Source organism: Taudactylus pleione, unplaced genomic scaffold (genome assembly GCF_031769625.1).
Source record: "Taudactylus pleione unplaced genomic scaffold, aTauple2 ptg000850l, whole genome shotgun sequence".
Taxonomy (NCBI): Eukaryota; Metazoa; Chordata; class Amphibia; order Anura; family Myobatrachidae; genus Taudactylus; species Taudactylus pleione.
The window spans coordinates 822,705-966,883 of NW_028285252.1; the positions used below are offsets into that span (position 1 = coordinate 822,705).

At 46.4% G+C, this 144,179-nt stretch overlaps 2 protein-coding genes across 3 annotated transcripts; one reads left to right on the forward strand and one right to left on the reverse strand.

Moving 5' to 3' along the window:
- Positions 1–22,074: 22,074 nt before the first annotated feature.
- Positions 22,075–66,143, forward strand: AGPAT2 (1-acylglycerol-3-phosphate O-acyltransferase 2). The gene is made up of 7 exons (XM_088458786.1): positions 22,075–22,175; positions 23,538–23,733; positions 46,965–47,098; positions 57,894–58,069; positions 58,827–58,922; positions 62,321–62,393; positions 64,279–66,143. The coding sequence occupies exons 2-7, from the start codon at positions 23,546–23,548 to the stop codon at positions 64,440–64,442; spliced, it is 831 nt and encodes a 276-aa protein (XP_088314912.1). The 5' UTR covers positions 22,075–22,175; positions 23,538–23,545; the 3' UTR covers positions 64,443–66,143.
- Positions 65,798–112,727, reverse strand: EGFL7 (EGF like domain multiple 7). 2 transcript variants are annotated; one of them, XM_088458785.1, is made up of 10 exons: positions 112,646–112,727; positions 88,879–88,937; positions 81,023–81,199; positions 76,346–76,468; positions 75,747–75,859; positions 73,389–73,484; positions 72,610–72,792; positions 70,783–70,847; positions 69,530–69,689; positions 65,798–67,271 (listed from the first exon to the last, which is right to left on the reverse strand). In XM_088458785.1, exons 3-10 carry the CDS (start codon positions 81,100–81,102, stop codon positions 67,249–67,251), a joined length of 843 nt encoding a protein of 280 aa, XP_088314911.1. In that variant the 5' UTR covers positions 81,103–81,199; positions 88,879–88,937; positions 112,646–112,727; the 3' UTR covers positions 65,798–67,248. The 2 variants fall into 2 exon arrangements, with proteins under 2 accessions (XP_088314911.1, XP_088314910.1); XM_088458784.1 differs by lacking the exon at positions 112,646–112,727 and adding an exon at positions 90,889–91,056.
- Between the last annotated feature and the right edge of the window lie 31,452 nt (positions 112,728–144,179).

The following is a 144,179-nucleotide window of genomic DNA, read 5'->3' on the forward strand; positions in this document are numbered from 1 at the left end:
TCTCTCAGGGGCACTATATTATGTCCTATTTATCCCCAGCATCTCCTGGCCTCCCCTATCTCTTCCCTGGCCCTTCCCCATGAGGCCATGGCCCTCTCTCAGGTGCACTATATTATGTCCCTATTTATCCCCAGCATCTCCTGGCCTATCTCTTCCCTGGCCCTTCCCCATGAGGCCATGGCCCTCTCTCAGGTGCACTATTTTATGTCCCTATTTATCCCCAGCATCTCCTGGCCTCTCCTATCTCTTCCCTGGCCCTTGCCCATGAGGCCATGGCCCTCTCTCATGTGCACTATATTATGTCTTTATTTATCCCCAGCATCTCCTGGCCTCCCCTATCTCTTCCCTGACCCTTCCCCATGAGGCCATGGCCCTCTCTCAGGGGCACTATATTATGTCCTATTTATCCCCAGCATCTCCAGGCCTCCCCTATCTCTTCCCTGGCCCTTCCCCATGAGGCCATGGCCCTCTCTCAGGAGCACTATATTTTGTCCCTATTTATCCCCAGCATCTCCTGGCCTCCCCTATCTCTTCCCTGGCCCTTCCCCATGAGGCCATGGCCCTCTCTCAGGGGCACTATATTATGTCCCTATTTATCCCCGGCATCTCCTGGCCTCCCCTATCTCTTCCCTGGCCCTTCCCCATGAGGCCATGGCCCTCTCTCAGGTGCACTATATTATGTCCCTATTTATCCCCGGCATCTCCTGGCCTCCCCTATCTCTTCCCTGGCCCTTCCCCATGAGGCCATGGCCCTCTCTCAGGTGCACTATATTATGTCCCTATTTATCCACGGTATCTCCTGGCCTCACTTATCTCTTCCCTGGCCCTTCCCTATGAGGCCATGGCCCTCTCTCAGGTGCACTATATTATGTCCCTATTTATCCCCAGCATCTCCTGGCCTCCCCTATCTCTTCCCTGGCCCTTCCCCATGAGGCCATGGCCCTCTCTCAGGTGCACTATATTATATCCCTATTTATCCCCAGCACCTCCTGGCCTCCCCTATCTCTTCCCTGGTCCTTCCCCATGAGGCCATGGCCCTCTCTCAGGTGCACTATATTATGTCCCTATTTATCCCCAGCATCTCCTGGCCTCTCCTATCTCTTCCCTGGCACTTGCCCATGAGGCCATGGCGCTCTCTCATGTGCACTATATTATGTCTTTATTTATCCCCAGCATCTCCTGGCCTCCTCTATCTCTTCCCTGACCCTTCCCCATGAGGCCATGGCCCTCTCTCAGGGGCACTATATTATGTCCTATTTATCCCCAGCATCTCCTGGCCTCCCCTATCTCTTCCCTGGCCCTTCCCCATGAGGCCATGGCCCTCTCTCAGGTGCACTATATTTTGTCCCTATTTATCCCCAGCATCTCCTGGCCTCCCCTATCTCTTCCCTGGCCCTTCCCCATGAGGCCATGGCTCTCTCTCAGGGGCACTATATTATGTCCCTATTTATCCCCGGCATCTCCTGGCCTCCCCTATCTCTTCCCTGGCCCTTCCCCATGAGGCCATGGCCCTCTCTCAGGTGCACTATATTATGTCCCTATTTATCCCCGGCATCTCCTGGCCTCCCCTATCTCTTCCCTGGCCCTTCCCCATGAGGCCATGGCCCTCTCTCAGGTGCACTATATTATGTCCCTATTTATCCCCGGTATCTCCTGGCCTCCCCTATCTCTTCCCCGGCCCTTCCCTATGAGGCCATGGCCCTCTCTCAGGTGCACTATATTATGTCCCTATTTATCCCCAGCATCTCCTGGCCTCCCCTATCTCTTCCCTGGCCCCCATGAAGCCATGGCCCTCTCTCAGGTGCACTATATTATGTCCCTATTTATCCCCAGCATCTCCTGGCCTCCCCTATCTCTTCCCTGGCCCTTCCCTATGAGGCCATGGCCCTCTCTCAGGTGCACTATATTATGTCCCTATTTCATCCCCAGCATCTCCTGGCCTCCCCTATCTCTTCCCTGGCCCTTCCCTATGAGGCCATGGCCCTCTCTCAGGTGCACTATATTATGTCCCTATTTCATCCCCGGCATCTCCTGGCCTCCCCTATCTCTTCCCTGGCCCTTCCCCATGAGGCCATGGCCCTCTCTCAGGTGCACTATATTATGTCCCTATTTCATCCCCGGCATCTCCTGGCCTCTCCTATCTCTTCCCTGGCCCTTCCCCATGAGGCCATGGCCCTCTCTCAGGTGCACTAAATTATGTCCCTATTTATCCCCAGCATCTCCTGGCCTCCCCTATCTCTTCCCTGGCCCTTCCCCATGAGGTCATGGCCCTCTGTCAGGTGCACTATATTATGTCCCTATTTATCCCCAGCATCTCCTGGCCTCCCCTATCTCTTCCCTGACCCTTCCCCATGAGGCCATGGCCCTCTCTCAGGGGCACTATATTATGTCCTATTTATCCCCAGCATCTCCTGGCCTCCCCTATCTCTTCCCTGGCCCTTCCCCATGAGGCCATGGCCCTCTCTCAGGTGCACTATATTATGTCCCTATTTATCCCCAGCATCTCCTGGCCTATCTCTTCCCTGGCCCTTCCCCATGAGGCCATGGCCCTCTCTCAGGTGCACTATTTTATGTCCCTATTTATCCCCAGCATCTCCTGGCCTCTCCTATCTCTTCCCTGGCCCTTGCCCATGAGGCCATGGCCCTCTCTCATGTGCACTATATTATGTCTTTATTTATCCCCAGCATCTCCTGGCCTCCCCTATCTCTTCCCTGACCCTTCCCCATGAGGCCATGGCCCTCTCTCAGGGGCACTATATTATGTCCTATTTATCCCCAGCATCTCCAGGCCTCCCCTATCTCTTCCCTGGCCCTTCCCCATGAGGCCATGGCCCTCTCTCAGGAGCACTATATTTTGTCCCTATTTATCCCCAGCATCTCCTGGCCTCCCCTATCTCTTCCCTGGCCCTTCCCCATGAGGCCATGGCCCTCTCTCAGGGGCACTATATTATGTCCCTATTTATCCCCGGCATCTCCTGGCCTCCCCTATCTCTTCCCTGGCCCTTCCCCATGAGGCCATGGCCCTCTCTCAGGTGCACTATATTATGTCCCTATTTATCCCCGGCATCTCCTGGCCTCCCCTATCTCTTCCCTGGCCCTTCCCCATGAGGCCATGGCCCTCTCTCAGGTGCACTATATTATGTCCCTATTTATCCACGGTATCTCCTGGCCTCACTTATCTCTTCCCTGGCCCTTCCCTATGAGGCCATGGCCCTCTCTCAGGTGCACTATATTATGTCCCTATTTATCCCCAGCATCTCCTGGCCTCCCCTATCTCTTCCCTGGCCCTTCCCCATGAGGCCATGGCCCTCTCTCAGGTGCACTATATTATATCCCTATTTATCCCCAGCACCTCCTGGCCTCCCCTATCTCTTCCCTGGTCCTTCCCCATGAGGCCATGGCCCTCTCTCAGGTGCACTATATTATGTCCCTATTTATCCCCAGCATCTCCTGGCCTCTCCTATCTCTTCCCTGGCACTTGCCCATGAGGCCATGGCGCTCTCTCATGTGCACTATATTATGTCTTTATTTATCCCCAGCATCTCCTGGCCTCCTCTATCTCTTCCCTGACCCTTCCCCATGAGGCCATGGCCCTCTCTCAGGGGCACTATATTATGTCCTATTTATCCCCAGCATCTCCTGGCCTCCCCTATCTCTTCCCTGGCCCTTCCCCATGAGGCCATGGCCCTCTCTCAGGTGCACTATATTTTGTCCCTATTTATCCCCAGCATCTCCTGGCCTCCCCTATCTCTTCCCTGGCCCTTCCCCATGAGGCCATGGCTCTCTCTCAGGGGCACTATATTATGTCCCTATTTATCCCCGGCATCTCCTGGCCTCCCCTATCTCTTCCCTGGCCCTTCCCCATGAGGCCATGGCCCTCTCTCAGGTGCACTATATTATGTCCCTATTTATCCCCGGCATCTCCTGGCCTCCCCTATCTCTTCCCTGGCCCTTCCCCATGAGGCCATGGCCCTCTCTCAGGTGCACTATATTATGTCCCTATTTATCCCCGGTATCTCCTGGCCTCCCCTATCTCTTCCCCGGCCCTTCCCTATGAGGCCATGGCCCTCTCTCAGGTGCACTATATTATGTCCCTATTTATCCCCAGCATCTCCTGGCCTCCCCTATCTCTTCCCTGGCCCCCATGAAGCCATGGCCCTCTCTCAGGTGCACTATATTATGTCCCTATTTATCCCCAGCATCTCCTGGCCTCCCCTATCTCTTCCCTGGCCCTTCCCTATGAGGCCATGGCCCTCTCTCAGGTGCACTATATTATGTCCCTATTTCATCCCCAGCATCTCCTGGCCTCCCCTATCTCTTCCCTGGCCCTTCCCTATGAGGCCATGGCCCTCTCTCAGGTGCACTATATTATGTCCCTATTTCATCCCCGGCATCTCCTGGCCTCCCCTATCTCTTCCCTGGCCCTTCCCCATGAGGCCATGGCCCTCTCTCAGGTGCACTATATTATGTCCCTATTTCATCCCCGGCATCTCCTGGCCTCTCCTATCTCTTCCCTGGCCCTTCCCCATGAGGCCATGGCCCTCTCTCAGGTGCACTAAATTATGTCCCTATTTATCCCCAGCATCTCCTGGCCTCCCCTATCTCTTCCCTGGCCCTTCCCCATGAGGTCATGGCCCTCTGTCAGGTGCACTATATTATGTCCCTATTTATCCCCAGCATCTCCTGGCCTCCCCTATCTCTTCCCTGGCCCTTCCCCATGAGGCCATGGCCCTCTCTCAGGTGCACTATATTATGTCCCTATTTATCCCCAGCACCTCCTGGCCTCCCCTATCTCTTCCCTGGCCCTTACCCATGAGGCCATGGCCCTCTCTCAGGTGCACTATTTTATGTCCTTATGTAAAAATAGGGGGCGTCAATGCTCTCTCTGGCACAGGGCACCAAAAACTCTACCTATGGCTCTGGCGAGAGGTGCCACCAGTGGCGTCATGAGGGGGTGCAGGGTATTAAAGTATAATAATTGTGAAATCTGCTCAATTTCAAATCTGCTCAAAGTCCAAAAGATTTATTCGCATAAAGAAATACAAACAGTAGCGCCAATACAATGCGCATGCGCGGTTGGCACAACACAAGTCCTCAATTCTGAACGCACTGACTTGCAGGGTCAGTGTGGTACAATTTATACACAGCAAACAATACAGGAGTGACCTTAGTAACATATATTACAGTTTAGATAAACTGGTCACTACACAAGTAACACAATAGATTACAGGTAAAAACAATGTAACTGGTCAGACTTTCAACTGTCTTCCGGAGTCATGGTAACCTCTTGCTTGTCATCATTGTCGTATCCATGTGCGCTCACGTCCTCAGGCGCTCGCCATTCAGAGTGGGAAGGAGGCAGGTCACAGTTTACAGTTAATAACAGGTTCTTCTTATGGAAAACATATACACTTACCAAACACGCTGTAACTACAAACAAGGTTGAATACAATCTGTTATCACTTATAACATCAAATATATTTTCATTCGTACAGAATATAAACACTAATATATAACAAAGCGTGATATTGAAGAGCAATAATTAAGTATATAAAATATGATTTAAGCATACAGAAAGTTGTTTATTGTTGTACTCCATTCAATTGTGGTATTTTACTTTGATAGGGGGGTAACCAGAGTGCTCACACATCAGACCCGGTGACGCCTCTGGGTGCTGCCTCACCGCCACTGGCTAGCAGGGTGCCTGGAACAGCACGCTTTCCTTTGGACGCACCGGGCAGGCACTCGATACGGCCTCTCAGTGCATCCTCAGGAAGCTTTGGGCAATGCTGCACTTCCCGGTGCTACCGGCCCTGCCCCATGGCATCATGCACTTAGGGGGAGGGGACTGCACAGGGCGCTCTGGAGCCTCATTTTTCGGCACTGGCCTGATCATAGCTGTAACTGCACAAGGCTGGCAGTGTGCCACAGGTGAGTACACTATTACAATGGGGCGCTGAGTTGGAGATACAATGTCCAGTAATAGTATCATTGCTGATTAAAGGTTACACGCTATCTAGTTCCCTTGTACTTCCACCTGAGGAATAGTCAGCGACGGCTGAGGACATTGCAACCCCCGCCTGACTGGCTGTGAGAGTTACTTCTACAGCTGACTCTAAAGCAGGGCTTTCAACAGGTGGCCCTCCAGCTGCTGTGCAACTACATATCCCAGCATGCCCTGTCCCAGTTTTGCTATTAAGGCATACTAAAACTGTGGCAGGGCATGCTGGGATGTGTAGTTCCACAGCAGCTGAAAAACCTACAAAACCATAAGAGAGCAGGGACACACACAACTTACATTAAAGATAAGTATTACTGCCGAGTGACAGGATACACTGTGACACAAAGGGTTAAACTTGGAACCTGTAATTACAAAGCGGGACAAATGGATTGCCCAGCTTACTAATTACATTTCTGCATTAAATAAACTGTAGTGTCACCGTTATTACGTTTGTGCTGTAGTCCCCCCTTTATATGACAAAATTGGTCAACAAAAGTAATGTTTTTGAAAAAAAAAAAAATATATCATTATACATTATATGCAACATAATGTATTATATATGCAATAAGAGGCGATATAAAACCTTGTCTATTGCCGCAATTGGATAAATAACACCCCTAAGTGGCCAGAGGGGCTGATAGAACGTTGCCCACAAATGTGTGTATATAGAAAGCTGAGACGCTGTATGTTATTGGGCCGCGCCCGAGTCCTGGATAAGCCGGACTGATAGTGTCATCTATATAAATGATATCAGTTTATTGCCTGTGGCAGGCAGGGTGTGTCACCCCCTCCTTCCCCCGGCTCTGCATTCTTCCACATCACAATATTAATTCAGGTGCAAACAGGCCTGCAGCGGGCACAGCGCCATAACAAGGGAGCCATTGTCTCCGGTAAGATTCCACACAATAATACTGTCATATCTTCCACCCACAGGAACAGAGGAGAGGATGCCATGCTCGGCTATGGCAATGACACCCAGGCTGTTACCTGGCATTGGTATTCGTCTGCTGGTGCCCCCTGATTCCTGCCACCCGCAGATAAGAACTTCTTCTGCCTCTGCCAGTTACCCCACTGGTGTGATTGCAGTAAGTGGTTCTAATTAAAGGAAATGATCACACTGTGGGGTATAATTACTAAAGTGCGGGTTATTAGAAGTGGAGATGTTGCCCATTGCAACCAATCAGATTCTATCTATTATCTTCTAGAAGGTGCGAGAAAAATGACAAGTAGAATCTGATTGGTTGCTATGGGCAACATCTCTTCTATAAACCTGCACTTTAGTAAATATACCCCATACGGGACGATTCAATTCAGCGGGAGTTGAATAGCGCTGGGAGGGAAGCAGTTAAGTTGGAGAATGCCGGTTCTCACGACCTTGGTGTTTAGTCGCGAGAACGGGTATTCTCCAACTAACGTGCCGGTCGCGTGGCTGTCAGCGGCGCGCTAAGCTGGAAACCAGCCTCGTGGTCGGCACTTTAGCTGGATTTCTCCTCAGGAGGGTGTGAGAAGAAATTATTAGCCGGACTAAAAAGCTTGCTGAATGGAATAGCTCAGGGTGCTCCCTCCTGGCGCCATTCAATTCCCGCTGAATTGAATCGCCCCCAATTAGCCTGATTCCCAGTTGGACACAAAGTGCCGGCATGCGAGTATCCGTCTGTCTATGCGAGTATCCGTCTGTCAATGCGAGTATCCGTCTGCCTATGCGAGTATCCGTCTGTCTATGCGAGTATCCGTCTGTCTATGCGAGTATCCGTCTGTCTATGCAAGTATCCGTCTGCCTATGCGAGTATCCGTCTGTCTATGCGAGTATCCGTCCGTCTTCCTGCATTGCTCTGCCCACTGTTTACAACTGTTGGTGACTGTTAGTAGTGTCACTTGCGCCATCTCCATGCTGGGGCAAAAGATCCGTCTGAAATTGCCACTCAGAACTGCGCATTTCACGGTCAGGACAATCCAGCTACGCAAGGTCCTTCATCATGTGCGGTCTGCGATTGCTGTCTCCTGCGCATGGCCAGGTACTTAATGCCAATATTTACATAGGTGAGCGATTATCGGCAGACGGCGCATGTGTCATGGCTGCACTGCACACATGCCAAGGTACCTTAGTAATGCCGCTTACAGTGAGGTTTTCATAACAAAGTGATTGACAATCAGAGACCGTTTGGGGGCAGTTACTGAGAATGGCGGCAAAAGCGCAGGTGTGTCTACAACTGCAATCCCGTACGCAGATAAAGTGGCCTCAGCGCCTCAGTTCTGGCGGTCAGTCCATGCAAACATCAGAAATCTGCATTGAGCAGTGCGCACGGAATCAGGGCCTAGGAGCAGAAATAGACTCTGATGGGATTTATTTATATTTATTTCCCCCCCCCCGGCTTCTCACTTCCCATAGTATTCTGAGTCCACTTCCCCCTCTGGTCATGGTCATGTAGTGTGCTGGGGAGGGGGGTTTCCAGGCAACCAGAAACCCCCCCTGCGTTTGCCTATGATTCTGAGTCCACTTCCACCTCTGGTCATGGTCATGTTATCTAGCACAGCCAGAAGTACCGTTTGGCCATAATGGAACTTGTCAGGGCTGCTAGAGAAGTGGGGGCTGCCAGGCTCAGTGCCCCAGAATTGTAACCCCTGAGGTTCTTGTAGCTGGGAAGACTCTACACAAATTACCAGTCTTTAATTTTGGTCCGAGATCCCGACTAGGAGCTCCTTCAGAGAGCCTCCATGATGTTGTGGCCCTGAAGCACAGACTCTGTGGGACCTTCCTGGATGAGTGAAGTGTCTATAATGGGTGCAGAGTGTGCGGTGCCCAAATCACACAACCCTGCACCCCTGTTCTATAATACTTACCTGTTCAGAGTACCGCATTGGCATTGGCAGTGCTTCGCCAATCACCAGAAAAATGGTGTATCTGCCATTTTCACATGCGTAGAAGCAAAATCACCAGAAAAATGTCCGTGGTGAATTTTCCCCAAAGACATGCGCATGCACTGTAGACTCTGGCACGGCGCTAGTCTACTCAATTGTGCTGCCGGCTAGAGGGGAGGGGTCCTGGGCAGAGAATGCCCCCCTCTCTTAATGTGCTACTGGTGGGAACTGTCCTGTCCCGAACACTGGTTCATCCTACAATACGGTGGCTCCAGCCATGGGTTGGTGATGGGTCCACTTTACAGTAACATAAGCTCTTCTATTGCATAGTACTGTCTACTAATGACATGTAAAATTATAAAATGTAATGTAGAGGTAAATGTAAAGCATTGAGCTACTGGCCATCGCATGGTCACTGTGCTCCATTATAGACACTTACATCGCTCTCTTCGTGCCCTTCCGCACGGTGTTTTATCTGTGTTGGAGCTTATACAGAGCTCCCCTTATATATGAACACATTCCGACCTAGATAATTGAAAGCTGGCTGCGTCTTAACACTCATCTCCATCTAGCAGAGCATAGACAGATTACCTGCTAAATCTTTGCGCCCTTTGAAAGATAGGAGACCTTCGCTTTAAAAGATCAGCGTCTCGTCCGACGCATTAATCGCTGGCGTCAACGTATTTATGAGAATTAACTTTCCTGCAATGTCTAACGCCTTCATCTGTTGCCTTCATTTTTCCCATTAATTGGTTCTGGGCTGGTTGCAGGGGATTGGGAACAAGTGACAGATGAGTAAGCGTTTGAACCGCCTGCGATAGGTGACATAAGCGCAGGTTCTGCAGGAGGGAATAAATGTCACATCCTGTCATACAGCAAAGGGTAATGTTAGGGGATAGTTTCCAGCACTTACTGCATCTCATAGATGCTGAGGAGGGAATAAATATAAATGATCTGTTCCATTCTATACATTATAAATATAGTATCCTGCAAAATCCAAATGTCATGCATCTCTGCATGACATCTGAGTAACAGTAATGTCCTTGTTACATAAACCTTTACAGGGCAAATCCGCACCCATTCATGGAAGAGTTACTGGTGTATTTCCAAGATACGGAGAAAAAAGGGATTTAGGGCTCGCGAGCGGGTCGATGGTGTGCTCTGCGCACATGCAGCGGCCTTACTGCGCGTGCACAAGCCCCGGAGCCAGAGAGAAATTCTCTTGCTCCGTGGCTCACTACAAAAAGGGGCGGCTGTCGATGTTGATCGACAGCTCGCCCCGTTTTGTAGGCGTGGCGGGGGGGTGGCTTCACAAATGGAGGCGTTCCCATGCGAACGCCTGCCATTTGTGGGCGGCCCCACAGGCAACAACAGCGATGTCAGTGGGAGAGCTTCTGGCTCTATTAGAGCCAGAAGCTCTCTGGGGCTTGCGGCCACGAGACCCTACCACAAGGGTCTCGTCGCAAGCCCCGATGGTCGTGATGGTCTTGACCATCGCGACCATCATCCTGACCGCTCGCAATAGCTGTGAGTGGTCACCCACAGCTATGCGAGCGGCCAGGAGGCCGCACACACAAAAAAAAACAAACGCCCTGATTCAGAGCGAGCGTCCGTCTCTGAATCAGGCCCTTAGTACACTCACAAGAGCAGTTCAATTCTTTACATATTATATGCTGCACCCATACATATGATCCAGTAAATATATAATTTTTATATTTCATTTCTCATGGGAGGTGCGCCCTAGAATAAATATCACATGCCAGAAAAAGAGGTGGTATTCTAAAGTGGGACATTTAACATGTATGTAGTTTATATTGTCAGTTAAAAAACGGACACCTCAAATATAGTGTATTTACCGCAGTCCTTGGAATGTGGGCCTTCAGCTAGAATGCAGCTTTTTAGTATTGGAGGTGTATTATTATCCAGTAATAAATTGAAGTTTATAATTGACCTGGATAATAATACACCTCCAATACCAAAATCTGCATTCTAGCTGACGGCCCACATTCCAAGGAAAGGGGTAAACACCCTATATTTCAGGTGTCCATTTTTTAATGGACAAAGGGTCTCATTCTGACCCACTCTCAAGCGGGTCGATGTTCAGGCCCTGCGCATGCGCAGCGGCCGCACTGCTCAAGCCCTGAAGCAAGAGAGAAATTCTCTTGCTGCGGGGCTCACTACAAAAGGGGCGGCTGTTGATGGTGATCGACAGCTCGCACCGTTTTGTAGGCGGGGTGGGGGGGGTGGCTGACCAAACGGAGGCGTTCCCAAAGGAACGCCTGCTGTTTGGGGGCGGCCCCACTGACACCACTCGTGATGTCCGTGGTGAGCTTCCGGCTCTATTAGAGCCGAAAGCTCACTGGGGCTTGCAGCAGACGAGACCCTACCACAAGGGTCTCGTCGCATGCCCCGAAGGTCGCGATGGTCTTGACCATCGCGACCATCAACCTGGCCGCTTGCTATAGCTGTGGGTGGTCACCCACAGCTTAGCGAGCGGCCAGGAGGCCGGCTCATTACACAGAAGCGGCCGACCTCATTCAGAGCGAGCGCTCGCATTTTGCGAGCGGCTCTGAATGAGGTCCAATATAAACTACATACACGTTACAGTACATATCACTTCACATTCTGTTTTCATAATTCGCTTTTAATTTATGTAATAAAGGTTACATTTTAGGAGATACTGCTCATTGCGTGCCCCACTTTACAATACTACCTCTTTTTCTTGCATATTTCCAACCCTGAATTAGAGAGGAAGAACATTAATTCTCATACCTCCAGCTGATAATATGATGTATTGTTATTCATTGTTACTCTGCCTTCTGGCAGAAAAATAAGAATCCATTAAAGCTGTTCTAACGTATGTACTGGTGAGTGTAAGTATGGAATACATAGTAGTCTGGGCTGTAATGTTACACGGGTCTTTACCATCTACATTAGAAGTAGAGAGGCAGCTAACCGAACTCTGCCATTGTAAAGAGCACGAGACCCTGGCACGTACATTCCTATTGGCCAGGGTGGCACTCGCCAGGGACGCCGGCTGGTGGGGGGGGGGGGGGCGACGCCCGGCAGTGCTATCCACGGCCAGTTCTGTCCGTCAAAAGTCTGCGCTGTTGCTGATCTTTCAGTCTGAAGCATTCGCGCCGTTCGACAAGGGAGGGGTGAGGGGGCAATCGACGCCCATACAGCCACCACGGTGTCTGTTCACTGCCAACAGGAAGAGGGGGGGTGCCAGTCCCTTACTTTGCCAGGGGCGCTAGGACCCCTAGATACACCCCTGATGTGACCTATAGATTATGGGTTCCTGCATCTTCGAGCCTTCCTTGTTCCCACTAGTGCAGGGATAGGCAACATTTTTCTCTTTGGGTGCCAGACGTTTAACATTACAAGTAGAAACAAATTCCACCGTTGCCACCCCCGTTATAACATTGGCAAGTGATGGGTTCTACATCATGTGTTCATGGCATCCCTATCCTAGTCTGCGCAGGTTAGGTTGATGAGTTGTACTTTTGGAAATGTTTCAGAATTCTGTAGTGTTAGTAGGCTGTGAGCAGAACTACCAGAGGCCCAGGCTTCTCCAGTTACGCAGGCCGCATTTCCGTTCTCCGGTTTGGATAGAGTCTAGTGGGCCAAAAAAGTCTCCTTAATAAGGGAAGAAGGTGGAACAGGAGGGAAGGAGCCGGCGCTGCCAATAATAGAAGAGAGACCCTGCAGGTGCCACTCAAAACATCCTGGCATCAATCGCCTATGCCTACTGTGGTGCATGCTTTAAAATGGTGCCAACTGAACCATGTTACGGATGCTTTATGGGTTGCCACTGGCCGGGAACCAACTCTTAATGAGATGGGAGAAGATGACGGTTCAGGACTGAGGGCCTGATTCAGAGCCGGACGCTATTTGCGCTTGCTCGTTCAGAAAAAGGGGCCGGATATTTAAATTGAGCGCTCGCTCTTTGAGGTCCGTTGATGCCTCTATGTCTGAGCGAGCGAACGAAACATGCGCTTGCTATTTAAAAAAAAAACGCCCCCTGGCCGCTCGCATCCTACGTCATCTCCGCTATTTATTAGATTAATCGAGTACATCGAAAGGCATCTGAACTGCTCGCAGTGCTTGTGGTAGCATTTTCCTACCGCAATCATGCGAGCAGTTCAGGCTAAAAGACAACCAAGTGACGTGGTCGATGACGCTGCTTTGTTAATTATGCACACCCTTAAAACGCCCGTTTTGACCGTTTGGCACGACTGCGTTCGGATCTCCACTCCCCCGTTTTCAAGCACCTTCCCCTGTTACCACCCACAAACGCCTCATTTGTCACTCAAATTAGCAGGCATTCGCTATTTTGCGAGCACACAATTTCCGACCGCAATGACTGGTTCGCGCATGCGTATTACAACCCATACGCATGCGCAGTTGTGCGAACATCGCTCGGAGCGAACGAGCGGCTCTGAATCAGGCCCTGAATCCTAGACAGTCCTCAGGAAGACTAGGACATAATACCTCTACTAACTTCCCTTCCTCCTTAATGTGTCTCCACAATAAAGCTTCCGCCTCAATACTGAAAATGTTGTTGAGCTCAGTAACATATATTGTTGTACTTGTATCTGATTTATAGCTGAGGAATAACATTGTATCTGTATATCATGTACTGTGGTATTATGTGTACCTGGTCTGTGTTACTTGGTGTAATGTATTTCAGCAAAACATAGCATTTTACGATCATATGTATGTATGTATTTTATTATTTGTTCACAATAAACTATATGTTGCAATTAAAAATATGACTAAATGTGCCTGAATTACTCAGATATAGCGCCAAATGTAATCGGGTGAGAGATTGGTCGAGTTTTATCTTCAAAATGGGAAAACATCTGGATGAGAGTTTAAATTGCGAGACATTTTTGAGTCTAAAAACAGGTGAGTTTGTATGTTCTCTGGGTATGATTCAGCAAGGATCGATATTCTGCTAATACGCACGCAACGCAGTGGCTAATGTCAGCGGTGATACGCAAATAATTGCATTCACATTGAGATTGCAGCCTAACATAAGGACGCCCACTTCGCCTTACTCACATCCGTATACTTGGGCAAGAAAGCAAAATAATCGGTAACATTGAGTAACATCGGACCCATACGCACAGGTAAGGCAGGTCAGACCTTACTCAGGAATTGCTAACTTCAGCGCATGCTATGAGACCTCAGACTGCGTATGGTATTGCAGTGGATAACGTAGACACGCCCCTGCAACGGTGTTGAAACTCACTAGCACGCCAGTGTTTGCCAGACCTCCCCCACCCGTCACCACCCAAAAACAGCACTTCCTATCAATCACTCTGCGATGGGTCTGCGTAGCCTCTGTGATCGCTGTCCTGATCGCAGTGGCTAGTTCGAGCTTGCGCACTGCAATGCGTACGCATGTGCAGAATGCAACAATCGGTCGATTGCGTGCGTATTAGTATCTGCGTTCCTTTCTGAATCAGGACCTCTGACTATTACATTGGCCAAGTTTAAAAAGTGTCAGAGGTTACTGCTAAACTCTTGCGTCTTCCAGACTCTCGCCCTATTACATTTGGCACATAATGTACGTTCTCCAATCAGCATGTATAACCTGGGTGCCGCTGTGTATTTTGGGATCATCCTTGAACTGGTACAGCTACAGTATTTCAGTCCTGTATTAAATAGGATTATATGGGGTTTATGTATGTTTTTAGGCAATCCTTAGTGTTCTTATATTTACATATTGTATCAGTTTGATAATGTATATTAAATCTAATTTATAATACTGCAGTGTTAGTCATGGTGTATTGCTCACAGCGAGGTTCTCTGGCAGACGCAATCTCTTAGGTACAGTACAACCAGATTTACTACCATGAAATAAGATCTATTAGGAAATTTCTTACAACTTTAAAGGGACATTAATGTGCCGAAGCAAAACTGGATGCATTTCCTGCTAAAAAAGAAGAGGTACACGCTCCCCCACAAAAGGCGTATTTTGAGCAACTTGCATAGCTTGCAGTATCTCAAGATGCGTCCAGCTCCGCAGCGATAGAATATGCGCCAGGTTACACCATGAGAAAACTATGTATATGTGCCTGGGTTACACCAGGAGAGAGCAGTAGTATATGTGCCTGGGTTACACCAGGAGAGAACAGTAGTATATGTGCCTGGGTTACACCAGGAGAGAGCAGTAGTATATGTGCCTGGGTTACACCAGGAGAGAACAGTAGTATATGTGCCTGGGTTACACCAGGAGAGAACAGTAGTATATGCGCCTGGGTTACACCAGGAGAGAACAGTAGTATATGTGCCTGGGTTACACCAGGAGAGAACAGTAGTGTATGTGCCTGGGTTACACCAGGAGAGAACAGTAGTGTATGTGCCTGGGTTACACCAGGAGAGAACAGTAGTATATGCGCCTGGGATACACCAGGAGAGAACAGTAGTATATGTGCCTGGGTTACACCAGGAGAGAACAGTAGTATATGTGCCTGGGTTACACCAGGAGAGAACAGTAGTATATGTGCCTGGGTTACACCAGGAGAGAACAGTAGTATATGCGCCTGGGTTACACCAGGAGAGAACAGTAGTATATGCGCCTGGGTTACACCAGGAGAGAACAGTAGTATATGCGCCTGGGTTACACCAGGAGAGAACAGTAGTATATGTGCCTGGGTTACACCAGGAGAGAACAGTAGTATATGCGCCTGGGTTACACCAGGAGAGAACAGTAGTATATGCGCCTGGGTTACACCAGGAGAGAACAGTAGTATATGTGCCTGAGTTACACCAGGAGAGAACAGTAGTATATGTGCCTGGGTTACACCAGGAGAGAACAGTAGTATATGTGCCTGGGTTACACCAGGAGAGAACAGTAGTATATGTGCCTGGGTTACACCAGGAGAGAACAGTAGTATATGCGCCTGGGTTACACCAGGAGAGAGCAGTAGTGTATGTGCCTGAGTTACACCAGGAGAGAACAGTAGTGTATGTGCCTGGGTTACACCAGGAGAGAGCAGTAGTATATGTGCCTGGGTTACACCAGGAGAGAACAGTAGTATATGTGCCTGGGTTACACCAGGAGAGAGCAGTAGTATATGTGCCTGGGTTACACCAGGAGAGAACAGTAGTATATGTGCCTGGGTTACACCAGGAGAGAGCAGTAGTATATGTGCCTGGGTTACACCAGGAGAGAGCAGTAGTGTATGTGCCTGAGTTACACCAGGAGAGAACAGTAGTATATGTGCCTGGGTTACACCAGGAGAGAGCAGTAGTATATGTGCCTGGGTTACACCAGGAGAGAACAGTAGTATATGTGCCTGGGTTACACCAGGAGAGAACAGTAGTATATGCGCCTGGGTTACACCAGGAGAGAGCAGTAGTGTATGTGCCTGAGTTACACCAGGAGAGAACAGTAGTGTATGCGCCTGGGTTACACCAGGAGAGAGCAGTAGTATATGTGCCTGGGTTACACCAGGAGAGAACAGTAGTATATGTGCCTGGGTTACACCAGGAGAGAGCAGTAGTATATGTGCCTGGGTTACACCAGGAGAGAACAGTAGTATATGTGCCTGGGTTACACCAGGAGAGAGCAGTAGTATATGTGCCTGGGTTACACCAGGAGAGAACAGTAGTATATGTGCCTGGGTTACACCAGGAGAGAGCAGTAGTATATGTGCCTGGGTTACACCAGGAGAGAACAGTAGTATATGTGCCTGGGTTACACCAGGAGAGAGCAGTAGTATATGTGCCTGGGTTACACCAGGAGAGAACAGTAGTATATGTGCCTGGGTTACACCAGGAGAGAACAGTAGTATATGCGCCTGGGTTACACCAGGAGAGAACAGTAGTATATGTGCCTGGGTTACACCAGGAGAGAGCAGTAGTGTATGTGCCTGGGTTACACCAGGAGAGAACAGTAGTATATGTGCCTGGGTTACACCAGGAGAGAACAGTAGTATATGCGCCTGGGTTACACCAGGAGAGAGCAGTAGTGTATGTGCCTGAGTTACACCAGGAGAGAACAGTAGTATATGTGCCTGGGTTACACCAGGAGAGAGCAGTAGTATATGTGCCTGGGTTACACCAGGAGAGAACAGTAGTATATGTGCCTGGGTTACACCAGGAGAGAGCAGTAGTATATGTGCCTGGGTTACACCAGGAGAGAACAGTAGTATATGTGCCTGGGTTACACCAGGAGAGAGCAGTAGTATATGTGCCTGGGTTACACCAGGAGAGAACAGTAGTATATGTGCCTGGGTTACACCAGGAGAGAACAGTAGTATATGTGCCTGGGTTACACCAGGAGAGAACAGTAGTGTATGTGCCTGAGTTACACCAGGAGAGAACAGTAGTATATGTGCCTGGGTTACACCAGGAGAGAACAGCAGTGTATGTGCCTGGGTTACACCAGGAGAGAGCAGTAGTATATGTGCCTGGGTTACACCAGGAGAGAACAGTAGTGTATGTGCCTGAGTTACACCAGGAGAGAGCAGTAGTATATGTGCCTGGGTTACACCAGGAGAGAACAGTAGTGTATGTGCCTGAGTTACACCAGGAGAGAACAGTAGTATATGTGCCTGGGTTACACCAGGAGAGAGCAGTAGTGTATGTGCCTGGGTTACACCAGGAGAGAGCAGTAGTATATGTGCCTGGGTTACACCAGGAGAGAACAGTAGTGTATGTGCCTGAGTTACACCAGGAGAGAACAGTAGTGTATGTGCCTGAGTTACACCAGGAGAGAACAGTAGTATATGTGCCTGGGTTACACCAGGAGAGAACAGTAGTATATGTGCCTGGGTTACACCAGGAGAGAACAGTAGTATATGTGCCTGGGTTACACCAGGAGAGAGCAGTAGTGTATGTGCCTGGGTTACACCAGGAGAGAACAGTAGTGTATGTGCCTGGGTTACACCAGGAGAGAACAGTAGTGTATGTGCCTGGGTTACACCAGGAGAGAGCAGTAGTGTATGCGCCTGGGTTACACCAGGAGAGAACAGTAGTGTATGTGCCTGGGTTACACGAGGAGAGAACAGTAGTATATATGTGCCTGGGTTACACCAGGAGAGAACAGTAGTGTATGTGTCTCGGTTACACCGGGAGAGAACAGTAGTATATATGTGCCTGGGTTACACCAGGAGAGAACAGTAGTGTATGTGCCTGGGTTACACCAGGAGAGAACAGTAGTGTATGTGCCTGGGTTACACCAGGAGAGAACAGTAGTGTATGCGCCTGGGTTACACCAGGAGAGAACAGTAGTGTATGTGCCTGGGTTACACCAGGAGAGAACAGTAGTGTATGCGCCTGGGTTACACCAGGAGAGAACAGTAGTATATATGTGCCTGGGTTACACCAGGAGAGAACAGTAGTGTATGTGCCTGGGTTACACCAGGAGAGAACAGTAGTATAGGAAAGGAACAGAGGCCCTGATTCAGAGCCGGACGCTCTGACCAGAGCACTCGCTCTGAATCAGGGCCGTCCCTTCTCCTTTTTGGAGTGGCCTCCTGGCCGCTCGCATAGCTGTGGGTGACCATCCACAGCTTATGCGAGCAGCCAAAAAGATGGTCGAGATGGTCAAGACCATTGCGACCATCGGGCTTGCGACCCTTGTGGTAGGGTCTCGTCTGCCGCAAGCCCGGAGTGCTTTTGGCTCTATCAGAGCCAAAAGCACTCCCATTGACATCACTAGTGATGTCAGTGGGGCCGGACCCAGACGGTAGGCGTTCCCATGGGAACGCCTCCATCTGGGCAGCCACGCCCCCGGCACGCCCACCAAAGGGGGCGTGCTGTCACTCACCATCGACAGCATGCCCCCTTTGGTGCGAGACCCCGAGCGACGGCTTCCCCGTCGCTCGCCGGGTCTCGCGCACAACACATGCGCATTTGGGTAACATCGACCCGCTTGCGAGCGTACAGCGCTCGGGAGCGGGTCTGAATGAGACCCAGAGAGAGCTGGCCAACACAGCCAGCTTATTGTTTTCTGGGAGCTCCAATGAGCTTCCCCTCGGCAGCCAGGACCTTTCTGCCTGGGGATCTTGCCTACCTGTCCATGTATCCCAAATTTCAGGTAGAGGAGTTGGCAAGGTCCCCTAGCAGAATTTTGGAAGGAAGTTCTGGAGGAAACCATCCCCTCTCCTAGACGGGCCAGCACCTGGGTGTCAACTAGCAGCCCTGCTGGGCTCGGGCACAGAGGAGTGACCACTCCCCTCTGTCCATAAGGGACAATGTTAAATGTGTACATGTACAGCGAATGACCACCACATGCACATAGCTCAAATGGCTAAGGGACTTAGGGCAGTCTTACATGTGTTTGAAATAGATAAAAGACAGGCCTGGTGTGCATCTTATTGCACACCAAGAAGGACTATACCTTCTGTAACATCTGTATGCTGTGATGTCACCCTGAGCACCTTCAGTGAGGGGGAATTAACTTTTCCAAGTCATTGCACAATAAACATCTTGCCTTTAAGCCGACTACAGCTATATTCTGAAACCAACAGAAAAGCGTAAACTCTATTTCGGTCTCCAGCTATTCTGGAATAAGCCCAGTGTCTCCAAGCTAAAGCCCTCTGCCAGTGGACCAGTGGAAGCTAGCCAACACTATTCAGGAAGTGTTGCAGCAGCGTGCCCATACATACCCAGAAATAAGCGGTTCCAGGTGGCAATGGTAGGAGCCTGGGTGGAAGTAAGCGGTTCCAGGTGGCAATGGTAGGAGCCTGGGTGGAAGTAAGCGGTTCCAGGTGGCAATGGTAGGAGCCCGGGTGAAAGTAAACGGTTCCAGGTACTGATGGTAGGAGCCCGGGTGGAAGTAAACGGTTCCAGGTGCTGATGGTAGGAGCCCGGGTGGAAGTAAACGGTTCCAGGTGCTGATGGTAGGAGCCCGGGTGGAAGTAGGCGGTTCCAGGTGCTGATGGTAGGAGCCCGGGTGGAAGTAAGCTGTTCCAGGTGCTGATGGTAGGAGCCTGGGTGGAAGTAGGCGGTTCCAGGTGCTGATGGTAGGAGCATGCTTGCACACATTTTCATATACCCCAAATTTGCTGGGACTACTTTTTTTTGCTCAAAAAAACGGCAAAATGCTATTCTTCACCACTTGTGCAAAGATGCAAGATAGCACCAATTGAGAGCATTTAAACACCCCAAATACTTCCATCAGGGCTATTCAGGAGTATCCATAGTGATCAGTGTCAGTGCATCTTTTGGGGGGTGTCAGGCTTATTTCCCCATATCTGCCAGCGCTTTTCGCCTATGTTTCGCGTCCTTTGGAATGGAATACGGGGATAAGCGCGGACACGCACGCATTCCTCCCAACATGACCCTCTCCAGGAGGGACACAATGCTCTGGTCCTGGACTTCCCTGGTAATTTATGATTGGTGGCGGCTCCAGAGGCGGGGCTGCAGCACAGTCCAAAGTTCAAATAGGGGAATCACACCAACTGCCAGTGAGTCCCAGCCAGTGACGTTGGGCAGTGTGTGAAATGACAGTGGGTGTGACTCCCCCCTTTGACTTTTGAATTGCGCTGCAGCCCCGCCTCTTACCAGGGAAGTCCAGGACCAGAGCACTGTGTCCCTCCTGGAGAGGGTCATGTTGGGAGGTATGCATACCTCCCAACATTTCAATGTTGGGAGGAGGGACGGGGCGTGGCTTCCTGGAAAAAGGGGCAGATCCAATTGAAAACAAGGCGGAGCCTCGTGGCTTCCCCCGTTTTCGTCACTTTGGTGGTGTGCCCAGCACTCTCCGAGATGCTGGGCAGCCCCCACAGAAGAGAACAGATACCGTGCGCATGCGTACGGCATCTGTTCTCTTCCTGCACAAACGCTGCTCTGCTATGCAGGGCAGCGGTTTGTGCTTTCCCCAACTTCCCCCCCACCGCGGGACACTGCGGCCCGCGGGCGGGACAGCGGGACAGTCCCAAAAGTACGGGACTGTCCCGCTGGAAGCGGGACAGTTGGGAGGTATGGGTATGCGCACGATACTTTTTCGCATGCAAAACCAGCGATGTCGGCGAAAAGTCCGGCATGCGAAAAGTACAGGACTTTTCGCTTCTAACTGAATACGGCCCAATGTCTGTATGGCGTATCTTACGTGTATGACTCCTTAGGATTGGGGAGGCGGAGGGATAAAGGGAAGGAGCAATCAGACATAAGCCAGGTACAGTAAAGGCGCGTGGTTTCCATGGCGCTCAGCTGACCGGCTGCCGTAACATCGCCCTAGCATACAAGCCTGAATCAGGCCCTACGTCCGGGACGCACCAACACCACATGGAGCTATTATCTTTAACTATGTAAAATGTCTATTTACTTTCAGTTTTGCAATAAAAATGAAAGCGAAAAACAAAAGTGGAATGTGGACAATGCTGCTACCAGCACATACATACATTATATATATATATATATATATATATATATATATATATATATATAATATATACACACACATACATACACACATATATATATATATATATATATATATATATATATATATATATATATATAACTGAGAGCACACATTAATAACACCATAATACTATATATAACCAGAGACTATATACAGTCAGTAGCTTGATGCCTGGGCTCTGTTCCTGCACAAACTGCAGTGCAAAACACCCTATATATATATATGATAATGAGCCAGAAAATGGAAGGCCGGAGATGTCCCTACAGCAGGGAGTCAGGGTGATAATGGTGCCCTTGCTGTGAGGGTCATCTGACTGCAGGCTGGTGGGAGGTAGGCCGGGCATATGTTTGTGCCAGTTGTGCCATCTGCCAGTCACAATCTCCCCTCAGTGCAGTCACTCCCCAGTGCACCCTCACCCCCTATACCAGGGGGAGCCTCTTACATCTACCACCCCTCATTATCCAGAGTCTGTCATGAGACTGCACCCACCCTCCAACAATTAGACTGCTGCTACTGCCCTGCCCCTTCACTGTCTCGAGTCTCTGCCTTCTCCAGCAGTTCTGCCTGCACTCTCCCCCCCCTTCCTGCCTATTAGACTGCCCCTCCATGTCTCTGCCCACTCCGTCTTATTAGACTGCCCCTTTATGTCTCTGCCCTCTCCTGACTCGTTAGACTTCCCCTCCCTGTCTCTGCCCTCTCCCCGTCTCATTAGACTGCCCCTCCCTGTCTCTGCCCTCTCCCCGTCTCATTAGACTGCCCCTCCCTGTCTCTGCCCCCTTCCTGCCCCTCTCCTCCCCTCATTGCTCTTCCGTGATCACAGTTTGTTTATTTTTATGACTTTTTTTTTTTTTTTGTAAGAAGAGGAAAGTCCCTGGTGTGGGGCAGCTGCTGCCCCCTGTGTGCCAGGACCCGAGCTTCGTCCTGCAGGTACCAGTGAGGAGAGGGTGATATTGCTGTGCCACCTGTCTGCCCATGCTTCCCTGCTGTGCCCATGTCTGTGTGACTTTTCCCTTTTCCTGTGTCCTCTATACCCATAGATAGATCCTGGCTGCCAGTCACCAGAGCCCTCCCTGCCTGCATCAAGTGTCTGCACCTTTAACCTGTATATCTGCCTCCCCTCCCTGACTGTCTCACCTGTATACCTGCCTCCCCTCCCTGACTGTCTCACCTGTATACCTGCCTCCCCTCCCTGACTGTCTCACCTGTATACCTGCCTCCCCTCCCGGTCTGTCTCACCTCCCTGACTCTCACCTGTATACATGCCTCCCCTCCGGACGGTCTCACCTGTATACCTGCCTCCCCTCTCTGACAGTCTCACCTGTATACCTGCCTCCCCTCCCTGACAGTCTCACCTGTATACCTGCCTCCCCTCCCTGACAGTCTCACCTGTATACCTGCCTCCCCTCCCTGACAGTCTCACCTGTATACATGACTCCCCTCCCGGATGGTCTCACCTGTATACCTGCCTCCCCTCTCTGACTGTCTCACCTGTATACCTGCCTCCTCTCCCTGACTGTCTTACCTGTATACCTGCCTTACCTCTCTGACTGTCTCTCCTGTATACCTGCCTCCCCTCCCTGACAGTCTCACCTCCCTGACTCTCACCTGTATACCTGCCTCCCCTCCCTAACAGTCTCACCTGTATACCTGCCTCCCCTCCCTGACAGTCTCACCTCCCTGACTCTCACCTGTATACCTGCCTCCCCTCCCTGACAGTCTCACCTGTATACCTGCCTCCCCTCCCTGTCTCACCTGTATACCTGCCTACCCTCCCTGACTGTCTCACCTGTATACCTGCCTACCCTCCCTGACTGTCTCACCTGTATACCTGCCTCCCCTCCCTGACTGTCTCACCTGTATACCTGCCTCCCCTCCCTGACTGTCTCACCTGTAGTGTGCACATTACTCCTCCCAGTCCCCCATGCAAGCTCACCTTGTGCCTTCCCAGATGCCTTTCTGTATTCACCAATGCACAACCTGCACTTTTATATTCATTATTTATTAGTTTCCTATCTGTTCTTTTAACTCACAGGTTCTCAAACTCGGTCCTCAGGACCCCAAACAGTGCATGTTTTCCAGGTCTCCTCACAGAATCACAAGTGAAATAATTAGCTCCATCTGTGGATCTTTTAAAATGTGTCAGTGAGTAATGAGTACACCTGTGCGCCTGCTGGGTGACCTGGAAAACGTGTCCTGTGTGGCGTCCTGAGGACAGAGTTTGAGAACCACTGTTTTGAACCTAATATACATATTTATTCTTATTTGCATTCATTTCATTTGGCGATCCAGGTTCCAGTATGGACCTTATGTGGCTGTTTTGGTGCACCATGATAATTCTCGCCCCTCTCCTCCTCATGGGAATTAGCAGCACCTTCAAGTTCCATTTTAAAATCTTCTACTACTGTGTCTTATGCCTTATCCTGTCTGCGCTGGCAGCGCCCGTGTGCCTGTGGAAGAATGGAGGCAGGACGGTGGACAACATGAAGTAAGTCTTCTGTTATTACTGGTTTATATATATAAATTTTTTTATGACCTGTCACAGAATTTAACAAACAGTCCCATGTTAAATGTTTAAGAGCAAACTTCGTGTTAATTTGACCACTGGGTGGCGCTGTGTTTCAGTCTTTAGGGCTGTCAGTGCAGTCTGATTCAGAGGCCAAAAATGTGTGCAAAAGTGCATGATATGGGAGGTGACCTGCAGTGCCTATCCCATGTATTAAGGTTTTCTCTTGTACCATAATGTCTTTTTAAACATTTAATAATTAGCCTATTAATTATATTATTATATATTTTAAAGTAGTTTTCCAAATTCCGCCACAGCAATATAACCATCCCCCCCTATTAGTAATTTAGGGGGTTACTTGTCCTCTGTCTGCTCAGGGTATCACAGTACCCCTACCTAATATGAATGGCGACCTCTGTAGGCAAGCTGTAATGATATGAACGCTGGTATGTGAGTGCGGCAGGATACAACACTAAGGTAGAAACGCCAGCCAGGTCCTGATTGTGCGCGCCAGGGGTCAGTTTAGAGTTAGGGCCGCCCTGTCCGCATTACCGGCGGAGGTCCCTGCTAGTTCTGAGACGCTTTTTACCTCACTACTAGGTAAACCTGTACTGTAGAGTAGGGGTCCCACTGAAATGAGTCGGAAAAGCCCCGTTAATGAGTAGTCCCATTGCACCGTTACATAAATCGAGGCCTAATTCCTTTTAGTGTTCGACACACACTCAACACCAGTCTTACTAGCTGCCCATCCTGCAGCTTCCGTATCCGGTAATGCCACGCAGTCAACCCACCACCCGCGCTTTCACCACAGAGGAAGCTCTGGGAATGAGATGCCAGCGGCATGTTTTCCACTTTCCTTTTGGCCCTCATGGACTGAGTCATCGACATTTCATCCAGATCGTTGTTTAACACCTCTCAGGGCTCGCCCGTGGTGCACACGTCACCTTGTGCCATGGATAGAGCCTTCTGTAGTCCCAATTTTCTTATGTATATATTTTATTTCCAGCTTTTACAGGACTGTTATTCAAGGAGAGATGTATCAAGCATTGGAGAGAGATAAAGTGGGGAAGTTGCCCATAGCAACCAATCAGTCATTTCAACGATTGTACTAGATAAATGACAGAAGCTGATTGGTTGCTTTTGGCAACTTCTCGAGATCTATATTGCAAGAGCAGCCATTGTTTGTCCACAACTCACAGTGGCCTTTTTGGTAGTACAGGTTGAGTCTCCCATATCCAAATATTCCAAAATACGGAATATTCCGAAATACGGAATATTTTTAGCATGACTGAGATAGTGAAAACGTTGATTTTTGATCGCTCAATGTACGCAAACTTTGTTTAAGGCACAAAATTATTAAAAATAAAGTATAATATCACCTATAGGCTGTGTGTATAAGGTGTATAATAAACATAAATTAATTTCATGTATGTACACAAACTTTGTTTGAGCCACAAAATTATTGAAAATATTGTATAAAATGACCTTCAGGCTGTGTGTATAAGCTGTATATAACACATAAATGCATTCTGTGTTTAGATTTGGGCCCTATTCCTAAGACATTTCAATATGGTATGCAATTATTCCAAAATAAGGAATATTCCGATATCCAAAATACCCCTGGCCCCAAGCATTTTGGATATGGGAGACTCAACCTGTAAAAGTAACTTTCGCCTATGTTTCATAACTGTTTTACCAACCTGTCTATTGTATATACATTGTTACTTATGTCTCAGCAGTGGGACCCTGTAACCACATTGTCTTGGTGGGGCCTTCAGTCTAACATTGGCTGAAGTACCCTGTGGAAAGCAGGAGCCAGCCAATGTGAGCTGGAGGCACTGTGGCATAGTGTGAACGGGATGCGGGGGCGCTGTGGCCTAATGTGAACTGGGGTCACTACGATGTGGCCTAATGTGAACTGGGGTCACTACGATGTGGCCTAATGTGAACTGGGGTCACTACGATGTGGCCTAATGTGAAGTGGGGTCACTACAATGTGGCCTAATGTGAAGTGGGGTCACTACAATGTGGCCTAATGTGAAGTGGGGTCACTACAATGTGGCCTAATGTGAAGTGGGGTCACTACAATGTGGCCTAATGTGAAGTGGGGTCACTACTAGGAGGCAGAAATGAACCACTGCTGCAGAGAGAAGCACTGAAAGACCCTTCAAAATATTGCTATTTGGTCCACAAATTTGTAGTTATACCCCTGAGCCCCCACAGTACTGCTAGCTATAGAAGTGTCAGGTGAGCACATTGTGAGCTGAATAACTGGAGTGACAGGGAATCTGTGTTTCCCATTGTATTGAAAGGGTCGCGTCTCGAGCTCCCAATGATTGTATCAGCCTGGCCTGAAACGCTATGGTGTAATGGCCTGAAACGCTATGGTGTAATTACAGTAGCACTGCAAAGGGACATTCATACTGATGCTGGGTATACACTGGCCGATATATCGTGTGTGCATCGATCGGCCAGTGTGTACAGATGATATGTTTGTGCAGGTGGCACATATATCTGCTTATCGTGCTGTGTGTACGGGCGGTCGGCTGAGAGGCTGCCTGGTGATTGGTAAACGCACGCCCAGTTGTGACGTCAGTTATGACCCATCGGGCCAACGATTGGTAAGTGTGTATGCACGGCCGATCAGAATTGAACATTGGCGTAAATGCTGTTCAAAATGCTCTGACTCTATTTTTACTACTTAAAGGGTTAACGTGCTAAGGTCTTACAGTACCTACTTTCTGAACTCAATACCTTAGCAGATGTCACAATACTGAGCTCACCACAGGAAGGCGATTACTACCTTAGGCAACAGGGACCAGCGACGCCCACGCACGTGTGCGAATCACTTTCACCTTTTGCTGGCAGTGTCAGGCTGCCACTGAAAGTGAGACGACCTTCGCAATGTAGTCAGCGATATGTATCGGCGATATATAAGGATACCGTTACATGGCACCCTATCGGCCATCCATATAGAAGTGTGTTGGACATGTACTGTGAGAGGAATGCGCTTAATATGTAAAAAAAAAAAAAAAACACAATTCTTGCATCTTTCTAGTACCGTGTTCTCAAAACCCGTCGGTGCACAAATACTGTCAATTAGCCCCGAATTACATCTAATAATTATAGTAATTAATATACACCAGACTTTTGTTTTATTTTTTGTCCTCTGCCAGATTACGTTTAATGAGACAGCGTTCGCTCTAATCTGAGATTCCAGCAAGAGATTTGTCATTTACCAGTTGCACCTTTTGTTGTTGTGACATGTTACAGGGGAATGTCTCTTCAGAACGCTGTAAATCTCGTGGCTTCAGTGCGCACGCAGTCTGATCTGAGGCCAGGATGACATGATAAAACCACTGTCTGCCTCTTGGAGACGGCAGGGATTAGATCAGTAACTACGTTGGAATATTCTTACCAGGGTGTTGTCACCGTTTGACTCCTTTCAATTCTGTGATCAAACGTGAAACTTCTGAAATTCTGTCCGGAGCTTTTCTCGCATCGCAAAGGCTTCTGGATCCTATACTGCAACCATATATGATCTATTGCCGGAACAGGCGCGGAGGCACCATTGTCTGGGACACTTGGGTGGTGGTTGAGAAAACAGTCGTTGAATTGTTTTTAAAATACTTTTAAAGGAACTGACAATGGTGCAAAAATTGTGCCGGAGTGTGAGGCTCAAACTGGCAGGGATCAGTGACTGTGGACAGAGAATTAGCAATTTAAATGTGGCTCTGTGTTTACTGTACTTCCGTTAAAATAAGAGCTGTGTTTTGCTTTTTGGAGATGGCTGGCATGCTCGCATTAATTCCGCTAAAGGCTTAAAATAGTTGTTTTTGTCTTCTTAAAATAGTTTGGCATGTGGACGATCAGACCTAGCCTAGTAGTGACTGTTATTATATACTACGGCCAGAACACTGCGATGCCAGCCCTCGACCACCCCCGCTGCACCCCTGTATAGGTGATGGAGGTAGGTCCACAGCTGGACTCACCTGATGTTATGTATCACTTTCTATAAATTGTGATGAGGTTACAGTCAAAGGAACTGACGCATGTTTCACACTGCGCCTGCTCCGGAAGTGAGCGTGCACGAAGAGGAATGATGCTTAGTCCTATTAATTTTTTTTTTTGCATATATGCCGGGTACACACTAGACGATATCTCCTCTGATTTGGCCGGATCGGATGAGATATCGGGCACATCGTCTAGTGTGTACCCGCTATGTCGCTGACAATGCGCGCTACCGCGCGTCGTCGGCTACATCGCCCGTTGGACCTGCATGCAGGTCCGTCGGGCTACATCGTTAACGAGGGCTATGCTGTCGCTGCCAGCATCGGCAAGTGTGTACACACTTGCCGATGCCAAGACCCTGCCGTGTCCCGTCGCTATCAAGGTCAGTACACACTAGACATCGTCTAGTGTGTACTGGGACATTACAGCCACGACTGAAGGGGTGGAACTGGTCCGTACTGGTGCATTCCCGCAATGAACTTTCAGCTCAACTGCCGGCTCTGCAGACATATGGACGTAAACTGATATAAGCCTGTTTCCAAGTGCGTTATTTGTACCTATTATATTTATAACCTGATGTAAGTGTGCACTGTTGGTGAAGGCAAACTGCAAGCTGAATGTACAGACGTTGCGCAGATGCACTATAAGACGCATACATCGCTGTATATGGACAAATATGTGCGTTTATTTCCATGCATGCAATGCCAGAGCACGTGCGTCTGACTTTGGTGCAACACCGCGTCAGGCCCAGAGAGTATCCGTCGCCTGCGCACTCTGCTGGCTACCGGACATGGGGCTGCTGCAAGTTTTCATGGTGCAACCGATGGTTGCGTTTATTCAGACACTGACTGAAGTCGCAGAAGCAATACCAACAAAAGACATGGCCGCTGCAGCCTCCAAATTAGGGGATGATTCAATTTGTTTTTAACATGACTCTGGTGTAATGGGCGCCCAACGGAGCAATTCAATTGTTGCTCTGTTCGGGTGTGAATAGCTGCGGGAGCGCACGTTTCTGCTGCACCCTCCTGAGAAATGTGCGAGAAAGTCCGTACTTTAGATGGGTTTAGCTGTTTTACGCAGCTAAACTTGGTCTGATTGGGAACGACAAGCGCGATAAGAAAAACAAAAACAATTGAATACACAGGGGCATATGCTGAATTTTTACTGGTGGTCTCTGGGATATCCCTGGGGGTCCAGATTAAAGGTGCTGAGGATGTTGCCCCTTGAATTGTTTATTAAAACCCCAGGATCACCCACTTCACTGGGAATGTAGATTGGATCCAGGAGGTTGGTCTTCTGTCTCGGGAGTCTAGAACAGGGAGTCTCCCGGATATTCCTGTGAGAGTAGACAAGTATAGTTATCGCCTGTGGACAGCCCAGGACTTAGGAGTCCTCCATACAGGCTACGGTTTTTCTGGGTGGGTGTCATGGCGATACAGGCATCTCCCTTTTGCAGATCGTTCAGGGGTATGCAATCGGGAAGCCGGCAGCCAGCTTCCCGACTGTCATATCCCGTCAAGGGTGAAATGCCGGGCATCTAGATGTAGATGCCCGGCATTTCCCCGACGCTGGGAGATCGGCGCCTGGCATCCCGATCGTAGTGATGCTGGGCGCCGCGAGCGGACAGCCGTGGGGGGGGGAGGGTTAGGTTTAGGGCTCCCGGGGGGGACTTAGGGCTAGGCACCCCCCCGGGATGGTTAGGGTTAGGGTTAGGCTAGGGGGAGGGAGGGTTAGGGCTAGGCACCCCGGGGGGGGACTTAGGGTTAGGCACCCCACCGGGGGACTTAGGTTTAGGCAGCAGGGAAGGGGGGGATTAGGGTTAGGCACTTGGGGGGGGAGGTTAGGGTTAGGCACCCCTAAGGAGGGTTAGGGTTAGGAGGGTTAGGTTAGACAATACTTACCTATCCACGATCGGGATTTCCAGCGCTGTCGGGCTTCTGCTGCCGGGATCTCTGCTGATGTCGGGCTGCCGGGAATCGAACCGCCGGCCATGCGGCCGGCGGTATTTCACACCAATTCCCGTTCAGGATACCGGACATGGGGCTTCATTCAGGATACCGGACATGGGGCCTCATTCAGGATACCAGACAGGATACCGGACATGGGGCCTCCTATAACTGGTAGTTTATGTAGTTTGACCAGGATTAGGTTCTTGACTATGTTTTGAAGTTGGTCAGGGCCATGGATTTCTACATGGAGCCCGCCAAGTAGGCCGTGGAGTCTCTGATTTGAAATTTTGGTTTAAGTAAGTTCGCTCAGGATGTCTTCCAGTGCCTAAAACTGCTCTGGCAGGGGGGGGGGGGGTCAGGCAAAGCTCCAATGGAAGTGCTGTGAGTCAGAGGATCAACTATCACACCGCACCTGTACTGACAGTTACTCATATCCTCCCAGCACATTCTCATATGCCATGCTCTCCAGTGTTGGTCTGCAGTGTAACAAATGAAGGCTGCAGATGTACCTCAAGGTCCATTCTTCAACACGGACAAGGCCGGGTATCCCAGCTAGTACTTAATAAACCGTTACATAACATGTTTGCAGTCAGCCAATACAGACAATTCAGATAAACAAATTATGTTTGCCAGAATCTAGCTTGTAGTACTTATGTGGGGTCTACGGTTAAATATGCTGATATTATGCAGTGCATTCACCTATTGTAGTACTTGTTCATTGTAGTATTTGTGTTTGGGGCAGGTGCTCGCATATCATGGGGTGGGGGGGAAGTAGCCGGTGTTATTACATATACATTCAGTTACAAGAATGTTTGATTTGTTCCTGTAGTAATGTTAATCTGCAGTTTCTGCCACCTTTGTATAGTAATAATCTGTTTAATCATAAACTGCAGTAATGAAAATATTTACAAGAGACACAAGGCGGCCATGTGCAAGTCACCTGGATGGGACCAGGTATATTCGTTTCCAGCGCACACATATACTGTGTACCAAGTGCATGATGTGTGTACCCATTCAAAACACGATTTCGTGCCCACGTAGGTCAGTGTATATAGGCATGCAGCCTAACGACAGTCTGATTGCCCACCGATTCTCCATGCCCCATAGATGAAACTTCGCATGGGGTGACCAACCAGCTCTCGTTTTACTCCCCAGCTATGGGGGGAAGCTGCGCAGAAGGGGGTCCCTAAAGTGCTGTTACTGGGGAAGGAGGGGACTTTGTAGACTTTATTAAATGTGATTTCTACCTGGAAGTCGGAGGAAGACGAAGCAGAAATAGTTGCAAAATTCAAGGTTGACCTTCCAAAAATAAAGCAGCGGGTGATAAGGCCGCACATTGCAGGAATATTAATGAGCGCTGTACTCCAAATCCTTTCCTTCCAGAGCACTTTATAATTTCTACAAATATTCCCATTACCCAGCATTGTGCTGACTTCACCAATTCTCCACACTCAGCAGCCTCTAGATCATATTAATGTGTATTATAGACTTTTACTCCTGCTGTGGTGTTTTATTTTCCTTGTCTTTTCTTGTTTCATTTTGTCATGTCAGAAACCCATGCCCCGTCCTGAGGTCAGAAAGCTATGCCCCCCCCATCCTGAGGTCAGAAAGCTATACCCCCCCTTCCTGAGGTCAGAAAGCCATGCCCCCCCCCGTCCTGAGGTCAGAAAGCTATGCCCCCCCCGTCCCGAGGTCAGAAAGCTATGCCCCCCCCTGTCCTGAGGTCAGAAAGCTATGCCCCCCCGTCCTGAGGTCAGAAAGCCATGCCCCCCCCGTCCTGAGGTCAGAAAGCCATGCCCCCCCCGTCCTGAGGTCAGAAAGCCATGCCCCCCCCGTCCTGAGGTCAGAAAGCCATGCCTCCCCCGTCCTGAGGTCAGAAAGCCATGCCCCCCCCCGTCCTGAGGTCAGAAAGCCATGCCCCCCCCCGTACTGAGGTCAGAAAGCCATGCCCCCCCGTCCTGAGGTCAGAAAGCCATGCCCCCCCCCGTGCTGAGGTCAGAAAGCCATGCCCCCCCCCCCGTGCTGAGGTCAGAAAGCCATGCCCCCCCCCGTCCTGAGGTCAGAAAGCCATGCCCCCCCCCGTCCTGAGGTCAGAAAGCCATGCCCCCCCCCGTCCTGAGGTCAGAAAGCCATGCCCCCCCCCGTCCTGAGGTCAGAAAGCCATGCCCCCCCCCCGTCCTGAGGTCAGAAAGCCATGCCCCCCATCCTGAGGTCAGAAAGCCATGCCCCCCATCCTGAGGTCAGAAAGCCATGCCCCCGTCCTGAGTGCGAATCGTCCGATGTTGGGAGTAATGACTGGGCAAAGGTTGTTTGCCGATATTACTTAGAGGTGCAAATTTGCATTAAAACCATGGGACCTAATTGGACTTTTGCTAACACAGAGATGGGCCACATGTACGAGCCGTCACCTATGACCCCAGCCCCTTCCAGCTTCATGCGACCTGTTTCTCTGCTCTATGCTACATAGCCCCCTGGCACGTATCCTCTCCTTTATGCCTGGCTGAGATCTGCTCTTATTTAGCCATTTCTTCTGCCTTTTCATCTGGGAGAATTTCATGCTCTGTAAGATCTTGAACATATATATATGGACAAAGTTTTGTTGCAAATAATCCTACTTTTCTCCCTAAGGTAGTTTCCACAAGCCGTACGATGAAATACCCTGGGCCTCGTCAGGACAGTCTCTGTGTTCAGAATGAAAACAATTCAGGGCCGGGACATGCTCTGGCAAGATGGCTCCCGGATGCCATTGCGTCAGCTTACATGGGAAAACAGATGTTAGATGCCAGACGTAATATTGGCGCAACCTACAAGGGCGGTGGTGATGCCCAGGGCTCTTTTCAATTGGCGCTTTCATTTTACATGAAGATATTGTGGCTCTTCCGGCTTCTCAGTTGGTTGCCATGGAGACCTCTGTAGTATCCTTTTCTTCCCCTACGCTGCCTATCTCTCCCCGGGTGTCGTCTTCATTGGTTGAGAGTGTGCTATACTTCAGTTCGTAGCTGATTGGCTGTTGTCTCTAATGCGTCGTTGATAGTTCCTGCATTTCTATAAGCTGCACGTGTTCCTTTGTGGTGGTTCTTATTGCTAACGCTGTTTTCATTCTGGAGCTTATTGCTGACCTTTGCGCATTTTGACTCTGTCTCTTGTCTGCTGCCAGCCCTGACTTCAGTTTGTATTGTCATTTAATCCTGATTGCTGCCAGTCCTAACCTCAGATAATGTATTTCTTGTTTGTCTGCCACCAGCCCTGACCGTGGATTGTATAATGAATATTTGTCTGCTGCTAACCCGGTCATTGCATAGTATATCTGTGAAAAACAAGCATGGCAGCCACAGAGCCACAACTCCTAGCATGTGTGACATGGTGAAAACAGAGCTCAGAAAGGTACCAAAAGCCTCTCTGCTTACTACATAATGTACCATACAACATAACAAAGTGGAATATCTACAGGATTATCTATTATTATTATTATTTTTTAGCAGCCTGAAGAAACAAACGAATGAGCAATTGTAATGATCGGGTTGCTTCTTATAGCCTACCCCATGGGGTGCTTTCATTCATTGGATTGCTGTGATATTGTTGTAAAGCCATGGGAAGCTTATCAACAGATGATAATAATGTATGGGTACAAGGGTTCAACTTAATCTTGCTGGTATTAACAATTGCTGATAGCTGCATTTGGTAATGACCTCTATCCTAGTAACGTTGGACCTCCTCTTCTGCCAACCTATATCAATCTGTACTGCACGTGGAATCCAGACTTCGTACATTCTTGTCAGTCGTTTACGTGGTCATCTGATCATCCAAATGTTTGGATCTGTGGGGTTTCATGGTCACACGCAATAAGGTCCATATTTAAAAAATTTGTCCATTTGGAGGTAATGATCATAAAGGTCATTCTGCTCCCTTCTTAGCCGACCAGCCGGAGTCAGCTGTGGATCGATTATTTTCGTGCCAAAATACCACAATTTTTAGCCATTTTGATTTGCTGACCGGAAATCGCAGTCCGGATTTATGCCGGCCATAATCTACTCCCATTTGTTTGACCTGACCACCAAAGGACCCAAACATGGTGAACCAAACTCTACACATCGAATTGGGCCGGTTGTCTAGATCAGAGGTTGGGTGAAGATCACACACATCCTGTTGGGGTCACTGACCATTCAGGTTTTCCAACACATTCTGCAAAAATCAGATTGTTTTACCAGATAAAAAGCCTTTCAGGATCCAGAGTATAGGCAATGTCCAGGGGGAGAGGCAGAGGCAGCCATATTGCTAGCCACACACTACCATATTTCTATTGAGATGTTGCAGAAGATGGGGAACTAGACAGCGATACTGTGCGAGTACCTGTCCCATATTGTGCGGCGCAAATAAACTGACCTATTCATTTTTAATTTCTGATACAAGTACGCAGCACCGTGCTATGTCTCCTATACCATGTATAGCTGTAGTCCTCACATGGTGCCGGGATAATCACTTCCTACAGGGAATAGTGAAGTATGTTACAACATATCAGTGATATTCTCTAACTCTATAATGTACCCCGCAATATTGCCCAGTAATTAACACTAGTGATAACTGGCATGGTGCAGGTTTGGCAGTGATGGTAAGAAGTAATGTGCTAGTCCTACTGCCCAGCATTGTAGAATCCCCAGTAATGTGTATTAGGCTGATATTTGTTACAGCAGCCAGTCGATTGTAATATTGCACCAGCAAGATGTAATGTGCCTGTGATAATACCTATAAAAGTCTAAGTACTACAGTAATATTTCCCGGTGTGATGTAATATGCAGGAGTAAAGTGCAGGTGGATGTTTGGCACCAGCAGGGATGCCCAGCAACGTGTAATGTGCCAAGGGTAAAGTCCAGCAAGCTGAAAAAAAATGCCCAGTAAGATATAATACTCCAGAGATAATGCCCATTAGGATGTAATATTGTCTAGCATTAGATATTAGGGTTAATATGAATATACCTATATTTATGCCCAGTAGAGGGCAGTATGTCCATAATGTACTGCAGAACAATGCCCGCTGATATTGGCTGCCCCAACAATGGCACCAACACTAGAGATTCCATCCATTGTACGCCTTCTGGGCCTCTCATATTGAAGACTGACCCTAGGGCAATTGCCTCCATGTTCCTGCTTTTCCAGCCTGCCACTAAGCAGAGCATGTCTGATAATATTCTGTCTCCACCTAGATCCCAGTGCCACCCACTTTGGGAGACGTCATCATGGCCGCTCCCAGCCAGCAGACGCTCCGACTGTGGAACTGATGTGTTGGAATAACATCCCCAGTCATTCATCACTGTCTCTTTTATGAATAAATCAGAGGTTTCCAAACTTTGGGCCTGATTCAGACCCGCTCAGGAGCGCTCAGTCGTGCGCATGTGCGAGACCCGAATAACGACGGCCAAGCCGTTGTTATGGGTCTCGCACCAAAGGGGGCGTGCTGTCGATGGTGATTGACAGCACGCCCCCTTTGGTGGGCGTGCTGGGGGCGTGGCTGCCCAGACGGAGGCGTTCCCATGGGAACGTCTACCGTCTGGGGCCGATCACTAGTGATGTCAGTGGGAGTGCTTTTGGCTTTGATAGAGCCAAAAGCACTCCAGGGCTTGCGGCAGCGAGACCCTACCGCAAGGGTCTCGTCGCAATCCCGATGGTCGCGACGGCTGTCCGTCCATGTGGGGTAATTTACCCCTGTCCCCTGATCACTGCCTTAGACACTTGTTTTATATACACAAGTGATGGTCCTATCTCTGGGTACTGTTCTGTCTGTGGTAACGATGAGTTATGATGTCATAGCTTATAGTCAGTCAGGTCTGCGGTCCTCTATCAGTAGGAAAACGTGTGCATATAACAGAAATAAAATATGCCAGTAGAATTTGCAGCAGGGCACATACCAGCCAATGAGTTACAGTGAAATGAAGGCACATAGGCTTTTTGTTGTAATACAGTACACACCACAATACGCCGCCTCTGCTCATGGTTACGGGCGAATACGGACTCATCGTGTGCAGCACAAGTTTTAAAAGCTTCTAAACCAGTAAACCTGAAAAACAATTTTTTTTTTTAGGTCTGAATCATGGAGTAAAATAAACACTTCGATGTTACCTAACATTCCACTGAAGCTCACTTATAAAGTATTACTCCACACACTACATCTTTAGGTCCATGTCCTGATGGGATATGATGCAAGTCAGTCGGTTGACTTGCTGTAACATCATTAACCCCCACCTTGTGTATCGTTCCACATTTCTGCACAGCAAGTCTACAAAGTTGTCAGTCAAACGCTGTCTGCTCAGCGAGAGAAGCACCTCCAACATGGCAGCCTCCAAAAGAGTAGCGATAGATGCACGGTGGATTCTGTTGCATATGAATGTACTGTGTACAAGCGGATCCACTGTATGTTTATTTACTGGAGTTTTAAAGAATATTTAATTTGTGTTTGCAACACTTGAGCCATAAATACAATGAATGTATCTGTTATTGAATGGGGTTTTAATGAGACTATTTTATTTATTAAGTGACTGTTCCATTCTGTAAGCCGCCATTGGTAATCTGCAGAGATCATGCACAGGCCTTTACGTTCCTCATCCTGTAGTGCCCACACTGAAAGATAAGTTGTTCGGTGCAGGCACCCTCCCTCATCCCCGAACATGGTCTATCTGTCGTTATCGGCAGGTGATGATTGATGTCGGAAACGTCCAGCAGGAGCGTGCGACGCTGGTCGTTTCTGACATAAAAGTGCACGATTACTGAGCGATTGCACGGTTAAGATGTCATAATCGTGCAACCGCTCAGTAATATCTCCCAGTGTGTACGCACCATTAAGGGGGGTAATGAAATATTTCCTCTGAAATGATTCCACAGAGGAGAAAACTTCATCTAGAAATCACTTCACAGTTCCAAATATTTAATGGTCATTTACAGAAAGTAATTGGGCAAACATCCTTCTCCAAGCGTCTGCAAATTTGCTCAGCGTGAAGGAAATTATTCGGTTGACAATCAATGTTCCAGGTCTTTTGCAGATCATTGCAGCAGCCCTGCGCACAGTTCTTCTTCTAGAGGGATTTCCAGAGGCTCATAAGACTCCCGGAAATTCACTGCTGTGATCAAACTTATTCTCGCTGCGTGTAACAATGGCCACTGGCTCAGCCAGGAAAATATACAAAGTATGAGGATAAAAAGATTGAACTTCAGGAAAGAAAAAAAAAAAATCAGAGGTACTCCCAGTGTTGAGGATGACTTGATTGTACAGTGCGGGTGTCTGCTCGGAGCTGCAGCCGTGGACAGCAGGCGCCTGTGTCAGTGCTGGGACGAGGCTGTTACGCTCTGGTGGGGGTGAATTCTCCTGACTCTGGGGGTCTGGCAGGGATCGTGTACCTTTCTGCCAGGGGTTATTCCTTTATTGGTGCAACCAACCTGACATTCTTGTTTGTTGTTCTGTAACCCTGAGTCCTGCTTGTTCCTGTAGTCTGTGCTTTTGTAGCATGCTGCAGTAGTAAGCATTATAGCTGCTTGTTTATGACAGTGTTCTGTCTGTAATATGCGATTCATGGCCAGAATGAGTGTTTGGCCTTTTCAGCCAGACCCATTGCTAACGTTTGCATAAAATCCAGCATAAGAGGTGCTATCTCCATAGTCACACATTAGCATCAGACAGGGTGCCTGAGGTGCCCAGTGACGTAACTCCCAGGAGCAATGAAGCGTTTGCCTCCGGGCACCAATTGTCGTGGGAGAAGGGGCTCCAGCAGTGCCACCAAGAGAAGGTCCTAAGGAATACCAGGGTTTGTAGGGTAGGGGGGTCTGGGAGGGGCTGCTGCTGGAGACCTTGTCTCCAGGCACCACCAATGAAGTTCTTCCGCTGGTGGCATTCAGCATGGCACGGTCATAGATTGCCAAATTCCAACAAGACATTTCTGCCCAGCTAGAGTTGCCCCAGACAACTGCGTACTCTCCTGAAATGAAATTTCAGGGAGCTCTCACAGTAGAGTAGTCCAACCCTCACTTCCCCAGTAGACAGTCCCTGTCCTCGCCCATCCAGGTGCACATTGGGCATTGCGCAACTGGTGGGTGGGACTGTAATCACATGATTTGCAACACCCCACCTCCCCTTACCTGCAACTTGGGCTTCCCCTCTGGGATCTCTTGGAGAGGAAGAGAAAAATGGAGGCAGCACACTGTAAGTGCTGTTGTTATGAGGTAGTAACGGCTCAGAGCAGCAGCAGTGCAGCCGTGAAGCCGTAGCCACACATGATGGAATCGCCGAGTGCTGAATTCTCCTGTCCTCGGTTGTTATACTCTCTACCGGGATCCAAACTGCCCCTGGAAGCAACGTCTGCACAGGAATGATTAGTTGGTAGGTCCTGGATTGTGTTTCCATGGCCGAGCAGCCGCACACGAGCCAGGCGCTGGCCGGAGAGGTGTAATGCGCACACACCACCATTGGACTCTGGAGCAGTGGAGCCGCGTTCTGGCAATCTTCTAGGCGGATGTCGGGAGAACGCTCTCTGTACAAATGCATACTGCCAACTGTTTAGTCATTCATGGTTTGGCCTGGACTCCTTGGGTCCGGTGAAGGGAAATATTAATGCTACAGCATACAGCAGCGTTGTAGAGAATTCTGGGCATCCAGTGTTGTGCCAGCATATTGAAGAAGGCCCTTCCCTGTGTCAGCATGCCAATGTTCCGCGCACAGAGCAAGGTCTGTCAAAATCTGGTTTGCCAAGTTTGGTGTGGAAGTACTTGGCTGGCCGGCACAGGGCCCTGACCTCAACCCCATCAAGGACCTTTGGGATGACCCCGACCTTATCCCCAACATCAGTGCCCGACCGCACTAACACGTCGGCAGAATGGATGCGAAACCTGCAGCCATGTTTCTAGAACTAGTGGGAATTCTTCCCAGGACTATGAGGCCTGTTCCAGCAGCTACTACATAGTATTGTCCATGGTTTAGGAATGAGGTGGTCTCCCAACAGCTATGGGTGTGATGTCTGGCATCTACATACTTTGGCTATATAGAGTAGCCACATGTCCCAACAACTTCCCCCAAATACAGTACACCATGAATAAGCCAAAATCCAGCTGCAACTTCCCTGTAAGCATTCACTAATATTCCAGCAATGCAAGACCAGGATTAAGGAATTGGCGGTTATCCCATAAATATCCATGCCGGTATTCACAGCCCCCTTTCTATGCATTCCACGCACATTTTTGATTGCTGAAAATCTGAAACTGTAGATATACGGATGGGTATTTTATGAAGAATTCACAGTGCAGAGCTCAGAAGGGATTTCCAAAGCCTCAATGTGTGTCATGTGACTGTGGTTGCCACGGTAGTCACATGACACTGGGAACTTTGCAGAATTATTCCTCATTAATAGCATCTTAAAGATAAACACCTGTTTTTCATGAGATTCCTGCTTTAAATGTTATCCCTCCAGGGCTCTGAGGTTGGGTGGTGCTCTCAGCGAACATAGAGACACATTGAACTTGCTTTCTAGTTCTAAACACAGTTTCCTCTGTAGATAGGAGGCAGACAGGGCATGCTTCAACTTGTAGTTCCACTACGGCCCTAAAGTTTCTGTTATGTATAATAGTTTTTCTCATTATCCTGACTAGTCCCTGGTACAGATTCCTGATAGCGGTATTATCAGGTGATGGCCATACCATTGGGTAATAATACCTGTTTGTGATCTTTGAGCTGGTGAGGAATCTGCAGGTGGCTGGGGATGTTGTGCAACGCTGAGCTGTGCAGTATCTTTGCTGTGATTCTCTAGGACACACTTAGAGAAATGAGATGATATTCATTTATACTGCGACAAGCTGCACAACCCAGGATCTCTGTTTTGCGCGGAATACATCACTGAACCATAATAATATTACGGATACACAGGGCAGCGTTGAATAATAATCACACCGCCGTGTTTACATGTGTTTTGTATTTCCTGTTTGTTTGCTAGAAGGTGTCACGTAGGACTTTGGTCACTTGTTTATATCGTTGTATCAACCACAGAAATCAGCTATACAGCAAATTTACCATCATCCCTTCCTGCCAGCTGCCTTGATTGAAATCAGCGTGTGGGATGTGAAATTCCCTGTAACCCCTACTACATTAGTACATGTATCATGTACACATTACATACGTTATTCTCTGGACCCGACATAGGCCCATATTCAATTTGGAGCGAAAAGCCGTTTTCACATGTTTTTGGCTAAACTTTTTCGTGGGTGACGACGTCATTTTCGCCTGTTTGGGTTTTGCCCCATATTCAATTTGAAGGACTTTCCGCCTAGGTGGATAGTCGATGCAATGTACCAGGCGAAAAAGTTTCGCCTATGAATAGCAGGCGGAAAAAAGTGCAGAATTGGGGTTTTGGGGTGCAACGTTGCGGGAACCCCCGTGCAGTCTCAAGACAGTCCCCCAAAGGTAATCTGTGTCAACATGTAAAAAAAAAAAAAGGACCCCCCAAAAAAAGGGGGAGGAAAAAAAAAATTGGGGGTACAAAGTTAAAAACTAGCGAAGTTTACTCTGGGGGGGTCCCCAAGTATGCCCCAGGTGTTTTTTTTATTGCAGGTGTTTGCGGCAGGTGGATTTTTCACGATTTTTTAAACTTCACTTTAGCATCTTTTAAATATGCTGACCCCCATTTTCAAGTACCCCAAATTTGCTGGGATAAGTTATTTTCAGAAAAAAATACTCCTGAATACTATTCTGCACCACGTATAGAAAAACGCTATTTAGCAGCTATTGAGCCCGTTTAAAAAACCAAAATACCTTCAGCAAGCCAAATCGGGGGGTACCATAGTGAACCCCCATGTCAGAGCATCATTTGGGGGGTGTCAGACTGATTTCCCCAAATCTGACATCACTTTCCGCCTGTTTCAGTTTCGCCGAGTCCCGTTTTCGTGTACTTTCATATTGAATACGGGGTAAATCGATACTTTTCCGCCTGCCAAACAGGCGAAGTAGGCGGAAAGTCCGGGCCGCGAAAAAGTATCGCGGCTCATATTGAATACGGCTCTTAGAGTTTGATGGGGGGAAAAAATAAATGCATCATATTTTGCAGACCTACTGAGTTGTATGTACCTTGCATTGCGCCCCCGCTCTATGTACGATGGGTTTGGTTCTAGTCGCCATCATCAGGGCGCGCTTACAGGCATATTTGTACTTGTATCTAACAATCACAACCCACAGTTGCGTCAACACACCCTCCCCGAGCTGGGCTTGCGTGCATGGGCGTCACTTTTATTGTAAGTGGAGATGTGACTGAAATGCTCATGACTGCGCGTTTCCCATACGACGTCTGACAGAACGTGCGCAGTGCGAAAATGTATGCAAAATGTGCTCCGCAAACCGCCGTATATTAGTTTCTTCATCAGACCCCTGTGTCCAGTGTAGGAAGCGGGATTGAACCAATATAGATTTATATCCTCTTGTCCTTCCGATTCTCTTTTGTTCCTCTCATTAGTAACCCCCCCCTCTCCCTACCCGATCCCTCATACGCAGGAGGAACTTACAGGTGTAGGCAAAGGACTAGCGTGGAACCAGGGTGCCCAGAGAAAGTGCAGGTCATACCGTCCCTCTTCCCTGTACTGTACTGAACTGTGACAGTGGGGTATGGCCAGCCTGAGGGGCAATACTGAAGTGAAGAGAAAAAGAGCAAACAGTGGCAGTACCACGCTGGGCATTGAGGCCCCATTGGGGTAATAGAATGCTTCGGTGAGGCACTATCTGACACTAAGCTGCTTTATTTATGTATAGCACCTAGGATCTGACTTTTATCTCCTTTGAATCATTGTTATTACTCAATAGAGGAGATTGTATTATATATTCTGATCATTTAACGTAAACTGACAGAGTACATGTGCTAGAGTGAGATTCCACAGGGTGCGCAGCTTATTTATTTTTTATTTTTTTATTAATCTATTTATTGAACAGCGAAAAATTGTTATACATTCAAGAATTGAATACAATAAAACATTTGAATAAGAAACTACAATGTTTCTTGAAATAAACAAAATACAATGTCGCTGTTTCTGATTTTTTTTTTCCCCCCAATTTTCATAAATTAGAGCAAATATAAATTGTAAAAGTGCAGGAGAATAAGTGCCGGAGAATTTACTAAACATCTTGAAATAACGAAAGCTGCATATACTACACAGAATTATCTACGTAATATAGCTAAACATGAAATCAGCGGCTTGGGGCAGTAATTGCAGTAATAAGCTGTGCACCCCATTGCAGTCACTGGAGTGGCTATGCTCCTAATATACAGTGCACCTATAGTACTGTGAGTACTACTAACCATGTTCTGTCTACCACCATTATTATTATTATTTCAGGTCTAATATATTTTAAAAGACCTTTCAAATAACACTTTGGGCTCTATTTATTAACATTATTTTTACTAAAATAAAGTGATAGAGGCTGTTTTTGTGTTTTCACACCCTTTTCACATTATTTTAGTATCACCTGTAGTTATTACAGGGCAATTGGAGTAGAATTAGTAAAATTCTACTCCAACCCCCAGTATCACTTATTTTTAGTAAAGCAGATCGCATTTCCCATAATTGTAATGGGAAATGTGATCCGACCACAATTACTAAAAATAAATTGTAAAAAAATACCGGGGGAAGCCCTGTGATAATAACGCCACCTGGAGGTGGCGTTATCCAGGGTCTCCCCCGGTTACCGGGCTCCCACTCTGCTCTAACGGAGAGAGCAGAGGCGGGAGCCGGTACCAGTAATCAGCTGTGTGGTCTAAGCAGACCGCAAGCTGATTACTGTAAAAAAAAGAAAAAAAAAAAAAATTAAACATTTTTTTTTTTCCTTACCTGAATCCAGGGACCGGTGATCGGGCCTCCGGTGATGGCTCCTCTCCGGTCAGCTGGTCTCCCACAGTGCACTGGGGCCCGGTCATCAGGTGATCGGGTCCCAGTGCAGTATGGGAGATCACCTGATTGGGAAGCCCGGAGAAGATCACCGGAGGCCAGGAGGATGCAGGTAAGTGTAATGAAGGGAGGGGGGGTCCGCGATCGCGGGGGGCGGGGCTTAGCACCGGGGGCGGGGCTTAGCGTCGTGGGGGGTAGTAGCGGTGGTCGGTCGGCGCATGCGCGGGCTCTTAGTCACGGTATTTTTTCCGAAAATACCGCGACTAGAGTGCGGATGGGATCCGCAGGGACAGAGCTTTATCGCAAGCTCTGTCCCTGCAAGGGATTTATAGTAAATCCCTGTGATATTGCCTGAATTCGCAATGCGAATTCACTCGGTAATATCACACTACAATCCGCATTCAATATGCGGATTGTAGTAAATAGAGCCCTTTGTGGTCATGCCTGGGAACACCTCATTACTTTACATAGCAAAGCAGTGACTTTGTTTAATCTCATACCTTATCATTTAAGTTTAGGACTTTACCTCAGATGTGTCATACTGAGTAGCGCCCATGTCCATTTTGGTGCCCGGGGCTCATGCTCCACCGGAACCACCTTCGCTACTCCCCTGGGTGTAGGGAGCAGCGAGCGACGACTCCTGTCCAGAGCGCGGGTGGAGATAACGGCTGCGTGTAGCCAGAGCAGTGATGGAGGATGAGCTGACGCAATGAGCGGGGTTTATACTGCCTCTGATGTGCGCAATAAGTGTTCTGAAGACTAATATAAGTTTATTGTTGCTTAAATTAAATGTTCACTGAGGATAAAAGGGCAGAAAGAAGGAACCTGTAATACAGCGCACTTTCCTGACACTGCGCTGGTGCATCGTTGTGGATCTGTGATTTCACAACAGGATAATGGACTTGTGGCTTACCGCCTGGCCGAGCCTCGGCCTCTGAGTGGTGCTTGTCACTGAGGGGGAGCATGGCTGCTATATATACATATATTTCGGTAAAACGTAGGCTTTAGTAAAGGTCGGTCTTGCAGTGTTCTTGCCTCCAACCCGTTCACATAGGATTAGGGCCATGTTGTAGCTCAGCCAGTATGCCAGACGTCTGCCCATAGTGATGGTGTCCATCTTCTGTCAGTGTTCCCAACCAGTAGGGAGCGCTGGCAGGCCCGGCCTAGAGCCCGGGGTATTCAACTTGCAGCACTCCAGCTGCTGTGGAACTACACATCCCAGCATTCCATGCCACAGTTTAGCTATTAGGACATGCAAAAATAGTGGCAGAGCATGCTGGGATTTGTAGTTCCACAGCAGCTGGAGGACCACCCTGGCCTAGAGGGACACAGCTACACCCTCTAGACTTACTGTACATGCCTATCAGTGATACCCCACTGACTAATCAGTCTATCTATAATGGGTGCACACGTGCCCTTGGGTCCAGAGGGGCACACACTGCACCCATGCATTAAACTTACCAGTCTGGTGTCAGCACTGCAGAAAATGTTGCGGCCGCCATGTTCCTGGAGACCAACGCATGCACAGGATTCTGGCACAGTGAGAGAGGAGGGGGCCTGAATGGAGACTAGACATGGGTCTGCCGCCCCTGAGATGGATCAGTGATCATCTGGTGCCAGCCATCCTCTTGTATGTTGTTACAATAGGTCATTGGAAACTCACTTAATAAGGGCACGTAAACCATTCCCTTGTTACGCAGAGAGCGCTATTGTTTTCCTTTTCATTTTGAGGTTGATCCTTCACATTTATGAAGCGAGGGTCTATTGGTTGTGTAAGAACCTTCATCACTTATAAATAGGCGAGCGTAAAATCACTGCGCAGATTATACACTGTATTTTGTTGTGAGCATGATGATGAATTGGTTGTAATACTGTATGTTCAAAATCAAATATTGTGTGTACATAGCTGTGCAAATTACCCTCGTACCACGTTACAGGCACAAACTAGCTCACATGATATAATCTTATGTTTGTCTTGAAGTCCTTCCTATGTCAGGTGGATGTCATCTCCTTACTCCTGGGGTGTAGGGGGAACCATAGAAGCCATCACAATAAACCTGGGGCCAAATCGTGGGCTATTTCCCCAGGCTCATAGTGTGTTGTTATTTTTAAAACTACCTTAAAAGAATCAGAAGGTATAAAATCTTGATACATCAATAAAATAGTGAAAACCGCTTGCGTATATGTCCTCGGAAAATTACTTCAAGTGATCTGCAATAAATGACCAATAAACCAACGCGTTTCATCTAGTGTATAAACATCTTCAAGGGAAGGGGGTGCTTATTACATGGGTAAAATATATAGTAGCCTTAATAGTGGTAATTAAATAATGAAATACTAACACGCGCTCCGTGGTCCGTTCCGTGCATGCACCAGGTGTCTCCGCTTCCAGGAATCTGAATGAGGCCTGTTACATTAATTTAACAGCTGGTCTGTGCCAAGTGCGTATGTGCGGCTCACCGCTGAATGTGGGTACACCGAGCCCGTGGTCCGCCTCAGGCGATGATCTCTGCTAATGTGACACTTATACAGAAGCAATCATTTCTAGGTAATGGCAACAATCTTATCCGCCATGTTGAAGTCTGGGCTCCATTTTATTGGTACCACAGACGATGTAGACTGAAGCTGGGTACACACTAGACGATGTGTGTATCCAGCGATGTCTGATGTGGCGGGCCAGCGAGGGTGCACACACGCTTGCCGAAATGACGGCAGGGGGGGCGGGGCCATGCTGCATTCGGCAGCATGACATCATTAACGATATCCCCAGATTAAACTGCATGTAGAGACGACTAGGGATATCGTTAATGATCCGCGGGAGCTCGCATCGTTCGTTGGTAAGTGCGCATACACACTGGACGATTTGAACGATATATATAGTTGAAAGATGTCACTATCGTTCAAATAAATCGTCCAGTGTGTACAGGGCTTTAGCCCTGGTGAAGTTCAGCAACCCAATAACCCAATGAAATCAAACCAATCTGTACTATATGTGGGCGAAATATTTGCAGACCGATCCTCTATTTAGCTGTAATGTCAAGATAAATGGAAACTGCTTTATATTTAATATCGTGACCACCCGTTCTCTTTCTCTTTTGATGTGTTTCATTATTGTCATATAAACATGTGAAAACTTCATATAAATATGTAAATCATAAGGCAGCAGCCATATTGTTGTAGCCTAAGAGTGGTGTTGGCCTCCATTTTCGCATGGTCCGCATTGTATTTTGAAAACATTGAGACAGAATTTATTTGAAATAGTATCATCCTCAAAAGGCGGCATCATCATCATCATGTTAAGCGGTGGGGAGATTGCAGAGGTAAAAAAGGAGGGTAAACCTCAGAAGACGTTTGAGGAGTATAAGTCCTTACAGGGTGGGACATTATGAGGTACATATTTACACTTTACATGGAATTGGGATATTTCAGAACCTTCATTTAGCCTGTGGGGTGTCTGTGTTAGCTGAAATTTCCAGCTCATTTCTTTCTGAGACAATTATTTGTCTCTATCATTTAACACAAAATGTTCTGTAGCATTAATGATAACTGGTTGGGAAAATAATAATTTGACAATTACTTTCAATGTTGCATAAGGAGACTCTGTTGAAGTTCCTTTATCGTTACCTGACGAAGAGATATAGGGGTATATTAATTACAGTGAGAGTTTGTAGAAATGGAGATGTTGCCCATAGCAACCAATCAGAATCCAGCTATTATCTTCTAGAAGGTGCTAGATAAATGTTAAGTAGAATCTGGTTGCTATGGGCAACATCTCCACTTATAAAAACTCTCACTTTAGTAAATATACCCCTTATGGCCTGGTGCTTAATCTGTACGCATGTTTGTGTAATGTATCTTGCGTGATTCCTCCGGGGCGAGCCTGCGCAGTTATGGGTGAGCTATCAGTCACACCTTCACTTGCAATGGAGTAGGCGTTCACCTAGGTTCGTGTCAACGCAGCTGCGGGCAGTAAAGAGTTGGGTGTAAGTGGAAATACACTTCAGGCGCATAATTTGCCCCAAGTATAGGCTGGTGCAAGTGCGCACTGAAAATGTACGATGCGTACAGGCGAATATACTTATTTATTTTCTGTGCACGCAATGCAGGAGCTCATTCGGTCATTTTGTGTTCCACTTAGATAGCAGCACTGTTATATATGAATCAATCTCTCCTAATTCACCATGTCGGTCTGTATACACAGGAATGTTTTACATTCCATTGATCGCTGCCCTCATTAGACAGATTACTGTAATAGATAGATATTCGTTTAATTGAAACGGCTGGAATTCCTCATTGACATAAAATGTAATATCCGCCGATGAGTTCCTGAAACATTATCGTTTATTTTCTCCTCAGGATAATCCGGTCCTTTGTGCGTACCTTGAAGTATTTTTTCGGGGTGCGGTTTGAGGTGAAGGGCCTGGAGAACTTTCAGATGGACGGGCCCTGTGTCATTATATCCAATCATCAGAGCGTCCTGGACATGATGGGTGAGAAGTGACGTCCGTGTTGTCCAATCCCGCGTAGTCTTCTAATTCTGTCTGTGATTCCCAAACCCTGCGGGACCCAGAGATGGGTTCTCGTGTCACTGGATAGAGTGACTGCTGCAATCACATCTGTCCTTCTATTGGGTCTGATTACATATTTATAAATAGATACCCCCCAATAGCCCCTAAAATGTGTTTGTATGGCTCTGAAATGTATATAGCATCTAATCTGTGTATAATCTGTATATTGGTAAAGTGTTTAGGTGCTTTGTGGTGTTTGTGGCAACTCTGATCGTCTGATTGCAAAACTGCCAAAACATTCATGTGTCTGACAAGGAACCTGGCAGCTCTTGTTTTATAATCAACCCAAAGTGTCTGACATCTGTAGGTTCCTAATACAGAGGTGACGTCACCTGTTAAAACCATTATTGTCACTTACACACAGTTACTGTATATGGTGGCAGAAGCCGTATCGTATGATTGCAGCCTATCCATACATTAGCACTAGCACTCGATCCTAGTGAGTCAGTAGGCCTCATGCCTCGGTGATCTCACTGACTGATAGGGAATGAAGAGGCCTCAGTGAAGTCACTGGCTGGTAGGGAATGAAAAGGCCTCAGTGAAGTCACTGGCTGGTAGGCTTCATGCTTAGGGGCTGTCACTTGTTGGTAGGGAATAGTTAGGTCTAATGCCTTAATGAGGTCACTGGCTGGCAGGGAATGGTTAGGCCTCATAGCTCAGTGATGTCATTGGCTAGCAGGGAATGCTTAGGCCTTGTGTCTCAGTTATGTCTTCGGCTAGTAGGGTATGGTTAGGCCTTGTGTCTCAGTTATGTATTAGGCTAGTAGGGTATGGTTAGGCCTTGTGTCTCAGTTATGTATTAGGCTAGTAGGGTATGGTTAGGCCTTGTGTCTCAGTGATGTCACTGGCTAGTAGGGTATGGTTAGGCCTTGTGTCTCAGTTATGTATTAGGCTAGTAGGGTATGGTTAGGCCTTGTGTCTCAGTGATGTCACTGGCTAGTAGGGAATGGTTAGGCCTCGTGATTCAGCGATGTAATTGGCAAGTAGGGAATGATTAGGCTTGTGTCTCAGTCATGTCATTGGCTAGTAGGGAATGATTAGGCTTGTGTCTCAGTGGTGTCATTGGCTAGTAGGGAATGGTTAGGCCTTGTGTCTCAGTGGTGTCATTGGCTGGTAGGGAATGGTTAGGCCTGGTGTCTCAGTGATGTCAGTGGCTGGTAGGGAATGGTTAGGCCTGGTGTCTCAGTGATGTCAGTGGCTGGTAGGGAATGGTTAGGCCTGGTGTCTCAGTGATGTCAGTGGCTGGTAGGGAATGGTTAGGCCTTGTGTCTCAGTGATGTCATTGGCTGGTAGGGAATGGTTAGGCCTTGTGTCTCAGTGATGTCATTGGCTGTTAGGGAATGGTTAGGCCTTGTTTCTCAGTGATGTCATTGGCTGGTAGGGAATGGTTAGGCCTTGTGTCTCTGATGTCAGTGGCTGGTAGGGAATGGTTAGGCCTTGTGTCTCTGATGTCGGTGGCTAGCAGGGAATAGTGGGCCAAGAAATGTGGCGATTAGATTTGGTTCCTTTCAGGCTTTTCTACGCGTTCCCCCAAATGGTACATCACCAATGGGGAAGTGACGCGTCTCCCTCCTGACATGACTGAGCGCTTTTAAACTGTCCATGTACAGTACGTCACTCCATTTATAGCATCCACTTTAGCTAATCTCCTTGCTGGCCTGAAGTGCCCATAGGAATGCTAAACCACGTATATTGTTCTCCTGTTCAGTACAAGCCCTGGTGACCTGCTGCCCCATTGTCATTCATATCCTACTGGCACTGCCAAGTCTAGCCGTACTATTATACTCCTTATATAGATATATTGTCTCCTATAACGCAGGTCTAACCGTACTATTATACTCCTTATATAGATATATTGTCTCCTATAATGCAGGTCTAAGCGTACTATTATACTCCTTATATAGATATATTGTCTCCTATAATGCAGGTCTAAGCGTACTATTATACTCCTTATATAGATGTATTGTCTCCTGTAACACAGGTCTAACCGTACTATTATACTCCTTATATAGATATATTGTCTCCTATAACGCAGGTCTAAGCGTACTATTATACTCCTTATATAGATGTATTGTTACTTGTCTCCTATAACACAGGTCTAACCGTACTATTATACTCCTTATATAGATGTATTGTTACTTGTCTCCTATAGTGCAGGTCTAACCGTACTATTATACTCCTTATATAGATGTATTGTTACTTGTGTCCTATAGTGCAGGTCTAAGAGTACTATTATACTCCTTTATATAGATGTATTGTTACTTGTCTCCTATAGTGCAGGTCTAAGAGTACTATTATACTCTTTATATAGATGTATTGTTACTTGTCTCCTATAGTGCAGGTCTAAGCGTACTATTATACTCCTTTATATAGATATATTGTCTCCTATAACACAGGTCTAACCGTACTATTATACTCCTTTATATAGATATATTGTCTCCTATAACGCAGGTCTAACCATACTATTATACTCCTTATATAGATGTATTGTTACTTGTCTCCTATAATGCAGGTCTAAGCGTACTATTATACTCCTTTATATAGATATATTGTCTCCTATAATGCAGGTCTAAGCGTACTATTATACTCCTTATATAGATGTATTGTTACTTGTCTCCTATAACGCAGGTCTAACCATACTATTATACTCCTTATATAGATGTATTGTTACTTGTCTCCTATAATGCAGGTCTAAGCGTACTATTATACTCCTTATATAGATGTATTGTTACTTGTCTCCTATAATGCAGGTCTAAGCGTACTATTATACTCCTTATATAGATGTATTGTTACTTGTCTCCTATAACGCAGGTATAAGAGTACTATTATACTCCTTTATATAGATATATTGTCTCCTATAACGCAGGTCTAACCATACTATTATACTCCTTATATAGATGTATTGTTACTTGTCTCCTATAATGCAGGTCTAAGCGTACTATTATACTCCTTTATATAGATATATTGTCTCCTATAACGCAGGTCTAAGCGTACTATTATACTCCTTATATAGATGTATTGTTACTTGTTTCCTATAACGCAGGTCTAAGCGCACTATTATACTCCTCATATAGATGTATTGTTACTTGTCTCCTATAATGCAGGTCTAAGCGTACTATTATACTCCTTTATATAGATATATTGTCTCCTATAACGCAGGTCTAAGCGTACTATTATACTCCTTATATAGATGTATTGTTACTTGTTTCCTATAACGCAGGTCTAAGCGCACTATTATACTCCTCATATAGATGTATTGTTACTTGTCTCCTATAACGCAGGTCTAACCGTACTATTATACTCGTTATATAAATGTATTGTTACTTGTCTCCTGTAACACAGGTCTAACCGTAGTATTATACTCCTCATATAGATGTATTCTTACTTGTCTCCTATAGTGCAGGTCTAACCGTACTATTATACTCCTTATATAGATGTATTGTTACTTGTCTCCTATAGTGCAGGTCTAACCGTACTATTATACTCCTTATATAGATGTATTGTTACTTGTCTCCTATAGTGCAGGTCTAACCGTACTATTATACTCCTTATATAGATGTATTGTTAATTGTTTCCTATAACGCAGGTCTAACCGTACTATTATACTCCTACATCTCCTTGTGGCAGTGGTGTACGGTCAGGTGAGGCAGAGCCTCCTGTCATACTTCAGTATTCTCCAGAGTTTTGACTATAAAAATTATAAGAAAAAATGAAATAAAATATTATAAATATCCTCTTTGTATTATTCTAATAATTTTTATAGTCAAAACTCTGGAGTAAAAAGTCTATGGCAGGTGAGGCGCTGCCTCCCCTCGCTACCTTATCTGCACATCCCTGATCAAAACTCACCAAATTCCCAGCACTATATCCTGCTGCACCTCTTTATAATGCCCACATGTACCCTCAGGGTCATATATGTATGTGTGACTCTGACTCTGATACTAGCCAGTGCCTCCCCAGCCATTTACCTCACCGCACGTCACTGCCAGTGCCTCCCCAGCCATTCACCTCACTGCACGTCACTGCCAGTGCCTCCCCAGCCATTCACCTCACTGCACATCACTGCCAGTGCCTCCTCAGCCATTTACCTCACCGCACGTCACTGCCAGTGCCTCCCCAGCCATTTACCTCACCGTATGTCACTGCCAGTGCCTCCCCAGCCATTTACCTCACCGTATGTCACTGCCAGTGCCTCCCCAGCCATTTACCGCACCGCACGTCACTGCCAGTGCCTCCCCAGCCATTCACCTCACCGCACGTCACTGCTAGTGCCTCCCCAGCCATTTACCTCACCGCACGTCACTGCCAGTGCCTCCCCAGCCATTCACCTCACCGCACGTCACTGCCAGTGCCTCCCCAGCCATTCACCTCACTGCACGTCACTGCCAGTGCCTCCCCAGCCATTCACCTCACTGCACGTCACTGCCAGTGCCTCCTCAGCCATGTGCCTCACCGCACGTCACTGCCAGTGCCTCCCCAGCCATTTACCTCACCGCACGTCACTGCCAGTGCCTCCCCAGCCATTTACCTCACCGTATGTCACTGCCAGTGCCTCCCCAGCCATTTACCGCACCGCACGTCACTGCCAGTGCCTCCCCAGCCATTTACCGCACCGCACGTCACTGCCTGTGCCTCCCCAGCCATTCACCTCACCGCACGTCACTGCCAGTGCCTCCCCAGCCATTTACCTCACCCCACGTCACTGCCAGTGCCTCCCCAGCCATCTACCTCACCCCACGTCACTGCCAGTGCCTCCTCAGCCATTTACCTCACCGTATGTCACTGCCAGTGCCTCCCTAGCCATTTACCTCACCCCACGTCACTGCCAGTGCCTCCTCTGCCATTTACCTCACCGTATGTCACTGCCAGTGCCTCCCCAGCCATTTACCTCACCGTATGTCACTGCCAGTGCCTCCCCAGCCATTTACCTCACCGCACGTCACTGCCAGTGCCTCCCCAGCCATTTACCGCACCGCACGTCACTGCCTGTGCCTCCCCAGCCATTCACCTCACCGCACGTCACTGCCAGTGCCTCCCCAGCCATTTACCTCACCCCACGTCACTGCCTTACGGTATATAGATGTATTGTTCTGCAGGTCGTCCTTAAAACTGAGCTTATTCGTCTCGATAAATTTATAAATGTGACGACTCTTTCCCTAATTTTTATTTGAGGCCTAAAATGATCTCTTATTCCCGCACCTAATATCAGGCGCTTGGTCGCATGCAGAAAATACGCTCTCTGTCCGCCATGACTGCGCATAGATCTTCCTCTCTCATCAGATTGTGATGATTCGTTCAGCCGGGACGAGCAGGTAAAATAATTCAGGTGAATAAAATGGATGTCTCGCTGGAGCCCAGCGCGGCTTCTAAGCTCAGATTCCGTGTTACAAGGAAAAATATTGATTGTTCCGACTTCTGAGAGGAGTTTTACTTTTATTAAGGAAAACCCTGAGAAATCCGCGGCGAGACAGAGACTAATATTCTATCATTATCATCTTAGTGTCTGGTGTAAGGCGAGAGGTTTTCTGCTCAGGAATGCGCCGTGTTATCAGGGCGCCGCTGATCAGACAAGAAGCCGCCTCGGGGAGTAGATGGAGATAACGCGTCACTTAGTTGCAGACATTTTAATCAGTGTCTCATTACGGAAATCGGGATGGTGCACCGGAGATGGCAGATATGACGCCTTGTTAGAGGGACATATATTTATCTGGTCGCTGTAAGAGGAGATGCAATGTTCCCCGCAGACCAGGTTGGGGGCAGTGTCATTGCTGGCAGGACACCGATATCATGTTTGAAGCCTGGGAGGTGGTGGGTTAGGTACAGGGCCGCAGTCCCCAGGGATGCCGGTGAAGGGGATGCACTGCATGGCTCAGCCACCAGAAGGACCCACGACCCCCAGACGCTGGAGAAGGCTCTCTGCAGATTTCCCCCAGCATTGCCTTTCCATCCGAGCTCCTGGCTCTAGGTTCCATCACGTCCATGATATTGTGCCCAAAAGTGCAGAGCACATGATGTCATGGCGTAATGATGTCACAACGGAGCTGAGCAAGTCCTTTACTTTATGTAGAAAAGGGCCCTAGACTGCACACCCTGAATATATATATAATGGGAAGTGCTACCTGTGAGGACTATTGTTGCATCCACAAAAAGAAGAATTACAAGTGCACAACTCCAACATTACTAATTATCAGGGGCGTTTCTAGAGAGGAGGGGGCCCGTGTGCAGTGTCCGACACAGTCCCCCCTCCTCTCCGCCCGGCGGCCGGCAGCGCAGTGAGCTGTGCACGGCCAGCGCCGGAGTTATAGACTCTGGGCACTAGAGTGTGCCCAGAGTCTATAGTGTAAATACAGGTCACCGGGAAAATGGCCCCGGCGGCCATTTTCTCTGTACTGTGCATGCGCAAACGACGGGAAAATGGCCGCTGCCCCTATCGCGTGCATACCGGCATTTAATAACCCCGTATACATGAGTACTTACCTCCGCGGAACAGCTCTTCCTATATGGAGCTGCCCCGGCGCTGCGCTGACTTCCTGGTTTATGACCCGGGAGTTGCACATACACAAGCTGAGGGGAAGGAGAGGGAAGCATGTCAGACAGAAGCTCCGGAAAGTTGGCACATTACAGCCTCACAGAATACTATGGGGACAGCAGCGCCAACGGTCCTCAGCGGATCTTTCCCATATGTGCTGCAACCATTTTAATACATATGGTGAATTCTATGTATTGATAAGACTGTCGTGTTTTATAACTCGCTTATGTACCTAAGGGTCTGTCGCCCTCCGATAACCACCCACCTGCCACACAGCTATCCACAGGCGTTCCGAGACATTTTCAGGTGGGGTCTGCGGAACATTTTCCTTTTAATGTAATAAAGTGTTTTTCCTAGTCTGTCCTCAAGGGCCACTAACAGGGCATGTTTGCAGAATATCCTTGTTGATCATAGCTTGATCAAGGCTTATAAATCTGATAAGCAGGCGCTAGGTTCGGCCCGCTATGGCTGCTCTAGGCTGGGCCCGCTATGGCTGCTCTAGGCTGGGCCCGCTATGGCTGCTCTAGGCTGGGCCCGCTATGGCTGCTCTAGGCTGGGCCCGCTATGGCTGCTCTAGGCTGGGCCCGCTATGGCTGCTCTAGGCTGGGCCCGCTATGGCTGCTCTAGGCTTGCTCCGCTATGGTTGCTCTAGGCTTGCTCCGCTATGGCTGCTCTAGGCTTGCTCCGCTATGGCTGCTCTAGGCTTGCTCCGCTATGGCTGCTCTAGGCTTGCTCCGCTATGGCTGCTCTAGGCTTGCTCCGCTATGGCTGCTCTAGGCTTGCTCCGCTATGGCTGCTCTAGGCTTGCTCCGCTGTGGCTGCTCTAGGCTTGCTCCGCTGTGGCTGCTCTAGGCTTGCTCCGCTATGGCTGCTCTAGGCTTGCTCCGCTATGGCTGCTCTAGGCTTGCTCCGCTATGGCTGCTCTAGGCTTGCTCCGCTATGGCTGCTCTAGGCTTGCTCCGCTATGGCTGCTCTAGGCTTGCTCCGCTATGGCTGCTCTAGGCTTGCTCCGCTATGGCTGCTCTAGGCTTGCTCCGCTATGGCTGCTCTAGGCTTGCTCCGCTATGGCTGCTCTAGGCTTGCTCCGCTATGGCTGCTCTAGGCTTGCTCCGCTATGGCTGCTCTAGGCTTGCTCCGCTATGGCTGCTCTAGGCTTGCTCCGCTATGGCTGCTCTAGGCTTGCTCCGCTATGGCTGCTCTAGGCTGGGCCCGCTATGGCTGCTCTAGGCTGGGCCCGCTATGGCTGCTCTAGGCTGGGCCCGCTATGGCTGTCCCCCGCTTCACAACCTCTATCCATGGCCACAAAACCTGGGAGATGTGAGGAACCTTTCATCTAAAGGATATAATTAATCTCAAGATCTTCATTTCTAATAAAAGTCGCTGCTTCGTTAGATAGCAAATTGTTCCAGCAGAACTTATTAAAGATTCATTAAATATAACTATTAGCATACAGAGCTGGGGAAGCGCTCTCCTTAACCCCGTCACACCCAGACTAGCAGACGTTTATATTTATTTTCCAAAATCTTTTGGCATCAAAGCATTTGTATTGTATTTATAATAAGCGGTCAGCGTTTGCTAATTCAGCTAAGTCAGCGTTCCTGAGCTAATGGCTTCCTAGGGTGTGTGATGCCTGTGACTAAAGTGTCCCTCGGGGGCCCGACTAAGGTCCTGGTTTTTAGTTTGAGGTTTTAGTTTCAGTTTAGCATTCAACTCCCACCTACCCAACAGGGGATGTATTTAGCAGACCGGCGGACGGGATGCCGCTGGTCTAAACCCACGGTGCAAGCCCGACACAGCACTTAAAATAGGCATTGAAATACCGATGCCTATCTTAATCCCGACGCCATCCCGAACGAGGTAAGCCGGGACGTCTTAGCTGTTAGCCGCGGTGGGGGGAGGGTTAGATTTAGGCAGCATTCCGGGGTTAGGTTTTGGGGGGTGGGGGGAGGTTAGGTTTAGGAACGAAGGGGGGAGACTTGGGGTCTGATTCAGAGCCGCTCGTAAGCGGCCGCTCGTTCGCTCCGAGCGATGTTTGCCCAACTGCACATGCGTACGGATCGTAATACGCATGCGCGAACCAGTCAGTGCCGCCGATAATCGTTTGTTCGCTAAATAGCGAATGCCTGCTATTTTGAGTGGCAGGATGAGGCGTATGTGGGTGGTAACAGGGGAAGGTGCTTGAAAACGGGGAGTGGAGATCCGATCGCAGGCGTGCTTAAAGGTCAAAACGGGCGTTTTAAGGGTGTGCATAATTAATACAGCAGCGTCATTGACCACGTCACTGGGTTATTTTATAGTCAGAACTGCTCGCAAAATTGTGGTAGCAAAAACCAACCACAAGAATAGCGAGCAGTTCATACCCTGGTCGATGTACTCGATTAATCTAATAAATAGCGGACATGACGTAGGATGCGAGCGGCCAGGGGGCGTATTGTTTCAAAAAACGACCGCAAGTTTTGTTCGCTCGTTCAGACATAGAGGCGTGAACAAACCGCAAAGAGCGAACGGTTCATTTGAATAGCCACCCCTATTTTCTGGACGAACGACCGCAAATAGCGTCCGGCTCTGAATCAGGCCCTTAGTGCCTAAACCTAATAGGAGGGAGGGTTAAGGTGAGGGGCACCACACACACTGCACCCATATTTTTTTAAACTTACCTGTCCGTGGTCCCGCGTCGGGTGTCAGCGCTGCTCAGAACACTGGCAAAATGGCCGCCGTGGCCATTTTTTCGGTGTTCTGCGCTTGTGCAGTAGACCCCGGGCACACTCTAGTGCTCAGAGTCTACTAATGCTCCAGTGGCTGGCCAGCCGCATCAGTCTGCTGCCAGCCACCGGGGAGAGAGGAGGGGGCCCCGCACGGTGAGTGTACACGGGCCCCCTCCTCTCTTAAAATGCCCCTGACTGGGAGCAACAGGAAGCCACAGACTGAGCGTTATATAGTGGGAGGAGCAGGGTCCCCAGCAGCACAGAGTATATCAGGAGATGAGTGATGTGAAAGTGAGGACAGGGCTGCATCACCCTAATATAAAACAACCAAAGTGAATAAATTGCCTCTGTTTCGCTATTATAGTTCTGTCTAAATTACAGAAATGTTAGATGGTAAGCTGCCCGCTACTCTTGGTGTGAAATTACCGACCACGTGCCTGTGTCTGTATCCACCAATCAGTACCAAAATGTTGTAAAAGATTGCTAGCCTGTCAGTCAGGCCTTGGCTTCTGCCCTGCCCAAGAATGACCACGATAGTAAAGCTCCACCATCTTCAGAAGATATTTAAAAGGGACCTAATTCACCCCCCCACCCCCCAAAAAAGCAAAAAACTTTAGTAGTAGAGCGGGGTGACCTGTATCATTAAAAAAAAAATGTGACTGTAACCTGGATCCTTCAGATAATGCTCTGTACACCTGGACTACTTCTGATGGAGAACATTGCATACAATATACAGCCCCTGTATGGCCGCAATGTATGAACGCCGGCCTTTATTTATTGCTTTCATCACTTTGGATAGATCCCTCCGATGGCCGGGACACAGGAGCCTGTTACAGTGTCAGAATGGCAGAAGCAAATGAGCCGACAAATTGCAGTGACTGAGGAAGAAACGTCTAATCGCTGTCAGCTGCAAATGGTCTCATGTAACGCACAATGGCGGCGGTCACGGTGCAGCATCATTCTGTAGCACAGATAATGTCCCCATAGGTTCATGCCCTTTACATACTTTGGAAATATGTACAGACTTAAGGGGTCTATGTACTAAGCAGTGTTAGGAGACAGAGTGAAAAGTGATAAGGTACCAGCCAATCAGCTCCCAACTGTCATTTTTCAAACACAGCCTGTGAGATGACAGTTAGGAGCTGATTGGCTGGTACCTTATCACGTTTCACTTTGTCTCCTAACACTGCTTAGTAAATAGACCCTTATCCTTTAGTTCCACTCTATGGCAGTAACTTGTCAGGAATGGGATGATGCAGGTAGCGCACTGGGCGGGGTTACACACCTCTGTTACTTCAGGTATATTATGGCTGCATTATTTGCATATGATGGTGTCCAGCCGTGACTGTATTTCTGCTTATATCATGCCCATATTTCCATCATTATATCAGAAACCGTCCTATTCCGCAAAATATAATGTAAAGAAAGTACAGTGCGTAATAAGCGTCCTTCTCTTCTGTGTATTGCCGCGTGCGCGGCCTAGGTCTGATGGAGATCCTGCCAGACCGCTGCGTGCAGATCGCCAAGAAGGAATTGCTGTTTGCCGGCTCGGTGGGGCTGATCACCTATCTGGGAGGTGTCATTTACATCAACAGGAAGCGTACCAGCGATGCCAAGGCTGTGATGGCGGGGGTGGCACGAGCCATGATCGATGACAATGTGAGCTGTGCCAACTGCTAACCGCAGGTTCTCCAGAGCAAGATTCATAGAATAAAGCGCTGACTCGGCGGCTGTGAGACCACATCGCACATTAGGCAGCAGCTCCTAAGGGAACAGGAATATTTTTGCCCGTTATTAGTCTATTGCTAAATATGATGGCAAAACTTAATTACATTTAGATTGTCTTGTAAAACGCATTTATTGCTGCTAATTATTAAAGGGGAAATGGGTTTGTAGGATCGATTTTATTTTATTTATGCTTAAATGCTCTGTTCTGTTGCCCAGATACATTTTTCTGTGTCACATAGCGGAGTCATTTGTTCAGTTGTATGTACTATATTTCTGCCTGTTTAGCGTCTGATCATTTACTAACAAATTCAGGAGAAAGAAACCTCTGTCATAGAGAAACAGCCCAAACGTTTTACAACTCTTACATGAGAACTGGCTCAGGGCGGTGTAGTTACTAAAGAGAGTTATTAGAAGTGGAGCTGTTGCCCATAGTAACCAATCAGATAATTACTTATCATTTATCTATCTTCTTCTAGAAGATAATAGCTAGAATTTGATTGGTTGCTATGGGCAACATCTGCACTTTAGTAAATATAGCGACGGGAATCCTATATTAACTTTGCAGAAGTAGATTCTGGGGCATTGGGCGGCTCTAGGAAATGCTCATTTTCTAACATTATTATGGGAAGAACGGTTTGTTTCTGTGTAATTACTGGTCTGTGGCGATGACACCGGACTTTCTCTGTAGTTAAAGGTTTGGATGTATCCGGAAGGTACGCGAAACAACAGCGGCGACTTTCTTCCATTCAAGAAGGGGGCCTTCCATCTCGCTCTGCAGGCAAAGGTATGAAACGCAGACTAACGGCATTACACCATATCACGTATAGGGGGATAACGGCATTACACCATATCACGTATAGGGGGATAACGGCATTACACCATATCACGTATAGGGGGATAACGGCATTACACCATATCACGTATAGGGGGATAACGGCATTACACCATATCACGTATAGGGGGATAACGGCATTACACCATATCACGTATAGGGGGATAACGGCATTACACCATATCACGTATAGGGGGATAACGGCATTACACCATATCACGTATAGGGGGATAACGGCATTACACCATATCACGTATAGGGGGATAACAGCATTACACCATATCACGTATAGGAGGATAACGGCATTACACCGTATCACGTATAGGAGGATAACGGCATTACACCGTATCACGTATAGGAGGATAACGGCATTACACCGTATCACGTATAGGGGGATAACGGCATTACACCGTATCACGTATAGGGGGATAAATGCATGTCAGACTAACAGCATTACACCATATCACGAATAGGGGGATAAATACATGTCAGACTAACAGCATTACACCATATCACTAATAGGGGGATAAATACATGTCAGACTAACGGCATTACACCATATCACGAATAGGGGGATAAATACATGTCAGACTAACAGCATTACACCATATCACTAATAGGGGGATAAATACATGTCAGACTAACGGCATTACACCATATCACGAATAGGGGGATAAATACATGTCAGACTAACGGCATTACACCATATCACTAATAAGGGGATAAATGCATGTCAGACTAACGGCATTACACCATATCACTAATAGGGGGATAAATGCATGTCAGACTAACGGCATTACTCCGTATCACGAATAGGGGGATAAATACATGTCAGACTAATGGCATTACACCATATCACTAATAGGGGGATAAATACATGTCAGACTTAGAGCATTACACCATATCACTAATAAGGGGATAAATACATGTCAGACTAACAGCATTACACCATATCACGAATAGGGGGATAAATGCATGTTAGACTAACAGCATTACACCATATCACTAATAGGGGGATAAATACATGTCAGACTAACAGCATTACACCATATCACTAATAGGGGGATAAATACATGTCAGACTAACAGCATTACACCATATCATGAATAGGGGGATAAATACATGTCAGACTAACGGCATTACACCATATCACTAATAAGGGGATAAATGCATGTCAGACTAACGGCATTACACCATATCACTAATAGGGGGATAAATGCATGTCAGACTAACGGCATTACTCCGTATCACGAATAGGGGGATAAATACATGTCAGACTAATGGCATTACACCATATCACTAATAGGGGGATAAATACATGTCAGACTTAGAGCATTACACCATATCACTAATAAGGGGATAAATACATGTCAGACTAACAGCATTACACCATATCACGAATAGGGGGATAAATGCATGTTAGACTAACAGCATTACACCATATCACTAATAGGGGGATAAATACATGTCAGACTAACAGCATTACACCATATCACTAATAGGGGGATAAATACATGTCAGACTAACAGCATTACACCATATCACGAATAGGGGGATAAATGCACACCCATAATGCTTTGTTTTGTTACCTGAGCTCTAACTTCTATTGTCACTTAAATTAAAGTGTGATATCCTCCCTCAGTACATAGCTTTTGGGTGTGGCCTAGTGGAAAGGAATGTGTGAAGTCATTGGGTGGGGGTATGATACTGGATGGGCGTGGCCTTGTGAAAAGGAATAGGGATGATGTGATTGGGTGGGGGGTATGACACTGGTGGGTGTGGCCTAGTGGAAAGGAATGTGTGAAGTCATTGGGTGGGGGTATGACACTGGTGGGTGTGGTCTAACTGAAAGCAATAGGGATGATGTGATTAGGTGGAGGGTATGACACTGGTGGGTGTGGCATAGTGGAAAGGAATAGGGTTGCGGATAGATCCTTTTCAGTAGATGTACCCTGACCTCATCAGTTACTATGCACGTGGGAATAGTAAACTGTGGCGAGCAAAGTGAGCCACCGTGCCTGAAGCGTAGCGAGTCCGCGAGGGTACAAATCTCTACTATTGGTGGCCAGATACTACAGTGGAGACAAAATAGCGGTGCTGTCAGGACATGGAACCGACCTCACTCCATGCCGCGTCTACTGAATGTGCTCTATACACAAACAAAGGACTAGGTGTGATTATACAGGGTGGGTGTGGCCTAGTGCAAAATAATGAGTAGGGTATGATACTGGGTGGGTGTAGCCTGGTGGAAAGGAATAGGTGCAATGTCATTGGAGGAGGGATAAGATATTGGAGGGGTGTGGCCTAGGGGAAAGGAATAGGTGCAATGTCATTGGAGGAGGGATAAGATATTGGGTGGGTGAGGCATAGGGGAAAGGAATAGGAGCAATGTCATTGGAGGAGGGATAAGATATTGGAGGGGTGTGGCCTAGGGGAAAGGAATAGGAGCAATGTCATTGGAGGAGGGATAAGATATTGGAGGGGTGTGGCCTAGGGGAAAGGAATAGGTGCAATGTCATTGGAGGAGGGATAAGATATTGGAGGGGTGTGGCCTAGGGGAAAGGAATAGGTGCAATGTCATTGGAGGAGGGATAAGATATTTTAGGGGTGTGGCCTAGTGGAAAGGAATAGGAGCAATGTCATTGGAGGAGGGATAAGATATTGGAGGGGTGTGGCCTAGTGGAAAGGAATAGGAGCAATGTCATTGGAGGAGGGATAAGATATTGGAGGGGTGTGGCCTAGTGGAAAGGAATAGGAGCAATGTCATTGGAGGAGGGATAAGATATTGGAGGGGTGTGGCCTTATCCATAAAGAGCAAAAAATATGATGAGAACAAGTAAATAGCTGATCCCTAAATAACACACACAAAACCTAAGTCAGCTCAGATGGTGTAATGGTTAGCGTTACTGCCTCACAGCACTGAGGTCGTGGGTTCAATTCCCACCACAGCCCTAACTGTGTGGAGTTTGTATATTCTCCCTGTGCCTGCCTGGGTTTCCTCTGGGTAATCCGGTTTCCTCCCACTCTCCAAAAATATACTGGTTGGTTAATTGGCTCCCAACAAAAATTAACCGTAGTGTGTATGTGCATGTGATAGGGATCATAGAGTGTAAGCTCCACTGGGGGCAGGGACTGATGTGAATGGCCAACTATTCTCTGTAAAGCGCTGCGGAATATGTGTGCGCTATAACTGGTAATAAATAACTAAAATAAATAAATAAGTCTGTGTCTATTATATACATTGTCCTATACAGGGCACAATTCAGCAAAATCAATGTTTCATATTCCTGTCCCTTGAAGTGTTTGTAGTATGTAACATTGTAACAAGCTGTCTCTTTTCCTGATTACAGGTTCCCATCATCCCCGTGGTGTATTCCTCATTCACCAGCTTCTATGACAGAGAGAAGCAGCTGTTTACAGGAGGTAATGCTGGAGATGGAGGGAGCATATGAGATAGTGGGAGGCTGTATTTAGCCATCAGAGCCTAAGCCTGTTTTGTGGGTGGCATCTGCTTCCTAGCTCTCTGGCTTATAGTGGATGGGGGGGATTATCGGCTTTACGCAGCACTGCCCGTGGGATGTGACAGCTCCTCAATCTGCTGGAGGGACTTGCAGAGATTTGTTCTGCAGATTGGAGCAGATATGGGAGGTTGCTATTGTGCTGCTGTGGATGGTGCAGTCTCTGGGACTTGGTCAGGGTGGTGACTGCCACCTGCTGGTGAGACTGAGGCTTTGTCTTATTTTCATTAGTTCTGACCTACGTGATGAAACTATAGTTATAGAGAACAGTAGATAAATTCTTCCTCTTTCTGAACTGTTTGAGGAAAATGTATACTCCTCATTTAGCTGTGCACAGAACGTGTTTAGTACTTACTGTATATTGTGTAAAAATACAGGATTTTAAGTTCATTCTACAAAAGGCTCTTGTCACAACCTGATCCAGGTATATAGGCATAGAGGTACCAGGCTGCCCCTCACCATACCAAGTGAGATAGGTATTGCTTGCCCCTTTTTATAGCAATAGGCGTGCATGCCAGGCTGTGTTCCATTTTTCTTACAGGTGTCAGGCTGTGTTGGACTGTGCCCCCCTGTGGCGGCCGTAGAGGTGTGCGGCCGTGCCCCCCCTGTGGCGGCCGTAGAGGTGTGAGGCCGTGCCCCCCCTGTGCCAGCCGTAGAGGTGTGAGGCCGTGCCCCCCCCTGTGCTGGCCATAGAGGTGTGAGGCCGTGCCCCCCCTGTGCCGGCCATAGAGGTGTGAGGCCGTTCCGGCCATAGAGGTGTGAGGCTGTGCCCCCCTGTGCCGGCCATAGAGGTGTGAGGCTGTGCCCCCCTGTGCCGGCCATAGAGGTGTGAGGCTGTGTTCCCCTCTGCCAGCCATATAGATGAATCAGGAAGTCCCTGTACAAGCTTTATTGGTACCAATACACAAAAGAGACGTGCTGTCTGTCAGACCAAACATTTAGGTCACATTATGTGTATATGTTTTATATGTGTATTACATGTTTAGGGGTCTATTTACTAAGCAGTGTTAGGAGACAAGTTAGAGTGAAAAGTGATAAGAAAGTGATAAGGTGCCAGCCAATAAGCTCCCAACTGTCATTTTTCAAACACAGCCTGTGAGATGACAGTTGGGAGCTGATTGGCTGGTACCTTATCACTTTCTTATCACTTTTCACTCTGTCTCCTAACACTGCTTAGTAAATAGACCCCTTAGTCTGATAAGACGGCGCTTTTTGTCTTCTTTGTATTTGTGCATTGATGTTTGGGGGTCTCTGGTAATCCCTCTGTAAGAAGCAGCAAAATACCATTAGCACCTGGTTTTATTGTGTTTGGTTTTATATTGATACCAGTCTGTCATGTAATCTACCCACTGAAGCTGCCGAGGCACGAGGCTGTCCTTCAGCTACTGCTCTCTCTCTATGCCAACTCCCAGAGTCACCAGCCTGTGCCAACTCCCAGAGTCACCAGCCTGTGCCAACTCCCAGAGTCACCAGCCTGTGCCTCCTACCCAAAATATATGGAGCCAAGAATGTTCCCCATATATAATATTGCTTGGTCCTGCTCAGTCCATACATCATAGGAATACTGGTCCTGATCTCTGACGGGGCTTTTCCTAATGAAAATCCTGCAGACAATTAATAGTAGTCTGACCCCATCTTTAATTATAACCATATTGATAACATCCTACTAATCCAGTCAGCTGGGGAGCAGCCATTTTCCATCATGGCCGCATACTGTGCTCCTGCCGAGGAGCTGCCGGACTTTATCTGTCAGATGTGGTACTGACCCCCATTTCCTTTATATTTTACAGGAACCATAAAAGTCGAAATCCTTCCAAAAATAGACATTTCGGGGCTAAAAGAAGAAGATATTTCTGAGCTGACAGAAAGATGCTACAGTAACATGCGGCAGGTCTTCTTCAGACTATCCAATAAGCCGTACAACCCCAGCAAACAGAGCACTGCCCGTAAATAGACCCACCAGTGCTGGACACAGCCCTGTGAATGAGGCCTAACCGTGCCGCATACAGCACTGCGAATGAGACCCACCCGTATCGGGCAGCGCACTGCAAGCCATACATAACACGTACAACCTCCTACTATCGTCTCACGAGGTACCAAAGATTTTCCAAGCTGCTTATATGTTTATACTGGAGGGACTTGGGACAAGGCATCACTACTTGCGTCATGTAAAGTCCCAATTTTTATTTCTTTGGATTCCATAATATGTGACTTTAAATTGTACAAATCGTCAGTCTTTCTTCACTGAAAGCCCCGGTTACCCAGGCGCTATCGGCTAAGCCAAAGACCTCCTCTGTCGTCTGCCTGACCCTATGTTCTAGACCAATCTTCAGCTATTCAGCCCTTTAGGAACACCGAGGACAGACCAGGTGTCAGTTCTCCTTCGTCGTTCCTCTAATGTCACCACCTTGTGCGTATTTCATTGTATTCGAACGAGCGCTGCGACTTCTGCGCGGTTCAGTCTGTGCTTCAGTAATTTATTGCTTTCTGATTACAGTATAAAATACTGTATAGGTATTATTTGGGGAGGTGTAATCTCAAGCATCCCGTAATTCATATTTTTTGGACTATTAGAGTTAATCTATTTTTAACAGCAGACAATGGACGTCACTGTGAGTTTGCTAAGTTTTCTGTTTATTAATATATATATTTTATATATAGGTTTATTGAAAAGTTAATTTTTATAAGTTCATTTATGCCAAAGTGTTATTAGAACATTCCAAGTTTAACCGTTACCATTGTTCCTCTGTCTGTGTAATAACAATTCTCCCACGTTCAATGCCGGGAAGAGGAGTCTGGGATCGGACGTATAATCCAATGGACCAGACGGGTTTTGGATGGCAGTCCACAGCGGCATTGCAATGTCTAAGGCAGATGAGAGGGCAGTATGTATAATGTGTATGCAAAACTAAGTGCCTTCATTAAAAACAAGCCAAGCGTTGTGTACTGTATTACTTTATACCGTCCACGCAATTCCCTTTAGCTGGTTAGTAAGTCAGGTGGTACTCCCATCACATCTTTATAACACAAGGAGGAGATGGTTCATGGACATAGACAATAACACTGGTGACCGGTGAGAATGACCCCACTTACTGAGCTTCTGAGGTGGGCGTATGTAATACAGTCATTTTAAAGATATATGAAGTTGGACAATGGAGGCTGTGAAGCCAATATGGGGTTTTTATTTGTGGATCATCATTACTGGCTGGCGTGGGCTGCTGGGACTTATAGTTCCAAATGTCACCGGTAGTTAGATGATGGTCACCAGACTTCTGGTTATAACACAACCATTTAAGGTGGGACAGTAATCGCACAACAAGCACTTATCAGGTTGTGTGTGGGGTTTTTTTTTTTCTTTTATTATGAAAAAAAAACACAAAATGCAACTTTTTAACAAATATAACACAAAATACATTTTTTTTCCTTCTTCTACAAAACCGTTATTGTACCATGTAAATATATATATACAGTCTTCACATTTTGAAACAAAGATACTGACAAAAGTGTTTGATCCTCTGTAATCCTGGCAAACGGCACAAAGTGACGTTTCATCGTCTGATTAAACAGATGAAATATTTGCTGTGTTCTCATTAAATGAGTAAAAAATTTCTTTTATTTTGTTTAATGTTGTGTAAAATAAAAATGATCAAACTTTGCAATTAGAAGGCAATAATTTTGTTCCGTCATTTCTTGTCGGCCTCTGTATTCACCAGTAATAAATGCATGAGATAGAGCATATGTACTGAGAACCGGATTACAAACTGTACGCTAGTAACCGCAGCGGTGGGTGAGGCGTCACTAAATAAAATGGCGTGTAGTCTGGCGTTACATACGTGCTAGTAACATGTATATAGTTAGCGCCAGTGGGGTACGAGCACGTCATCCCAGAGGGGCTGTGCAGAGGTGAAGCCATTTTTGTTTAATCAGTTTATCTTGCATAAAAGTGCACTTTGCGTTCTCCACAAATGGACACTGGCAATGCCAGGCTATTCGCATTCTGATCGCACCTACACTGAAGACCGAAGAGTTGGCAGTGGGCTCTAACGGGGTGATGCCATGTAGGCAATATACGCCCCATGCAGACCAGCATGTCCGCAAGATATACGCCTGTTTGGTGACGCGTCTTTTGCGCCTAGCATATAGGAAGCAGGCAAGATGGGATAGACTGCGCCAATCTGCAGCAACCTTACGGGAACAAAATCATTCTTATGACTCCTAAAATAAAGAGGAGATTAAATTAACTGGTGTCAGGGACCGCTGGCAGCGCATTCGCCGGATAGGATAAATGATACCTTCTACTAACTGAGCGGTCGGTGACTATAGTGCCAGCACCATAGCCCCATGCTCATCGGTATAACTAGCTGCATAGTATTATTATTATTATCACCATTATTTTATTAATACGCACCATTATGTGCGGCCACCCCCGGTACAAGTGGCGTCACATGTGTGCGTGAAGTTTGCTCAGCCAGGTCACACGTAATCTCCCTGGTGCCTGGCGCATTAACTTCTGTCGTATTCAATGTAGGTCTCCCATATTGTCTGCAGAAACAAGCATTTAAGGAAATACGTCTGGAACTGAAATGTATTCTACACTATGTACAAGAAATGTTTAAATTACATGTCAGCGTTGTCTCCCTGCACACGTGAACACGTACAGGAGAATGGTGCCCTTGGCGTGTATTGAGGTACAGAATAATGACCGGTCACCCTGTGTTATACAGCTCTTCTCCTCCAGGTCTGTGCTGTGCCCAGACACCTCACACCTCATTCTTGCAGGAGCCTGGAATACAAAAGCCACATGTAACGTGATTCATAACTTACAGGTGGTGATATCGAAATCTGTATGAATCATTGCCGAACCTAAGCCTGGCGGATAAAATACCAATGTATTTAGACGCCTATCATTAGTCCCATGCCGGGATTTCACAGTCGGGAAGCCAGCGGTTGACATTTCGACCGCCAGCTTCCTAACTACGGTTCCTGGAAGTGGGCGTGTACCTTGAGAGCTTCTGTCGGACAGGTAATAGCACTCGCACCTGTATTACCTGTTGTTCCATGTATAGATTCCCCCTTATTGTATTCCAAGCACTTATACTGGACTGCCAGGGGGGTTTACTGATAGCCGCGTAGGAGGGGGTACAGCGATAGTGATACACAACATCACAATCCCTGTCTCCATCCTGGGAAGGATACTATGGGGGAGATGCATCAAAGCTTGGAGAGTGATAAAGTACCAACCAATCAGCTCCTAACAGTCATGTTATAGAAAAATGACAGGAGCTGATGGTTGGTACTTATCTCTCCATATTATCTCGTGCCAAGCTTTGATATATCTCCCCCTATGATTTAGAAGGTTACCCTACTGGTCGCCACATAAAGGTAGAAGTGGGCTTCTTTATAGGGGAGGGGGGCTGGGACTCTGGAGTGATTGATGTTAGTGTAAATACTAAGTAATGAATATACAGACATTGATATGAGTGTATTCATGTACAATAATGTCATTTGTATAGTTCATTACCCCGGGTTACCACTTCTCTTTCCTCCGCTCCTGTAAAGCAGATTACTGCTGCTCCAGTGTAATTACCAGTAAGCTTGTGCTCAGCCCGATGTACATTTCTCCCAGGAGGGCTAAAGTAGATTGTAAATGCAATATATTCCCATACTTCTATTCGCCCCTTGGTTATCATCATTGGGGAAATATTCAGTAATTGCCACAACTAATGGGACAGTTAAACACATACTGCCCGCAGCGTTATATTCTTACAGCCGGCGACAGGCAGGTGCGTCATTAGCCGTGACCGGATTTGGATTAAGATGAAGGACAGATTGTGATTTCTGATTATTGGACGGATGCCTAACAGTCCATGAAACCTGGCGCGTCTCATAATGTGCAGGAATAATGCGGATGGTAACGTGCAGCGGGCAGGAACACCCTGCCACGGGCAGTCAGTGCTGAATATTGGTTATTGTATGACATGTATCCAAATTACTATGCAAGTATACAGTCCTGTAATGGCCAATATAGTAAGTTACAGTTATTATATACTCCCATCTGGCTGATCACCACACCGGGATACGGTCACGATGTCTTAACTATTAATAGAACATTTTGGGTATTGGCTAAGTAATTAGACTCCTAATTGAGGGACAGTGATGAGAAAGCCAGAATAAGGTACAAATGGACTAAGGTGACTTTTACGCCATCCGCCTGGCAGGAGGTGGGGGACATGGTTCATCCTACCGGGGCTGGTTCTAATGCTTACAGCTAACTTAGGCTACACGTGACTTTCGAGCCAGTGTGGGACTACAAATCCCAGCTTTGCCTTGCTCACTCTGGCCTAAAGTACATCCAAACTAATGTAATGCAACATGTACGTATGTGCTATCATTTATACCCAGCAAATCTAAGTACATGAGGGGGGTAAATGTGTGAGAGGGTGGTACTCCCAGTCTTGCATACTGTATGGGCATTTATTTCAGTTTGCTCTTTGCCTGTTCTATCACAGATCCTAATCGCCCCCATGTAAAGGATCTGTCTCTCCTGCAGACACCTTTGTCCCTAGAATCAGGAGGCTGGGTACTACTGTATGGGGGAGATGTATCAAATATAAAGTAGAAATGTGGAAAAGTTCTCCTTAGCAACCAATCAGTTTCTAGCTGTCATTTTATAGAATGTGATAGATAATTGACAGCAAGTAGCTGATTGGTTGCTATGCTTGTCCTCGTAGTAGGTTTGAAACCTCTCCCCCCTAATCCCAATGCACCGTTGTTAGAACATGCCACTGGCGTGTGCAGCAATTAAGTGGTGTTTTGTGGGAAGGGGGTGGCCTGGTACGCACGTGGGATGTGGCCACCATAATGCTGTAGCCACACCGGCCTTCCACGGACTGTCCCAATTTGTAGGCCTCTGATGGTGGGAGGCAATGCTCTCTGACCGCCACCAAACAGATCTATCTCACAGGCCTGCTTAGTCTAATGCCCCCTTGTTCCAGCTATCATAGCGCCATCCATGGCGTGGACCTCACTTGTGGTACCTACATGTCTCCAGCCTCTCCTCCAGGAAAGAGATCTGCTCGCTGAGTGAGTCTATCCGGTCCAGCTGCTGGAAGGAGTGAGTCAGTAACGCGATGGGCTCCAAACCGTCCTCAGGGGGCGCAGTCGATAAACTGTAAAATGGAGCCAAAACCAGCTGCAGTTTCTGCATGGAGAAAACACAGGGAGGCAGTGAGGGAATACGAACGCTGTTTCCATGTGTAAAGCTACGTACACACTATAGAATTATTGCGCCAATTTGCGAATAATCGGGTGATCGGCCTGACTTATCGTATAGTGTGTATGAACGATCGTTTCACCGATAAAACGGTTAGAAAATATCCACAAATGCATTCTGTTGATTATCTGATCTGTCAGTCAAGAAGGAAAATCTCGGCCTCACATTCCCGATATCGAGCAGTGTGTGCGCAATTTCAATAATCTGCTCATTTTTCCTATGTTCTCCTGTCACTATCTCGTCACCTTTTGGGGGTGGACATATGCAAATTGCTAGCTTCTATGGAAAAATCGCATCATGTGTAGCTCAAATATTGGGGCTTTACATTTTCCGAAATATCATCCCGTTCCTCGTCCCCATTAAAAGAATCTGTAGCTAGCTTAACAGCCAAGTATGTGCATCTGATCCGTCTGCCTGTGACTACGTGCTCATGGAACTTATGATAATGGACATAAAGATACAAGAAAGTTATTATAAAAAATCATAAGCATCTGGATGCAATTTCAAGATGGTGCAGTACACTCTATTGGTCTGTAGGTGGCGGTATGAAGTCATGATTTTACGGACTGAGCACACCATATCCTGACTAACAATATAAGAAGTAATCATTAACTATATTATTTTTAATAACAGAAAGCAATTAATTTGTTGTTCACAACTGTTGAAAGTTGGTTTCTGGTGCAGTACTATCGACTCCAATGATTGAACATCCTAGGAGAAATTAACAGGGTTGCACCATACAGCAGATTCTCAATGCAGCTCTTCTTTGTGTTGCTCTAAACTATTAACCCTCTCATTTCTAGAGTGCTAAATTTAGCAGGAGCCTTGGTGCAATGTAGAAAGTGTCCCGGAAAGCAGAGCAGCTCTCTAATTTACAATGAACAGGAAATTCCACTGACATAAATATAATGAATTTTCTTTTAATAATAATAATTTTGCTGTATTCTTGCAGTGCACAGGGCAGCGGTCGCTTATTCGGAGTATGCCCCCCCCCATCCCCAGGTGCGACCTCGGGGCTTACCTGCTCTATAGCATTGATCTTGTTCCTCAGTTCTTGCATTTCTTGCTGGACAGCGTCCGGGACCCCTGCAGTACAGGAGGCAGCAATCAGCATGTATACAGCTGGAAATGGGCACAGTCAGTCCTAGACCCTTTACAGAACAGAAACGCAAACCGTTGTTCCCCAGAGTGCGCGGAAGCTCCTCGGCCTCTGAGCTGACAGCCGTGCTCTGATCAGCTACCGCCTGGCGATTTACAGCTGCATCCAGAGACAGCAGACAGGAACCAGAGGTCGTATTTGGACGTCTGGATTATATGAAATACAGACCTAGGCCAAAGCACCTTATAAAAATTAATGAAGAAAGCGTCCTAATTACCTACAGCTCGGAGCTTGTTAGAAACTTTCAAAGCCTAGATGCAGTTTTTCAGAGTACAGCCTCATTGAGGCCTACGCCGCCATTTTGTGAGTTGATACAATCTCTGTCCATGGGCTGTACCCTCAGGAACATCACTAAAGCCCTCAAAATGGCTTCTACTGTAGCACTGAAGCCCTTCTCTCATGGTGACTTAAATCTATATACTATATAGATACTATAGTACCCTTGGCTGTAAGAGATACATGATTTTTACATTATAATCCATAAAATCAGGTCAATAAGAAGCAGATACATCCGGTATGAAGTATGCCAACCCAATATGGCGTCTTTGCTGGTAGCGTTGGCAGCCGCGCATTATTACTCACGGTACGAGTTTGATGTGTCACAGCGCGTACCAAAAGTAATAATGACCGGCCACCAACCTCTCAGGTCACTGGTCTTATTCTGCGGAGGTCTCCGGCGGGATAGCGATGAAAGGCAGGCGATTGTGCGCAGTAAATATGGAACTGCAAATGGAGCCCAGGTGCCAGGAATCAGGAGTTGGCAACACACAACACTCCAACTGTGGCTGTACTACAACCACCATCATCTTCAAGCTACCTGGCACAGTCTGGTGACACAGAAAACTCCTCTTTCCCTAGTTCTATAGATAATTCATTAATAACGAGTTATAAGCAGATTTGGACTGAAATATAGGAGCAGTGATTGTGTCCTTAATATAAATCTATACACGGACCGAACAGGACAAGAAAACAAATCTGTATATTTCAGCATAAATATAAATGTCTTACATTATATATAAACATTTAAATACACTAAATTATTATTATTAGAAAGCCATGCTGCGTCTCTTCCGTATGGTGTGTAGTTCCTCTCTCCGCCACTAGTGGCACTGTGACTGAGGTTAGCTCTAAATGGATTTAGACACCGACTAAGGGCGTGATTCTGAGATGCTCGCTATCCGCACGCAAGACCGATGTTCTTGTAGTTGAGTGATTATTATTTTCAAAAGTTCTGAAAACCCCTACGGGGCATGCGTTACATGCGATTGATTAAGATGGTATCAGAAAGGTGGCGGAAAAGTGGCGTTTAAGGAAGCACCAATTGGTATTACAGCGTTTACGGGCGCTACAAGTGGGCATCTCAGTCCTTGCACATTCGGCTGCATGTATGTACACCACGGAAGGCGTTTGTAGCGGCATTTGCATAAGCTTGCAGACGGGCGACTGCCAGTAAGATGTATAGTCGGTGACTAAAACCAATTAAAAGACAATAATATGAGGCTTCAGAACAGATACAAATAATCTAAACTGGCTTCACGACATAGATAAACTTTGTTTAAATAACATTTTACCTTGTCACACTGTAGGCAGACATTTATAGAATACAACCTATCGACATCACTGAGGCACAAAATGGCTGCCTCCTCTAGTAAATGGCCGTACATGAGGCTGCAGCTGTGCTAGACTAACCTGTTCCATTCACAGCTGGTTGTATGGATGGTGGCTGGGTGGCTGGTGGTTTTTCCACTCTGTGACAGGACTTCTCATTTTCGGAAAGATCAAATCCATCCCGGCACGCACAATGGTAGCTTCCTGCAGAGTTCTTACAGATTTGTGCGCACTGATGGCTCCCAGTCTTACACTCATCCACATCTAAAAGCAGATATTACATTATTCCTTTCACACTAAATGCATTAAAATCAAAGTGTTGCTTAAATGCACTGAAGGCGGCCATTTTGGTGGATGACAAAATATTCATATGGTCGCGGCCAATTCACTAGAAACTAGCGAAATCGCAGAGGCGTCACTTTGCGCCACATGCACGGCATGCCTTCAGTAACTTCTATAGTGCACAGTGGAATATTGGTTCCGTTTTCAAAATGGCTGCCAGCACTTTTTTATAAATGACCAATACGCTTAATGTGTAAGAGCTCACTGGTGCCCAAACATTGGCAGACCTGGCAGCTTTGCCCCAAGGCCAATGAACTAGATCGGTGGCAGATTTAGCTGCATATTTCTGTGTCCACATCTGAGAGACCATGACTGCGATCAGATCGGATTTTCCAGCCATCCCAACAGACATGTGAAATATCCTGAGGGAATATTAATAGGGATTGTTGGCTGTGTGCGCCCCATAACGGCATAAGATGATCACGTACACAGGGGTTGGCCTTGTTAGGAATACTGCATAATAGCTTTCACATAAGGAGTAGTTTATTGTGCACCAGAACGTGTGTGTTCTACTGTACCTGTCTGGCAGCGCTCTCCCGTCCACCCTGCTGGGCATTCGCACTTGTTCACACTGATACATGTCCCTCCATTCTGACAGGGTAATTGGCATGACACTGCAAAAAAAAATATAATGGGAAAGCCGAGATGAGCTTTCAGCCCCTGTAATGCCTATTAGAAACATCTGTAGAGCTCACATCCCTCGGTTGTACTAACATGGGGTCATGCTACTATTTCTCACTCTGTCAACACGACCGTCATTCCTCTGACACCCGTCAGTAAGAAAGGGGAGATAAAGCGTGTAATGAGATCTGCTGCTGTCAGACACCATGGTGCATAGAACACGTACTGGGGATTTAAGATGCTCTTTTTACTGGGGCCAGATGAAAGGGTCCTTGTCCGCTGCAGACAGCATAGGCAGCCATTTTGTGAGGTGAATAGTGGAAACCGCCATTACGTGACTATTGTTCATCTGGCCTGTTGATATTTTCTTAATAATTTATTTGGTATCGGCATGATAAGCGTAATGATAAAAAGACTTGTACATTGGATTTTATACAATTATGCTGTCATTTTTGCAGGAATAACTTTCGTACGATGTACGGCCATAACAATTACGGTAATACCTTACCGTCTGTAACATTCCCAATAAACTGGTCGAGGGTATAGACAGTTACAGGATGATACAGCACACCCTGTAGCGCAATGGTTCACAAACACCGTCCTCAAGGTGCCTTAACAATCCAGGTTGTAAGGTTACCCATACTTGAGCACAGGTGATTTAATTAGTATAGTTAAGTTTAATTTAATTTTGATTTAACCATCTGCGCTTGCCCATGGATATCCTGCAAACCTGGACTGGTAGGGTGCCTTGAGTACCGAGTTTGGGAACCACTACTCTAGGGCAGAAGTTCCCAAACTCTGTCCTCAAGGCACTCTAACGGTCCAGGTTTTAAGGATAACCATGCTTGGGCACAGGTGAATCAATTAGTACCTCAGTCTTTTGATTTTACCATCTGTGCTCAAACATGGATATCCTTAAAACCTGGACAGTTACGGTGCCTTGAGGACCAAGTTTGGGAACCTCTGCTCTAGGGGATAGACAACCTCTTGCACCATAGATCAGTTAATCATCCCTCTGCTCCAGTGGTTCTCAACTCCAGTCCTCACGTACCCCCAACAGGTCTTGTTTTGAGGATTTCTGTCTGTGGAAGCAGTAGTGATAATTACTGACCCTGTGTATGATTAAAGAAATCCACAAATCCATACAGATTATTTAGGAACACAGAACGGCAATTCTAGTCTGCGCCAGTTGCGCTGTGCATTGCGTCGTTAGAACAAGATGTGCTAAATATCCCAGAGACCACTAAATCCCACATCCCCCCCCCCCCCCTTCCTCAGATGACTCATCCTGGGAAACCCCAGCCCCCCCTCTGCCCCTGACATTACAGGTTCCCGTGGAACGGAAATATGTTTTACGGCAGATTCTACGCTATAATCATCCACTTCTGTCTGACGAGCATCAAAGCGTTTTACAGCCGGCCACTTTCCAGCTATTTCCGAGTGACTGTCTATAATTGTCCATGACCGGGTTTCAAAATGTGAGAGTTATGTTCTGTGAGTCCCTGCGGGTAACACCCAGGCCCTGAAATAACCAAGTAACTCACAACACGTACGTGCTGTGTAGCCTTGTTCTATATTTGGTCTCGCTCACAGAGATAAAGGGGACTATTTACTAAGCTGTGTTAGGAGATAAAGTGAACAGTGATAAAGTACCAGACATGGCAGTTAGGAGCTGATTGGCTGGTACCATATCACCATTCACTTTATCTCCTAAAAGGCACACATCCACTAGACAATTAAATGGAACAATATAGTTATCGTTCATTAATCGTTCGCAAATCGTTCACTAAAATGTCTGAAACGACTTGCGATACACGCTCCTGCTGGTCGTTTTAGACATCTATCATCGGGCAAACATGTTGGAATATCTGACGATACAGTCAAACTGAGCATGTTAGCAGATGATTGATGAGCCTGCACTGAGTGACTGTCAGTCTGTGCTGTGCCTATAATGAACCAGCAATGACTGCACCATGACAATGTCATCATCGTGCAGTCTTTTGCCTGTCTTCTAGTGGATGTGTGCCTTAACACAGCTTAGTAAATAGACCCCAAAGTCGCACAGATGGGGGGGGGGATGTGCGAGTACAGCCAGCACCTCCTGTAGCTGTATATACAATATGTCCTATGGTGCAAATGCTGGGACTTGTAGTGTAAGTACAGCTGGAAGACCAAAGGTCGCTTAAACTTGATGTAAAGAATAACGAAGAATACCGGATTTATGGTCCATTATGACAGACAGACAGCGGCCATACCTTTGTTGCAGCTGTGGGTGTAAGTGTCTGTCTTCCTCCAGCCTGGACAGCAGGTATATATAGGCAATGACCGTAACCTGGACACCTGTCTATAGGAAATCTTGTACGTTGTCCTATATGTGAATAATACAAGTAACAAGACCATATTAATAATCTCCTGTCAGTAAACTGTGAGTTATGAAGTATATATGAATGGCTGATGGGGACACAATGGAAGGGGGGGGAATAATTAAAACAGGATCTCGGAAAGCGCCCAGAGCTGAGCGGCTTAATAGTTCTGCCATTTAATTATCCCGGCGATGTTATAATAGGAAAATGCTGGGACACCTGCCCAGGGAGAGTGTGTAAATAATGAGAGATGAAATAAATCTTCCCAGAATATACAGGACTATGTCTATAATGTGAGATCAGACTGTAATTGGCTTCTAAATAAGGTAACAAGTCTTATTACCATGGTATAGTCTCTACACGTACAGGAGGCGATCAGATGACAATAAAATTACCACAAAACCGCTACGCTGCCCCCATAACAATACGGCCCTGGCGGGTGAGGAGCCTGGATGGCCCCTAAGTCTGACAGGAACTATTTCTGCGCTGACCTGTAAGTGCTACATATCCTATAGCCCTGGCACATGGTGATCAGCGGATGGTATACCGGTTGGATATAGGATTGCGTCACGGACACGGCTCCAGTTGGCACGCTGGATGAGCAGATCCGCCGCCTGGAAGCACAAACGAACAGACATTAATTAAAATCTATCCAGAACATTTTGCAAGTGGTATATTTACTAAAGTGAGAGTTTGTAGAAGTAATGATGTTGCCCATAGCAACTAATCAGACTCTAGCTATCTTCTAGAAGGTGTTCGTTAAATGTGAAGTAGAATCTGATTGGTTGCTATGGGCAACACAGTGGCGTTTCTAGAGAGGAGGGGGCCCGTGTGCAGTCTCAGACAGGGGTCCTTTCCTCTCTGTTCGACGCCCGGCAGCGCACTGAGCTGTGTGCGGCCAGCGCCGGAGTTATAGACTCTGGGCACTAGAGTGCGCCTAGAGTCTATAGAGTATTGCACAGGTCACCGGAAAAATGGCAGCGGCGGCCATTTTCCCTGTACTGCGCATTTTCCAGTCATTTTTACAGCGCCGGATCCCCGCGCCAACGTGGGACTCCGGAGAGGTAAGTAAAACTATGGGTGCAGGGTGTGCGGTGTAGGGCCCTCCTGGACCCAGGGGCCCGTGTGTCCCACACACCCTGCACCCATTATAGATACGCCCCTGGGGCAACAGCTCCACTTTTAAAAACTCTCACTTTAGTAAATATCCCCCATAGTGACTTAATACAGCCAGCAATCTATATTTTACTACTCCCATATATGTATTTGGAGGCAATGGGGTTTGGAAGTCAGGCAGTGGCAGTGGGTTATTGGGCTGCACAGGAAGAGTGGACAAAAACAACTGAGCTTCCAGTGCAGCCTAAAACCGCCGATTGTTCTTACCATAGCATTCATCATCCCTAAGACGCTGGGCCTAACTTTTCCTTATAGAGAATATTTCTAGCGTCATGTGACAGATTATTTAGTCAGTGACTTTGTTATACATCTCAGATATATTCTATCAAATAATTAAGATTGTAAAAATGCAAATAGGTCTGTTTTTCTGTGCAGAATAAATGGTGACCACGGGTTTATTACGGGTCAGTAAAACAAATAAAAAAAGAAATACTAGCAGTCAGTGAAATATTTCACACACATACATGAAAGATTCGCTCACACAAGATGGCCGCCATCACTGAGTGCGTGCGGAAAGTGACAAGAGACGACAGCTGTGCTCTGGTGAGTGATGTCTGGGAGCTGGGCAGGACAACACCTTCACTTTTCTCCTCAGATAGCTGTTCGGGCTGCACCTTCTCCAGGACTCTAACCAGCAATTACAGGACACTTCTTCAGGAGACTCATCTACAGCTGGAGTTTTCCGGCTACACCTGCCTGGCAGGGTTGGCTGGGAGTTGTAGTCCAATTGCAGCTGGAAGGCCACAGGGATGGATGTACACAGATGCCTCAGAATACTCGATATTACCACAAGAACATCATCATCTCCTGCCACAAGTCTTCTTCCACCTGGAAACCGGCTCCCAAAACACCTGGCGCCAGTTACTTTAGAGCAGTGATTCTCAAACTCGGTCCTCAGGACCCCACACAGGTCACGTTTTGCAGGTCACCCAGCAGGAGCACAGGTGTACTCATTACTCACTGACACATTTTATAATATCCACAGGTGCAGCTAATTATTCCACTTGTGATTCTGGCCGGGATGTACTAAAGGTAAAAATGCTGTAAAACCCCAGAAAATGTGATGTATTCTGGTGCTTCATCCCGATGGGTAACGCCACCTGCATGTGGTGTTACCCAATAGCAGCCTATGTGCTTCTTATCAGGACAGTCCAGGCTGGGAGAGATCCGACCGGATCCGTCCCATGAGCCCCCGCGGCCGGCGGCCTTCTGCGCATGAGCAAAAGGACGCCAGAGGCACTTCTGGGTGTTAAATCCTGGAAGTCCCTGTGCCCAGCAGCATCACAAAGGACAGCTCTTATCGTGATGAACCGCGCCATGTATCCGGAGTCAGGGGGGGGGGGGGGGGGGGGGTACATCCTTCCCCCTGTGAGGAGACCTGGAAAACATGCACTGTTCGGGGCCCTGAGGACTGAGGTTGAGAACCTGTGCTTTAGAGAGATGTATATAATAGGATTACAATTTGCTGAAATGAAGAATAAACGCTGCAGGTTCCATTCCAGAAAGATTATTATCTGTCAGGACAGTGGCTTCTATTATGGCCAATAGTAACGTTGTTCCTTATGATGAGAATATGTCATTATTTATATATACATTCATAAAGAGGAGTGGTGTACAGGAAGATGGTGTTGTAACCAGTAGCAACCAATCAGACTTCTGCTGGCACATTGTAAAAATGAAAGCAAATGTCTGATTGGTTGCTATGGGTTACATCTTATCCTAGCACTCAGCTTCTCATTGGAAACCAGAAAACGCTTCCAGATGTTATGTTCTAGGTTTTACGTCTGTCCAAATGGTCTCTAACTTGGAGGTTGCAATGATAGTGGTCTCTAATGTTCTGCTGGCCAACAACACCTGACAAGCAGGGGCCATTTCCCCTGCCCCTCCTGTACCCGTCTGATGAAGGCCCTAAGGCAAGCACTGATGAAAGCCTCTTCGCTAATTGTTCCCTGCGTCCCACGAATGTACACAGAATTAGCGAAGCTTGTGTAGCAGATGTTAATGTGCGCAGCCAGACCTCGCAGTTATGTCCTGCGTCACATCACTCCAGATGGAATTTACCCCTCTGTATCTAGATTTAATGGGAGATTAATAAACAATTTCCCAGCTTTGCAGACTGACAGGATGCGTCTATTTGTAGAATTTTACAGTGAGGCCCCGATCAGCTGCCATTGGCGACGTGGACGTACAGGAATCAGGGTACTGTGTGAGACAATCAGAGGTGCACAGGCCTCGGCCTACAGCTAGACCTCTGAAGGATCTGTATGTGGTGCACAGGGAACAAATCATGCAGCAATGATGAGACGTGTCTGTATAGATGAGGTATAACCCTCCTCAGACTGGCTGAAAGCCGACACGACCGCAAATATAAGCAGGACCCAGAACTGACCCCACTTTCTATATGAACCATGTAACGCAGCGCTGCAAACTCACCGTATGGTTCTCCTTAAACCTCTATCCAATAACACTGGGATCAGATGGACTTTTCTCATAAAAACCCTTTTAATGCTCCCATCAGTCTTCTATGCTGCGGGCTGGATTACATACGGTGTCAGTTACACCCCAGTGGAATGTGTAATACCCCCTCTCCATGTTCTCTATATATCTGCTGACCTCATAGTCCATCCACAAACTCCAATTTTCACCTATAAAGACCAACCTGGAGTGGCGAAGCGATGGGAGGGGGTCCTGGCTGTGATTACATTGCAGATTTATACACTCACTAAACAAAAACCTGTTTCTGTCACTATTAGTCATAATAATATAGGATCCCCCTCCGAGCTGGCAGGGGGCAATTGTGCATGGTCTCCCTGTGACTATCAGGGCATAACTCCTGGGGCATCTGGAGTGATCAGTATTATTTGTGACATAATGCAAAACATACGTCAGACACCACAGCGGAGGCCGAAAACACTACACAAAATGCAGAATTCTGATATTATCAGTTTTGTGGACAAGTATCAATTAAACAAAAAAGTTCTTTTTTTTTTATTTTGTGTGCGATTACCCCATTTTTCAGCCCTGACCTCTGTGACCCCTCTTCTCGCTTTCCTTATCTGTGGATGGAGCTCACCCCCTGCATGGCCCATCTGATGAAGGCCTTGCTCCTCTCCCAGCCTACAATATGTCCTGCCAGCTTGTGGGTAACAATCATCTCATGGTCACTGAGTGCCTAGAGGGGACAGATGCAAGGAGGGTAGAGTGTAAGGTTTAACCCCTGCGGCTGCCATCCAGGTCGTAAACACAGTCTTAAACTCGCCCCATGATTGTCTGCCTGTAGCTGTAACATTCATTAAGATATGTGCATGTATCAGATGTTAATGTGGAGTAATTATAGTGTCGCTTTTTATAATTTACATATCCAATTATCCTCTGATGGGAGCACATAGATATCTGATAACTGGATACAAGGCGCAGATTAGGCGCCAGTCGCTGGTAATTGTGTTCATTAATCAGTTTTACTGAATAAAGTTTCAGTACATAATAAACAAGACTCATCCAAACTTTGACTCATCAACTATTGGAAAACTACATCTCCCAGGATGCACAGCTGGCTATAGCGGAGGTCATCCCAACAGGCTGCTCCCTGTAATCTCATTTACAGTGACTGTTATTATGTATTGCAGGTATACACCTAGAAGAGGCTCAAACAAAGCAGCCTGTCATACTCAGTGTACCCATCATGTTTGCACCCTGAGAATGGAGACTATGGATTCACAAAGTGCCTCATGCCTCAAAGAGTGCCTCACGCCTCAGGCTGCAGAAGAGGCCTCTTGTTTTGGTGATGCCACTACTAGTTCCTAGTGATCTGATAGGTGGGTTTTCGGTTCAACCCCCAAAATGGTGACTGGTCCAGCTCAATGTTGCCTTCGGGGAAGTAGTAAGTGGATAGCTGTCCTGCCTTGCATTGTGGAGGGGTCTTTGCTCCCCTCAGAAGAAGTTCTATGTTACAGGGATATCACAGTACAGACAAAGCAGAGGGGGGGTCTTACCCTGAGCGGTACACACGATCTGTGCCCATCACGCCAAGGATTATCACGCATCCCGTGAGCATAGAGCCGATTCCGCACATTCTCTGCCTGGCGTGTGCTGCTGCTGGGAATTATTGTGGAAGGAGGAATTCGCCGTCCTCTCCGCTGCTCCGTCAGTGCAGACTCTGGAGGAATTCCCTGAAACACAAAGCACAGGAGGCCAGCGGTGAAATTCACATTTACCTCAGAGGTTCTAAACTGGTACAAATGTCTGTTCCTGTCAGCGGAGGGAATTAACCACTTCATAGCCGAGAGGAGAGGCGCATTATTTCCCAACAGCGTTTCATTCCTCTAATGATGATAACTTCCAGTACATGACTGGTCATTAAATGCAGTTTTACTGTACGACCACCCATAGGATAATCTGACAACGCTGGAATAGATTAGAGACATTGGAGGTTATCCTGCGCCGGAGATTTTCATTGTACCGATTCATGCCACCCACCCTCCTGCCATGCCTGAAATTCAGGAGGGCGCATGAAATGTGCCCAGTTATTATAACGGGTGCTGCTCTCACAATATACCTCAAACATGAGGCACAAGGTACAGAAACAATGGGGAGTTATTAGGGGGTGATGCACTTAGGCCAAAGTAAGTTCTTTTAGTAAAATTAAAACTTGGTTAAAAGTTTTAGTTTGAAAAGGGAACCTACTTTGCCCTGAGGGACTCTCACCCTAATAACTCACCATTTCTTCTTTAGTTTGTCTGTCAAGCTGGGATATAAACAGCTGCACAGACTTGGGATGTATATAAATAACACTCCTCTGTGGCGGCACGGTTAGTGTAGTGGTTACCATTGCTGCCTGAGAGCACTGAGGTTTTGGGTTCCATTCCCACCAAGGCCCTAACCTTGTGGAGTTTGTATGTTCTCCCCACGTTTGCGTCGGTTTTCTCCTACAATCTCAAAACATACAGGAATGTTAATTGGATTGTAGTGTGTATGTAGGTGTCTGTGGTGGGGAATATGGACTGTAAGCTCCACTGGGACCGATGTGATCTCATATTCGTTGTACAGCGCTGCGGAATATGTTTGCGCTGTATAAATAGCGGTTCATAAATAAATATCTGGTTTGTAAATGCTATAATTGATACTATAATTGATATATGCAATAGTAACATTAAGTACAAGCAACTAATAATACTTCAGGGAGCAACTCAATTGCAGAATGGTTGTTTCCAGCCTGTATAGGTGACAGGGGAACTTTATCATAAATGACACTGTCACCTATTCTACACTTTACATGTGATCATTGGTCAGACAAGGAGACATCTCAGCTGCTGCAGAACATCCTGGGATAGGCCTCATGCCTGGGGTTGATATGTAAACGTCAAATCCGCTTATCCCAAGATTTTACCTCATGTGAGATGTCTGACTCTCATTTCCCAGCAGCCTTTGGACATTCAGCACCAGGGAACCAATCATAGGGCACAGAAGAAACCCAAGAGGGTTTCAGGATCTTATGGACAAACACAGGAGAACTATGGTGAACATGATGCCAACTACATACAGTACAGGCTTCTATTCACTAGGAAGTAGTAACCTCACTGAGGCATGAGGCACAAGCAATTGCTTTGTTTTAGCATTTTATTTGGTAACCAAGGAAACCCCAAAATGCATGGAACAGAACATACTGGTGTATTTGTTTTTTGCATTATTTTAGTGGAAGCTATTCTACTAATGTAGAAACAACGGGAACTGCTAGAAAAAAAGCTACAAAATAACTAAACAAAAAAAAAAAGTCTATAGCAAGGTATGTACACATTAATGCTGTGTCCAAGACAAAAATTCCAGGTATAAATGATATTCTGGCTACTAGCTGGAGATCAGTTACACAAGTTACGGTAAAAAGAAGGATTTGTCAGTGGCCTGTTGTGGTGCAATACCTTCTAACATCCAGCAGGTGGCGCAGAACATTTTGCAAACTAAACTGAACTTTCTTCTGGCACAATTACACTGAGGGGTAAATTTACTAAGATGGGAGTTCTATTAAGAAGTGATGTTTCCCACAGCAACCAATCAGATTCCAGGTATTAGCTTCTAGAAGTTGCTAGATAAATGAGAAATAGAATCTAATTGGTTGCTATGGGCAACATCACTTCTTAACTAGAACTCCCATCTTAGTAAATTTACCCCTGAGGCTCCATCTACACACGAATTCCACAATAATAATTAATAATTATTATTAAGAATTGGGTACGAAACCCGACGCACAAATGACTGGCGGTCACAGTGCCAACGCCGGAATCCCAACAGGTTTGCAATACAGACAGCTGGAGGCAAGTTGTATAGCCATTCCCCTAACCCTCCCCTCCTAGAGCCTGCGTAAACCCATCCCCCCACGCGCAGCCTAACCCCCCCGCAGCAGCCTAACCCCAATCTTCCCCCTGGTGCCTAATCCTAAACCTCCCCCTATCCCTAATACTTACCTTCGGGATGTCAGTGGACTCTGATACTAACTACATCCCATTATTAAAACAGTAATAAGACAAGGCTGGGCAATAGCAGGCAGCGGGGTAGGAGGGCCCTGCTCGCACACTTACACTCTATAGGGAAAATAATACAGCTAGTACAGATAATCTAATGGTTCTTCTTAAACACATTGTTATTTTAAACATTGGGCTCGATCCAATTAGCTGCGATGGTTTTGCGGGTGTGAGTTGTCGTGGCAATGGCCGCACTTTACGGCAGCCTGAATGCGCATAAAAGTGCTCGCAGCCCCATAGGGTGCCAAGGTAAAGTATGCGAATTCAGGAGCAGGCCAAGAGGGGTGCGAGATGAGGTACTGCTGTCTGCGGTTTAACGATTGGATTGAGTCCTATGTTAAATACAAATTTAAGATACAAAATGTAACAATATATTGCTGATCCCTTGTGGCGCCATATAAACATCAGATAATAATAATAATAATAATAATAATAATAATAATAATAATAATAATAATAGGGATATATAGTAACTCAGTCTCACTCTACAGTCTTCCCGGGTGCCAGAAACTGACATTATCTATAAACATATTCTGTTACCTAATATTTATCCTAATATCGTCTGCCTGGCTTATATTAGTGAGGCTCCAAGCATGCATATATTTATATATACACATACATATATACACACACGCGAATATCTATTATACATCACATGGCAGTCACAGGGTTACACTCAGGAACACTGACAATGGAGACGCCCCAAATAGCGGAGAATGGGAAATACAGGGTGACATCTATAGCAATTATCACATATACTATATATATATATATATATATATATAATATGTGCTGACTCGGACATCTGACATGATGGCGGTAACCAGTGCGCAGCGATCTGACATCACCCGGCTGGGGGGTTATTAGTCTGGGGAAAGATAATAAGCTTTGCCATCTGCAATGAGACAAGAGTCTTATACGGTACCCTGTGAGTGATTAGGGGAGGGGGCTGTGTGTATATTAGCAGATACTTAGCAGAGGATTCAGCACTGTACAGCCTGGATCTATGTGGGACCTTCCACAGGACTAATTCTGCCTCCATTACAATGTATGGGGTAATTATTATTCTCCTTCATTTATATGGCACCACAAAGGGCCTGCTGCGCCTTACATAGGGTAATAAACCAATCATTCATTCTTAAAACCATTATTTATACAAACACTGACACATTGTAGCACTCCTATCATCACTGATACAATGTAGCATTTCCATCAATACCTATACATTGTAGCACTCCTATCATCACTGATACAATGTAGCATTTCCATCAATACCTATACATTGTAGCACTCCTATCGATACTAATACATTGACACACTTCTATCAATACTGATACATAGAAGTGTTACTATCAAATGTTGCCACATTGAAGCACTTCAATCATCCCTGATACATTGTATAACTTTTATCACTGATACATTGAAGCATTTCTATAATCACTGACACATAGTAGGTTTGGCGAAGACTTGCAATTAATAAGCCTCAGATCCACTAGGTGGAGATCTCTGCAAATATGTGATATTGTATAAGGGTACAAAGAGTCAGACTATAAATAGTGGGCTTTAAGGAGTGGACTACACAAGGAGTGGACTATAAGGAGTGGACTATAAGGAGTGGACTATAAGGAGTGGACTATAAGGAGTGGACTATAAGGAGTGGACTATAAGGAGTGGACTATAAGGAGTGGACTATAAGGAGTGGACTATACAAGGAGTGGACTATACAAGGAGTGGACTATACAAGGAGTGGACTATACAAGGAGTGGACTATACAAGGAGTGGACTATACAAGGAGTGGACTATACAAGGAGTGGACTATACAAGGAGTGGACTATACAAGGAGTGGACTATACAAGGAGTGGACTATTTAGTCTGAGCTGCATGCACAGTACTGTAGAAGCCCCATGACCCCCTTTAATACATGTACTGATGATTTTTGTTGTACTCACTGTTAGTGCCAGGTACAGGGGAGGGGGTGCTGCTTATGTACCCACAATAGGAGCTGCTGGAGCCTGTGACTAGCTGGGGACCCCTGCTCAGTCTCCTGCTATGGGATATAATGGCAGAGTCCCTGCAGATGGATAATGCCTTTGGGTCCTTGCTCTGCATTTACTCCATGGAGAGAAATATACATTGATGTCTAGTGGGAAAGTGACAGGGAGTTCAGGGCCCCCTCCCCCATGTGCCAGTGGGAAAGCCCCCCCCCCCCTCCCTGTCTCCCATTGGATGGGGGGGCAGCATTTACATGACATCATATAGAGTTAGTGTGTTCACCTGACCCCCTCCCCATTCTCCTGCACCAAGCTGGACCCCATGTCCTGGAGGCAGGGGGGCTCCTCTCACACCGCTGTCTGCTAATAGCTCTATGGAAGGAGGAGAAGAGACAACTCTGCTGCTGAAAGTTTTCCAGACATTTCCTATAACGGGTCCCAGCACCTCCCAGGCCGGGGGCTTGTTTCTGCTGGATGCCGGAGGTGACACAGGCTAAGGGCACTATGTATCCGTCAGTGGGTCAATGCAACTGAGCAACAGTCTGCAGATCTCTAGAGTGGAAAATAGTAATGAGGTCAGTAATGTAATAATCTGCAGAATATATTACTATATATCTGTCAGCAGGTAGATGGACCAGAGCAATGCTCTGCATATCCCTAGAGAGGTCAGTGATGTAATAATCTGCAGACTATATATCACTATTTATCGATCAGGGGGTAGCAGGAACACAGCAATGCTCTGCAAATCTCTAGATATGTCAGTAGTGTATATCTGCAGAATATATCACTATGCATCTGTCAGGGCAATGAAATCCGTCTGCCACACATGATCACATAGTAAGAGTACATCACTAGGTGCCCACCGTTATAGCAGCAACATGAAGCCCAGGACTCTGCCCAGGTGATGAAGGATAACATGAGAGTTGTGATATAAAATAAATACAATTATATATATATATATATATATATATATATATATATAAATATACACATATATATATATATATATATATATATATATATATATATATATATATATATATACATACATACACATACATTTGTACCCAATCAATAAATATGCTTCGAATTACTGTTTCAATAGCAAATAAAGATATTGTCAACTGTACTTTTTGGTCATTATAATACATTTGTGTGTTTTATAGCAGAAAACAATGTTTCCATAAAAGATTAAAAGAATTATGACTGGATAATAGCCCACTGAAAGGTAACACTACCTGCAGAACTGACTGCTGCATAGAGACAGTAAGATATTATTTCCCGATTGTGTGTCATTCAGTATCTGTTAGAACTGTTCTTGGAAGCAGAGCTGGAAGTTTTTGATTATTGTTGAATATATAAACCAGTGTCAATCACTTGTCTCCTGGCAGACAGGGACGGTTATGTCTGACACTCCTCAGTGCCTCCAGCCTCGCAGTGCCTCCAGCTTATAGCACATATCATATGGAAGTGTAGCAGGTGGTCATTTACACCACAGCTAGGTACTGTAGACTATCTTGCATAATGCATTACAAATATGTGATAACTATTAGACTTTTTTAGGGGACCAGTTTGGCAAAAAAAAAAAAAATCTGTAAAATGAAGGGTTAATATTTTGGCTACGCACAGGAACGTTAGCGCTACACAAGAACAGATAATGGCTACGCACACACTTGTGTTACCAATGTATTGTTATCTGTAATAAACACCACATTGTATCTGTCCATTCAAATAAATTCGCTGTGCGTTTGGTGACTATACATGTGTGACAAAACCGGTCGTTCTCTTCACCAAGTAAAACGTGTATGTGACGCATATGGAAACGCTTTTGAACCACACCTCATTGTATTTACTATGTGTTCCCTCTAAGATGACTACAGGTCCCCATTTATTACCGATCGCTATAGCAATGCGATCTGGGCATGACAGTAACGCCCATGATCACCCTGGAATATGCCATCATAGCGCCTGGAGGCATCAGCCCGCACATGCATGGAGAGGGGCACCAAAAGGATCCCATCCCTGCGATGTGCCCGGGGAGCTGCCAGTCACCCTGACTGCACATGCACGGCCGCCATTGCCGGTGAGGGATCCGGAGGAACCCTCCGCCAGCTAATTATGCGCAGTGTGGGCCATGGGCTACTATGGGCTAACGCCATGTTCAGATGGGCGTCAGCTGCGGATGCCAATATCCAGACTATGCATTGTATTCCGGATGTTGGTAAATTTGGCAGCATCATGAAATATGGCAGCATATCGGTGAAATATACAATGATAAATGGGGCCCTGTAAGTGTCAGACTGAGAAGATGCGTCAGCCGCAGTGATAGGAAACAAAACATGATCAATAAACGCTGCAGGAAGAGTGAAATACGGGGAAATGTAAATATGTATGATGTCATATAATACAGTATATAGTACACATCACTTTACATGCACTAGACATGGATTCAAAACACATCTCAATGCTAACAAGAGCCCTAACTGCCTCCTGTGCTCTTTGGTAGTGTACAGGGAACATAGGGGGGTATCAGAGCGCAGACATCGGTCTCTTCACACAGTCATCTAAATCTTATAATCACATGTGTTAGATACACATATAATATCTGCTTATTTTTACCCCAGAAGGCAACAGAACAGTTATTAGCAATGATGTGTATATCATCATATCACCATATTACTAAACAAGGAGTCAGAATAAATACAATTGTTTCTTTGTTTTGAAAAAAAAACAACAATGTTTTGCAAATACATAAATAATTAGGTAATTACTGCAGCATTAAAACTGATTGCGGGATGCTCTAGAAAAAAAGATATAGATACATACATACATATTCTATAAGGGTTAACATATGAGAAATGAATATATATATATATATATTCAGGGGTCTATGTACTAAGCAATGTTAGGAGACAGAGTGAAAAGTGATAAGGTGCCAGCCAATCAACTCCTAACTGCCATCTCACAGGCTGTGTTTGAAAAATGACAGTTGGGAGCTGATTGGCTGGTACCTTATCACTTTCTTATCACTTTTCACTCTGTCTCTTATCACTGCTTAGTACATAGACCCCTCAGTCCCTGAAACGTTGTCCACGTAATAAATACCCGCACTAAGAATTCACTGCTCTGAAGTCTCTGAGTGCCGCCTCATGTGTTACTGGAGTATATTTTGGGGGTGCAGACCTCCGAGGAGGGCACCGGAGCATGCTGTTTTCTGCTACATGTGATAAACTGGAGTGTCGTTGCAGTATTGGAGATATATATATATTTAATACTCCATATGTTGCACAGTAATGACAATCAGGAAAGTACAGTAGTTTTGGCTCTCAGATAATCACTCACCTCTTATTGCTCCATGACTCCGCAGAGCATCTCGCCTCAGTGGGAGCCTTCTCATGTAACTGCATGGGTAAAAATGACAGTACATTACTATTATGAGCCTCCAAGCTTCTGTGGGAAAATATATTATCCCTAATCCTATTTTTAATTGTGTATTTATAGAGTAACATATTCTGCATGACCCACGTACACACAGTACAAGGTATAAACATGGATCATATCTGTGGGGTCTTCCAGGACTATCCCAGTTACTGGGCTCTGCCACTCAGACCAATGTGGGAAATATCTGTAATCATTTTACAGTACAGCACAAACACAAGGACGCACGTTGTGATATCCTGCGCCTATTCTAGCCCGTAACACAGAGATGGCACAATTTACTGTGGAAGGAATAAAACCGTAATTTACACCTGTAGCACCCCCCCTCCCCAGATTGGGTGTATGCAATATTACATTAAACATAGGATAACTGTAAGATTAAAAAAAAAAAAAAAGTTGCAAACCTCTCCAACATGTCATGTCAGTATTTATATGCAAAGATCTGTAATTCTAAAACCTCAGCATGTTTATAATTCCATTGAGTTCATCGCTGCCTTCCCAGGGCCCGTTTTTGGCACCGTTCTAGCGCTCGGCTGTTTTCAGGTCATTAGTTGGAACCATTTTTTTTTTTTTTTTTTTTTTAGAACATCTTTCAACACTTATTTTATATGCATGTATAGACCATCCCCACAGAGCAACCAATATTTATCACCCCACACCAAATGTAAGTAACATTGCAGAGTTCTAAAACCCTCCCACGCATTTCACGGTTTGTACAATCCCATAAACTTGACCATTTAACAACTGTTTAAAATAAAAAAAAAAATCAGGCGGAAACTTGTTATGATGTATAGTAGGGTTTCATCCATTGCAGAATTCATTTAAACAGGTCTTGACGGTTGGGTACTAAGACAGGGAGGTTGAAAGCAATAATCTCTGTATACACGGCTGGATACATGGATTCAATTAGGGAAAGCTGGCCTGATAATCCTGTATAACCACATTAGTGAGGTATGTACTCTCGGGGGATTACAGTGAGAAAGCTGAAATGGGAAACATACTGGATTTACACCTAATTAAAAAAAAAAAAAAATGGTATTAAATGTATTTATGGACCCTATGTCGTGGAGTGTATGTTCTGCGCAGGAATTCCTCAGGTCTCTAGGGGAACAGCTTTTAATGTAAACTTTCAATGGTCTTTGGAGCCACAAAGATAAAAAAACTAAATTGAAAAGATGACGTCAGTACGGCGTAATAACGGATTATAACATACGACAGGGATAGTAGGACCTATTCAAGATCTTGGGATTCGCTGCGACTTTTAAACTTAGAAAACGCTGAAAACAAATTCATCCAATCACATCGGAATTAGACAAATAAACCAAAATGTCTGGTTGGTTGCTATGGGTTAAACTAGTTTAAATGATTGATCAGGGTTATTATTAATTCCTCATAGCTGTAATAAAGAATGAGGGTAGGCAACCTGCAGCACTCCAGTTGCTGTGGAACTACACATCCCAGCATGCCCTTCCACAGTGTTGCTGTTAAGGCATGCTGAAACTGTGGCAGGGCATGCTGAGATCTGCAGTTCCACAGCAGTTGGAGCGAGGGACGCTGCCGATCCCTTGATGCAGGGGGAAGGGTATAATTTATTTATTATCATATAATCTTGAATTTATTTTTCATGCAATTCTCAGCGGGGAGATTAGCACAAATTCCAAAAATAATAATAATAATCATTGACTGTATTCTGCGCATTCCTAGGTCTCAAATGATAATTCCGTTCAATAAAACAAAATATTATCTTTCGCCAATTTATAAACAAAATAAATAAATAGTTAAACATTAATTGAATCGGAAGCGTCATCTCCCTCTGTAGATTGTAGCGAGGAGAGATTCGCACCAGCTGGAAGTGTACAGACAATTAGTTTGGTGACGAAGTTGCAGGAAAATGCAGGTGAAAAGCGATATTACCTTCTGTGAGAGCCGGGTGCCTGGCGAGTCTATGGCCAGCAGTTCCCAATAGGGCAGGCGGCTCCTTGGCAGCTGTCTGTAAGTCCTTAGTCCTCCTCATGATGTCCCTCTGATGGACCTCCTGCTCCAGTCCTACGCCTCCCAAGTACTGCTTTAAAGCCTCAGCAGTGGTACTTTAAATGTCCGAAAGGGATCTTTTTATGCCCCTCTTCCTGTATAAATCAGGATTGGGTTGGACAATCCAGTAGAGGAAATCCTGTGTGTGTTTGGGGCTGATAAAAGTATTCTGGTAGAACAAACACTTGAGGCTGCAATGAGAGGGCCTCGGCCTAATGAGTTAGCACTCAGCGCTGGACGGCTGAACATTATGGAGAGGCCTCAGTTTCCACCATACACGGTTCCATGTTTATTTAGGGTCTTTGGTGTCAAGGAGGAGGAAATGGCAGTGGGCAGCCAGAGGGGAACCAGGCAACGTTGGCATGGCAGATGCTTGCAGCGTGTCCTAGAATTAGAGGAAATTGCTGGATATCAGGTTGTGCTGTGATGGATGTAGGTCCCTGATTTCCTGTGCAGATCACCCAACCTGCCCTTCAGTGACAGACGTACAATAACTACAGGATGGGGGGGGGAGTAAGGGACTGCTGACCCTCCAAATTACGTTCAGACAGATTGTGGCTTCCCAACTGCTGGAGAACTACAAGTTGCAGCGTCCCCCTGCTGCTCTAGATGTTAAAGATGTCAAGCCGCCATCATTCTGGGACACTCACAAGATTGTGGCCCAATAGTAATATTTATTAATAGCAATTACTCTGCAAATACCAAACATATTGTGCCATGTACAGAAAGCCTGGTCTCCAACTCCCCCAAAACAATAATCACACAAAACTGGAGATAGTTAGAGTAATCAGTCCATGTAGATATACAACATATGTTCTAAACATTATCAAATGACCAATCTACCATACTGATCCTTCTCGGTATAAAGCTTTTATCCAGATCGGGTGTTAATCCCTACGATCCCTACATCTGTGTAATTTAGCCTTAGTCCTAGACAGGAACATGAGCCTCTGGACCGGACCCGGGGCTGCACGCAAAGTGCACGAAATCCTGATGATCACTTAGTAAAAACAATTAGTTGCTACTGCGCACGCGCAAAATATTCTACAAATCCCTACGGAGGATTCGTTACCCTGAATGTACGCACAAATGCGTTGAGTGTACGGGATCAATGGTATTAGAACTGGCGAGGGAAATCCTTGGCGCCGCTCCTGGGTGGTAACAGGGAGGTGGCCTGAAGTGTACCCAATAAAATCCGTCCTGTGGGCGTGTCAGTGAAAGCGGCTGTGTTCACAGGCGCAGAGCCGCAGCTACAGAGAGAGGCCATGTTCAGATGGGGAACCGCGGCACCGAGACCTGGACCCTGCTATGTCTATTTAGGTTCAGGGGTAATTAGCCTAATTTGGATCTGAACGCAAATGCCATCGCAGCTGTGATCTCTTACGGATCGCAATTGCGAAAATATACTCACTTTGCCAGTGTATCCTCTGTGTGAGCGTATTCGCAATTCAATGGCTGCGTGTGCGCACTTGGCTTACACGCAGGTGCAATGGCTAACGACTGCTCGAACTGCGTAAATATCAGCATTTGCGTCCGGATAAGAATAAACCCCATTGTTGCAACAGCTTGTAACATAGGGATTGTTAATGTTCAGTCATTACAGGGATTGTCCGGTTGGGATAACCTGTGCTCCAGCGACTGGTGCCTGTGAATAGAGGTTATGTAAAGGTCTTTTCCTCCATCTTGTATTTACCATCATTGCAGAATGCAGGAGCTTGTGCTGGGAGGTTCAGAAGACACCTGACTGGCCTGAACTAGCCAATCAGGTGCAGAGTTCGCCCATTGCCCGTCCGCAGCTGAGTAAATCCCGCAGACTGCTGCATCTCGCATGTGAAAAGCTGATTTGTCTCTGTTCTGCGCTTCCAAAAACCGTGAAGCAATGAAACAGAGGTGGAGGCCCATAAAGAGGGACCTAAGCGCATTTCTACCCATATCTGCCATTTAATAAGACAGAGGGCCTGATTCAGATCCGGACGCTATTTGCGCTCGCTCGTCCAGAAAAAGGGGCTGGCTATTTAAATTAACCGTTCGCACTTTGCGGTCTGTTCACGCCTCTATGTCTGAACGAGCGAACAAAATATGCGAACGTAATTTTGAAAAAAAACGCCCCCTGGCCGCTCGCATCATACAACATGTCCGCTATTTATTATATTAATCGAGTACACCGGACGGCGTATGAACTGCTCGCTATTCTTGTGGTTGGTTTTTCCTACCGCAATCATGCGAGCAGTTCTGACTATAAAACAACCAAGTGACGTGGTCAATGACGCTGCTGTATTAATTATGCACACCCTTAAAACGCCCGTTTTGACCTTTAAGCACGCCTGCGTTCTGATCTCCACTCCCCGTTTTCAAGCACCTTCCCCCGTTACCACCCACATATGCCTCATCCTGTCACTCAAAATAGCAGGCATTCGCTATTTAGCGAGCACACGATTTGCGGCCGCACTGACTGGTTCGCGCATGCCTATTAAAATCCGTACGCATGCACAGTAGTGCGAACATCGGTCGGAACGAACGAGCGGCCGCTTACGAGCGGCTCTGAATCAGGCCCATTGGGTGCAGACCCCGTGGTTCTTATTCAGTGCTGGACACAAATGAATCGCAGTATCCAGGAGAAAAGTTACGTTTTTGCAACCTATTCAGAATTGGTCGCATCCTAATCTGCGGCTCCCGTCCCGTCACATACCCGGGACAGATGTGGCTGGAGGCGTGGCTTCACTCCGAGTACTAACACATTACACGTAATGGCCGGAGAGAGCAAGGGCCAGATTTACAATGGAGCGGATAGAGCGACAGCCCCAGGCCTCCACATAAATATAGGCCCATCATCATAGCAGCATGCATCATGGCAGCTGCTCACACAGTTGCCCATAAATCATAAGTATTAAAATTTTATTTTTCTCACAAAATGATGCAGCCAGGGGCGTCTTAAGAGAGGAGGGGGCCCGTGTGCTCTCCCCGTGTGGGGGGCTCTTCCTCTCTCCCCAGTGGCCGGCAGCCGACTGACACGGCTGGCCAGCCACCGGAGCATTAGTAGACTCCGGCCACTAGAGTGTGCCCAGAGTCTACAGCGCATGTGCAGAACACTGGGAAAATGTCCGCGGCGGCCATTTTCCATTGTTCTGAGCAGTGCTGACACCCGACGCGGGACCACGGACAGGTAAGTTTAAAATAATATGGGTGCAGGGTGAGCGGTGCGGGGCCCCCCTGGGTATGCAATCGGGAAGCCGACTGCCTAAATATCGGCAGCCGGCTTCCCGACTGTCATATCCCGGCAAGGGTGAAATACCGGGCATCTAGATGTAGACGCCCGGCATTTCCCCGATGCCGGGAGACCGACGCTCTGCATCCCGATCGTAGTGATGCCGGGCGCCGCGAGCGGACAGCCGCGGGGGGGGGAGGGCTAGGTTTAGGCACCCCCCCGGGAGGGTTAGGGTTAGGCTAGGGGCAGGGAGGGACTTAGGGTTAGGCACCCCCGGGGGGGGACTTAGGGTTAGGCACCCCCGGGGGGGGACTTAGGGTTAGGCACCCCCGGGGGGGGACTTAGGGTTAGGCACCCCCGGGGGGGGACTTAGGGTTAGGCAGCGGGGAAGGGGGTGGTTAGGGTTAGGCACTTGGGGGGAGGTTAGGGTTAGGCACCCCTAGGGAGGGTTAGGGGGGTTAGGTTAGACAATACTTACCTATCCACGATCGGGATTTCCAGCGCTGTCGGGCTGCCGCTGCCGGGAATTTCATACCAATTCCCCCCCTGGACCCTGTGGCCCGTGTTCCCGCACACTGCACCCATTATAGATACACCACTGGATGCAGCTTTTACATGTTCTACGTATTTATGTAGATATTGGGGCTGGTAGCGTCGGAGATGTACACACCCGGATGGCACAGGTCAGATGCAGGGGCAGAGGGGCTGCAAAGATGGTGCCCCCAGGGAGCTCTGCATTGTGCGATGGCCCCGGCCGCACCACCCCCTCCTTGCGGCCCTGCTGGTGGTTACCCCCTAGTCAGAGCCCTCCAGCCATCTATGTGGCACTACACACCGCACTCTTAATGTACTTTGGCCACGTCTGCATGCCCCCTGCCTGTGTGTACACGCCCATTCCGGCCCTGCGCCCTAGCTGTACGCCATCCCGGGTGTCTGGATAATGCCCAATACGAGCAACCCTGTTAATACAACCTTGGATCCATATGTTCACTTCCTCAATTTTGGGGCAATTTGGTAAAGCTATACCCCCATATTAATGAGGTTCCTATCTTGCCTGTACTAAAACATATGGGGGAGCCTGTGCTGCTATCTCCTGAGTACAATAAGAAACACCAGAGCCGTAACTAGACCTTTTGGTGCCCTGTGCCAGAGAGAGCATTGGTGTCCCCCCCCCCCGCCATTTTTTAAATAGGGACATAATATAGTGCACCTGAGAGAGGGCCATGGCCTCATGGGGAAGGGCCAGGGAAGAGATAGGGGAGGCCAGGAGATGCTGGGGATAAACAGGGACATAATATAGTGCACCTGAGAGAGGGCCATGCCTCATGGGGAAGGGCCAGGGAAGAGATAGGGGAGGCCAGGAGATGCTGGGGATAAATAGGGACATAATATAGTGCACCTGAGAGAGGGCCATGGCACTGGTCGCACTACCCTAGTTACAGCCCTGAGAAACACCTAAGAGCTCATGGAGCTTGGGATGCAGAAGAAATGTTCCTGAGCCCGTTACTCGGTATTCCCTCCGCACTCACTGTAAATATTGGACGGATTCCTGCCAGACCTGAGAGAGCTTCAACATTCAACCGGCCTCTGTAATGTGATTACTTATGTGCTCTCCGATCACTTGCCCATCATCAAGACAGACGTCCATTCCCTGGTGCCCAACTAGCGGCCCGCCAGAGCCACGTCTGTGTCCCGGCATCAGTGCCTTAGTAAGAATTCTGGTCCTTGTGCAATGGGAAATGGTGCAGAATCACCGACCTCTGTAATGTTGCACTACGGGAACTGTCAGTGATTCTGCACCATTTCCCATTGCACAAGGATAAGAATTCTTACTAAGGCACTGATGCCCGGGACACAGAGGTGGCTCTGGCGGGCCGCCAGTTGGGCACCAGGGAATGGACGTCTGGCTTGATGGGCAAGTGATCGGAGAGCACATAAATAATCACATCACAGAGGCAGCAGATATTCATTTCCAGTGAGACAGTGACAAAATGCACCAGAAACTGTCACCCAGCATTAGTGAGTCTCAGCAACTTAGCCAAAGTGTATATTGGACCTCATTCAGAGCCGCTCGCAAAATGCAAGCGCTCGCTCTGAATGAGGGCGGCCGCAACTCTAAAATGAGCCAGCCTCCTGGCTGCTCGCTAAGCTGTGGGTGACCACCCACAGCTTTAGCGAGCGGCCAGGTTGATTGTCGCGATGGTCTTGACCATCGCGATCATCGGCGCTTGCGAAGAGACCCTTGTGGTAGGGTCTCGTCTGCCGCAAGCCCCTGTGAGCTTTCGGCTCTATTAGAGACGGAAGCTCACCACTGACATCACGAGTGATGTCAGTGGGGCCGCCCCCAAACGGCAGGCGTTCCGTCGGGAACGCTTCCGTTTGGCAAGCCACCCCCCCCCGCCCACGAAACTGTGCGAGCTGCCGATCACCATCGACAGCCGGCCCTTTTGTCGTAAGCCCCGGAGCGAGAGAATTTCTTGCTACGGGGCTTGCGCACGTGCAGTGCGGCCGCTGCGCGTGCGCAGGGCTTCAACATCGACCCGCTTGCGAGCGCATAGATGCTTGCGAGCGGGTCTGAATGAGACCCTTTGTATGATAGGGAGGCAGGGAGGAGGGGATTGCACAGGAATAATAGAGTCGTGAGAATAATCAAATAAGAGAACAGACATATACAAGGGAGGTGCGCCAAGGAGTAATATATATGTATCAAAAAGAGAAGAGAACAGAAAAAGACTCCATATACAGGGCACACTCCTATCACTATTGTTATATAACTGTTTAAAACTAACTTTTATTATTGTCTATTTAAAAAGAAAAAAAAATGGCTTAAATAGCACCGATCAGTGTCTGGAATGAATAGAAATACACAAATTTCTCCACTTGCAGGAGACCCACTGACACATTTTACAAAATGTTGACGTTTATAATTATTGATGCAGTTTCTACATACAGTATATCTGCAATATGAAATCTTATCCCAAAAGAGAAAGACAATGAGATAAATTGATAATAGCTCATATTATACCCATGTATACAGCTCGGCTATATGCCCGACCTGACAAGGCCCAGTAATGACGTTCCTGGTACTGCTGAAAGCTCATTACTCATGTAACCTCCCCGCTGAATGGATGTTTGAATAACGCTTTTCTACAAGTGATCAATTTCCCAATCTAAAAGCTTCGCAGCGTCCGGAGACAAATTGTGTACAAATTAAATGAAGGCGCGGGGAATCGGCACTCGGAGATTAATGACTTGTGTGACGTGCAGACAACGGCACAACATAGGCAGATTAATAACGCACGGCAGCGGCAAGAGGCGCTCCGTTGGGCCTGTATGTTGAGATGAACTCAGATCGCAGTCATGTAAGGCTGGCTGGCTGTACGGTATGGAGAAGCCGTTCTGGAGCCCCGAAACATAAGGAATACGTTCACTAGGCCGGGAAGTAACCATGTAAGGCTGGCTGGGTGTACGGTATGGAGAAGCCGTTCTGGAGCCCCGAAACATAAGGAATACGTTCACTAGGCCGGGAAGTAACCATGTAAGGCTGGCTGGGTGTACGGTATGGAGAAGCCGTTCTGGAGCCCCGAAACATAAGGAATACGTTCACTAGGCCGGGAAGTAACCATGTAAGGCTGGCTGGGTGTACGGTATGGAGAAGCCGTTCTGGAGCCCCGAAACATAAGGAATACGTTCACTAGGCCGGGAAGTAACCATGTAAGGCTGGCTGGGTGTACGGTATGGAGAAGCCGTTCTGGAGCCCCGAAACATAAGGAATACGTTCACTAGGCCGGGAAGTAACCATGTAAGGCTGGCTGGGTGTACGGTATGGAGAAGCCGTTCTGGAGCCCCGAAACATAAGGAATACGTTCACTAGGCCGGGAAGTAACCATGTAAGGCTGGCTGGGTGTACGGTATGGAGAAGCCGTTCTGGAGCCCCGAAACATAAGGAATACGTTCACTAGGCCGGGAAGTAACCATGTAAGGCTGGCTGGGTGTACGGTATGGAGAAGCCGTTCTGGAGCCCCGAAACATAAGGAATACGTTCACTAGGCCGGGAAGTAACCATGTAAGGCTGGCTGGGTGTACGGTATGGAGAAGCCGTTCTGGAGCCCCGAAACATAAGGAATACGTTCACTAGGCCGGGAAGTAACCATGTAAGGCTGGCTGGCTGTACGGTATGGAGAAGCCGTTCTGGAGCCCCGAAACATAAGGAATACGTTCACTAGGCCGGGAAGTAACCATGTAAAGATATCTTATAGTACAGCCTCAGCCACAGCTTAACTATAGGGCATATTTATTAAGCAATATTTGTAGGATATCTCCCCAAATCTGCCATCTTCGGGGGATACTCAAATATTAAGCATCTCCCAAATGCACCATGGACGGGTCGCAGCAGGCTTATAGGTTGCTATGTGGATATAGATTGTGCTGATTGGTATACGGGTCGGGAAGCCACAATTACAGTCAAGACCATCGCGACCATCTTTTTGGCCGCTCGCATATGCTGTGGGTGGTCACCCAACGCTATACGAGCAGCCGGGAGGCCGCTCCATTTTCATGGAGGAGGGCCCTGATTCAGAGCGAGCGCTCTGGTCAGAGCGTCCGGCTCTGAATCAGGCCCTATATCCTCAGAGGCTTATATACGTTTACCTGCTTACTGCTCATCTGTCTGCTTCACAGGCTGAAAAGTTCTTTCATAAAAGTAACACTTTATAAATCAACATTGTAGTTTATGTTGTGTGCGTTTCACCATACAAACTCCACGCTCCAGGCCAAACTAGATTTATTTATTGGTAACTCTCAAAAAGATTCTCTCCAACGGGAAGTGCCACATAAGTCTTCTACTGAGCGACCGTAGAGACTTATGCACTAAAACGATGTACTGTAGCCCATAGCAACCAGATGACAGCCTTTAGCCGCCTAGTGTAATCGGATTAACCAAAGCCGACATCCATTTTCCTTGCTACGGTTACAGCACCCCATTTCTCTTTGCGCCATGTTAGTAAAAAGGTCCTATAATAGCGCGCAAAAGTATGTGAAAACTTCTCTGCAACTTAAGTCACTAGTACCGATGATCTTATTTCAGAGACGATCAAATTTGCAGTTCAATTAAAGAAAAATCTTGGGGAACAAAAAAGCCAAATTGCAGAGAATGTTTTTGTTCCTGGCTCCAACTTTGAATACTTGAAATTCTTCTGCAACAGGATCCTTCAAACTAATTAACTTTTTCTCCCTGTCCCCAGACCAACATTGTCGAGGGTGAGCAGGAACGTTCCCTCGGGGGGTACGGAGCCGCCATTATGATCTTACAGGGCCGAGCCTTCATTTATAACCTCTATTTTCTGGGCCTGGGATTTGCACATATATTTTTCCCAGGAGATGAGGGAAAGCTGCCCTCTCCCCCCCCCCCCCCCAGCTCTAAAAGTATTAAATCTGCATTATGATTAAGTAAACAGCAGATTAAACCGCAGTCATAGATCCAAACTGTTATGATGCTGATTAAACCGGATTTTACACGTGATTGATTAGTTTCACATGTGTGTAATAACCGGCGCTGATTGCACTAAGCGGAAATGTCCTTCTGAAATCTGGACCACAGACAGTTGCTGGTTACCCTAAATGAGCCAGCGTGATGGGAAGCCAGCCGTCTATATATTACTTACTACTATTGTTTATATGTAAGGTAGCACAAAGCGTGTAAACTAGTAGCCACATAAGCTGCGTACACACACACACACACACCACACACCGATTTAGTCAATGAACAATTTTAGTAAACGATTTTCGTTCATTTTTTCCAAGGGAAAAATGAACGAAAATAGTTTACTAAAATCGTTCATTTACTAAATGTAATGAACGATTTTTTAGAACTACAAACGATTTTTGCATATTCCCTTAATGAAAGTCATTGAGTTGGTCAGTCTGACTGAACTACAAACGTGAATGCGCATGAACGATAATCGTTCATCGTTTTAACTTAGAAAGTGAACGATTTTTTCAGCGATTGAACGATAAACGATATCGTTAACGATAATAGTTAAAAAAAAATCGTTGTGTGTGTATGCACCTATAGAATAATGAATGAATTTTGACGCCTATCTTAATCCAGACGTCAGAAGGCCAAAGGACGCCAGATAAAACGAGGTAAGTCCGGGGCACCCTTAGCGTTAGCCCCGGGCGGGGGCGGGGGGGGGGGGTTAGGTTTAGGGAGCGTAGCGGGGTTAGGATGGGGGGGGGGGGGGGAGATAGAGTTAGGCACCCCTAGGGGGGGAGGGTTAGGACCACAGACAGTTGCACCACTGGAGGCGGTTAGGGTTAGGCACTAAGGGGGGGGGGGGATTAGGTTTAGGCATTAAGGGGGTGGGGTTAGGGTGCGGGGTGGTAGGCTACAAGAAGAGAGGGTAAGTATACCTCACCAACCCCTGTCAGGATACCAACCATGGCCGCTGTTGGTATTCTGATAGGAGGTACCCCGACAACCAGCATTACATACCCATTCTGTTATTTCATGTGTATTCACAATATCATTTATTGGTTATTTCACTAATATATTCGGTACCACAAGTATATCACACAGGATAGGGTTATATAGACACAGGGTTATATAGACACAATCTGTAATGATACATATCAGATATTTTGCCGATAGTGCCTCTGCCCGGGCACCGAACCACATGCCCCCTGCCAGCAGCAGCACAGAACCTTTGCCGTCACCTAGCGCCGCTTTGTGGGTACTATCACTGCCCTGTGCCCGCCTTTCGCACTTTATTCTTATATTGCTGGCACGGTTTGTGCTTATGTACTGTGTGAGGCACTGCAGAACCCTGGTGGCACCATATAAATAGAGCAGGACAACAATACTTAGATGATCATCCGTTACAGAATGCCGTCTGGAGAAGTGAAGCAGAGGGGACGTGTATCCTGTATATTTCTGAAGCTATGGGGGGGGGGGGGGAGGCGTCACCTGATCAAACAAGAAGCCAACCAATCAGGTACGGCGTTACATTTTGCCAAACAAGATGGATGTTGTTATGTCTGGGAGATATTTTAATGTTTTACTCTGGGTGAGGCCAAGCGACCTCCTCACAATTGTTTGGGGAATTATGTTTCAGGGCAAGCAGCGAGTTATCAGACAGATGAGAGTTTATGGTAAGAAGTCCTGGAGACTGTTCATTACTGAAGACGTAGAGGAAAAGCAGCTCTGCCTCCGTTCCTTTGAAGTCTGAGTGGACCATGTACATATAAAGCAGAGTAATCCGCCTTCTGTGACTGGTGCATTAGGCACATTCCACAACTGCTTATTATTCCCACATCGTGTGCTCCTTCCCGACTCCTCTGAATGGCTCTTACTAAGCCTATTCCTGGCCTCTCTGCTTAGGCTCCATCCCAGGTACAGAGGTGACCTCCTAATGGCTCTTACTAAGCCTATTCCTGGCCTCTCTGCTTAGGCTCCATCCCAGGTACAGAGGTGACTTCTCCTAATGGCTTTTACTAAGCCTATTCCCAGCCTCTCTGCTTAGGCTCCATCCCAGGTACAGAGGTGACCTCCTAATGGCTCTTACTAAGCCTATTCCCAGCCTCTCTGCTTAGGCTCCATCCCAGGTACAGAGGTGACTTCTCCTAATGGCTCTTACTAAGCCTATTCCCGGCCTCTCTGCTTAGGCTCCATGGATCCCAGGTACAGAGGTGACTTCTCCTAATGGCTCTTACTAAGCCTATTCCCGGCCTCTCTGCTTAGGCTCCATCCCAGGTACAGAGGTGACTTCTCCTAATGGCTTTTACTAAGCCTATTCCCGGCCTCTCTGCTTAGGCTCCATCCCAGGTACAGAGGTGACTTCTCCTAATGGCTCTTACTAAGCCTATTCCTGGCCTCTCTGCTTAGGCTCCATCCCAGGTACAGAGGTGACTTCTCCTAATGGACCCTGGGAAGTGACTGAATCACTAATTGGCATTTCTGCCTGGTTGTCATTCTGCCCATTATTAATTCACAAGGAATTTCTGGAATTCTGACCAATCCGGGATGCATGGACGGGGGCTTAGATCAGGGGACCTGGGCAGTGAATGGCAGGAGAAGCCTTTTCACATAGACAGTTCTCACAGCAGGGGGGGGGGGGAAAACAGGTTTCATGTGTGAATAGGGGTGTAAACCTCCGCGCAGTTCATGTCACCGAAGAGGTTTTATACACAGACGCTTACTCGCTCACATAGGAGGCTGCACTCGGGCGAATAACCTCCATCTGCTATAGCGCTGGTGCAAGTTTCCACGCTGCGACCGATGGTGGCATCTAAAGATGCGCCAGGCGGTATTACAGAGTTTGAAGATGCTGAAAGTGGGCGTGTCAGTTCTTGCACATGCAGACGCACGGATTTACACTAGGAAAGTGCTTGTGGCGGCATTTGCATAAAGTCGCAGGAGCAATACCTGCGCATACATACATTACACTAGGAGACAGTGCTATATATCAGTATATAATTACTAGGCCGCCAGCTGCTGATGTGAACGCTCGTGTGCTGAAGCTGGTTGTAGTAGTCACTTTGGCCGCTCTCAGCTCCCCGTCACGCTGATTGTGCCTATGGCAGCGGCGTTCAGCGATCACTGCGGTGATCTGATACATTGATAACACACTGAACAGATCATCGTAAATCTCACTGCGCGCACGAATCCTGATATAGCAGCATTAATGAGCGGACATTGAATAACTGGTTATTTCCAGCATTCTGTTACCATGGATAGACTGTATCTATCTGTCCGCTTGCATTAGACTGCATGTATCTGTCCGCTTGCATTAGACTGCATGTATCTGTCCGCTTGCATTAGACTGCATGTATCTGTCCGCTTGCATTAGACTGCATGTATCTGTCTCTTTGCATTAGACTGCCTTTGATCCCCAGCAGAACTTGGCCACTGCTCGCTCCTTACTTAGGCTGTCTGCTCATTCTCCATGTAGAGGGGGGACTGATTGCAACCAGCAGAAAGTAATAGAACATTTGCGGTAATTTATGTTTCTGTCCAACTGTATGTTTCCGTATTATAGTACAGAGACCAGGGGTGAGCCGTAGGTCCTGTAACACACACGCCTAATGGATACATGCATGTAATGGGCCTGTCTGTAAAGACTGACTGACGGTGGATAGGAAACACCATGTATTTAGCATGAAGTGCAGACTCCAGGCCTGATACAGCAGTACGCGCTAGCGCACTGGTGATCGCAGATTATCGGGAATCTGTGCAGGACCTGTACAGCGAATGCGTAGGTCTGCGATACCGCACTCAGGAGCTCATTCAGCCCCGCTCGCAAGATGCGGTCGCTCGCTGGCAAAAAGGGGCCGGTTATTTAAATTGAGCGCTCGCACTGCATCGCGTAAGGATGCCCACTATGTTTTAGCGAGCTACGGCAAAGTGCGCTCGCAAGTGTCTAAAGACGCCTCTTGCCACCCGCAACAGACATCTCCGGGAAATAGAGGATTAATCGGGACCATCGTCAACCATCGGAGCTGCTCGCAGCCCTTGGGATTGCTTTAGCCTTCCGCAAGCACAGCGATCAGCGCTGGCAGAAATACATGCAGGTGACGTGTACAATGACGCTACTTTGCCAATTGTGCACACCCTTTAAACACCGTTTCGGCGACCTGACACATCCACTCCCCCGTTCACAAGCACCTTCCCTTGTTACCTCCCATAAACGGCGCTATCTGTCACTCAAAGCAGCGACCTAATAGTGGCTTACGAGGAACCTAAATCAGATCGCAACAAATGGCTTGCGCACGTGCACTGCGAATTATACGCATGCACAGATGGCTGTAAATCGCTCAGAGCGATCGAGCGGGTCTGAATTAGGTCCTCAGTCCAGCAAAAGACTGTCAGTGATTGCCAGTCTGCTGACGTTTCTGGGCGGGCTGGGGACAGGGACGCCTCAGTTTCCCAAAACACCGCCGTTGGGGGAGAGTGAAGAGGAAGGACATCTCTCAGGATTGGAAATATCCCGTATACGAGAAGCTGGACCCTTAATTGTAACATCATCTGCTGCTCTGAAGCTGTGGGGTGGGCATTTCCCTGTGTGCAGACTATCGCTGCAGGAAACCAATGTTCTGCAGAACAATTAGCTGGTCGCACAATCTCCACAGACACGGAATCTGCAGAATGGGCCAATTACAGCGCGCAGTTCTGATAACGCTATGTAACTGATTCAGACCCGCTGGCGAGCGCTTGCAAGCGGGTCGATGGTGGCCCAGTGCGTATGCACACGACGGAGCCGGCTCCGTCGTGCGCATGCGCAAGACCCGGATAGCGACGGGCAAACCGTCGCTCCGGGTCTCATACCAAAGGGGGCGTGCTGTCGATGTTGAGTGACAGCATGTCCCCTTTGGTGGGCGTGCCGGGGGCATGGCTGCCCAGATGGAGGCATTCCCATGGGATCGCCTACCGTCTGGGGCTGGCCCCACTGACATCACAAGTGATGTCAGTGGGAGTGCTTTCGGCTCTGATAGAGCCGAAAGCACTCCAGGGCTTGCGACAACGAGACCCTACCACAAGGGTCTCGTCGCAAGCCCGATGGTCGCGATGGTCTTGACCATCTCGACCATCTTCCTGGCCGCTCGCTATAGCTGTGGGTAGTCACCCACAGCTATACGAGCGGCCAGGAGGCCGCTCTAAAAATCAAGAAGGACGACCCTGATTCAGAGCGAGCGCTCTGTCAGAGCGTCCGGCTCTGAATCAGGGCCTAAGGCATGTCAGTGGGGCCGGCCCAGGTCTCGCGCATGCGCACGATGGATCGCGAGCGGGTCTGAATCAATGATCGAGCATTGTGCAGCCTCAGGGAGAAAATCGCACAAAATTATAATATATATATATATATATATATATATAGTATTACCAAGGTAGATGCCAATAATTTACACTTTTGCTGCAAGTAAATGTACATTTTAGATAATCTCTTCATCTCCACCTTGGCCTTTAAAGCTACAGCCTGAGACACCTCAGATTTCCTCATGACGGCGGGTAGGGACGGGTCCATCGATGCTTGCTAATCATGGATGATCTGGGGTAGATGGTTTTCCTATTTATGGTATGATAGCAATGGTTTCCCACCATCAATGGACTTTGTTCCCATTACTGATGTGAATACAGAGGTCAGAGGGCCTGAATCAGAACCGGCCTTCTGTTTTTTTTTTAGAGCGGCCTCCTGTTTGCTCGCATAGCTGTGGGTGACCACCCGCAGCTATAGAGAGCTGCCAGGAAGATGGTCGCGATGGTCAAGACCATCGCGACCATCGGGCTTGTGACGAGACCCTTGTGGTAGGGTCTCATTGCCACAAGCCCCAGAGAGATTTTGGCTCTAACAGAGTGGGGCCTACGTCTGGGCAGCCACTCCCCCCGGCACACCCACCAAAGGGGGCGTGCTGTCACTCAACATCGACAGCACGTCCCCTTGGGTGCGAGACCCGGAGCAACGGAGTGCCCGTCGCTATCCAGGTCTCAAGCATGCGCTATATGAGCCAGAAGATCTCTGGGGCTTGCGGCCACGAGACCCTACCACAAGGGTCTAGTCACAAGCCCGATGGTCACGATGGTCTTGACCATCGTGACCATCATCCTGGCCGCTCGCAATAGCTGTGGGTAGTCACCCATAGCTATGCGAGCGGCCAGGAGGCCGCTCCTAAAAAAAAAAAAAAAACCTGATTCAGAGCGTCTGTCTCTGAATCAGGCAAATTGTGCTGGAAATTTGGTGCGTTTTGATCAGGGATGTGTGGAAAAGGTAGAGAGGGGAGGCAGTGCCTCACCTTCCATACACTGTTTAGGATGATACAAAGAAGATATGTCATATTTTCTTTAATTTTTCTTATAATTTTTATAGTCTGAAGTATACCCAAGTATGACAGGTGAGGCTCTGCCTCACCTCGCCGCACATCACTGGTCAATAGCAATGGGTAACATCAATGTTGAAACTGCAATTGTGTAACCCCAATGATGGGAGTGCCCCTGGTTTTGCAGCTTTGCAAAGATCCCCCAAATTAATGATTACTGACATTAGCCAGGTTACTGGGATATTGCCAGGAAGTTCCTGTCGTGTACTGTATGTTACCAGCATAGTATGTCATCTTCCTGGGTCTATATCACCCCATGGTCAGCAGCATACAGGTGCTATTATTTGAGTATACAGAATAAGAACAGATACCAGAAATAACATCCAACCTATAAAACACACTAGTCTGTTGTCCCAGACTATCCAGTGACCCCCGGATTACGGTAAGAGCGCCCCGCAAGGTGCCATGCGAACGCAAATCCCATCTTCAAGCCCCACCCTCTTCTGTGAATATCAAGTAGGTGGGGTTTGTTGACAAAATCAGTGTCATCATACTCATTGCCCCGCCCATTTGGCCACGTCAGTGATGTCATCATGTCACCATACCTGCCATGCCAGGGGTGGAATGTGGCATTGCCACAGCCCCTCTAACAACATTTTGGAGGAGGGCCGGGTGATTCCGGGCCACTCCATCTTTGCCCCTGTGAGTAATTACAGGGGGACCAGTGCATGCAGAATTAATCCACAATTGGGGCTTCATGGCACATGCTATGGTTGGGAGGGTGAGCTGATCACCCCACTAATCTGTGGGCACCATAGTGGCCACCCCTAAATAATAAGAGGAATAACGTGATGCTATTTCATATTCTGAGGGCATTTTTCCTGCTAGAGTCTTTATTGTGGCACAAAATCATGTTGGAATTGACGTTAATTGAAATATCTAATTTCTCCTCACATAAGGTAGCACCAATTGTTTCATTATTCTCATAAACTCTCGTATATCTGATCATTTGCTCCACAACTGAGTGTATCTAAAATTTGGCCCCCACCAATGCGCCACAATCCAGGTGCCAACTAGGATTGAGCCGAATAACGCAAATAACGTTCCATGTTACTCAATCTTCTAACAAAGTGCTGGGGGCTGGGAGCGGACAAACGACTGTATATATACCAGCACAGGTAATGTCTAGATACGCTCTGCTACAGAGCACATCTAGCGAATGATCGGGGGTAGAATAGGGGTCATGTTTGCAGAAGAGACCTTTAACATTTTTATTTTGCACATTTAAAACCCCACATAAGGAAGTTCAAAAAGACGGGTTTATCTTTGATTTGGAAGACGAGCAACTACCTGTCACACACCAAAAATCTGCAAATGGTTGCACAAGCGGTCCTTCAAGAAGGCAGGTTTGGCACAGTGCACTAGGAACAAATATACCTGTTTGCAAATGATCCCCACCTCATTGTTCTAAAGACAGATTTATGGTTCACTTCTGACAAAGGGTAATTCAGCTTGAAAAGTCAAGCTGAAAAGCTTTCCCCCTTTAGTAAGGACGATAATTCCTGATAAAAAATAAAATAGCCCTCTCCCAGCAATTTTTGGAATCCGCTTCTGAATTCTGGATTTTTTTTTTTTTGTTCCATGCTGCAGGAAAAGGAAGCTCAGGAAAAAAAAAAGCTTTTGTTCAATAGAAACTCAACCCAAAATAGTTTACTGGCTGCCGACCCTTCCAGTGTCCCCTGATAAACTCTGCACATTTAATCATCGATATACCTCCCCCTTCCCCCCTTCATAAACATCTTGGTTCTTCGAGGAATTCAGGTTTGCCCACTCAGCCCCGAGGAGATATGGCTAAAACTGCAGAACATTACACTCTGTGTAGCTGCGGGCTCTGAATTTCCTTTCTCCCTAAATCAAGTTCACATAAAGCCACAAATCTGGACTTCCCCTCGGACAGGAAACAGGAAGTGAGTGGAAAAGCAAGATTTCAGCCTGGGCTCTTCAGAACAATGAAAATCGCTTCTTTGCAGGAAAACGGACGTGCGTCAAACGGAAACTCACATTTTAGGAAGGGATGAAAGACTGACCTTTTAGTTTGAATTCCTTGAAGAATAAAATCCTAATGGATATTGCGCAGTAATTGGGCCTCTAATGTAAAACAGAAATAAGGGAGAGCAGGATTGTGTCACGCGGAGAGAGACATTGAACAAAAAAAAAAAGATAGTAATAATAAGAACCGCGGGGCTACGTGAGCGCCAATAGGCCGGTGACAGACGCACACCTTATATATTCTGTATGGGATACACCGCGCAGTGATCAGCTGTACGCCTCTGGCAAGGAATTCGCGATGAATAGAGCGGCAATGACCCTCAATTGTCACTTTCTTTCAATAGCCAAATAATAGACAATTTATTTTCATACAATTATTGTCTACAGTTCAAAAAGTTTAGAATAACATAGAAGTCGTTTAATAATGAAAATGCATTTTACAGTGGACTCGTTGTGAATTTTCCCTCCTCATTGTACATTAGAAAGTGCTAAAGGTTTTCTAAGAGCTGCACAGACTAATGTCAGACATCGCTACCAAGTTAAACAAAAAAGGTCAGAGAGGGCGTTATGTTTGAAAAGGTTTTAATAATGCGGCAACATTTAAAATTCAATTAAAAAAAGTAACACCAGGCATATTTACTATTTATTTTCAAAACCACTGATATTCAGCCGTATCGCCCGTGGGATATGAAACAGCAAAAATACGCAATGTAAAACCAGGCGCGTTCTGCGCTCAACATTATTTCTGTTTTGAGAACTCAGTAAATATGACCATTTGGGCCTGATTCAAAGTTGGCCGCAGAAGCGCACACAGCAGCGCACACACGCAGCAGCGCACACACACACAGCAGTGCCTATTGGCAGTCGCCGGTCTGCAACTTTATGCAAATGCCGCTACAAAGTCCTTCCGTCGTGTACATCCCTGTGGCCGATTGTGCACCGACTGAGACGTCCACTTTTAGCTCCCGTGCACACAATAATGCTGATTGCTGCGTCCTTGAGGTATCTAGATTAAAGATCGACAGTGTCTAGATAGACACTCAAAAGGCAATAGGTTCACAGGGACAAATGGTTGACGCATATTTTTTCAACATTTTTAAGGTTAGGTTCAAGGTAAGGCACTTTCCGGAGGGTTAGGGTTAGGCTGCAGAAGGGGAGGGTTAGGGTTAGGCACTTTTCGGAGGGTTAGGCTACGGAAAGGGAGGGTTAGGGTTAGGCTGCGGAAGGGGAGGGTTAGGGTTAGGCGCCAGGAGGAGGGTTAGGGTCAGGCACTTTTCGGAGGGTTAGGCTACGGAAGGGGAGGGTTAGGGTTAAGCACCAAGAGGAGGGTTAGGGTGAAGATTAGGCTTAAATTATACACACAAAAAGTCTTGCCCATATTGTGTTGACCATTTGTCCCTGTCGACCATATTTGTGTCAACCATTGGTACCTGTCAACCTTTTGCCCATGTCGACACATTGTCTGCCTACCAACTGTTGTTGATCTATTGAGGGTCTATCTAGACCCTGTCGATCTTCTATACCACACCCATCCTAAGACACCACTCGGTCGCACTATTGAAACTTATGCCGGCCCCATGGTACGCACAGTGTCTCTGGCCGAGGATGGCCTCCTTTGTGAGCGATCCAGTGTCTATTTAGACAACTACTTTTATTGGCAAGCCGGAGGCACTCACATAACGTACATCTTCAATAGTTAGGGGTCTGGGTCTGCAACAGGGCAGAGCAGGGGCATTGGCTGGTCACCGTTACCTAGAAAAAAAGAGCATGTCGTCCCTGCTTTCCTGGAGGGCTGAGGCCAGGGTCTGTGTCGGCAGATGCAGATTCCTGGCTTCTGAGATGATCAGCGCCCGGTCAGGCTGCATGGTCGCGATGTTGGGATGGTGCTCGCTGATGCAGCCAGGAGCTGTCTGACACCTCCTACATTCGCATTAAGATGAGCGGAATTAGCAAAGCTGCTTGTGTGCGATTCCGGCCATCTCTGTATCAGGCGCCATGTTTGTGCGCAATTCTAGCCACCACCCTGTCACTGCCTATGAGCCCCCATCACTTTTCTCATCACCATCTTTCCTAATCGCACCAGCACCTCTGCGTAACGTATGCGCCATAGCAGATTTCAGAAATGTTTGCGCACGTGTAGTTGAAAAAAAATAAAATAAATCAGAAATTACAATATATATATATATATAAATGGGCAGAGCTGCTCCGCTACGTGTGTATCCTGTGCTGCAAATCACGGCCAGTTGGATGCTTATTTATGAACAATGAATATGCCCCTTAATGGTGCATACACACGGTCAGATTTTTCCTTCAGATATGAACGATAACGATTTAAAAATCGTTCAGTCGTTCATATCTGAAGGAAAATCTGACATATCTGACATACCTGAACGATGGACGATCAACGATGCGCGTTCCCGTTTGTCAGATAACGATATCTGATGTGTTTGCAGTCAGACTTAGACGATTCCATTCATTTTAATGCAGTCAAAAATCGTTCAATCGTTCATCTGACAAATCTGACAAGTCTGACAAATCTGACCATGTGTATGCTCCATAAGCTGCATACACACACAACGATTTTTTGACCGATAATCGTTATACGATATCGTTTAACGATAATCGTTTGAAAAAATCGTTCACTTTCTGAGTCAAATGATGAACGATTATTGTTCATGCGCGTTCACATTTGTAGTTTGTAGTTCAGTCAGACTTGTCAACTGAACGATTTTCATTAAGGGAATATGCAAAAATCGTTTGTAGTTCATAAAAATCGTTCATTACACTTTAAAAAATCTGACAGATAATATGCTCCCTGAGCGATATCGTCTAGTGTGTCCCCGGCAGGCTGTGCTCAATGTCGTTTATGACATTGAGCACAGCCGCTGAACGATATCATTAACGATATCGTTCAGCGCCGGGCTCTCTCCCCCATTCCCTGACATGCAGCAACCTGACGAGATCGTCAGGTTGGCCTGCATGTCAGCCCGATGATGACGAACGACCCGCGGGAACGCGCGTCGTCATCGTTCATCTTTTCTGGGCTTAAAAATGGACGATAAAGTGGACAACTGAACGATAACGATATCGTTATCGTTCAGTCGTCCACTTTATCGCCCAGTGTGCACGCACCTATAATCTGACAGAAAATCGTTGGTAACAAAATCATTGTGTGTGTATGCAGCTTGAGTCCTATAGTCACCATCACTAACAACATCAGAAATCCAGGCAGGGGGTATTAGAGAAGTGCCCCAGGAAGGAGGTAAATGTGCTGCAGTGGAATTTTTCGGCAGCATATATTTTTAGCCGAGTGCGCGTGCGCAGAACAGGGAACTCTGGGAGAAAGTAGGGAGAGAACGGAGTCTTTCTCGCGTTTCTCCAGTGCAGGCAGAAATCGCGTCAGCCACATACTGCTTACTCTCCCGGAAGGTGCGGGCGCCAGCCACATACTGCCTACTCTCCCGGAAGGTGCGGGCGCCAGTCACATACTGCCTACTCTCCCGGAAGGTGCGGGCGCCAGTCACATACTGCCTACTCTCCCGGAAGGTGCGGGCGTCAGTCACATACTGCTTACTCTCCCGGAAGGTGCGGGCGCCAGTCACATACTGCTTACTCTCCCGGAAGGTGCGGGCGCCAGTCACATACTGCTTACTCTCCCGGAAGGTGCGGGCGCCAGCCACATACTGCTTACTCTCCCGGAAGGTGCGGGCGCCAGCCACATACTGCCTACTCTCCCGGAAGGTGCGGGCGCCAGCCACATACTGCCTACTCTCCCGGAAGGTGCGGGAGACACGATTTTTCGGGTAGTCCCCCGGACCCCCAGAAAAGTGGGTTACTATGGCTGGCATGCATCCCACCCGCAACGCGCTCTGTCTTAGAGGACAATGTCACATTAAGTGGAGATAGTATACACATGAGGCCTCTGGCCTGAAGAGCTTACAGTCCGCAGGTGACGAAAACGAAGTGGACAGAAATATAGTGAAGTTCATGGTACATAAAATGGGGAACTAGTTGGTCAGAAAACGTCAGGTCTGCTAACAGAACCCATGGAGCAGTGCGGGTTTTAGGTTATCCCTGTAGCTTTAGCTGCTAGGCATCTCTTCCACATCTCTGAGCATTGCAGGTTACCAGGATTTCCTGGCTTTATGTTTCCTGCAAGAGGCCACAACCTGGGACATTGGTGTAAAACTCCAACAAGAGATAAGAAGCTATAAATGTGAGAGAACAAAGAGGGAGACTGATATACCCTGCTGACACGCTAATCCCATCATCCACTGCAACGTTTGGCATGTTACACGCAGCGCTGGGCATACATGCTATGTATGTGATACACATGGATCTCACATGCCAACACGTGTTTTATATGTGATTTTCACACATGCAGACATAAACATTCCCTATTGCGGCGATCTGGAGATATGTTCAAAAACATTGCACTCCCCCCTCCATGTTATATCCGGTCAGTAAGTGAGAGACAGCTCACAGTGATCCGAGCCCCCAGGACTGGTCTTATTATAGATTGTCAGGTATCAGAGACTTACGCTCCTTTGTTCTGAACGAAACAGGAAAAGTGTTACTCACAGATAAGGGACATTGGTAGGACCTCTGTACCCAAGGGGCTAAGGGTCCATTCATGTCTGTAGTTGGAGCAGTGGTTCTCAAACAGGTCACGTTTTCCAGATCACCCAGCAGGTGCACAGGTGAAGTCATTACTCACTTACACATTTTATAAGATCCACAGGTGTAGCTAATCATTTCACTTGCGATTCTGTGATGAGACCAGGAAAACATGCACTGTTTGGGGTCCTGAGGACTGAGTTTGAGAACCTGTGGTTTAGAGCAGTGGTTCTGAAACTCGGTCCTCAGGACCCCCACACAGTTCATGTTTTGCAGGTCACCCAGCAGCTGCACAAGTGTATTCATCACTCACTGACAAATTTAAAAGATCCATAGGTAGAGCTAATTATTTCACTTGTGATTATGTGAGGAGACCTGGAAAACATGCACTGTTTGGAGTTCTCAGGACCAAGTTTGAGATCCTGCGGTGTAGAGCATAGGTTCTCAAACTCGGTCCTCAGGACCCCAAACAGTGCATGTTTTCCAGGTCTCCTCACAGAATCAGAAGTGAAATAATTAGATCCACTTGTGGCTCTTTAAAAATGTTTCTGTAAAGGTGCATACACACACAACGATTTTTTGAACGATTATCGATAAACGATATCGATTATCATTCATCGTTGAAAAAATCGTTCACTTTCTAAGTTAAAACTATGAACGATTATCGTTCATGTGCGTTCACGTTTGTAGGTTGTAGTTCAGTCAGACTGACCAACTCAACGATTTTCAGTAAGGGAATATGCAAAAATCGTTTGTAGTTACAAAAAAATCGTTCATTTGTCCCTTGAAAAAATGAACGAAAATCGTTTACTAAAATCGTTTATTTACAAAATCGTTGTGTGTGTATGCAGCTTAAGTAATGAGTACACCTGTGCACCTGCTGGGTGACCTGGAAAACGTGACCTGTGTGGGGTCCTGAGGACTGGGTTTGAGAGCCAATGGTTTAGAATAGACCTTCTCAACATGGCCCCTTCCGCCAGCTGCTCCAATCCTGGGCTTGACTCTTAATGTATGTGTTAAACACATTTCTCATCAATTACCTGGGATAGCTGCAAGGAAAGCCAGCATCCGGAACTTGGTCCTCGCAGCTTACGTCATCTGAAGAAGGTGTTAGACGCTGTAGCCTATGGGCTACATATAGCAAAAACTAGCCGGGTGAGGGTTCCATAGGAATCCTCCCCCGGTAACGGCTGCAGACTGTCTCTGCAGGTGCTTATACATACATTTAGCTGGTATGATCGCCTCCTGCAATACAATCATGGGGGCTAATATCGAGCCCAGATCGCATTGCAAATGTCATCATTAATAAATGGGCCTCTATCTCTGCTAACCTCAGTAAGATAAAACCCTTATAAAGCTGTCCCTATGCGCTGTGATGTGTGGCCCCAGAACAAACACTGTGCCAGATAGAACCATTATCAGGGAGAAGAGCATAGGCAAACGCAGGGGGGTTACAGGTTGCCTGGAAACCCCCCTCCTTAGCCCACACCATGATGACCACAATAGAAATAGCATATAATACTAAAGTTGCATGTATTTAAGATCCCCTTAGTGTCACAAATCAAATAATTATATATACCTATGCACCAACTAGGAGATTTGGAAAACATGCACTGTTAGGGGTGCACTATATAGACCAGCTATAGGGTAAATACTATATAGACCAGCTATAGGGTCAATTGTTAATACTGTATAATAATAGACTATCCATTACATAAGGAAACAAATCTGTACATATGTCCAGGGCAGTTCAAGAATACACCCCATTCCCTCCCAGATTCCAGAACTTGCTCCCATGCTCTGGAATGGTGCCCACATCTGAGATAAAAACATTCAGCTCAGACAGGATGGCCCTACTGCCGCATATAATGGATTACTGTGATCACTGGTCCTGTATATGCTGGGATTATGACACACAATACACTATGTATGACACATATAATGGGTTACTGTGATCACTGGTCCTGTATATGCTGGAATTATGACACACAATACACTATGTATGACACATATAATGGGTTACTGTGATCGCTGGTCCTGTATACGCTGGAATTATGACACACAATACACTATATATGACACATATAATGGGTTACTGTGATCGCTGGTCCTGTATATGCTGGAATTCTGACACACAATACACTATATATGACACATATAATGGGTTACTGTGATCGCTGGTCCTGTATATGCTGGGATTATGACACACAATACACTATGTATGATACATATAATGGGTTACTGTGATCACTGGTCCTGTATATGCTGGAATTATGACACACAATACACTATGTATGACACATATAATGGGTTACTGTGATCACTGGTCCTGTATATGCTGGAATTATGACACACAATACACTATGTATGACACATATAATGGGTTACTGTGATCGCTGGTCCTGTATACGCTGGAATTATGACACACAATACACTATGTATGACACATATAATGGGTTACTGTGATCACTGGTCCTGTATATGCTGGAATTATGACACACAATACACTATGTATGACACATATAATGGGTTACTGTGATCGCTGGTCCTGTATACGCTGGAATTATGACACACAATACACTATGTATGACACATATAATGGGTTACTGTGATCACTGGTCCTGTATATGCTGGGATTATGACACACAATACACTATGTATGACACATATAATGGGTTACTGTGATCACTGGTCCTGTATATGCTGGAATTATGACACACAATACACTATGTATGACACATATAATGGGTTACTGTGATCGCTGGTCCTGTATACGCTGGAATTATGACACACAATACACTATATATGACACATATAATGGGTTACTGTGATCGCTGGTCCTGTATATGCTGGAATTCTGACACACAATACACTATATATGACACATATAATGGGTTACTGTGATCGCTGGTCCTGTATATGCTGGGATTATGACACACAATACACTATATATGACACATATAATGGGGTACTGTGATCACTGGTCCTGTATATGCTGGGATTATGACACACAATACAGTATGTATGACACATATAATGGGTTACTGTGATCACTGGTCCTGTATATGCTGGAATTATGACACACAATACACTATGTATGACACATATAATGGGTTACTGTGATCGCTGGTCCTGTATATGCTGGGATTATGACACACAATACACTATGTATGATACATATAATGGGTTACTGTGATCGCTGGTCCTGTATATGCTGGAATTATGACACAATACACTATGTATGACACATATAATGGGTTACTGTGATCACTGGTCCTGTATAAGCTGGAATTATGACACACAATACGCTATGTATGACACATATAATTGGTTACTGTGATCACTGGTCCTGTATATGCTGGAATTATGACACACAATACGCTATGTATGACACATATAATGGGTTACTGTGATCACTGGTCCTGTATATGCTGGAATTATGACACACAATACACTATGTACGACACATATAATGGGTTACTGTGATCACTGGTCCTGTATATGCTGGGATTATGACACACAATACACTATGTATGACACATATAATGGGTTACTGTGATCGCTGGTCCTGTATACGCTGGAATTATGACACACAATACACTATATATGACACATATAATGGGTTACTGTGATCGCTGGTCCTGTATATGCTGGGATTATGACACACAATACACTATATATGACACATATAATGGGGTACTGTGATCACTGGTCCTGTATATGCTGGGATTATGACACACAATACAGTATGTATGACACATATAATGGGTTACTGTGATCACTGGTCCTGTATATGCTGGAAATATGACACACAATACACTATGTATGACACATATAATGGGTTACTGTGATCGCTGGTCCTGTATATGCTGGGATTATGACACACAATACACTATGTATGATACATATAATGGGTTACTGTGATCGCTGGTCCTGTATATGCTGGAATTATGACACAATACACTATGTATGACACATATAATGGGTTACTGTGATCACTGGTCCTGTATATGCTGGAATTATGACACACAATACGCTATGTATGACACATATAATTGGTTACTGTGATCACTGGTCCTGTATATGCTGGAATTATGACACACAATACGCTATGTATGACACATATAATGGGTTACTGTGATCACTGGTCCTGTATATGCTGGAATTATGACACACAATACACTATGTACGACACATATAATGGGTTACTGTGATCACTGGTCCTGTATATGCTGGAATTATGACACACAATACACTATGTATGACACATATAATGGGTTACTGTGATCGCTGGTCCTGTATACGCTGGAATTATGACACACAATACACTATATATGACACATATAATGGGTTACTGTGATCGCTGGTCCTGTATATGCTGGGATTATGACACACAATACACTATATATGACACATATAATGGGGTACTGTGATCACTGGTCCTGTATATGCTGGGATTATGACACACAATACAGTATGTATGACACATATAATGGGTTACTGTGATCACTGGTCCTGTATATGCTGGAATTATGACACACAATACACTATGTATGACACATATAATGGGTTACTGTGATCGCTGGTCCTGTATATGCTGGGATTATGACACACAATACACTATGTATGATACATATAATGGGTTACTGTGATCGCTGGTCCTGTATATGCTGGAATTATGACACAATACACTATGTATGACACATATAATGGGTTACTGTGATCACTGGTCCTGTATATGCTGGAATTATGACACACAATACGCTATGTATGACACATATAATTGGTTACTGTGATCACTGGTCCTGTATATGCTGGAATTATGACACACAATACGCTATGTATGACACATATAATGGGTTACTGTGATCACTGGTCCTGTATATGCTGGGATTATGACACACAATACACTATGTATGACACATATAATGGGTTACTGTGATCGCTGGTCCTGTATACGCTGGAATTATGACACACAATACACTATATATGACACATATAATGGGTTACTGTGATCGCTGGTCCTGTATATGCTGGGATTATGACACACAATACACTATATATGACACATATAATGGGGTACTGTGATCACTGGTCCTGTATATGCTGGGATTATGACACACAATACAGTATGTATGACACATATAATGGGTTACTGTGATCACTGGTCCTGTATATGCTGGAATTATGACACACAATACACTATGTATGACACATATAATGGGTTACTGTGATCGCTGGTCCTGTATATGCTGGGATTATGACACACAATACACTATGTATGATACATATAATGGGTTACTGTGATCGCTGGTCCTGTATATGCTGGAATTATGACACAATACACTATGTATGACACATATAATGGGTTACTGTGATCACTGGTCCTGTATATGCTGGAATTATGACACACAATACGCTATGTATGACACATATAATTGGTTACTGTGATCACTGGTCCTGTATATGCTGGAATTATGACACACAATACGCTATGTATGACACATATAATGGGTTACTGTGATCACTGGTCCTGTATATGCTGGAATTATGACACACAATACACTATGTACGACACATATAATGGGTTACTGTGATCACTGGTCCTGTATATGCTGGGATTATGACACACAATACACTATGTATGACACATATAATGGGTTACTGTGATCGCTGGTCCTGTATACGCTGGAATTATGACACACAATACACTATATATGACACATATAATGGGTTACTGTGATCGCTGGTCCTGTATATGCTGGGATTATGACACACAATACACTATATATGACACATATAATGGGGTACTGTGATCACTGGTCCTGTATATGCTGGGATTATGACACACAATACAGTATGTATGACACATATAATGGGTTACTGTGATCACTGGTCCTGTATATGCTGGAATTATGACACACAATACACTATGTATGACACATATAATGGGTTACTGTGATCGCTGGTCCTGTATATGCTGGGATTATGACACACAATACACTATGTATGATACATATAATGGGTTACTGTGATCGCTGGTCCTGTATATGCTGGAATTATGACACAATACACTATGTATGACACATATAATGGGTTACTGTGATCACTGGTCCTGTATATGCTGGAATTATGACACACAATACGCTATGTATGACACATATAATTGGTTACTGTGATCACTGGTCCTGTATATGCTGGAATTATGACACACAATACGCTATGTATGACACATATAATGGGTTACTGTGATCACTGGTCCTGTATATGCTGGAATTATGACACACAATACACTATGTACGACACATATAATGGGTTACTGTGATCACTGGTCCTGTATATGCTGGAATTATGACACACAATACACTATGTATGACACATATAATGGGTTACTGTGATCGCTGGTCCTGTATACGCTGGAATTATGACACACAATACACTATATATGACACATATAATGGGTTACTGTGATCGCTGGTCCTGTATATGCTGGGATTATGACACACAATACACTATATATGACACATATAATGGGGTACTGTGATCACTGGTCCTGTATATGCTGGGATTATGACACACAATACAGTATGTATGACACATATAATGGGTTACTGTGATCACTGGTCCTGTATATGCTGGAATTATGACACACAATACACTATGTATGACACATATAATGGGTTACTGTGATCGCTGGTCCTGTATATGCTGGGATTATGACACACAATACACTATGTATGATACATATAATGGGTTACTGTGATCGCTGGTCCTGTATATGCTGGAATTATGACACAATACACTATGTATGACACATATAATGGGTTACTGTGATCACTGGTCCTGTATATGCTGGAATTATGACACACAATACGCTATGTATGACACATATAATTGGTTACTGTGATCACTGGTCCTGTATATGCTGGAATTATGACACACAATACGCTATGTATGACACATATAATGGGTTACTGTGATCACTGGTCCTGTATATGCTGGAATTATGACACACAATACACTATGTATGACACATATAATGGGTTACTGTGATCACTGGTCCTGTATATGCTGGAATTATGACACACAATACACTATGTATGACACATATAATGGGTTACTGTGATCGCTGGTCCTGTATACGCTGGAATTATGACACACAATACACTATGTATGACACATATAATGGGTTACTGTGATCGCTGGTCCTGTATACGCTGGAATTATGACACACAATACACTATGTATGACACATATAATGGGTTACTGTGATCGCTGGTCCTGTATACGCTGGAATTATGACACACAATACACTATGTATGACACATATAATGGGTTACTGTGATCGCTGGTCCTGTATACGCTGGAATTATGACACACAATACACTATGGATGACACATATAATGGGTTACTGTGATCGCTGGTCCTGTATACGCTGGAATTATGACACACAATACACTATGTATGACGCATATAATGGGTTACTGTGATCGCTGGTCCTGTATACGCTGGAATTATGACACACAATACACTATGTATGACACATATAATGGGTTACTGTGATCACTGGTCCTGTATACGCTGGATTTATGACACACAATACACTATGTATGACACATATAATGGGTTACTGTGATCGCTTGTCATCTATATGCTGGAATTATGACACACAATACACTATGTATGACACATATAATGGGTTACTGTGATCGCTGGTCCTGTATATGCTGGAATTATGACACACAATACACTATGTATGACACATATAATGGGTTACTGTGATCGCTGGTCCTGTATATGCTGGAATTATGACACACAATACACTATGTATGACACATATAATGGGTTACTGTGATCGCTGGTCCTGTATATGCTGGAATTATGACACACAATACACTATGTATGACACATATAATGGGTTACTGTGATCGCTGGTCCTGTATACGCTGGAATTATGACACACAATACACTATGTATGACACATATAATGGGTTACTGTGATCACTGGTCCTGTATATGCTGGAATTATGACACACAATACACTATGTATGACACATATAATGGGTTACTGTGATCGCTGGTCCTGTATATGCTGGAATTATGACACACAATACACTATGTATGACGCATATAATGGGTTACTGTGATCGCTGGTCCTGTATATGCTGGAATTATGACACACAATACACTATGTATGACGCATATAATAGGTTACTGTGATCGCTGGTCCTGTATATGCTGGAATTATGACACACAATACACTATGTATGACACATATAATGGGTTACTGTGATCGCTGGTCCTGTATATGCTGGGATTATGACACACAATACACTATGTATGACACATATAATGGGTTACTGTGATCGCTGGTCCTGTATATGCTGGAATTATGACACACAATACACTATGTATGACGCATATAATGGGTTACTGTGATCGCTGGTCCTGTATATGCTGGAATTATGACACATAATACACTATGTATGACACATATAATGGGTTACTGTGATCGCTGGTCCTGTATATGCTGGGATTATGACACACAATACACTATGTATGACGCATATAATGGGTTACTGTGATCGCTGGTCCTGTATATGCTGGAATTATGACACACAATACACTATGTATGACACATATAATGGGTTACTGTGATCGCTGGTCCTGTATATGCTGGAATTATGACACACAATACACTATGTATGACACATATAATGGGTTACTGTGATCGCTGGTCCTGTATATGCTGGAATTATGACACACAATACACTATGTATGACACATATAATGGGTTACTGTGATCACTGGTCCTGTATATGTCAGAATTATGAAACACACAATACACTATGTATGACACATATAATGGGTTACTGTGATCGCTGGTCCTGTATATGCTGGAATTATGACACACAATACACTATGTATGACACATATAATGGGTTACTGTGATCGCTGGTCCTGTATATGCTGGAATTATGACACACAATACACTATGTATGACACATATAATGGGTTACTGTGATCACTGGTCCTGTATATGCTGGGATTATGACACACAATACACTATGTATGACACATATAATGGGTTACTGTGATCCCTGGTCCTGTATATGCTGGGATTATGACACACAATACACTATGTATGACGCATATAATGGGTTACTGTGATCGCTGGTCCTGTATATGCTGGAATTATGACACACAATACACTATGTATGACACATATAATGGGTTACTGTGATCGCTGGTCCTGTATATGCTGGAATTATGACACACAATACACTATGTATGACACATATAATGGGTTACTGTGATCACTGGTCCTGTATATGTCAGAATTATGAAACACACAATACACTATGTATGATACATATAATGGGTTACTGTGATCGCTGGTCCTGTATATGCTGGAATTATGACACACAATACACTATGTATGACACATATAATGTGTTACTGTGATCTCTGGTCCTGTATATGCTGGAATTATGACACACAATACACTATATATGACACATATAATGGGTTACTGTGATCTCTGGTCCTGTATATGCTGGAATTATGACACACAATACACTATGTATGACACATATAATGGGTTACTGTGATCACTGGTCCTGTATATGCTGGGATTATGACACACAATACACTATGTATGACACATATAATGGGTTACTGTGATCACTAGTCCTGTATATGCTGGAATTATGACACACAATACACTATGTACGACACATATAATGGGTTACTGTGATCACTGGTCCTGTATATGCTGGGATTATGACACACAATACACTATGTATGACACATATAATGGGTTACTGTGATCGCTGGTCCTGTATACGCTGGAATTATGACACACAATACACTATGTATGACACATATAATGGGTTACTGTGATCACTGGTCCTGTATACGCTGGAATTATGACACACAATACACTATGTATGACACATATAATGGGTTACTGTGATCGCTGGTCCTGTATACGCTGGAATTATGACACACAATACACTATGTATGACACATATAATGGGTTACTGTGATCACTGGTCCTGTATATGCTGCAATTATGACACACAATACACTATGTATGACACATATAATGGGTTACTGTGATCGCTGGTCCTGTATACGCTGGAATTATGACACACAATACACTATGTATGACACATATAATGGGTTACTGTGATCACTGGTCCTGTATATGCTGGATTTATGACACACAATACACTATGTATGACACATATAATGGGTTACTGTGATCGCTTGTCATCTATATGCTGGAATTATGACACACAATACACTATGTATGACACATATAATGGGTTACTGTGATCGCTGGTCCTGTATATGCTGGAATTATGACACACAATACACTATGTATGACACATATAATGGGTTACTGTGATCGCTGGTCCTGTATATGCTGGAATTATGACACACAATACACTATGGATGACACATATAATGGGTTACTGTGATCGCTGGTCCTGTATATGCTGGAATTATGACACACAATACACTATGTATGACACATATAATGGGTTACTGTGATCGCTGGTCCTGTATATGCTGGAATTATGACACACAATACACTATGTATGACACATATAATGGGTTACTGTGATCGCTGGTCCTGTATACGCTGGAATTATGACACACAATACACTATGTATGACACATATAATGGGTTACTGTGATCACTGGTCCTGTATATGCTGGAATTATGACACACAATACACTATGTATGACACATATAATGGGTTACTGTGATCGCTTGTCATCTATATGCTGGAATTATGACACACAATACACTATGTATGACACATATAATGGGTTACTGTGATCGCTGGTCCTGTATATGCTGGAATTATGACACACAATACACTATGTATGACGCATATAATGGGTTACTGTGATCGCTGGTCCTGTATATGCTGGAATTATGACACACAATACACTATGTATGACGCATATAATGGGTTACTGTGATCGCTGGTCCTGTATATGCTGGAATTATGACACACAATACACTATGTATGACGCATATAATGGGTTACTGTGATCGCTGGTCCTGTATATGCTGGAATTATGACACACAATACACTATGTATGACACATATAATAGGTTACTGTGATCGCTGGTCCTGTATATGCTGGAATTATGACACATAATACACTATGTATGACACATATAATGGGTTACTGTGATCGCTGGTCCTGTATATGCTGGGATTATGACACACAATACACTATGTATGACACATATAATGGGTTACTGTGATCGCTGGTCCTGTATATGCTGGAATTATGACACACAATACACTATGTATGACGCATATAATGGGTTACTGTGATCGCTGGTCCTGTATATGCTGGAATTATGACACATAATACACTATGTATGACACATATAATGGGTTACTGTGATCGCTGGTCCTGTATATGCTGGGATTATGACACACAATACACTATGTATGACACATATAATGGGTTACTGTGATCGCTGGTCCTGTATATGCTGGAATTATGACACACAATACACTATGTATGACGCATATAATGGGTTACTGTGATCGCTGGTCCTGTATATGCTGGAATTATGACACACAATACACTATGTATGACGCATATAATGGGTTACTGTGATCGCTGGTCCTGTATATGCTGGAATTATGACACACAATACACTATGTATGACACATATAATGGGTTACTGTGATCGCTGGTCCTGTATATGCTGGAATTATGACACACAATACACTATGTATGACACATATAATGGGTTACTGTGATCACTGGTCCTGTATATGTCAGAATTATGAAACACACAATACACTATGTATGACACATATAATGGGTTACTGTGATCGCTGGTCCTGTATATGCTGGAATTATGACACACAATACACTATGTATGACACATATAATGGGTTACTGTGATCGCTGGTCCTGTATATGCTGGAATTATGACACACAATACACTATGTATGACACATATAATGGGTTACTGTGATCACTGGTCCTGTATATGCTGGGATTATGACACACAATACACTATGTATGACACATATAATGGGTTACTGTGATCACTGGTCCTGTATATGCTGGGATTATGACACACAATACACTATGTATGACGCATATAATGGGTTACTGTGATCGCTGGTCCTGTATATGCTGGAATTATGACACACAATACACTATGTATGACACATATAATGGGTTACTGTGATCGCTGGTCCTGTATATGCTGGAATTATGACACACAATACACTATGTATGACACATATAATGGGTTACTGTGATCACTGGTCCTGTATATGTCAGAATTATGAAACACACAATACACTATGTATGATACATATAATGGGTTACTGTGATCGCTGGTCCTGTATATGCTGGAATTATGACACACAATACACTATGTATGACACATATAATGTTTTACTGTGATCTCTGGTCCTGTATATGCTGGAATTATGACACACAATACACTATGTATGACACATATAATGGGTTACTGTGATCACTGGTCATGTATATGCTGGGATTATGACACACAATACACTATGTATGATACATATAATGGGTTACTGTGATCGCTGGTCCTGTATATGCTGGAATTATGACACAATACACTATGTATGACACATATAATGGGTTACTGTGATCACTGGTCCTGTATATGCTGGAATTATGACACACAATACACTATATATGACGCATGTAATGGGTTACTGTGATCGCTGGTCCTGTATATGCTGGAATTATGACACACAATACGCTATGTATGACACATATAATGGGTTACTGTGATCACTGGTCCTGTATATGCTGGAATTATGACACACAATACACTATGTATGACACATATAATGGGTTACTGTGATCACTAGTCCTGTATATGCTGGAATTATGACACACAATACACTATGTACGACACATATAATGCGTTACTGTGATCACTGGTCCTGTATACGCTGGAATTATGACACACAATACACTATGTATGACACATATAATGGGTTACTGTGATCGCTGGTCCTGTATACGCTGGAATTATGACACACAATACACTATGTATGACACATATAATGGGTTACTGTGATCGCTGGTCCTGTATACGCTGGAATTATGACACACAATACACTATGTATGACACATATAATGGGTTACTGTGATCACTGGTCCTGTATATGCTGGATTTATGACACACAATACACTATGTATGACACATATAATGGGTTACTGTGATCGCTTGTCATCTATATGCTGGAATTATGACACACAATACACTATGTATGACACATATAATGGGTTACTGTGATCGCTGGTCCTGTATATGCTGGAATTATGACACACAATACACTATGTATGACACATATAATGGGTTACTGTGATCGCTGGTCCTGTATATGCTGGAATTATGACACACAATACACTATGTATGACACATATAATGGGTTACTGTGATCGCTGGTCCTGTATATGCTGGAATTATGACACACAATACACTATGTATGACACATATAATGGGTTACTGTGATCGCTGGTCCTGTATATGCTGGAATTATGACACACAATACACTATGTATGACACATATAATGGGTTACTGTGATCGCTGGTCCTGTATACGCTGGAATTATGACACACAATACACTATGTATGACACATATAATGGGTTACTGTGATCACTGGTCCTGTATATGCTGGAATTATGACACACAATACACTATGTATGACACATATAATGGGTTACTGTGATCGCTTGTCATCTATATGCTGGAATTATGACACACAATACACTATGTATGACACATATAATGGGTTACTGTGATCGCTGGTCCTGTATATGCTGGAATTATGACACACAATACACTATGTATGACGCATATAATGGGTTACTGTGATCACTGGTCCTGTATATACTGGAATTATGACACACAATACACTATGTATGACACATATAATGGGTTACTGTGATCGCTTGTCATCTATATGCTGGAATTATGACACACAATACACTATGTATGACATATATAATGGGTTACTGTGATCGCTGGTCCTGTATGTGCTGGAATTATGACACACAATACACTATGTATGACACATATAATGGGTTACTGTGATCGCTGGTCCTGTATATGCTGGAATTATGACACACAATACACTATGTATGACACATATAATAGGTTACTGTGATCGCTGGTCCTGTATATGCTGGAATTATGACACATAATACACTATGTATGACACATATAATGGGTTACTTTGATCACTGGTCCTGTATATGCTGGAATTATTACACACAATACACTATGTATGACACATATAATGGGTTACTTTGATCACTGGTCCTGTATATGCTGGGATTATGACACACAATACACTATGTATGACACATATAATGGGTTACTTTGATCACTGGTCCTGTATATGCTGGAATTATTACACACAATACACTATGTATGACACATATAATGGGTTACTTTGATCACTGGTCCTGTATATGCTGGAATTATGACACACAATACACTATATATGACACATATAATGTGTTACTGTGATCACTGGTCCTGTATGTGCTGGAATTATGACACACAATACACTATGTATGACACATATAATGGGTTACTGTGATCACTGGTCCTGTATATGTCAGAATTATGAAACACACTATACTTTGTATGACATAAATTATAGCCGCTTAGGTGCTGATTATACCCTCTTCATGAACTGGCCACACTTGCTTTCAAATCAAGCATTTGGAAACCCCTCTCTAGAAATCCTGCGTTTGCCACTGAAGCGCGCAGACCAGCCAGTCACAGTAATCGTTTCACCTCATTTTCCGCATTGACTGATCATTATCCCATCTACCCCACACTAGTGGAACGCACCAGAACTGGAGGTGTGAAGCCATTTCAGATGTTATTGGCAGAGGTAAGTAGAAGCTTGTGTACCCAATGTCTGTTTTTTTTGTCAAAATAAGTCCCTCATATCGGGGATCAGTATGATTTACCGCAGACCGCACGGTTCAAATCCCGACAGCGGAAGCAGGGCAGAGGTGAAGACCTCGACTGCGCTAAAGGTAAGTATAAACTAACCTACCCTCCCCCCCTAACCCTCCCTTAGGGGTGCCTAACCCTAACCTCTCCTCCAAGTGCCTACACCTAACCCCCCCTTCCCCTAGCCTAAACCTAAGTCTCCTGGGGGGTGCCTAACCCTAACCTCCCCCCCTTCCCTTAGCCTATCCCTAACCCTCCCGGGGGACTGCCTAACCCTAGGTGTTTCCCCCCAGGAGCCCCTAACTTAACCCCCCCCCGTGGCTGTACACGCCTGGCTTACCTTCGATTGCAATGCCGGGCGCCCGGCTTAGGTAAAATGACAGGCGTCGGGATTTTGACGCCTGTCATTAGACCCTTGCCAGGATTAGACAGTTGGGATGCCAGCGGTCGGGATTTAGACCATCAGCATCCCGACTGCATACCCTCGTATGGAACCCGACCAATTTCAATGTTGAATTATGAAATGCCCTCACAGTCAGTAAAGGCAATATATACCACCTTAGCAGACCTTCTAATTACAGCGCAGTGAGGTGCAGAACATGAATCCAAAGCAACCGTGCAAGGCGCATTTTGCAAATTCAGCGCCACAGGTCTGGTGACAAGTCATGTTTTACGCTGTAGAGCCTGTGTTAAGTGCTTTCTGTAAAATAAGCCCCCGGCTCTCAGGAAGAGAGAGAACGGAGATGACTGTTTCCTGCGCGGTGTAGTGAGAAAAAAAAACGAGTCGTCAACACAATCCAGCGAGTGCAGAACTGAGATAACTCCAGATATCGCTGGCATCACTTCCGTCCATTGTCCCTCTGTACTCTGGGCCCTTCCTGACCATGTAGGCTGCTACTATAAAGGAATTGTCGGTTTCATGGTTCACAAATAACACTATTAACCCCGCAGGGCGCATAATCCTGACCACTCCTAGCATGGCTTACTGACAGCGCAAAATGATGCACCCAGCTCAGGAATGGAAACACACAACGGCCCCTTACGCCCGCTGCAAAATATGGGCCTGCGCCATTCTCACTGCTGCTGTGACATCACAGGGTGTGATAGCGCAGGGCTGCTCCTGGAGGGACCAGGGAGACAAGATGGCAGTAACTACGGGGCGGAGGAGCACAATTGTATTCATTGTAATGGTATGAGCGAGTGGATCGGGGTGTCGAGCAGGGTCCCGTGTTAGGAAAGCGCCTCACGCTCCGCTCCATCCCAAAGACGGCCATTTGTGTTGTGCCATGAGATATTTCATTATTATTTAAGGCATAAAGAAGTCTGGAATGAGCCGAATACATATAACAAAATGTAAAATGGGTAATTACCAAACCGAGTGATCAGGAGGTGATCGCGTGCAGTGCTTCATGGCGATTTTCTGCATTTAGCGTAACAGGCTAAGGGGCCCATTTACGCATGATCGCGTTTGCAGTGCCATCTGGGCGTGACATTACCGCCTATGATCGCTCTGCAAGATGTGATCACAGCACCGGAATGTATCATCCGTCACACGCAGGGACAGGGGCTCCGAAAGATCCCTGCGATGTGCTCGGAATGGTGCCAACGCTTTTGCACAAGCGCAGTCCCGCTGACGGCACATGCGCAGCTGCCATTACAGGAGAAGGTTAATTATGCGATGTGTAGCCCATAGGCTGCAGCGCCTATCGCCATCTTCAGATGCGGGGGCCAATCTCTGGAATGCATCGCAATTTGGCGGCATCACGTCCCCTATAGAAACCTCTGGGGGCTGCGGGGATGGAGGGATCGCAGCAGGTAAATGGGCCCTAAAAGGTGGAGCTTCTATGGTGCAGTTGCTACAGGGTCCACATCTATTGGGGGGGCCTTAGCAGATGCAAATTCTTTACCTTTAGTAGCCCCAATCTTTGAGGGTCTACCATAATTAAAGAACAGGACCCATCTGCTACGGACCCCAGCCAATAACCTCTATGGAAGTTGAGCCTATATCTTCTATGGTGGCAAACTGTTTGAAACAACGGCACACTCATGTTTCTACCTTGTACCATTGGGGATATAGAGGTGGGGGCGCCGAGGGGGGGGGCGGGTACACTTTACCCAGGCTTCCACAGGGGCATGGCGGGGGCCCTGGTCTGGATCCGCCTCCCTCCCTCGCAGCAGCCACAGCAATCTCCTCTGCATTAGGGGGGAGCTATCACACTGATCGTGCTCCCCTCTGGCTTTGCGACGGGCTGAGGAGCTCACAGCGCCCCCTCCCCGGCGTGCAGCGCAGCTTCGAGGCGCTGCAAAATTGTTTTTTTTTTTCTTCATCTTCAAAGGGGCGTGGCCATGCCTCCCGCGATTAGGCCACGTCACCTCTCTACGGCCCTGGATACAGGGATATAAACCTCCTCCCCCTTTAGCGTCTGTTTAGTTGTATTTTCCTCTAATGCTACAACGTCACTTCCAATCCTCCCACCCATACATCATCAATCTGAGGCAATGACTATAGGCCCCCATACATCAGCAATCTGAGGCAATGACTATAGGCCCCCATACATCATCAATCTGAGGCAATGACTATAGGCCTCCATACATCAGCAATCTGAGGCAATGATTATAGGCCCCCATACATCAGCAATCTGAGGCAATGACTATAGGCCCCCATACATCATCAATCTGAGGCAATGACTATAGGCCCCCATACATCAGCAATCTGAGGCAATGACTATAGGCCCCCATACATCATCAATCTGAGGCAATGACTATAGTCCCCCATACATCAGCAATCTGAGACAATGACTATAGGCCCCCATACATCAGCAATCTGAGGCAATGACTATAGGCCCCCATACATCATCAATCTGAGGCAATGATTATAGGCCCCCATACATCAACAATCTGAGGCAATGACTATAGGCCCCCATACATCATCAATCTGAGGCAATGACTATAGGCCCCCATACATCATCAATCTGAGGCAATGACTATAGGCCCCCCCATACATCAGCAATCAGAGGCAATGACTATAGGCCCCCATACATCAGCAATCTGAGGCAATATAGGCCCCCATACATCAGCAATCTGAGGCAATATAGGCCCCCATACATCAGCAATCTGAGGCAATATAGGCCCCATACATCAGCAATCTGAGGCAATGACTATAGGCCCCCATACATCAGCAATCTGAGGCAATGACTATAGGCCCCCATACATCAGCAATCTGAGGCAATGACTATAGGCCCCCATACATCATCAATCTGAGGCAATGACTATAGGCCCCCATACATCAGCAATCTGAAAACCACAATTGAACAATTTGAAGATTTGTTGCCCAATTTTGTGATTTCCCAATCGAGCAATCTGCGCCCATACATTACATTACAAATCTTTCTCAGTGATTTGTAGATCATTTTCAGCTAACACAGGTCTGCCAATCTTGAAAGGCTCCATCATTTTACTAGTAACGGTCTGCACATCTGCTGATCATGTCCATACACTAGCAATCTACAGCCCCAATCCATCTGTGACATCCAACATGTTGGACAATCTGATTGAACAATTCCAATCACTTTTTGGTTGCAATCTGCGATCTGTGAAGCCCCATATATTGCAGATTATATATTGCAGATTATTATACACAATCAATTGCAAATTGCAGGATTGCCACAATCCATTGCTGATGTATGGGGGCCTTAAGCAGAAAAGAGCTAATTGCTGATTGGCTTTTGTGGCCTATTATTATGAGAATGACGACCCCTCCACCTGAGGCCGGAATGCATTACATAGGATATATCTCTCTCTCTCTTTCTATGGGGCATATCCAATTAACCGCGGGATTTCACCCACGGCTAATTGACAGGCAAAAGTCCGGCGACGCAGGGTTTAGCTCTTCAATTAAATAGCTATTTCCCCGCGTCATTAGACCGGGACTCTCGCGCGAGAACCCACTGATTCCGCCAGAACTGCGGGATCAGTGTGTAATACCCTTTCGCGCGAGGCCGAATAGGGCGGCCTCACGCTGATTTTACCTCGCACCTACATGAGGTGCGAGGTAAAGTCAAACAGCGGGGACTCGCGCGTGGTCTCAGGGACACCCGCGCGGGGTCTCAGGGACACCCGCGCGTGGAATCCCCGCTAATTGAATCCCGTCCAGCGCGACAATTAGCTGCGGGGTAAACCCTGCGGCTAATTGGATATGCCCCTAAATATATATATAGTGCTCTACCCAGACTCCTCAGCCCTTTCCTGAAAAATGATACATCTCGCCACATGCTGACACTTCTTTCGCTACATTACGTACGATTACCGGTTTATGAACTGTGAACTCAGCTTGATAGTTCTTGTTACATATTTTTAGAATCCTTAAATATCCATTTTGATAATGAGCAGCCTAGAGCCAAAACAACGGCTGCTTATTTATGGCGGTATAATTAGCCCGCGTTAGGCTTCGTGCCAGAGCATCTAAAGGCAATTTATTTATTCAGTGCTGAGGACAACAGTCACTTCTGATTTGAGCTTTAACCTGAGCTTTGAACTAGGTCCATCCTCTCTGCAGCCAACCCACAATTTATGTCTGAAGCAAAGACGGCAGTCACCAGCTCTGTGTAATCATTGCTTAGAAACAGCGAGTAGCAGAGCAGTGGTACGATGTATAGAAGATAATTAGATATAATATAATATAATGTGTTCACTCATTTTAAAGCTGCACGAACACCCAGCACCTCTCCGGCTCCCAGACACCCTCCAGGACCAATTAGTTGCCCTGGGACCCCCACAATCCGGTCCTGCCCCCAGCGCACACACATCACTGCATAGACTTATTCTAGTACTTAGAGTCATTTCCCTGTAGGTGACGGCTGACAGATAACAATGTAACGGGGATAACGCTCATACAGAACTCATGTGTCACCAGCTCACTAGTGTCTCTGCCAAGTGCTGACCTGCTGTCTACGGGGCATAGAAACCTGGGAGTATAACTACTAGCATCTGATACCAGCAGATACTCCTAGCGGTGCCCGCACCTTTATACTGCATGTGCAGCAGGGGCTTATACCGGTGCCCGCTCCGTCCTTTCTACCGTATGTGCGGCAGTGGCTTATACCGCTGCCCACACCTTTATACTGTATGTGCAGCAGGGGCTTAGACCGGTGCCCGCTCCCTCCTTTCTACCGTATATGCAGCAGTGGCTTATACCGGTGCCCGCTCCCTCCTTTCTACCGTATATGCGGCAGTGGCTTATACCGGTGCCTGCTCCCTCCTTTCTACCGTATGTGCGGCAGTGGCTTATACCGGTGCCCGCTCCCTCCTTTCTACCTTATGTGTGGCAGGGGCTTATACCGGTGCCCGCTCGATCCTTTATACCAGCGGTGGCCAACCTCTGGCTCTTGAGCCACATGCTGCTCTTCCATTGACCTGATGTGGCTCCCCTGACTGACACTGACTGCTGGAGTGACACATGGAGAGGCTGCTGGAGTGACACATGGAGAAGCTGCTGGAGTGACACATGGAGAGACTGCTGGAGTGACACATGGAGAGGCTGCTAGAGTGACACATGGAGAGGCTGCTGGAGTGACAAGAGGAGAAGCTGCTGGAGTGACACATGGAGAGGCTGCTGGAGTGACACATGGAGAGGCTGCTGGAGTGACACATGGAGAGGCTGCTGGAGTGACACATGGAGAGCTGGATTGTATTATGTGAATCTTTTTTTTATGTATTTTTTGCGGATGTGGCTTTTTCAGTGTTTGTTTTTATATTGTTCTGGCTTTTTCTTTCCCTTTAATAGTTACCTTCATGGTGATTGTGTGTATGCGCTTTTACATGCTCCTACAAAAATCATACCAGGGGCGTAGCCTAGCTGGCACATGGCCACACCCCTTTTTGCATGTGTGCCTGGGGTGCATGCATGATCTCAGCTCTTTGACATACCTACAGATATTTTGGGGCTCTTTGACTGACTGGTTGGTCACCCCTGCTTTATACTGCATGTGCAGCAGAGGCTTATACCGGTGCCCGCTCCATCCTTTATACTGCATGTGTGGCAGGGGCTTCTACCGGTGCCTATTGTGTATAACGGTGCCTGCTCCGTTCTTTCCGTTCTTTATGGTGTATAACAGTGCCCGCTCCCTCCTTTATGGTGTATACCGGTGCCCGCTCCCTCCTTTATGGTGTATATCGGTGCCCACTCCCTCCGTTATGGTGTATACCGGTGCCCGCTCCCTCCTTTATGGCTTATACCGGTGCTCGCTCCCTCCTTTATGGTGTATACCAGTGCCCGCTCCCTCCTTTATGGCTTATACTGGTGCTCGCTCCCTCCTTTATGGTGTATACCGGTGCCCGCTCCCTCCTTTATGGCTTATACCGGTGCTCGCTCCCTCCTTTATGGCTTATACTGGTAGCCGCTCCCTCCTTTATACCGTATGTGCAGCATTGTATGACGGGAAGTCTCATGGAGAATATCATCCTTATTTATATGTTAATTAAGTGATGAGAAGCTGACATCCGGGCTGTGTTATATGAGTCCTAATAGGACATTTTGATCATTTAATTATATAGGTTTATTGATGCATAGGAATTACTACCATTATTATTATCACTTATATAGTGGCAGCATATTCTGTTGCGCGTTATAACTGGGAGCAGAAGAGTATTTGTGTTGCACTGACCCTTTGTGATATTAGCAATCAGTGATACCATTACTCATTACCCCATAGAGAAACACACGGGAATTGTGCCGATACATTCATAATGATAACTTGCACACAGATTATATACAAAGTCACATAAAACAACATAATATACACAGAATATCGGGAACACTTTAATAATAAGCGCAGTGCTGATCTAAAAAACAAACACAAACGGTAGAATTTCATATTTTGTTGCATTTAATTCCTGTCAGAAAAGATATCATGTGCCGTGGCAGGCGAGAGGTTAATCACAGGACAGGGTTTAAGGCTAATCCATACATTGATTTTTTTTTTTCAGTAATGGTCCTGGCACTGGTAATGGAGACCTATGACTGCTGGGAAGGGGGCAGGAAACCCATCCGCACTGAGGCTCTGGCCGTTGCAGGGACTGAAGGGGAAGTTGGACAATCTGCTGGAGCAGACATTTCCGGCTGGCGCTCCCCAGTGACAGATTCATGTTCTCCCACTAATACCGGAGACATTCCTGCTGCTGAGGCTCGGAGCGCAAGAAGGATTCTCTCCGAGGTGGCCGCAGCTATAACGTGTCACCTAGAAATGGTTTTATTTCTTTCTCAATCTTGTCCTGCAGGTGCCGAACCCATAGGATCTAAGGGCCTGATTCACTACGGATCGCTATTGTGATCGCAGGTTGCAATTACGCACGCAGGTCTGCTGCGAAAATATGCTAATGAGTGCAATCGCACAGCCAGCATAGAGACGCCCTCTACATAGGTGAAACTAGAGATCTGGTAATGGGTGGTCCCAGTTTTAGCATGTCAGATATTGTGTTACTGTTTGTTGGAAAAGAAAACAGTATCACACACACACCAGTGGCGTCTGTCCCCATGGTGTTACTTTGCACGGGGGGGGACCTTGTGTGTGTGGCGTAGCATTAGACGCATCTTCCAAGTCGACCATAGAGGGGATAATATCATTGTACTAAGAGGACACTTTCCTATTATAGGTTACATAATGATACATTATAGGATATCTACTGTATAATGCTGGTCACATATGCTGTGTGTACAGTGTGGCTTCATATTTACTAGTAATCTACCCTAGCTGCACACGAGAGCAATTTCATCTTGCCAAAGCCCCATGTTACCACAGCCCCCTGCATCTCATAACAACCTACACCATGTCACCACATCCCCCTGCATCTCACAACAACCTACACCATGTCACTACAGCCCCCTACATCTCATACCAACCTACACCATGTCACCACATCCCCCTGCATCTCACAACAACCTACACCATGTCACCACAGCCCCCTGCATCTCATACCAACCTACACCATGTCACCACAGCCCCCTGCATCTCACAACAACCTACACCATGTCACCACAGCCTCCTACATCTCATACCAACCTACACCATGTCACCACAGCCCCCTGCATCTCACCACAACCTACACCATGTCACCACATCCTCCTACATCTCATAACAACCTACACCATGTCACCACATCCCCCTGCATCTCACCACAACCTACACCATGTCACCACAGCCTCCTACATCTCATACCAACCTACACCATGTCACCACAGCCTCCTACATCTCATACCAACCTACACCATGTCACCACATCCCCCTGCATCTCACCACAACCTACACCATGTCACCACATCCCCCTGCAACTCACCACAACCTACACCATGTCACCACATCCTCCTACATCTCATAACAACTTACACCATGTCACCACATCCCCCTGCATCTCACCACAAACTACACCATGTCACCACAGCCTCCTACATCTCATACCAACCTACACCATGTCACCACAGCCTCCTACATCTCATACCAACCTACACCATGTCACCACATCCCCCTGCATCTCACCACAACCTACACCATGTCACCACAGCCTCCTACATCTCATACTAACCTACACCATGTCACTACAGCCCCCTGCATCTCACCACAACCTACACCATGTCACCACATCCCCCTGCATCTCATAACAACCTACACCATGTCACCACATCCCCCTGCATCTCATACTAACCTACACCATGTCACTACAGCCCCCTGCATCTCACCACAACCTACACCATGTCACCACAGCCCCCTGCATCTCATAACAACCTACACCATGTCACCACATCCCCCTGCATCTCACCACAACCTACACCATGTCACCACAGCCTCCTACATCTCATACTAACCTACACCATGTCACTACAGCCCCCTGCATCTCACCACAACCTACACCATGTCACCACATCCCCCTGCATCTCACCACAACCTACACCATGTCACCACAACCTACACCATGTCACCACATCCCCCTGCATCTCACCACAACCTACACCATGTCACCACAGCCCCCTGCATCTCATACCATCCTACACCATGTCACCACAGCCCCCTGCATCTCATACCATCCTACACCATGTCACCACAGCCCCCTGCATCTCATAACAACCTACACCATGTCACCACAGTCCCCTACATCTCATACCATCCTACACCATGTCACCACAGCCTCCTACATCTCATACCAACCTACACCATGTCACCACAGTCCCCTACATCTCATACCATCCTACACCATGTCACCACAGTCCCCTGCATCTCATAACAACCTACACCATGTCACCAGAGCCCTCTGCATCATAACAACCTACACCATGTCACCACAGCCTCCTGCATCTCATAACAACCTACACCATGTCACCACAGCCCCATAACAACCTACGCCATTTTACCACAGCCTCATAACAACCTACGCCATGTCACCACAGCCCCATAACAACCTACGCCATTTTACCACAGCCTCATAACAACCTATGCCATGTCACCACAGCCCCATAACAACCTACGCCATTTTACCACAGCCTCATAACAACCTATGCCATGTCACCACAGCCCCATAACAACCTACGCCATTTTACCACAGCCTCATAACAACCTATGCCATGTCACCACAGCCCCATAACAACCTACGCCATGTCACCACAGCCTCATAACAACCTACGCCATGTCACCACAGCCTCATAACAACCTACGCCTTGTCACCACAGCCCCATAACAACCTACGCCATTTTACCACAGCCTCATAACAACCTACGCCATGTCACCACAGCCCCATAACAACCTACGCCATTTTACCACAGCCTCATAACAACCTACGCCATGTCACCACAGCCCCATAACAACCTACGCCATGTCACCACAGCCCCCTGCATCTCATAACAACCTATATCATGTTATGGGCAACATCTCCACTTCTAAAAACGCTCACTTTAGTAAGTATACCCCTTAGTTTCAGATGCTCTCTCTGTTTCAGCACCCTGACAAGCCCCTATACAGCAGCTTGGTGCAAGATTTTTTTCGTGTATCTGCTTCACTAAAATAGTCACTGCTTAGCTCCCTTTTATCATAGATGAATTAGTCATACACCTAAATGTTCCTCAACTAATGCTGTATAGATTAGATAAAACCCCATCAAAGTGTATCCAGTGGTTCGAAAGATTAGCCCAAACGAGCAGACAGACCCCTAAACCGGGGACTTTATTAGAGAGAGAGGGAGAGAGAGAGAGCCATGACCTACGACTACACCCATCCCTAATGATCACGGTAGCCCAATGTGGTTCATTGTCCTGCACATCGCCATGGTATGCGAGAGACAAATGGTGAAGTTGATGTCCGTCTGTAAAGTGCTGGCATTCCCACGTCACTCTACGGACATTGCCGAGAATGTAATTCCTCCTCCTATTGCAGCGTTTGCATCTGCATACAAACAAAACAGCTAGGAACCTGTATTTGGTCTCCTGGTTACATTATATTTCATGTGAACATTACAAAAAAAAAAAAGTCTTCACTAAGGCTCTGAACCAGAATGCACAGCAAGGGTAAAGCCTCCATGTATTCAGAACCACTGGTGTGGAAAGCATCCAGTATTCCATAAATCCCATTTCCACTAAATCAGATTAATTACAGTAGATCTGAAGCTGTTAATGTACTTGATATAGTAGTGTGAGCACTAGTGCCATCCGCTGGCCAACATATGCGTTACACAGTCAGAATTGAATTATTTCCAACAGTATATAGTGAATTGTTTTATGCAACTCTGTGTTGAGCTGGCGATCTAGTGGCTGGTGCCCAGAACACAGGGAGACATATTGATTTTTCATCAATGAGCTACTTGGCTGATGGCATGCTGGAATATGTAGTTCCACAACCGCTTAAGAGAGAGAGAGAGATAACCAGTGGCTCAAGGGATACGTTAAACAAGGCTTAGACAACCTGTGCCAATACATCTTTTGTGGAACCCCTGCTTTACTTATTATTATTAATATGTTATTTACATGGCGCCAAAATGGGTCCGCAGTGCTGTACACAGTGCATACAAAAGTACAATACAAACATAACTATACAGAAAACAATATATACATGGCAGTCTATAAATACGCATCTATGCAGATACAGTTACTATACATAGTGTACAGTATATATTGTCACAAAGGACCAGCACACTGTTTGCAATGTTGATAGCAGCTTTTGTTTGTACCTAGTATGATATTCTCAGCTATAGATTTCTGCTAGAAGTGTGTTATGTGTGAGGTCATTGCTTTTGCTCCAATATGTTTGTGATGATGACAGACTGCATAGGGGGACCACTACTGGGGGCACTGTATAAGGGGCACTACTAGGGGCACTGCATAGGGGGGCACAGTATAAGGGGCACTACTAGGGGCACTGTATAAGGGGCACTACTAGGGGCACTGCATAGGGGGGCACAGTATAAGGGGCGCTACTCGGGGCACTGTATAAGAGACACTGCATAGGGGGACCACTACTGGGGGCACTGTATAATACACTCGTAGTACCCGGCGGCGGTGTGTGTCTGTGTCAGTCTGTGTGTGTATCTGTGTGTCAGTCAGTGTGTGTCTGTGTCAGTCTGAGTGTGTGTCTGTATCAGTGTGTGTCTCTGTGTCAGTCAGTGTGTGTCTGTGTCAGTCTGAGTGTGTGTCTGTGTCAGTGTGTGTGTGTCTGTGTGTCAGTCAGTGTGTGTGTGTCTGTGTCAGTGTGTGTCAGTCAGTGTGTGTCTGTCTGTCTGTGTCTCTGTGTCAGTCTGAGTGTGTGTCTGTGTCAGTGTGTGTCTGTGTCTGTCTGTCTGTCTGTGTGTGTCTCTGTATCAGTCAGTGTGTGTCAGTCAGTGTGTGTCTGTGTCAGTCTGTGTGTGTGTGTCAGTCAGTGTCTGTGTCAGTCTGTGTGTGTGTGTCTGTGTCAGTGTGTGTGTGTCAGTCAGTGTCTGAGTCAGTCTGTGTGTGTCTGTGTCAGTCAGTGTGTGTGTCTGTGTCAGTCAGTGTGTGTGTCAGTCAGTGTGTGTGTCAGTGTGTGTCTGTGTCAGTCAGTGTGTGTGTGTGTCTGTGTGTGTGTACCCCGTCATAGGCTGAGTGGTATATTTTACTGTAGTGAGTGCGGTCTGCACTACACAGTCACAAACACAACGGCGCCGGGTATTACACTCGTAGTACCCGGCGGCGGTGTGTTTGTTTCAGCAGCCAATGAGAGTCAGACAGACTATCATTGGCTACTGTATATATATATATATATTTGTGGCTAAATGATTTTTAAATTGGTTCAGTAACCAAGGGTTTGATAAACCCCCCTTTCAAAATCCTGCGTTTGCCACTGACGCAGATGACCCAATTCTGCGCCTCCGGATGCAGCAGCAGATCAGAGAAGCCAGCAGGAGGCGTCTCTTGACACAAAACCCCTCATATTACAGTTAATGCGTAGAAAGTCGCCGCGGCTGTGCAATAGCGACAACTCTGAATCAGGCCCGACCTTCACCTTCAGGCTTCCCGGGATATAATATAGAGACAAATATGCTGTAATTCCTCATTATAAAATATATCCTGCGCAGCGTCATGGGTTAAATTCCGCCCCATGACTACAGCATACACGCGTGTTTTATAGTCTCCCCGTGGGTGTGATGTCCCCGAGTGCACCGCGCTGAGGAATATGAGGGTGATATGATGTAAGCACAGTATAATATACATTTGTCTCCCGGAGAATCTGCAGGACATGATCCCTAAATAAGTTACAGCCGTAACCTCCTATTCCTATAGCTCTCGCCTGCCGGACAATAAACACTTTAAGTTCATCATTAAACGTCACTTTACTAGAAGACGATGGTTCATGGGGGGATCTGTTCTTTCTCTATGTATAGATGAATTATTGTATCTGGTTAGTGTAATGCTTCCTATACATGGCACCAGCCTGCAGCGTGATGACTCGCAGCTGTCTGGGAAAGGTGCGGGTTTTTTTATGGAAGCGGCCTTGTAAACATATGGCATGAAAGGCTGTATCTCACCGCCGCGAGCTGGGATTATGGCTCCTTCGTGCAGATATGCGTAGGACGGTTGTACGAGCAGCCTGTTAATACCAGTTCGGCTTAGCGCGGTGTCGTTTGATTTTCCCCATTCACTGAATTGTCAGGGGGGGCCTTACAAGGAAGACAGCAGCCTGCTCCTAAGCGCAGAGATATACAGCGACAGTAATCGCCTTAGCTGTACCTGACACTACGCAGCACACGGCAGGCTTTGTGCACAACTGTTTATACAATACAAAATACATAGGGGTGCAGTCACATTTTTTTATTTAACATTTTCTTCATTTTTTTTTTGCTTAAACATCAAGAGATACACTAAGCCCTGGAGAGTGATAAAGTACCAACCAATCAGCTCCTAACTGTCAGTTTACAGGCTGTGTTTTGAAAATGACAGTTAGGAGCTGATTGGTTGGTACTTTATCACTCTCCACTTTATCACTGTCCAAGGCTTAGTGCATCTCCTCGCAAATATTAAACTTATTAAAGGCTTTGCCTTATATACTGTTATCGCTAATGGTAACCACCGTCTGCGATAAGATTTGCCGTGTTCTGGTGAAAACAATTCTCCCCGACTGTTTAACATCCATCTTGCTGGTACAGGTCCTCTGAATAAAACACTTTTCTAATGCTATACAGGTTGAGTCTCCCATATCCAAATACGGAATATTCCAAAATACGGAATAGTTTTGGCATGACTGAGATAATGAAACCTTTGATTTTTGATGGTTCAATGTACAAAATATTGTATAAAATGACCAGCAGGCTGTGTGTGTATTGGGGTCCCATTCCCAAGATATTTCATTATAATATGCAAATATTCCAAAGTGCGGAATATTCCGATATCCAAAATACCCCTGGTCCCACCCAAGCATTTTGGATATGGGAGACTCAACCTGTGTGTGTATATATATATATATTATGTATTTTTAAACTAATGGGTTTTTTCTTTCAATTCTTTTATTTTATTAATGTTTTCAGCTCCTCTGCACAGGCATGAACCGGCGCGAATCCTGTGCATTTTACCCGTCAGCGCGCCGATGTAACAATTACTCCAATTCTGTGTATGGCTCAGCAGCCCCAGCCATATTATATCGATATACAGCAGCGATAGACTAAAAATCATAAGTATTTAGTCAGCGTGGAGTGTCAGGCGCACAGAGACGCGGTTGTAGTATAGTCAGCGTCAGTTGCGCTTCCATAAATACATTTTTCAAGTTTAGGTCCAGTGGGATGTTGTATATTTCACAGCTGTTAAATACCGATGAACCCCAATCTATAAGGTTTAACGCTGTCACCCCCATATTTTGTTTCAATGCCCATCCCCCAACGGTGAGCGGACCATGACTAAAGCGACAAGGTAGGCGAGTAGCACTATGTTGGGAGCGAGGAAGAAGGCGACAACGTCATCTCTGCCGCCTGAGCTGAGGTTCCAAGTTTACCTCGTGGGCGGCCGGAGCTGGACGGGGTTTAGTGTATATATATGGGCCTGCCTGGTACAGATTCTGCTTTTTCATTTATAACCATCTATGACAGATATATTGTACTGACCTATATTGTAACACAAGGACAGCCAACGTGCAGCACTCCAGCTGCTGTGGAACAACACATCCCAGCACTCCAGCTGCTGTGGAACTACACATCCCAGCACTCCAGCTGCTGTGGAACTACACATCCCAGCACTCCAGCTGCTGTGGAACTACACATCCCAGCACTCCAGCTGCTGTGGAACTACACATCCCAGCACTCCAGCTGCTGTGGAACTACACATCCCAGCACTCCAGCTGCTGTGGAACTACACATCCCAGCACTCCAGCTGCTGTGGAACTACAGATCCCAGCACTCCAGCTGCTGTGGAACTACACATCCCAGCACTCCAGCTGCTGTGGAACTACACATCCCAGCACTCCAGCTGCTGTGGAACTACACATCTCAGCACTCCAGCTGCTGTGGAACTACACATCCCAGCACTCCAGCTGCTGTGGAACTACACATCCCAGCACTCCAGCTGCTGTGGAACTACACATCCCAGCACTCCAGCTGCTGTGGAACTACACATCCCAGCACTCCAGCTGCTGTGGAACTACACATCCCAGCACTCCAGCTGCTGTGGAACTACACATCCCAGCACTCCAGCTGCTGTGGAACTACACATCCCAGCACTCCAGCTGCTGTGGAACTACACATCCCAGGGGCGCTACTACAGTTATAACATGCACTGACAGTAAAAATGTAGTAGCGCCCCTGTTGTAGCATACAGTATGTACTTCCGGATTGTCTACATACAGTGCCATAGATTGCTGCCTGCATTCATTATGGTTCACCCTCTGGCCCTGATTCAGAGCCCGACGCTCTGACAGAGCGCTCGCTCTGAATCAGGGCGTCTTTTTTTTTTTATGAAGCGGCCCCCTGGCCGCTCGCATTGCTGTGGGTTGCCACCCACAGCTAATGCAAGCGGCCAGGATGATGGTCCATCAAGACCATCGGGCTTGCGACGAGACCCTTGTGGTAGGGTCTCGTGGCCGCAAGCCCCATAGAGCTTTCGGCTCTAACAGAGCCGAAAGCTCTCCCACTGACATCACTCGTGATGTCAGTGGGGCCGCCCCCAAACGGTAGGCGTTCTCATGGGAACGCCTCCGTCTGGGCAGCCACCCCCCCCGGCCGCCCACCAAAGGGGGCGTGCTGTCACTCAACATCGACAGCACGCCCCCCTTTGGTGCGACACCCGGAGCGACGGATTGCCCGTCGCTATCCGGGTCTCGCGCATGCACGCGATGGAGCTGGCTCCGTCGTGCGCATGCGCTCTGGGCCACCATCGACCCGGTTGCGAGCGCTCAGCGCTTGCGACCGGGTCTGAATCAGGTCCTCTGTTCCATCAAACCACTGTTCATAGGGATCAATGATCCCTATTCTAAAAGGCATTCTACACCATATAGGGAAAAGCACAGAGATAAACTGCAATTAGGGTCTGTCATCAGAGGTGACTCGTCATTAGTCATCCTAGACTCTCACCTAGGTCCCCGTGGGGACACATACCTCCTGGGAATTGGTGTGGAATCCTGACAGGGGCTGCCCAACATGGGTGAAAATTCTGATCGTCCCTAAGGTAAGTATAGACTAACCTAATAACCTCCCCTAACCCTCCCTTAGGGGTGCCTAACCCTAACCTTCCCCCCAGTGCATAACCCTAATCCCCCCTCTAAGTGCCTAAACCTAACCCCCCCTTCCCTGCTGCCTAAACCTAAGCCCCCACCAGGGGTGCCTAACCCTAACCCCCCCTTCCCCAAGCCTAACCCTAACCTCCTGGGGGGTGCCTAACCCTAACCCCCCCTTCCCCAAGCCTAACCCTAACCTCCCGGGAGTGCCTAACCCTAACCCCCCCTTCCCCAAGCCTAACCCTAACCTCCTGGGGGGTGCCTAACCCTAAATCCCCCCCGGGAACCCTAAACC

Bases quoted from the DNA above. Each gene is read 5' to 3' on its own strand.
- AGPAT2 (XM_088458786.1), top strand. From the start codon at position 23,546: ATGGACCTTATGTGGCTGTTTTGGTGCACCATGATAATTCTCGCCCCT. The intron at 23,734-46,964 runs GTAAGTCTTCTG...TTTTCTCCTCAG, and splicing joins AGGACGGTGGACAACATGAA to GATAATCCGGTCCTTTGTGC. The intron at 47,099-57,893 runs GTGAGAAGTGAC...TGCGCGGCCTAG, and splicing joins GAGCGTCCTGGACATGATGG to GTCTGATGGAGATCCTGCCA.
- EGFL7 (XM_088458785.1), bottom strand. From the start codon at position 81,102: ATGTGCGGAATCGGCTCTATGCTCACGGGATGCGTGATAATCCTTGGC. The intron at 73,485-75,746 runs GTATGGCCGCTG...TTTTTTTTGCAG, and splicing joins CACCCACAGCTGCAACAAAG to TGTCATGCCAATTACCCTGT. The intron at 70,848-72,609 runs GTTAGTCTAGCA...CCTGTACTGCAG, and splicing joins ACCAGCTGTGAATGGAACAG to GGGTCCCGGACGCTGTCCAG.